Here is a 144179-nt window from a genome sequence, read left to right as displayed (position 1 = left end):
CAGTAGCTCTTACCTCTACCTCAGACTGAATTGAGTGATCCTGTCTCCACCAATGCTCAGATCAAACACTCTCTCCACAAAGCCTCAAGCTGCATCCTCAGACCGCTGCCTTAGACTGCGGCCTCAGACTGCCTTATATTCCGGACTTCCACCCAGCCATATGCCTTCCTGTCTCCACCTCCTTAGTGCTGGGATTAAAGGTGTGTGATCCCAAGTGCTGGGGTCACTTTTGTGTGAGCTACGTTTCTCTTTTAGACAGATTCAATCTCGTGTAGCCCAGGGTGCCTTGAATTTACAGAGATCCATCTGCCTCTGTCTCCCGAATACTGGGATTAAAGCTGTGTGCCACTGCCAGGCCTCTATGGCTAACTAGTGTGGCTAGCTTTGAACTCTGATCTTCAGACAAGCTTTTTTGTTAGATCATTGATGAAATACCACCATACCTTTTGATATTTTTTAACAGTCCCCTTTTAGGTACCCTGGCCCTTTAAAACAGCAGCAAGCTCCTTTTTAATATGTTCAGATCATAAGAGTGGTTTTTCTTCTTAAAGGATCTTGTCTGGTCAGAAGGCTTGGTTTTACTTAGGGTTTCTATTGCTGTGATAAAACACCATACCAAAAGCAACTTGAGGAAAGGGTTTATTTTAGTCTACAGTTTTATATCAGTCCATCACAGAGAAGAATCATAGTTGGAATTCAAATAGCATAGGAGCCTAGAGACGGATGTTGATGCAGAGGCCACGGAGGAGTGCTATTTACTGGCTTTCTCCTTCTGGCTTGCTCCAACTACTTTCTTGTATCATACAGGACCACCCACCTAAGCACTGCCCCTTCCCCATCAAGAACACACCCCACAGGGTGCCCACAGGCAATCTGGTGGGGACATTTTATCATTCTTCCCAAACCACTCTAGCCTATGTCAACTTGACATTAAAAACTAGCTAAAACAGATGCTAAAACTGAAAGCTTATTTTTTAAAAGGACTTGTCATGACTTTTTTTTTCTGGAAAGTCCTTGAGAGTTAGGTAGGAGTTGGTCATGAGTAGGAGTAGTCACCCAATTAGATTGACATCTTTCAACTTCTCTTCCCAGTCCCTCCTCTTCTTTGTGTGTGTGTGAGTGTGTGTGAGAGAGAGGGGGGGGTATCTGTGTGATGTGTGCATGTGTGTGTGATGTGTGCCTGTATTTCGTGTGTGTGTGTGTGTGTGTGTGTGTGTGTGTGTGTGTGTGTATGTAGTATGTGTGTATGTATGATATATGTATACCTGGGTGTATAAGTGCAGTTGCCCAGACAAGCATGTGTGGAGGCCAGAGGTTGATGTTGGGTGTCTACCTCGATCATTCTCCACTTTATTATCTTAAGTGTCTCTCAGTGAACCAGACCCTCTCTGTGTGTAGCCAGTGATTTCTCAGGATCTGCCTGTCTCCACCCTCCAATGCCCAAGAAGGGGAAGTTAGTAAAGTCACTGCTTTGGCTTTGATGAGTGATTTTGTGTAGATAAATTTTTTTTCTAGAAGCTCAGCTCTCCAGATAATGACATGGAGACTAATTATGAAAGCTCAGCTGACAGTTTAGGTTTGTTTGTAACTAGCTCTTTTTCAATTAACCCATTTTTTTTCTTTTAAAGATTTATTTTTTTAAAAATCTACATGCATATGTCTGTGTATGGAAGTGTTATTCACAGAAATCAATGTTTAGAAACAGCTAACCCCCATTGATAGGTGACAAAAATGTGATACATCATCTTATAAAAGAAAACTGCCACTTATGAAGCTATGCATAAGCCTAGAGGACATCGCACTAAGCAAAATAAGCTAGTTACAGGGAGACATGCAGAACATGATTCCAGTGATACGAGATTTCCAGAACGAATTCAACTTATAAAAGCAGAGAGTAGAATGGTGTATCTAGGCAGTGAAAGAAGAGGAAAACAAGGAATTTTGCAGTTGGTATAGTCTCCATTAGGCAAGATTAACAAATACTGGAATCTGCTAAAACAACTTAGCATTTGCATTAAAAACACAGTCTAGGATGAGGGGTCAGAGAGGATATGAAGGTGGAGATGGCTTTTGGAATTCAGAGGGCAGCAAATTTTAGCAGAGCTTCAATATAAAGTAAGTCAAAAAGAATGCAGCTCAAACTCACCCCAGTGTGAAGTAGCATGCAAAGGCACCTGGGCTCATTCCTGGAAACTGTTAATAATGCACTGGATGATTTAAAGAAGTATACTTTATTTATGTGGAAAGGAAACACATCCATTAATTGAAGTTTTCATAATTAATCACATGGAGGGAAGTTGCTGAATTTAATAAAGGTCATTTAATGTCAGGAAAAACTTCTATATTAGTGGGGAAGAGGGAACCATAGGCCACGTCTGATGACACAGGCCTGAAACTTAGCTAATCAGAAGCCTGAGAAAGGAAGATGACAATTGTAAGTGTATGGCCTACCTGGGTTACTGAATGAGTTCAAGCCTACTGTGTTAGACAGACCCCCACACCAAAATAAACAAGTTTAGGTGGTACAGGGTCAATCCCCAACTACCATGTCCCTCCACATCTTTTGAATTCTTACTTACTACTGCCTTTCTCAATCGATGGATCTTACTGAACTCACTCCTCAGAGGCCGTGGGACAGCAGTTCATGGAGATACCTCATCAGTGTAACATATGCCCCACCCTATTCAATCCAAATATAAACATATATTTTGAAATTAACCCATTTATATTCATTTACTTTCTGCCTCATGGCTTTATTACCTTTACTCTGTACTGCTCATGCTGTTTTCCTGCTTCCTCCATGCCCAGCTGCCAACTTTTCCTTCTTCTTCCCAGCATCCTCTCTGCCCTGAAAATCCTGCGTAGCTGTTGGCCACTGAGCATTTTTATCAAACCAATCACAGTGATGAATCCTCACACAGTATAAAAGACTATTCCACAACTGATGGGGGACGTCCTGTGTATATGTCAATAAAGCACTGTTGGCCAATAGGAAAGTAAGATAGGTGGGACTAGGAGTCCAGGAGGACGCTGGGAAGGAGAAACACAGAGAGTCAAGATGTAACGCCATGGAGTAGGAAGCCCGGAAACTTCTCCGGTAAGAGACATACTTAGATTAACAATTATGAGGTAATTACTTAAGTCAGAGCTAGCCAGTAAGAAACAAGCAAGGCCAACAGCTTCATAATTAATTTAGCCTCCTGTGTGTTTATTTGGGACTGATGCGGCTCTGGAACCAGGCTGGCGGGAAGGCTTCTCACAAGGAAAAGGCTTCCCTTTACACACAACATTTCCCCCTTTTCTTTAAATAAAAAGGAAAGGTTTTAACTCTAACATAATAATAATATAAACAATCAGAACAATTATCAGGAAAGAAATACATTTATGATGTCCAGTCCATTTGTATTTAGCAAATTTAGAGAAAATACTCCATAATTAAATCCTATCTTGGTGAGTCCAAAGCTCTGTACCTAATTTACCTTCTATCATAACTAAGAAAAACTATTACTATAACTACCTAGTCTTCAACTTCATCAAAGACCTCAGAAGGATACAGTATTACCTGAGTAATCAGGAAGTGAAGCACAAGCTACTTCCAAAAAATGACAGAGACATCTAGCTGCCTCGACAGCCTCCCTAAGGTTCTTTTGTAACACTGGGGCATCACCTTTGGCCTACAGGCCTAGAATACCTGGCAGACTTTTCTATGAAGCAGCAATGTTGAAGGACTGTGCCACCCTGTCTTGGTAAAGTTTGCCAATCTTTTTTCCTTGTGTCCTGCTTGTCCAGTTTGCACTGTCAGCAGTCAAAACAAGATCAGCTTCTTTGATCAGTGGCTGACCTTGCCACAATGAAAGCAAACTCCATATGGAGTTTCTTTGATGCCCATCATCTTTTCTGAAGTAAATTGGTGGTGTCAGGAGCAGATGTCTCATGGTCATGAAAAAGCCTCAGGTTATTATATTCTGTAGGTCTTTGAAGTGTTTGAAGACCATCTACCTAATTATATCTGTTTAACCCTGAAAACATACCTAACATAACCACAGGTTTGATTTTTATAGATGACTAACATTTCTTAATTACACACTACATTTTTAAGTGAGCTGTACAAGCAAAACACCCCAAACAAGAGTAGAAACATACATTCAGGATAACAAAATAATTTTACATTTGTATCAATATACCAAAATCCATACCAATGTAAATATTTGAGGTTCATAATTGTCTTTTATCTTATAATATTTCTATATCCTCCCCCCAAACAATGACAAATATCTGTAACCCACTAAGTAACCAAAAAACCATCCACCCTATCTCTTGGGAATATGGGCATTGTGTTTTCTAGATTGCTTCCTGTTGTCTGGGGCACTAGAATCTTTGGGGGACCCTGATAAAAGTAAGATAATGGTAAAGTTCTAGCTAGAATAGTCTGTGAGGTTGAACCATCTCTGCTAGTAGGTTTGAAGCTGCTCTGGATGCAGAACTCTGAGGAAACTGCATTAGAAGTACTCTGATAGGCTGGATTACCTGGGTTACCCATTTTCATTGGTGACTGGTCCCCTTGCTCTGAAAACACACCAACTTTCAAATGTATGTATGTATGCATGCATATATATATGTGTGTGTATGTTTTTATATATACATATATATGCATTCAATTAAGTATGGAATGTGAAGTATGTACAAATCAATTAAAGATTATTCTTTGTTTTATGTTTGAGCAGGTAAAATATGTCATCTGTATTGTAGTTTTTTTAGGTTTATTTCTTTATGTATATAGTCAGGATTTTTATGGGCCTTCCCTGATCAAATCTGATCTCTACCAATGTTGAATAATTCCATGGAAACAAAAGTATAATCTCTTCCCCAAAGAAATACATTTTTTTGAGTTCCATTTCAAAGTTAAGGCATTTTTAAAGTTTCTAGGCTGCTTTATTTCAGCAGTCCCTTTCACGATCCCGCATCTTCCAGCAGCTGTAGTTCACCTACCAGCAATTAAAAATGCAAAGACAATGTAATACTATACAGGATCCAGACTCTCTGTGTATTTTTCATCTTTACATGGCTTTTTCTTTTTTATTATTTATAAATGATTTACTTTTTTTCTATGACTGTCTATACCCATTTTCTTGCCTAAGTCTACACACATTTTAAACACACGGTATCCTGTTTAGAAGTTTTTTTCTCCATGTCATTATTTGGGGAGCCAAGAGTACCAAAGAAAACTCCATCTACAAATGGCACCCAATGTGAGGCACATATTTTCACATAAGACCAGAGAAAACTTGAAAAAATGTTTCAAACAACAACAACAACAAAAGGAGCCAAGCATGGCTTCCTAGTCCCACAGTCTCTCCTGATCAGGCCATGGTATGGAGACTTGACTCCCTGCCTCTGCCTGCAGGCTTGAACTGCTAGTGTGCCATGAGCCAAGCGTGACATTTCTCATAAGGGTGGCATTTATGTCCTAAAAGCATTGCTCAAGATTGAGGAGGACAGGGTCTGAGGTAAGTAAATTCTGGGAGATATGGAAAGCCTGTCTCATCATCAGACAGCGAAGAATCACCAGGTTGTAAAACTACATCATTCCTGGCTGCATACCTCATTCCATTGCTGAGGTGAGCTGTGTGCTTACCTTTCCTGGCTTCTCCAGTGCTTACCTGTGTGCACAGGCCTTTTTGTCTTCTGTACTACTGCAAGCACACATACATGAACACACACATGTGCCTGGCACTTTCAAGTTGTTTTGGGAATCTTGACTCAGGTGCCAACTGAATCCTCTCCTTGTTTCAACAGAGTACAAAGGTATCAGCAAAGGCTAGAGTCTCTATTAAAGGAGTTTCAAGTTCATTTGTTTGGTGTTACATTCTTTGGAGGTCTTTACATCAATCAACTCATATCCTAATTACCTGTTTGCCAGAGAAAGATGTCCTTTTTTTCCAAACATAAGAATTTGTTTCATCAAAGCAACAAGAGACACTGCTAGCAGGACGATAGCTGGAATCTTTATAATCCGATCACAGAAATGACATCTCTGAAACATTAAAGATATTCTGTTGGTTGCATAACTTAAGGCTGTGAGTACTAGAGGAAGAATTATATATGGTCATACTGGAATCATCATATGACATCTTCACTTCTTATAAACTGATAGCTTAGTTACAGTGAGATTTAACTATTGGCAATGTTTTGTGCATGTGTATCTGCTATTTTAACTTGATTCTATGATATCTGAGACATACTTTGGGAGTAAAATAGTCTTCAGAGTAAGTTAGTGCAAGCTTTAAAAGTCAGCATGAGAAACAGATAATTCATTATTTATTCTGTGACCTAAATGAGGTACTGAGGCTTTGTGTGTGTGTGTGTGTGTGTTTTGTTTTAAATATTTTACTTTCTTTGTTTTTAAAATTTTTATTTTATGAGCATTGGTATTTGCCTGTATCTAAATCCTTGTGAGGGTGTCAGGTCTTCTGAAATTGAGGTTATAGACAGCTTTGAGCTTCCATGTGGGTGCTGGGAATTGAACCCAAGGCCTCTGGAGGAATAGCCAGTGCATTTAACTGCTGAGCCATCTCTCCAAACCTGATGCTGAGGCTAATTTTAATTAATCTGTGAACTACAGCAATTACTTGTGATGCCACAGCACTTCAGTTCCTGACTGACTCTACCTGTTGTTGCAATTTAAGAAAAGCAGTACACGAGTGAGAGAGAAAGATGCCATGAGACAGGGTTCAAGCAGAGGGCTTTTTAAAAACAATTAGGGAAAGGGATCATAAAAAGGGGAAAGGGGAGCGGGGAGACCGGCTTCCAGAGACAGGAGCAAGGAATGAGGCAGGGAAAGAGAGAGGGGGAGAGGGAGAGAGCGGAACAGAGGGAGAGAAAAAAAGAAAGGGAAGGGGGGGAGGTGGGCAGGGCCCTCTTAAAAGGGAACACAGTGAATACGCACAGGTGGTGCTCTTAGTGGCTGCAGCAGAGGGCATATCCTGTCAGAACCCCAAGGACAGGCCAGTACAAATGCCTGAATACTAACACCTGTTCTATGGAAATTTAGTTTAGAAATAATGGCCAGGGGTGGAGAGACAGCACAGGGTTTAGGAGCACTGACTGCTTGCTCTTCCAGAGGATCTAGGTTCAATTTCCAGCACACATGACAGTTCAGTTGTCCTTAATTCCAGTTCCAAGGGATCTGACATACAAGGCAAAACACCAATCCACATAAAATAAAAAAAAATTAACAAAAGTAAGGCTAGTTTAGGAAGGAAGGAAGGAAGGAAGGAAGGAAGGAAGGAAGGAAGGAAGGGAGGCCTTCATAAAACTAAAATATTTAAGGACCTTGGCTAGGCTGGAAGTTACACAGATAGGCTGGTTACCTATTACCTTGAACATCACATTTACAAGGTAACTGGGGTCCTGAACATAAACACATATTTATCTCTGCCATTTTCCTTAGACTCTTTTTTTTTTTTTTTTTTTTTTTTTTTTGGTTTTTCGAGACAGGGTTTCTCTGTGGCTTTGGAGGCTGTCCTGGAACTCACTTTGTAGACCAGGCTGGCCTCGAACTCACAGAGATCCGCCTGCCTCTGCCTCCCGAGTGCTGGGATTAAAGGCGTGCGCCACCACCGCCCGGCTTTCCTTAGACTCTTAACTTGAGCATTGTTTCTAAGTCACTGTAGGCTTTTGACCAAGTTTACAATACCAAGAACGAATTCCTTCCTGTAGGATGGATCTCAAATCAAACAGAGTGGCCCATTACCTCCCTAATAGTCATACCACTATTGTACAGTGGGCACATTTTGTCTAGCAAGTCTATATTGTAGCACACACGGCACTACTGATAAGACAGTTGATAACTGCATTGTTTTAAAGCATTAAGTTGTGGGTTTTATTATTGTAATTTGTTAAATAATATATAATACGGAGAGCTATAGGAAATTCTTTCGAATGTGGAGTACTTCACATTCTATAGTAGCCTCTAAAGACAGCGTTTTAAAAAGATGAACGATTTTAGAGTAAGAAATCAGATTTCATACACACACAGTATCTTTTTTGTTTTGTTTTTCGAGACAGGGTTTCTCTGTATTGTTTTGGAGGCTGTCCTGGAACTCGCTTTGTAGACCAGGCTGGTATCGAACTCACAGAGATCCGCCTGCCTCTGCCTCCCGAGTGCTGGGATTAAAGGCATGCACCACCACCGTCCGGCCCACACACAAGTATCTTACAACTCATAAATTCTGATTAGATATGTTTAAAGTAAAAATTATATTATGTATTTATAGGGCAAATAAAGTCATTTTAAATACAGACTAGGTATCAAACATGAAGTTACTTACTAGTTTTGACATTAGTCATCTCAAATGTACACATATGCTTGTATTTAGAGAAGATATATACTGAAATGCTTAGCTGATGTATAATCTACAATTGGTTTTTATGCAGTCTCACAAGTACACAGAAAGTAAATATGGTGAAATTGTAGAATCGACTTTGACAGTAGTTTGACTTATGATGGCTTTATGAGAGCCATTCAATAGAAAACTATAGATTTTGAGCTTTTTTCACCTAGCGATCTATAGTAAGACACTCTCTTATACAAAGCAGAGGCAATACAAGACAGATAAGGTAACCTGACAGTAAACAAGCTATACTCCAGGGTCTCAAGTTGCTATGTTCAGTAGGTTCAGTTTATTAACATGTTTTCAAACTGCAGTAGTTTCTACTAGTGGTAGATTTTTTTGGGGGGAGACTTAGCTTCATCAAGGAGTACATATGTAGCTTGTAACTTCCTTGTAGGGTCACTGTACTCTTTTCAATTTTTATAAACATCAAAGGGTAACTCATGAGAAAAGTACATACGCATATATATATTAAATATTTATTTATTATGTATATAGTGTTTTAACTACAGGTATGCCTACAGACCAGAAAAGGGCACCAGATCTCATTACAGATGGTTGTGAGCCACTATTTGGTTGCTGGGAACCGAACTCAGGACCTTTGGAAGAGCAGTCAGCACTCTTAACCTCTGAGCCACCACTATAGCCCAGTTATATTTTATCTATAATCATGTTTATGCTGAATATAATTTGTTATAGAAGATGCATTACAAATTAAAATTCGATTTTTTATTACTTTTAATTGTGTATAGGTATGTAGGTTTGCATGTGGGTGTGCACCTGCGTGCTGAGCCTACAGAGGCCAGAAGTACCAATTTCTCTGGATCTGGAGTTAGCAGACAGTTGTGAATCACCTGTGTCCTATGATCTGTGACTTTAACTCATGTCCTCTAGAAAAGCAGAACCACACTTAACCATTAAGCCGTTTCTTCAGTTCCTAGGAGGTATTTTCTAATACAACTAAGTGACATTTTAAAATGTACTTCTTGGCCGGGCAGTGGTGGCACATGCCTTAAATCCCAGCACTCGGGAGGCAGAGGCAGGCGGATCTCTGTGAGTTCGAGGCCAGGCTGGACCGACAGCCTCCAAAACAGAGAAACCCTGTCTTGTAAAACCAAAAAAAAAAAAAGTACTTCTTTTATGTAGATTTTGCCTGCATGTATGTATGTGCACCATGCTTGCCTGGTGCAAACAGAGGTCAGACGAGATCAGATCCTCTGGAACTGGAGTTATGGATAGTTGTGAACCACCATGTGGTTGGAAGGACCTGAACAAGTGCCCCTGTTAATCCTTCTCTCCAACTCTTTGGATAACATTCTCTTCCTTAAAAAAATTAGTTTATTTAACTTTATTTTGTATGCATTGGTGTGAAGGTATCAGAATTCCTGGAACTAGAGTTACAGATAGTTGTGAGATGTCGTGTGGGTGCTGGGAAATGAACCTGGATCCTCTGAAAGAACAGTCAGTGCTCTCAACCACTGAGTCATTTCTACAGCTCCTTGAGTAACATTCTTATCGTGAGTGCTTAAGTTCCTTCTCAAGACATGTAGGAGGGGACCCTTCTTAAGAAGCCCTGTAGAAAAGAGGACACGTCACTAATGCTTCTTAACTCATTTTATCACTTCTTCATAAAATGCACTGTGGTAACCACTAAGGAACCTACTTCCCTCTTATACCCAGAATTATCTTCGAAAAGATTGTATCTTTAGCTGTGTCTCTCTTATAATTTGTGAAACTGAAGTGGATAAGAAAATTAATTGCTGCTTTTAATCCCAGCACTGGGGAGGCAGAGGCAGGCGGAGCTCTGTGAGTTTGAGGTCTGCCTGGTCTACAAAGTGAGTTCAAGGACAGCCAGGGCTGTTACACAGAGAAACCCTGTCTCAAAAAACCAAAACCAAAAAACAAATAAATAAAAATTAGTTGCATTATGAAATGGACATGTTTTTTATAGGCAATGGGCTTTAAAATGCAATATGAAATCCACTAATCTGGAGTTGTCCCCATGGAGTTGATTCAGACACAGGTTATCAGTCTAAAATTGCCTATTACTTTGATTCATCAATTTCTTGCATAAAATGTATTTCTAAGGAAACGGTAAGACTGTTGTGTGATCTTTAATAGCATTGCTTGATAATCAAAGACAGGAAAGTTTCAGATAATAAAAAATGTGTATAATTATATAATGGAATATTAAATAATTTCTGAACAATGCATATAATACATCCCTTTTTGAAAAAATAAAATAAAATGCATGTTTACATACATATCAATACAGTATAAGACGCTAAGAATGTTTCTCTAGTTGGATTACAGTCAATGAGATGTGTATATGTTTTACTAAATGAATGTTTATTTCTTTAATATTCAAGAAAACATTAAGAGATCTGTAAAAAAGTTTAAAGGAAAACAAAATTTTAAACCACTATTTTAACAGGCTCTTCAAGTGAGATTATCTTTTTTGATGAATTGTACAAATAATAAAAGCTGGTATAAAAAAAGACAGTGCTATGAAATAAAGTATTTACAATATGCCACCTCTTACATTCTGAAGAGTGAACTCATGTTCTAAAATAAGAATACATCAAACCCTTTTTCAAAGGTATTCACCCAGCTTTTCAAAATATAAGATAAACTGTAATCAAAATTGCATGCTAGATTGGATGTATTAACAAGCAATGTATTGTAATAGAACCAGGATGATTTGTTTCACCATTTAATTTTGATGTAACAATTTAAATTTCAATTCAACAAAAGTAAAGCACGAGTACATAAATGAACCGGCAACATCAACTTTAAAGTACACAGGAAGTCGCAGTTTAATACTTAGTAAGGTATACATCCCTATTTACATTTCCTCACTCCCTTGTGATATTTTACAAGTTCTTCCCTGGATTAATCCAAACATTCAGAACCTTCTTCCACTTCCTGGAAAAAAATTGTCCTTCTTAGACTGCAGTATGGCAGTAAGTCAGGAAACCTCATGGTTCTCCATACTGTCAGTGTTGAGAACATTGCTCAAAATTTTAAGCAAAGTCCTTGTAAAAACCATTTTTTTCCCATAATTAACATGGAAGTACTGTTGCTGGGAATGTAATCCAGTGGATAGAGCTTCCCCAGTATACGCCTGGGTTTGATAGCTAGCACCACAAAACAAAGAAAACCAAAAGGCACACACATACACCAACATAAATACACTTTTTAAGGAAAGGGATTGAGCTGGACGTGTGGCTTTAATCCTAGCACTCAGGAGGCAGAAGCAGGCAGTTTTCTGGTTCAAGACCAGCTTGGTCTACAGAACGTTCCAGGACAGCCAGGGCTACAGAGAAACTCTGTCTTAAGAAACCAAAAAGGTAAAGAAACAGCACTGTCATAGACATAATGAATCACGCAATTAATCGATATTTCCTCCTTTATTTTAGTTAAGATATTCAGAAACTAGTCTGTGACTTCCTGTCTAGGAAGCTGCACCAGGGCAAGCACTTTGTGTAGAGAGCGTGGAGTACTCTTGCCTTTACCTTCTTTTGTCCCTCCCATTATAATTTACTCTATTATCTTTCCCCTTGAAAACAGAAGCATAACAACCACCTTTTAAAGAAAGCTGTTCTGAGAGTTAAACGGCAATGTATACACTGTTTAGACCACTCTAGGGGCTAAAAACACTAATTTCACAGGACAGATTCTTGACTTTAAAGTATGATATATTTTGCTTGCAAAACTGCATAGTGAAAGTCAATAAATTCCAAATTCTCTTGAAGCAATGAAGATAATCAACAAGTATACAATCATATCAAAACCTAAATGAAAAATGACAAGGACATTTTGGTAAGGGGCAAAAATTATCTAAATTGTAAAGAAGAGTGATATCCAGATATCAACACTAGAATGAAAACTGAAATTACGTCATATAGTGAAACAAAATTCGTGATCCAAACTATAATCATTTAAGGCCTCAGTTGTCTGAATTGTTATGTAATAACAACTTACCAATTTGCTTTCTTCATTTAAAAATGAACCATGAAAGATATTTTCTATTTACAAATGGCTCAAGAAATTATTGTATCTTGTTTTCAATTTATAATTTATAACAAACTTAATTAAAATTATTTTTCAAGTAAATCCTAAAAGATCTTGAAATGTGCTATTGAAAGAATTTAACAGTGAAAATAAGTAGAGAAACTAATGTACAAAAGAGAATAGTCACTGAACAAGATGTCATATACAAATTAGCAGATTATATAAATAAAAGCTTCTGTGTTCTCCTGAGTAATTTAAGGTAAGGAAGGAAATGCTGCTGTAATTGTGCTGCTACTGATTATAGTTTTAATGTTTCTATACCCTTGAAAATCTACCCCATTACACAGGAAAACTTCACAACCATCAGTGCAAAAACTTTATTTATAATTTGTTTCTACTCAACACAACTTTACAAGATCTGAACTTAATCCACAGTTGTTTTCTTTTCTTTTTTTTTAAACATCTGCAATCAGTCATGTAAAATGTGAAAAAAAAAGATATCCCCATTAATCAATTTAAAATCTCAGCTTCACTTCCCCATTGTTAGAGCAAATTTAAGATAAGTCTACAGCATTCACTTACTTTAGCTGGCTCTGATACGGAGGCATACTTCTTTATTTGAGAGTCAACACCTAATGACTTGGCTAATTGTATAGCATTTGAATCATCACTGATAAGTGTCCCAAGAGCCACAAGCAGTCTAAAAGTGGCTTCTAGGTCTTGTACAACTTCCAAGATTGTGCTAATTACTGACAAGCATTGAGCTTTCCCTTCAATGTTATGGTCTTTATGGAAACAAACAGAATAGTTCAAGGTCAATGTAGCCAGAGCAATATGAATGTTCTTATTGCTCCCTGATTTCAGTTCTATTGCCTGTGACATGAGTGACTCCCTCTGGGACATCATGAGCTTTTGTCCTGCCTGACTAACAAAGCAATTGCAAAAAGTCCTAAGAGCAAGCAGCTGGTTTGCTGGCTTTCCTTTAGGGTTCAGAAGGTGGATAAGATGGCTGCTGAACTGATCTCCTTCTTTTTCATTGCAGAAATTCTCATTCACACTGGGATGTTTAATTGATAGCCGAAGAATGTCAAGTGCAGGAAAGACAATATCTATTAAAAAAGAAATACTCATTAATACATATGAAAAATCTAGAAAATTCCTTATGGTTATTATTCAAATTTACTTTATTTTCCCACTACAAAACAACCATTTTTAGGAAATGTGTGAAAAATGTTTTTGCATTTACATAGACTAGAATTATTGCTACATGCTTCAAAACTGAGGTAACTCTCAGACTGTCTAAAAAAAACTGACACAGCTAAATATTCAATAATGAAATGAATGAATGCAGTAGGGAACCTAGCATTAAATATTTGATAACTGGGCTAAACACCTAAATTATTTAGAGAAGAATTTCTGTAGAAGCTTTGTAACTGAGGGTTGTGTAGAAGCCTTGTGGACATGCACTGAACAATCTTACTGTGAATGTAAGGAAACCTGGCACTCTATGCTTCATAATATGAACACAGTCGTGTATAAAAGATCTTCATGGGGGCTGGAGAGAGAGCTCAGTGGTTAAGAGCACTGACTGCTCTTCCAGAGGTCCTGAGTTCAATTTCCAGCAACCATATGTTGGCTGACAACCATCTGTAATGAAATCTGATGCCCTCTTCTGGACTGCAGGCATATGTGCAGACAGAACACTGTACATAATAAATAAATAAATCTTTAAAAAAAATCTTCATACACACCAGAACAAAACAACCCTAATAAACTAAAGTCTAATTATGACACTCAAAGAAAATAGAGTGGCAGAACACAATAAGTAGTCACATCAGTCAGTTACATCTCTAACATGTTCTTTCCCCTGAATAAATTGTTGTCAGGAAAAATAAATCTTTGGCCTGAGAGATGACTCAGTGGTTTAGATTAGAGCACTTGTTGCTCATGCAGAGGACCCAGGTTCAACTTCCAAGACCCACAAGGTGACATATATCCATGTGTCTGGGGATCTGCTGCCCTCTTCTGACCTCCACAGTCACTGGGCATGCAGGAGCTGCACAACACCCAATACATCAAATTAAATAATTTGCAAAGTTTTTAAAAAAAATCACGAGAGGACCTTTTGGTTTACAAAAACTATGATGACATAAAAGGGAAAATAATAGTAGATACTTTTAACCTGGAGTTTAACAGGTTTACTGAACAGGATAACATACTATGACACAGCTTACAAACTGCTGTTTGTATAGGATCATTGTAGTATAAGCTAAGAATTCTAAATACTAAAATCTAAAATCTCAAACATCTTAGCACTAAGCACCTAAAAGAATTTCTGATTTTGGATTTTCAGATTATGAATGTTCAATTAGTAAAGTCAATGAAACTATTTCAAACTCTGGGAGACTTCAAATTCTAAAACATTCCTAGTTCCTAAGTTTCAGTTAAGAAATACCAAACATACACCATTAGATTCTCATAGGCTGTGAACAAAGCAAGATCAGTTAGAAACACTCAGGTTAAATTTTATTTAGTCTAAAAATATCAGTAAAACTGGCAGAAAGAAAAGCTTCTTAGCTAAAATTTGAAAGACTACGTATTTACCTTCAGGCCAGTTGATAGCTTTCCACAAAATCTGAAGTTGCTGGGCTGTTGGTTTTTCTGAAGAATTATTACAAATTAGAGACAGTATCTTTTCAAGAAGTACTAAGTCATCTTCAGTTAGCTTCTTGTCTTCAGGTGCAGTTCCATTAAGTTCCTTCAGTTTTCCTAGAACCCAAAACCAATCTTTCAAAATTTTCTACCCGAACTTAGCCAAATAATATATACAAGACATTTTCAGGAAGGCCTTCCTGTACAGCAAGACTCTTCTCAGCAATTATCAAAGTCCATAAGATGAGGATAGTGAGCATTTATGTGTAGGCAAAGGAAAAGCAATCACTAGTTTTGCTGTTTTCTGAGACTCTGAGATCCTGCTTTGGAGCCAACTTAGTGTTTTTCAAAGCAACAGTAAGTTACATATATTCAAGTATAAGTCATCTGCATTTTCCCTAAATTATTTTTGTGTGTTGCATGATATGTGTGTGAGTGCAGACATGCGTGCCATGATTTACATGAGGTGGTCAAAAGACAACCTAAGGCACTGATTCTCTCCTTCCACTATAGATTCCAGGGATCAAGCTCGCACATTTGCTTGCCTACCTGTTGAGCCATCTCAGCCATATCAAATTTACAAATCCTTTTTTTTAACTAAAAAAGTTTTTTTTTTTATTCTGTGTACATCAGTGTTTTGCCTGCATGTGTGCCTGTGAGGGTGTCAGATCCTCTGGAACTGGAGTTACAGACCACTGTGAGCTGCTATGTGGGTGCTGGGAACTGAACCTGGGTCCTCTAGAAGAACAGTCAGTGCTCTTAACTGCTAAACCATCTCTCCAGCCCCCAAATTTACAAATTTTTAACAATCACAAATGGACTTTGGACCTACCTCACTTGTATTTGGTACTACAGTTCTTAACGCTGGCAAATTATTAAAAAACAAAACTTAAGGAACATAGAAAAAGAAGAAATCTGTTTACATGAGTTTATACTTTTTGTTCAAAATATCACCTATCAATGTTATTCGTAACAATAATATAAAGAACAATAATGAAAACAAAATCTCTGCCTTATGTCTAGGTATAAGTACTACCTTAATTCTCACCATCAGCTTTATAGCAAAGGGATAAAGTAATTTAGAGTCCAAAATGTTTCCCTTTTACTTCCAGTTGAGAAAAACGAATAGAACAGCATTCAAAGTACAGAATATTTTTTTTCTCTCTTTCACTCTTTCTGCTCCCTTGCTGCCCCACCCCCTTTCCCAGGTAGTCTCAATATATAATTCAGGCTAGCCTTAAAATTGTACTCCTCCTCCTGCTTCATCCTCCTATGTTATAAATACCTGTAATATCTAAATAGATACATATTTATTCAACATTTTGAAAACTTTAGGATTTCCATATACAATAAACTCTTGACTTTGGAAAGGTATGGAGGGCAGAGAAAAAGCAGCCCAAGCTCTTTCCTCCATATGGGTCCAAAGAATTGACCTCTGGTTCTCAGAAGCGACAAAAAACGCCTTATACTAGCTCTGTCTACAGAATACTACTATTTTTAAATTGAAAAATAAGATTTTTTCAACATATTCTGATTACAGTTTCCCCACTCCCAACTCCTCCCAGATCCCCAGATCTTTCCTACTTCTTCATCCACCCAAATCCATACCCTTTCTCTCTCATTAGGATACAAACAGGTATCTAAAATAATAACAACAATAATAATAATACATAAAAAAAACACAACAGGACAAAACAAGTAAAAAGAGAAAGAGCCAAAGAAAAAGTTCAGGAAACATACAGGAACAGAAATACACACATACAAAAACACAAACACATAAAAACATAAATGTGGAAACCATAATGCATATATAAAAAAAACCTGAAAAAGCATTATGAAACAAAGAACCTCCAAACACACCACTGAGTTCATTTTGTGTAGGACACTTAACTCATTTTAAATCAGTGGGGTATGGTAGTACAATGCCTATAATTCTAAGACTCAGAAGACTGAGGCAAAACGACCAGGAGTTGGGGATGAGCTTGGGCTACATAGTAAAAAAAATATTATCTTTATTTTTAAAATGCTTTCCTCATTTATTTTCACACCCCCAAACTAAAAACCCAAGAGTTTGAGAGTAGCACTTACATTTTCTTCAAATAGGTGTTTTCTATTAAAGTCATGATAAATCATTATGCGATATTTGTACAAAACTTCTTACAACCCATTACAGGCTGAATTACCAGACTGTAGTCAACACAGATGGATAACAACTACCTCACTAGAAGTCTCTATTCATTTAGGTAAGCCAAATCCTGGCACACGTCAGGTGGAGGAAGATTAAGTCTTCAGAGCATTTCTAACGGTCACTGGGTATGCAAGAAAAGACATTAATATAGACTTACCTAATATTTGTATAGGGTTTGCTTGGTCAAAGGTAAGAGCTTCTTTTTTGGGGAAATAAATATTCACTGTTTTAGATGCAGCTGATCGGTAGGCACTACTTCCTATTTACAGAGGAGATCATGAAAATCATAAGACACATTCAAAAATGAGATTTTTTTTCTAATTGTATGACCATGTTCTCACAGTTACTGAGTTACACACCTACTCAAGGTATGCAATAAAAACAGCATGCCACCTCCAAACCATTCACAAACTTTTAGATACCACTTGTATTTATCAATGTAATAATTTCTGGTTCAAGAAATGGAACTAAAGATTTAGAAAAGGGTCTCCCTATCTCATATTTCCTAATTTTGTTCAACTTAAAATATTTTTAAAAGGTTAAAGAACAAAACAAATATGAAAACTTCATGCTCATCTTAATACTCTGCTAGCTTTTTTCCCTCATGTCCTTCACTGCTTACTTCAAATGATAAAGTAGTTAGTGTCATCATTTTATACAACATCTTTATATATTATACATGTTAACTAAAACTCAGTTATCTGATGGCTAATAAAAATGGTCCAACACAGCCAGATGTGGTGGTGTACATCTTTAATCCCAGCATTCAGGAGGCAGAGTCCGGCAGAATTTTTTTATTCTAGGATGGCTTTGTCTGCATAGCAAATTTCAGAACAGCCAGGGATACACAGAGATCCTGGAGCAAATAAACTAGCACAAATTCAAATTTCAGTAATATTCAGGGGAATAAAAAGATTTAATATTAAAATTTCTTCAATTAAAATTGTCTTTTGTTGTGACATATGCTTGTGAAAACCTTTACTCCCAGTGCTTGGGAGGCACAAGACTACAAAGCGAGACCATGTCTCATAGTAACAAAAACAAAACCAAAATTTTTGCAGCACTGGGGAAATCAAAGGCAAGACTATATGTATTCTAGGCAAGAACGGCAACTAGGCTAAGGCCTAAGAAGTTTCAATGAAAAATTTAAATCTAAAAGAAAAAGAGATTTAAAATATCTACCTGTAAATGGATCGACTCCAGCCACGGAGGTGCCCATACCTGCAGAACCCGGCATGTAACGACCAGCACCTACAACGCAGTAATACTCCTAGTGAGCAAAGTACAGATCATGAAGCCTAAGTCACTGTTTCCTTATAGTAATGATTCAGGTTGTACTTTTGACAGTGTTACTAAAGACAGAAAGATAAAAACATAAATGTAGAACGTCAAGAGGATTTTGAGATGTCCAGTGCACTCTATCAGCCTGCAGGAAGAAGGAAGATGAGTTCCCTTTTCTCCCAAGTTTACATATAATCCAGATGGCATGACAAAGGCAACACCGACAGCAAAGGTAAAGCAAAAACCAACATACCACAGCATACCAAATGGGCAATACCTACAGGGATTTCTTAATGTTCCCTATGTTCTTGTGACTGTCAAAAAAAGTAAACGGAACTCTAACAATTTTAAAGGTGCTGAGCTAGGTTAGAGTCAGGTTGGGATGAAATTAGCCAGCCCACTCCAGCAACTGTGTACATAAGGATAATGATAACAGACAAAGTGAATCTGTTGATTTTAACTGAATGCCAATCAGCATCCTAAGCACAGGAGCACAGACTCTGTAAGGTTTTAAATGTCATTATAGCATCCAATATTTTAAAAGAAGGGATGCTGACTAGTTTGTGTAGGGGAATCCACCCGAGTTCATAAAGGGGTAATTAGCTAGTCAGTAATATGCCTGAGCCACTGGCCAAACAATTTTAACTAATATTAAGCCTCCGAGTGTTATTCAGGAACTGATAGGTGGGACAAGAAACCTGCAACTATACAGGTCTGCCCAAGGCCTGTATTAGCTAAATGAGCTCTGTGCCCACCTATTTAATTAATATAACCCAGTCCTACTCTAAATTCACTCCATTTTACAAATAGGAAATCTTACCAACAACAATGAAAACCACCTCAGCACACACCATTCCCCAACACTAACAGGAAGCCTTTTGTGAGGAATCATGTCAGTACTGCTGGGGGTAGATGACGACTGAAGTAAGTAATTTAAACAAGCTCCCCAGATCATTTTTATATACATTAAAAGTTCAACTACTGCATAAATTAATAAGGAAAACAATTAAGAGGAACCTTAAGTTGTAAGACACATGGGGAACTCTTTTGGCCTCGGTGCCACTGGTAAGGTTGGAAGAGCAACAGAGAGCAACACTAGCTAATACTAATGGCCTAAAAGCACTCCTGATATTTTGCAAACCACTTTATATGCAATGTCACTTCATTTTCTTACATGGTAGATGTTAGCATTTTGTTTTTGTTGTTTTTTGAGACAGGGTTTCTCTGTATTGTTTTGGAGGCTGTTCTGGATGCTCTGCTGTAGGAGTGAACCCCACAAAGCTATCTTGCCCATGAGGGCGGGGACATGTAAACTGACACAGGTAGATATAAAAGGAAGTGAAAGGAAAAGGACCCTCCCCTTTTTCTCTTGGAAGCCAGCCACGCTTCTAACTCCTAGCTTGTGCGACTCTCTCTCTGGTAAATAAATATATTGTTTTCCTTATAGCATTGAATATCCTCTATACTCTGCAGACCAGGCTGGCCTCAAACTCACAGAGATCTGCCTGCCTCTGCCTTCCAAGTGCTGGGATTAAAGGTGTGTACCACCAATGCCCACCTGGTTTTGTTTCTTAATACAGGGTCTTCTTACTATGATGTTCAGGTTGTCCTCAACTATCAATGGCTACTTCAATGTCCTGTGTGCTGGGAAATGTATACCAGCATGCATAATTTTGCTATCTATTTCTTATATGTGTGGAGTTCATTGATCCTAATGATAGCCAAATTCTTTTGGTGGCTGCTTTGTATGTCTGCACGCTTGATGCACCTTTTCAGTCAGACACCACGCCCTAGTGAGACATCTCCTGGTTATGATGGCCCCAGAAATTCTCTTGGTTTTCTTAGTATTTGTTTAAGCTTGGTATATTTATCCCATTTCAGAAAAAAAGGCCATGAGAAGGATTATGGAGCTCTGGTAGGTAAGCTTCAGGGTATCACTTCTTGTAAAGAAAAGTCATCATTTATACATTCTTCAGGTCCTTATTATCTTTCAAAATCAAATCATGTACTCAAAGAATTCCTTAACAGACAACTTTACTGCCAAGAAATATAGCTTGGGAGTTGGCTGTCAATATACAAGGTGCAATCTCTCGCACCTGGGTGATCACTGTATTCATTAGAGAAAGGAATCTCATCGAGAGAAATTAAGTTTCATGATGCTGATCTACAGTTAATGAAAGAATCTATGGTTGAAAAGGGGTTGTAGGTTTACATTTCCACAGCTCAGTGTGCTGAATTTGGAAGGCCACTGGATTTCATTAAAGGGCATAAATCTCCAAATTGGGCATATTGTCCATGAACTCTACCTCAAGATTCAACAACAGTGTTTAAAAATATATTGATGCATTCTAAAACTAATATTTTCTTCAGCAACATTAATGCCCAACTCTGGCAATGTTTTTCCAGTACTGCTGACTCAACTGAAGCTTGCCTATCTCAGAAAGTAATTTTATCCTGAAAACCTCTACCGACACTTCAAGAAAACCACTAATAACTTAGATCAGGAACACTAACTGGATAGCTGCACAGAATGCCTCCTTCCACGCTTAGTCAAAACATGCACGAGGCATCTTGATAGCACTGCTCCATGCTGGAGGCCATTGGAATATACAGCACATGACAACTAGTATTTAACAGGCCAGCCTACCAGATGAGTGACTCTCTGACAGAGAGCTCAACTTGGCTAGGCTGTGGGGCCACTGGCTGTAGATAATTGTTTGTCTCTGTAATTTTTCTCATGTGCCACTGAAAAACAGCTATGGGTATTATTCCCATTGCTTGTGTGTATCTCGTGAAAATATTCCATCTACTGGAATACACAGATGCAAATGGTCAGGAAGTTGATTTATGCTTATTCTGTGTAATTCTGATGAGTGGAAATAATACTACGATATTTTTTCATTACTCAGACTGACATAAGAAATTAATAGTATTCTCAGTCACAAAGACAGTTAATTTTAGACTTCAGAACAAGTTCAAAGAAACTGGTTGCTTCTGGAGATGAATATCTGGTTGCTCCTAGAGACAAATGCAGTAGGTCAATTTCCAAGGCGCTTATTGCTGATTCAAGGTCAGAGCATAAAGCAACTTTAGTAGACATAACTTTCTCAGCAATGGACGCAGCTGTATAGAAGGGAGATGTGTATGTAGGAAGGATATATGTGAAGGAAGAAGCATATGGCTGTGTAAAGAAGAGGTGTGGAAGTATGCAGATGTGTGGAGAATATAACTATGTGAAAACAGATTTAACTATGTTTAGAGCTGTGTGGCTATGTAGACGGTAGATGTAGCTGAGGAGAGAGATGTAACTGTGTGTTGAGATATATGGTTATGCAGGAGAAAGATGTATGCATGTAAAGAGATATGTAACTGTGTGTAAAGAAATGTAATTGTGTAGAGAGACTGTCAAGAAAGACATTATTCAAGATGGATTAAAAGAAGAGGTTACCACTAGGAAAGCCTGTGCTTCCTTCTGCCCTCCCTCCCTTCCTCCCTTCCTCCCTTCCTCCCTTCCTCCCTTCCTCCCTCCCTCCCTCCCTCCCTCCCTCCCTCCCTCCCTCCCTCCCTCCCTCCCTCCCTCCCTCCCTTCCTTCCTTCCTTCCTTCCATCCTTCTTCCCTTCTTTTTCTTTGCCCTGGAACTTGCTCTGTAGACCAGGCTGGTCTTGAATTTACAGAGTTCCAGGAGGCTAGCCTTTGTCTCCCTGAGTGCTGGGATTAAAGGTATGAACCACCAAATCCAAGCTATTGCTCCTTTTTTCTTATGTTACCATCAGAAAGCATGTGTTTCCTTATTTACCCCTCAGATAGAAAAGTCTGGCCCTTGCCACATTCGTGGATTTGTTTTGCATACCCTGGAGGCAGCATTGGAGCAGGCTCTCCAAAGGCCACGGTATAGAGAAGAAATATTTTCTAAGTTCCTTGCTGCTCTGAGAAAGCATTCTTTTTGCTACCCTGGTGCAGTTCTGGGAGCTGGCCATAAGGGCTGCAACAGCTTCATCCAATACCAAGGACTCACGTGGCTCCTTTTTTGACCAAGACTTATGAAAGCGTCTTGCCAACGATAACACTGGTGCTGTACCTTGACTAGGGTATTCCACTAATATCTAACTTCACAGATTAAAAAAAAGCCCAGGAGTAAAGTAACTGGGCAATTTCTCACAGCAAGTATATGACAGAGCTAAGGTTGTACTATAGTCATCTTACATTAAACCATCTACCTCTAACTACTCTGCTCTCTTGTTGGGAAGAACCACTGGGAAAAACAATGTTCTGGTAACATGTTCTTTAAAATCATGAGAATATCTACACACTGTAGGAAAAAGCAAAAGTGAGAAGTCAAAGGTCTATTAAAACTGAAGATACAGGTAAGGGAGCTATCTCTAGAACATAAAGCCATATATACTACAAAGTGCTATATATTGAACCAAGATTATGTTAATGAAAAGTGTATCCCACCTGTGAAAGGATCTGCTGTCTGCACTGCGTTGGAAGGTCCTGAAGTACCTGGAACATAGCGACCACCACCTATTCATGCAGAACAATGGAAAAGTTCAATTACATGGAAACTGTGATTCATAAATAGCATGGCATTTTTGTTAAAAGAACCCAAGCTTGGGGGAAAAACAAATCAGGAGCAAAGCTGTCACATGACAGAATGATAGAAATTAATCAAATATCTTACTGTTGCAGAGAAACTAAAATTTCAGTGGTTCTCCAAGTATAGTTTCTTTCCTTTTTAAAATTTTATGTATATGCCACTTTCAAAGGAAAATTAATTTTTTCTAATGTAGTCTCACTGGGGATCAGGGCAGGTGCCTTGCCCAATAGTAATTGGTCAACACAAAACAAACTCAATCGTATATTCTTGTAAACTTTTATATTGCTTTGTTTATACTTTTTTTTTTGGCTTACTGGTCTTTGATTTGTATATTATGGTTTCTAATTTTGTGTTACGGGCTTTGGGGTGTGTGTGTGTGTGTGTGTGTGTGTGTGTGTGTGTGTGTGTGTGTGTGTGAATGAATTCTTATGGGTTTTGTTTGCCTATTTGTATTCTAAAGACAGAAAGAAAGGGCAAGGAGTTGTGTTGAGTGAGGAGGCAGGGAGGATCTGGGTAGAGCTGAGGGAAGGGAAAACTCTGAGAAGACTATATTTCATGAAAAAGAAATTGTGTATGAGTGTTTTTTGTCTGCATGTATGCCTGTAAACCATGTGTTTGTCTAAGGTTCTCTGATGCAACAGACTCCCTGGGACTGGAGTTACAAACAGTTGTGAGCTGTCATGTGAGTGCTGGTATTAGAGAAGCACTCACATGCGTGTCTTCTACAAGAGCAGGAAGTGCTCGTAACCACTGAGCTGTGTCTCTAGTTACTAAGTATAGTTTCTTAAATTATGCTGCTTTGGATACCATCAAAGTTGATTGAGATCTGATAGGAAGGGCAGAGAAACGCTCCCGCGGTTCTTTGTATTTTCTGTGTAAGTGTTCCCCAATAAACACCCATTTACCATTTATCTTGGGTCTAGTGATGTCATTACATCTTTACCTTCATAATGCCTTTTTAAAATTTTAGCCCCAGCACATTAATGTGGAACTAACTGAAATCAACATAATAGAATTATAAGTGGCATTTTGAAAGTGAGTCGTTTTATAATTGTTTCTATAAGATATAAACCTGATGCATAGTTTGAGGTTTATTAATTAGAATATGAAGTAAAAACCTATCATAGTTTATTTATAAACAATCACTACAAGGTAAGAAAAATTAACAAAGATTGGGTTATATCTTGGTGGTCAGAGTATGTACTTGCACATGCATGAGACATTGTTTAATAGCTCCACTAAAATCAAATACCACCCCCAACACACACACACACACAAAACTTAATACAAGTCCAAACTCACCTGTAAATGGGTCTGAAAAACTGGTATTCCCAAGTCCCAATGTTTGACCTTTTGTGTTATCAATAATAAATTTAGCCACCTGATCCAAAAACATTGGATTCAAATCATTCTTCTGCAAGAAGTTGTATGCAGCTAGCCAGGGATCCTCACTGACATTATATGGTAATTTATATGATGGTCCACCTTCATTGACATCAATTGAAAAAACATAATCAAATTCCTATAATGAAAACAGAAAACAAGATAGATAATTTAACCGTTCAAATACAATAAAACATAAAATAATCCAGATGTCATATGTTTTTTATTCTAACCATTTATACTTTAAAACTTTCTCCAAAATGTAATGGTAAAGGCTTTCTATGTGGCAGATAAGGCGTCGAAGTGTGCATGTGTTACAAAATTAGTTTCATTAGGAGTGGGGCAGGTGATGGCTGAGACAGGGAATTGATTATAACTGCTTATTAATTCTAGGTCAAAAAGAAGGTTCCCAAATAGTTGATCTCAAGGTCAAAATTCTTAGCTTTTAGGGTATCCTACTCACCAAGACATATTGGCACATAAGCACAGCCCTATGTCTTGCCAAGTTTAACAGAGACAGGCATTAAGCATGAGAGGAAAGAAACTCCTAATCCAAACTAACTGGAAACATTTTTGTATGGGAAATTCTAAAAGATAAAAAATAGCTAATTTTTCATATGCAGTTTTCTCTACACATAAAGATTATATATATTTAAAATAGTCTTAGTTTTATATATGTATATATTATATCTTAATGTACATATTAAATCTGCTTTAAGACAGAAGATAATTTTCTGACAATAATGTACTTTTACCAGAGAAAATTTTATTAGCAGAGAAAACTTGTAAGTTTCTGTGCAGTTTAAAATAATAATTAGAAAGCAGAAGTAGACATACTTTCCCTTCATATAAAACTTTTCCAGATGTTTGCTGATTAGCACCAGATGAGCCAACAACATCTCCAATTTTTATCCACCTCCCATCACTAACACTCCACTGATAGGCTTCAACTCTCTCTCCATCTCGGATTAGACGAGTCTGTCCTTCTCTGGTACCTTAAAACAAATATTTTAAGAATCCAAGGTTGAGTAAAATCCAAAAACACAAATTTTAACATATTTTTTATAGTTGCTTCCAAGTTCAAATAGTAAGACAAGCAAAAGGAACATGGCTTCTCTTATCAGTTATGTGTGATAGTAACAATCCTCAAGTCTCAGTATCTGGCATTGAGAACAAACAAAACATTAGCAAAACATTTTCCCTTATTACTCTTGGTATTCCAAAAGGCAAGTGTGGTTGCCCTGAGACAGAGTTTATCTGTGTCACCTTGGTTGTCCTGGAACTCACTCCATAGGCCAGGCTAGCCTTAAACCCAGGGATCTGCCTGCCTCTGCTTCCCAAGTGCTGGGATTAAAGGCATGCACCACCACTGCCTGAACTACAATTACTCTATAATAATTACCTGGTTCGTTCAGATGTTCCCTCCCAGGAAGCTGCTCAGCATTAATGTCCCCTAAGTCACCAGTTTTGGAATCAATAGTTGCCTGAGAGAGCTCTCTCTCAAAAGCCTTGATTTCCTCAGCACTTGCTGTCCGATCTTGAGACTCTGTAAACACTCTAATAATACCATCACTACAAGAAAAGCAAACTAGTTTAAGTCACTGACACATTTATTAACATTTCCTCATGTGACTAAAGCAAACATTGTCTGTATGCATGAATATGAAAAATATCACTGTGTATTGTGAATAAGTATGCTGATTATAACATACATTATTATTTCAGTTATTTAAAGAAATTGCTGGCAAAGGAGACATTTAAATATAATTCTCAGTTTTTTAAAAAAATGGTAGTGACTGAACCCACCAGAACCTTGTATCTATTAAGCTGGTGCTCTACCATTGAGTTATATCCCAGCATTTTTTTTCTTTTTGAGACAGGTATTTGTACACAGCCAAGGCCAACCTTGAATGTGTGATTTTCCACCTCAGCCTCCAAAGTGCTGGGATTATAGGTAACTATCATGACAGTCAGTACAATATTCAATTCTATGCTAAATATTTACTATAATAATTTAGAAGTACAGTGTTTACTTTTTTAAATGATTATTACATAGGCAACATACTATCAAAAAGGATTGGCTGGGCATTGTAGCATATACTTATAATCACAGACTAGGTTTCACAGCAAGATCCTGTCTGTGAACAAAACAAAATAAAAAAACAAAAATAAGCAATCAAACAAAAACAAAACAACATACACACCAAAACAAAATGCAAAACACCAAAAACAAACACCCCCCATAAAAAAAAAAAACAAAAAACAAAAAAGGATTACTGGGCCAGTTAACTTTAAAAAAATGCCCAAAGACCCAACCTAGGTTTATCATACAGTAGGTGCTCAATATGCTCAAATAACCTCAAAGAAAAATTCAGCTCCATGATTGGCTAAACAGTAGTACTCAATCTATATATTCTCAAGAACATACTGTAGCCTTAGGACTGCATTTTCTCAATTTTAATAAAGTGGGAGAGTCACGATGTCTAGTTTAAACTGTATTCACTCGATTGAATTCTGTATTTCTTAATTTTCTACTAATGCCAGTTTCACTTTCTTGGTTGGCATATTTTTCTTTGACCGTTATCAAGCTTCATGAAGTACTAATATATACATCAATAAACGAATCTCTGCCCCAACTCAAAGTAAGAGGTCTACTAAATCCTCTGCACTTAGAGCTATCACCTTTTTCTTGCTCTCAATGTCTAGTTACAGTCTTTTCCTGTATCAAGTACCCCTTCATTTCCTTTACTTCTTGCCTCATAATTTTCTGCTAAAATGTAACAGCAACAACAGGTAGTACCATCTTTCAAAATGAATCTAAATGCTTTTCTACCCTCTGTTCTTCAACCTTTTACGCACTTAGGACACTGACACTAAGCTCCCTCCAAAACCTCTTCCTTCTCCCTGGATTCTGACATCTGGACTCCTATGTGCTTTTTAACCTACTGACCTTCCTATATCCAGAGTATTTCACAGGATTCACTGCTAGTCTTCTGCTATTTCCTCACTCAGGGACAGTTTTGTGTATATCTTTTAGGCTCAGTACTTAAAACAGAATTCAATCTGGCTACTTAGGACCTACTAGCTGTGTGGCAAGGCACTATTCAGATTCCACAAGCCTTAAGCCAAAGTATTTCCTTCTTTATGAACCAAATTAATTCTCTCACCTTTTTATTTTTATTAATGGGGATTATCACACTATAGTTTGAAGCTTTATCCTTTTCCTCTGAATTTTCTCATTCATGTATTCATTAGTACTGTCAGGCCAGTGTTTTATAAGCACATACTCCTAGTACAATTTATTTCTTGTTTGCTTTCCTTTCTGTTATTATCTGTAGTTGAACCCAATCTGTGTAATTCATAAATTTCACTTAAATCTGATCATGTCTTGCTCAAGAGCTATAATCTTTTAACCCTAAGCACTTAAAGGATCAAGTTTGAATCTTAGCCACAGGTTAGCCCCATACCTTCCATTCGCTATGCCCCCAACCTCAATCCTCCAGTACTCCTGAACACAGAACATTCACTCCATAAATGAACTTATGTTACTTCTTTCATCAGAAATTCTAATTTCTTTTCTTATTCCACTTACAAAATCCAATTTAACTTCCCACACAGATCTCTAGTTTGTCTAACTTCTTTGGCATTTTTGTTTTCACTATACAAAATTTATAACACCATACCACAAAGTAAGTACCAGTTGTTGAAAAGTCTTATTACTGCTCTTAGTAACAAAAATGTGCAAAGTCCTCACAGTTCACCTAAAATTTCTATGGTTTACCTCTGCACACTTAAGCACCTACCAACCACCTAGACACAAAGAATGTATTGACTGACTAGAATATAAATACCTCGCACCAACCACAATGTCACCATTATCCAGCACACAGCAGCACCATATAGACTGAGCTGGAAGTCGAATTGTTTGGGCACATTCACCATGTTTCCATATTCTCAGAGATCTGTCTTCTGCTGTTGTCACAAAATCTAAAAACAAAAAATGTGTTTGAATAGAACTCAGTATTTTTATAGACAATAGTTTTTCTATGTATGTGTAATGACTAATTTAAAATTAATTTTAGGTTTTATAACTTGTTACAACTTCAAAGTCATATCTTTATGTTTCACATTTTACACTCTATTCTTTGGACCAATTAATTATACAAAGTCTCTCCTCAGACACTCAAAGGCCTTTTTATAATATAGTCATTTACTCTGAATTAACATGAAGGTAATCACAGAAATTTCTCAAAAATGCGCCATAATAGCAAAAATTTAAATATATAGCATAAGGTAATCTTACCTCTACAATTTGGAAAGACAGATATGCTATAAATATAATTTGTATGTCCATAGTATACTTCAAGACACTCGCCAGTAATCTGCCACCTTCTAATACTAGCGTCATTTGCACAGGAAAGAAATTCTGTTTCACTCAAAATTGCCAAACCTCTTACACAGTCTTCATGCCCTGGATTTAAAAAAGAATACAAATCAATAAAATCACCATTTGGTTGATAGCACTGTGCAGTTTATAAACACCATAAAACTTATAAGTGAGTAGTAAAATCTAATTTTTCAAGTTACAGAATTTTATTTTCTCCTGTAGAAAGAGGTCTGGTAATCAGGTCACTAAGCAGTATTGCTTATGTCCAGTCTTAGGAAGCTATTTATTTTTTCTATCTTTTCCAGGTGATTTCTGAAACCTCAAGACAATGTACATCAGGCTAGACCTCCAAATCAGAGAGCTATACCTGCCTCTGCCTCCTGAGTGCTGTGATTAAAGGTGTGCATCACCACAACTTTATTAACCTTTAAGGAAATAAAAAGCAGAACCAATAAAAATTTACACCCAAATATTTAATGGTCCACAGTAATAAACTGTGTGACATCCTATTAGACAGCAAGAGGCTGCTGAAGTAGTTCAGTGAAAGCATGTGGTTAAAAGTACAAGGGGTTGGGTTAAAGTCCGCAAAGTTAGGAGTCAATAATAAGCAAATAATTAGACAATGGATGCCTCACTCTATGAAAGAGCCAGAGTTCAACTCCACAGCAAAGCTATATATGCATTACAACATACACAAAATCACACTCACCAAAATGGCCTCAATTATACTGAGTTTTTTTAAATTGTCATTTTTCAGTTTCTAAACTTTTGAGGAAAAACTGTAAACAATTAAGCAGGTAAGAAGCATATTCGGTACTATGAAAGTTGCTAACACTGATATTACCTGAAAAAGTCCTCTCACACCTTCCAGCCTTCCACAGTTTAATAGTCTTGTCTGCTGATGCAGTTAACATCAAGCCCTGTTCAGGCAGAATCTTTACTGCCCATACTGCAGCTGTATGGCCCTGTGAATAACATAGGTATCAACTTAAGACGCCACAAATCTTCAATATTCACACATTATCTAAAATATTCACACAGAAACGATACCTGTAATGTCATCATGCATTTGTCATTCAGCCAGACTTTAGCAGTGGTGTCCCATGAGCCACTAAGTAATGTCCCAAATTTTCCAGACGAAAGACTACAAACTAAGGGGGGAAAGTGATTAGTTAGTATATTTTCAATGAACAAATGTTCAACCTGGCAAGCTTCTAAAATATTATAAATCTTAGTAAATTTGAGAAGTGACAGCATCTTTTAGATAATAAAACTCTAATCAGTGGAGCTGTGAGGGAGCACAATGATCAAGATTAAAACTCCGGTGCCAGAATGTCTGGGGACAAGGCCTCACTGAGCCACTTATAAGCTCTGTGGCCATAAGGGCAATACTTAAAAGAGTCTTAGGGTTTTGTTTGTTTTAATTCTTATTCCCATTAATGTGTATATGCCTATGAGTATATGTCATGTGTGTGCAGGTGCCTGTAGAGACCAGAAGAGGGTACTAAATACCCTGGGAACTGGAATTATAAGCAGCTGTGAGCTACCCAACCTTCATAGGTGTTAGGTAGGAACTGGCAAATGGATCTTTCAGGAGTCACAGCATGAAAAAGATGTTGAATCAACTGGGAAATTGTAAATATTCGTTAGAATTTTTGTTTAAGTATGATAAGGATAATACAGTTCTTTCTTCCTTTTAGGGGAAAAAAGTTGAGGCTGGGGAGAAGGTTTAGTTGGTAAAAGCCTTGCCTTACAAAGACAAGGATCTAAATTCAAGATGGCAAACGAGAACTGATTGACTCCCAAGTGCTCTCCTCTGATCTCCTTACAAGTGTTATGGCATGCATCTGCCAATTTTCTGTAGCCCTGGCTAGCCTCAAACTTGGAGATCCACCAGCCTCTACCTCCCAAGTGCTAGGATTAAAAGATGTACAACACCACATCTTGTCCAAAGTAAATTGGAAAATAAAAAAAAAAATTAGACAATACTTGAGAACAATATTCAAGGCTGTTCCCTGTCATCGACCCCACCCCTACCCCCAGACACTCACACAGAGAATCACAGTAGTGTGTGTCTCTGTGTGTGTGTGTGTGCAAATCAGCAAATAAACAAATAAATGCACATTAACCACTTGTTTTTTACAACCCACAAAAGTCAAGCAATTTTACCTTTTCAAGTGACAGGAGAATTAAAACTACACTTGGTGAAATATAAAAACTACATGAAATACACATTTCAAGTGTCCATAAATAAAGTTTTTTTTATTAGAACAGGTGGCATAAACCTATAACTCTAGCTACCCAGGAGGCTAATGCAGGAAGATGACAAGTTGAAGGTCTATGCTACATGTACAATGACATCAAGAGTACCCTGTGCAATTTATAAGATAGAACAGGACTAAACACTTATCATCTGAGAAAGCCTAAAGACTTATTGAAAAACAGATATTTTGATTCTTGCTTTTGTGTGAATTGAGGAGTTATAACAGTCATATAGTCTAAAACGTCTCAAACATTTACTAACCCTTCACAGAAAAAAAAATCAATACTTTCAATTTAAAATAATATCATAGTAGAAGAAGAAACTTAAATAATATAAGCCATTGATAATCCTTAATGCTATGGAAACTCATGGTGAGGATTTTTTATACTATTTACTCCTGTGTATATATATTTGTCTAATAACTCACTATAAAATGCCAAGTCTATAACTTGTATATATTTAAAACTTCCCATAACAAAAACTTTAAAATCTGTATCATTCTAAATTTAAAATATTACATACATACAAACATCTTCCCATCCTTTACAGGAATTAAGTTTACAGATTGTGTCCCAAACTTCTGCACACACTATGTAAAATAAGTTCAGGGGCTGGAGAGATGGCTCAGTTATTTGTGTATAGGCTCTTGCATGGATCCTGAGTTCAACTCCCAGTATCTGTATTTAGTGGCTCACAATCACCTATAGCCCCAGCTCCAGGACAGTTCTTGTCTCTAGCCTACAGGAGCACTGCACCCAGGTGTCTGTGTACAGACACACATACATAATTACAAATAATAAAAATAAACCTTTTTTTTTCAAGGCAAGGTTTCTCTATGTAGTCTTGACTGTTCTGGGACTGTAGACCAGGCTGGCCTCAAACTCAGAAGAGACCCACCTGCCTCTGCCTTCTGAGTGCTGGAATTAAAGGTGTATACCACCATGCCTGGCTATAGAAATAAATCTTAAAAAGTGAAATAAGTAGATATAACCACACTGACACTGCACGTCATTTTATAATAAAGAACTGTGATATTTCTAAGTATTTTCCCTTGTCATACATAGCCTCTTCCCTTTTGTAACTCAGCACTTTACTTATCATATTTATATAGGTTTGAGGTTTAGTTCAGTAAGAAAGCCTTCCTAGCAAGCATCAAATCTGTCTGATTCCTAGTATCAAAAGGAAAGACTATTTGAATATACCAGTCTTTAAATCTGAAAGTAAATTTATAACAGAAAACTTACATAATTAAGATGGCTCAAAAAAGTTTCCACTAGCCGGGCAGTGGTGGTGCACGCCTTTAATCCCAGCACTTGGGAGGCAGAGGCAAAAATACCATCACGCTATACTTACCAGTATCTTTGTGACCCTTTAAAATATAAAGTGGCATCGGACTGTCCAGCGAGAAAATGCAGATATTGTGGTCATTTCCTCCAGTGGCAATTAGTCCATGAGGATATATCTCACTTGAGGGTATGATGCACACACAAGACACAAAATTAGAGTGGCCGCTCATACAATGCATTTCTGTGAAGCCCCTGTTAGGACTGGAAAGACAGGATCATTAATAGATATACATTTGCCTCCTCCTGGCTTACCCTAAGACATAAACATAAAAATATTCATTACTACTCAGTGTGCAGGCTGAACTTTAAGAGTGTATACCAAGCCGGGCAGTGGTGGCGCACACCTTAAATCCCAGCACTCGGGAGGCAGAGGCAGGCGGATCTCTGTGAGTTCGAGACCAGCCTGGTCTACAAGAGCTAGTTCCAGGACAGCTTCTAAAGCCACAGAGAAACCCTGCCTCGAAAAACCAAAAAAAAAAAAAAAAACAAAAACAAAAAAAGTGTATACCATTCAAAGAACCTATTGTTTTTAATTAATCAAACATTAAATGGTTTCATAGTACAAGTAGAGGATTATATCGGATTGATAATAATTATGTGCTTTTTCAGTTAGAGTATATTAATTAAGAGCAAAATCAAGAAAAGAAAGGTTAGGAGATGAATATTCCAAGTGGTTTTTTTCTCATTCTCCAACACCATTCTACTCTTCAGTTATTGCTACTCTAAGGAATCTCTAGGGAACTGAAACACTTGAAATTAAGATAATGAAACCCACTGTCAGTAAACTAAATTTGCTCAGCAAAGTAGAAGCACACTACCCACTAGTACAATATATCATGTAGTTAACAGAGTGTCAATCATTTTCAGTGTGCAGTTAAAAAAAAAAAGGGGGGGGATGGACGGGGCTGGAGAGATGGCTCAGTGGCTAAGAGCACTGACTGCTCTTCCAGAGGATCCAGGTTCAATTTCCAGCACTCACATGGCAGCTCACAACTGTCTGTAATTCCAGTTCCAGAGGAATTACACCACTAATAGTCAAATCGCCAATGCACATAAAGATCAAAAAAAAAAAAAAAAAAGAAAGAAAGAAAATTTAAAAAGGGACACACTAATGTACTGTTTAGGAGTCCAGTACATTAGTAAGTGCCATGGGTTATAAATGATTGCCCATTTGTCACACACATCAATGATTTAGCATCGCTACCTTAAGTAAGTGAAACATTGGTATGATAGACTGTATAGAAAATAATAAGCTAGTAACTAAGAGCAGTTATAGCTCTAGCAATCAAGGAGTTCACAATCCAGTTGAAGTAGCCAAGGCAAGTACACATAATGAGATCAAACTCCTGAAGAAAACTAAACATACTCCAAAAAAAAAAAAAAAAACGAACACTCTAACATACTAGTCTACTTTTATTTCTTTCCCAAAGCCTACTAACTAGTCATGTAACTACAAGAAGTAGTTCATAGTCTATAAAGGCATTACAGGGAGGATGAAGGGGAAAAAAAACAAACAAGAACACAATTTTCAGGCAGAGGCAGGCAGATCTCTGTGAGTTCGAGGCTGGGCTGGACCGACAGCCTCCAAAACCATACAGAGAAACCCTGTCTCGTAAAAACAAAAACAAAAACAAACAAACAAACAAAAAAGAACACAATTTTCAATAGTGTAAAACTGGCTATAGAAAGGGTAGTAAAGCTTAGAAGATCCATGGAAAATGATTTCCACACTGGTAGCAGGTTAAGAAGAGAATCAATCAGTCTCCTTCCCAACAGGTAAGAACTGCAGAGTCCTCTGTGAAGACGTGATCTGAGGTGGGGAGAAGCAGGAGCCTTTCTCCACACTTCGACAGTAAATGCACTGGCAGAATTTGTCTCACAGTACTACTTGAGAACTGTGGTATTAACTGAAGGTTTGCGACTTCCAGGGTGAGGCATAGATTGGAAACTGAATTTTGATTTTGTTGGGATCAAACCCAGAGACCACACACACCATACATTCAGACTGAAGTTAATTTTAATCAATTTCAGCAACTGGAACAGCAGCAGCTACCAACCTGCCACCCTCTAATTCCATGGAGGGTTATCCTCCACAGGTTCCTGTAGCAGAAAGTACACAAAAGCAGAAGCCAACGGGTACATCCTGACTCCAGGATCATAGCACAGATCAGCTCTCTGATCCTGGTTTGCTATGCAAAATGAGGTAGCCATTGTTGGAACTTCCTGTCTTCCCTGCTGATGTAAACAATGGCCTCTCCAACTGAAGTGATTTAGGAAGAATTTAAAGGACCAGCACCCATCCTGCCCCTTCAGCATTCTCTTTCTCTCCTTTTGAGAGCCAGAAAATAAAATCCAGGATATTAGTGGTCAGGTGTGATGGTACACGTCTGCAATCCCAGCACTCAGGAAGCTGAAGCCAGAGGATCTAGTTCAAAGCCAGCCTTGGCTACACAGGTAGATCCTGTCTCAAAACACAAACAAACAACAAGGGTATTCAAAAGCAGCTGCATATACAGGGCACTTAGAAGTGAATGCACATGCTCAGAGAAACAGGTGAGAAAAGATCTAAGGCCTCAAGGATACACCTTGGCCGGGATTCGCAGCAGTCAGGGAACAACAAAGCGTCAGCAAACTCTGGCCACTCAAAGGAGCAAATTATCCCTACAAGTGGTTCCTGAAAAAGACCAGACGATCTACTGGTCAAGGGATCTAAAACTACCATCTTAAGAGAAAGATAACAAACAAAAGACAGGCCCCAGTGGACCTGGAACTTGCAATCCTCCTGCTCCAGCACATCAAGCGCTAGAACTGCAAGGGTGTTACACCTGACTTAAAACAATTGTCTTACACACGCTGGAAGACCTAAAGGAAGATGCGGAGGTAAATCCAAAAATATTCTGAAGCTGTAGATTACAGGAACAAACGAAAAGAACTAGCTGAAAGGTTCAGGCATTACGCTGGCCTGTCCTATTACCAGGCACTGTGCTGGCCTGTCCTAGAGCTCATTGGCCAGCGAAGCTAAATAGATAAACTCCAGCTTCAGTGGGAGACGCTGTCTCAAAAATGTAGATAGTGACTGAAGAAGTCACCAATATCAACATCAACCTCTTGCCTACACACACACACACACACACACACACACACACACACACACACACACACACACACACACACAGAGCACGTACACACCTTACTTACAAATGATACTAGGTAAATCCCCATTTAAAACAAACAAAACCTTTGGAAGGAGAGAATCAACTCCTATAAGCTGTACACACGCACAATTTTAGAGGTTTCAGTAACTTCCAAATCAACCAAACAGAGAAGACAGTGCTGTAGGATTGGGGGGGGGGGACTCTAAGGAATATAGAACACAGTAGTAAGATGTATTCACTTTAAATATCAATTAACTAATAAATGCTCAAAAGACAGACTGGCAGAATGCCTAAAAACACCATCTAAGTATGTGCTATCTACACACGAGTCTCTCCCCAAACACAAAATGGGAAAGGTACTCCATGTACACAGTAAGAAATAAAAGGGGAGGGGAAGCTATAAACATTAAACCGATTGTCTTTAGTTAAAAACAGGTGCCAAGTCAAATATATTACATAGCAATAAAACTGCATGCCAGGTAAGATGTCACATGCCTGTGATTCCAGCACATTGGAGGCTAGACCACCCTAGGTTACATGGCAAAATCTTATCCAAGAAATTAAAACCAAAGAGGAATACAGCAATAATATTTAATAATTATAAAATCATGTGCCTAATAAGATCATCAAAATGTAGAAAATGAAAACTGGCAGAATTGAAAGCACAGTTCTACTACCACAGTTACAACTTCAATATCACCCAGTGGTCAGCACTCGGGAGGCAAAGGCAGGCAGAGCTCTGAGTTTGAGGCCAGCCTGGTCTACAGAGCTAGTTCCAGGACAGCCAAGGTTACACAGAAAAATCCTGTCTCAAAAAAACAAAATGACTTAAATATCCCACTCTATAATGGGAAATGATAACCCTGAAAATAAGCCAGGGGTCTGGGACACAGGTCAGCAGGAGAGCCTTTATCTACCAGGGTAAGCCCCATCCAATCTCCAGGAAGGCCAAATTAAAAACAGAAAGAAACCAGAGAGCTTGAACAACACAGTAAGCCAACTATAAGTGTGACTATATTCTACCCAAGAAAAAGACATTATGAAAAACAGGATAATTCTTCTATTTAGAAAATTAAAAACAGATTACCATATGATCCAACAGAATAAATACAGTCTCAAAGAATTCCTTAAGAAATCACATTCATATAGCACTTTATGATAGCTAAACATGGGAGTAACCCAATGCCCACCATGGATGAATTGATAAGGAAAATGCTATGCAAAAACAGAATTTTATTTAGCCTTAAAAGAGAATTTTATGTCACTTTAAATGTTAATAGTCTAAATGCTCCAATCAAAAGACAGATTGGCAGAATGCCTAAAAACATGATCTAAGTATGTACTATCTACATCACTTGTATGTAGAAATTCTGACACATGCCACAACTTGGACAAACTTTGAAGACATTATGCTAAAGGAAATTGGCCAGTTATAAAATGATGAATACTGTAGAGTACATTTATATGAAGTACAAGCTACCTAAAAGTCAAGATCTTGAAGATATAAAGTCGAATGCTGGTTGTCAGGAGCTAAGAGGAGGAAAGCGAACTACTACTTTAGTGGGTACATAGTTTCAGCTTTACAAGACAAAGTTATGAAGAGGGATAGTGCTGCAGGTGACACAACACTGTGAGTGTAGGAGATACTTCCAAACTATCACCTGAAAATAGTTAAGAGGGTCAATTTTGTTGTATTTTAGTGTATTAAGAACTGGGCTGGGAGACTGATGGCTTGGTTTGTAAGAGCACATGCCACACAAGCACAAAGGCTTGAGTTTGGATCCTCTGTACTCACATAAACAGCCAGGTATATCTGTGAGCACCTGTAACGCCAGTGCTACCCCGAGGAAACCGGGCATGGAAAAGAGAATTCCTGGAGCTTGACTGCCAGACAGCCTAGTTGATTTTTAAAAAAGCATGCTTACAGTTCAGATAGATAACGTATCTGAAGAAATAAGGGTAGAGAGATAGAACAGGACATCCAATGTCCTCCTTCAGTTTCGGCAAAAGCACACAGAGAAAAATATTGTGATGTTTTAAATAAGAATGGTTTCCTTAGGCTCGTTTAGTTTAACATTTGGTTCCCAGTTAATAAAACTACTTGGGAAGGATTAAGAGATGTGGCCTTATTGGAGTAGGTGTGGTCTTATTGGAGGAGTTATGTCATCGAGGGTGGGCTTGGAGGTTTCAAAAACCCAAGCCCGGCCCAGTCTTACTCTCTCTGCTTACAACTGGCAGATCAGATGTGAGCTCTTAGGTACTGCTTCAGAACCTACCTGCCTGCAGCTAGGCTCCCCACAATACATTCATGGACTAACCCTCTGAAACTGTAAGTAAGATTCCTAACTAAATGCTTTATTTTATAAGTTGCTTTGGTTACAGCAATAAACAGTAACTAACACACACACACGCACACACACACACCCCTTTTTAAAAATTAGAGCAGGAAATCAAAACAACTCTGAGATACCATCTTACTCCTGTCAGAATGGCTAAAATCAAAAACACCAACAACAATTTATACTGGAGAGGTTGTGGTGAAAGGGGAACACTCCTCCACTGCTGGTGGGAGTGCCAACTTGTACAGCCACTTTGGAAATCAGTATGGACATTCCTCAGAAAAATGGGAATAAACCTACCACAAGACCCAGCAACTCCACTCTTAGGCATATATCCAAAAGATGCCCATTCATACAAGGATGTCTGTTCCACTATGTTCATAGCAGCATTATTTGTAATAGCCAGAACTTGGAAGCAACCTAGATGCCCCTCAACCAAAGAGTGAATAGAGAAAATGTGGTACATTTACACAATGGAGTACTATTCAGCAGAAAGAAAAATGGAATCCTGAAATTTGCAGACAAATGGATGACACTAGAAGAAACCATCCTGAGTGAGGTAACCCAGTCACAAAAAGACAAACATGGTATGTACTCTCTCATATATGGATTTTAGACATAGATCTGGGGAGTGCCAGCCTACAATCCCATGGCCAGAGAGTCTGGGAAACAGAACCTTCATTCAGTGGTTGATGGAAGCAGAGGCAGACTCCCACGGCTAAGCACTGAGCTGAACTCAAGAAATCCAGTGACAGAGAGGGAGGACTGATGAGCAAAGGGGTTAAGACTGGGCTGGTTTAACCCCCAGAAACAGCTGGCCTGACAAGGGTTAGCTCTTGAATCCCAGAGTGATGCCTGGGAATCCAGCATAGGACTGATCAAGATCCCCTGAATGTGAGTGTCAGTGAGGAGGCCTAGATAATCTATTGAGCCTTGGGCAGTAGATCAGTATTGATCCCTGGCATACAAATGGACTTTGGGTGCCCATCCAACAATGAGAGATGCACTCTCACCCTGGACTCTTGGGGGAGGGTCTAGGCCCTGCCCTGGATGAAATGACATATGGACACCCCCATGGAGGACCTCACCCTCCCTGGGGAAATGAGGGGATATTGGGGGGGGTTGGTGGGAGGGCGTGGGAGGAGGGGAGGGAAAGGGAGAGGGACCTGGAATTGACATGTGAAGCAACCTTGTTTCTAATTTAAATTTAAAAATAAAATATATTGCCGGGCGGTGGTGGCGCACGCCTTTAATCCCAGCACTCGGGAGGCAGAGGCAGGCGGATCTCTGTGAGTTCGAGGCTGGGCTGGACCGATAGCCTCCAAAACAATACAGAGAAACCCTGTCTCGAAAAACCAAAAAAAAAAAAATATATATATATATATATATTTAAAAAACTAGAGCAGGGTGTATAGGATGTGTGGAGGCTAAGGCAGTAAAATCAAGCGTTCAAGGACAGTCTGGGCTACAGAGTGAGAAAAAGAAAGAGCCAAGGGAATTATCTGTTCAACGCATCTCTCAAAACAGCAACAAAGAAGCCAGACCCTTGTAAGAAACTGAGTATTAAGTATTTAGAATCAGTTGGAAACTGTGCCATAGGGGGAAAAAATCTTGAAAGGCTATTTGGTAGTAGCTAATTTATCTACTTTTATGGGTTTTTGAAAATGTGATTTAAAATAATTTTATTAATAAGCATAGAGAGGCCATTCAATGGTGGTGCATGCCTTTATTCCTAGCACTTAGGGAGGCAGGCAAGAGATCTATGTGAGTTCAACGTCAGCCTGGTCTACAGAGCAAATAAGTTCCAGAACAGGTTCCAAAGCTACACAGAGAAACCCTGTCTCCAAAACCAAACCAAACCAAAAAGCTCACAGAAAATTAAAGATAAAACATGTTTTTAAATGTCTCTGGGGTGGGAGAGATAGCTCAAAAACAACTAAGAATCTATTTATGTTTTTTTGAAACAGTCTTGTAACACAGTTTCCAACATAGATGTTTGTTTGGATCATTTACAGTCATCCATTAGGATCTTAGTTCCAGAATTTGGTCTCATTTTCTTCTTTGTATCTCTCTGAAATCCTATCACAATATTTTACATGGTTAAAGATCATCAAGTCAGTGGTTCTCAACCTGTGTGTCATAACCCCCACAGAGACCTGTATTGTATTGTATATTTACATTGATTCATAATAATAGCAAAATTAAAGTTATGATGAAGCAATGAAATAATTTTATGGTTGTGGGTCACCACAACATGAGGAACTGTACTAAAGGGTCGCAGCATTAGGAAGGTTGAAAACCACTGCATTAAATACTTCTTAAATCGACGAGAAAAAAATACTTAAAGCATTGGTGCAGGAGACAGGCAGAGCAGGGACACAGTTGCCCTCTTGTATCCCTAGAAAATTTGAAACTTTTGCTTTTGCAAAAAGTCTTGGGGTGAGGGAAGGACAGAGCAGCACAGACACACAATAGTCATTGACTCTTGGGAGTGTAAGGAACACGTACATTCATATCACTGCCCAAGATCACAAGAAAACAAAACAGCAGAGGCCAGGCCGGTATCCTGTTGGCAGATGTGCAAAATAAAAGAGCTCCCCAGATAGTGCTACAGCCCCACCCAGGAGCACAGCTTCCCAGAAGTTTTTCAGATCGGAGCCCATAAGGAATAACAGATATCCAGGGAAAGCCTCCAGCAGAGAACATAATGACCAAATCAAGCGGTGAGGCAGGAAAACAAAACAATCTGGAGGAAGAAGACCACCAAGGAGAACTTAAGTAAAAACCAATCATCATCCCATCCACAGAGGATGGAAGTTCCTCAGGCCAATCCACTGGAAGGCAGCAAGAGAGAGAAGAGAAAACAAGCTCTACATCTGAATGAGACGTTCCTAAGAAGGAAGACAGAAAAGAAATGGGGAAAGAAACCAACAGACTAATTTGAGAGGTTTTCATAGTTAAAGAGCCAACTAACTAATGGTCCAGAGAAAAGGATGAAAACAGGGTTTCTTTTAGGGGAGCGGGGATAACAGGTAAATTAGGATGGCTTCAGACTTCTCAACAGCCTAACACCATCAATAAAAACACAAGGGATCAATGCTGTAAGATCTGGAAGGAAAATTACTTCAAGATTAGAATCATACAACCACTCTAGGTGTCACTGCAGTAACAAAAAAAATTGTTTTCAAATTTGCAAGTTTGAAACACCTTTGTTATCAACAAACTACATTCAGGAAGCGCCTGGTCTATGTGCCCCAGTAAGGCAAGATGAAGAAAACTAAGAAAGCGAAAGCTAACTCTAAATAGAAATTCAACACTAGCAGTCTAAAACAAGGTGACAGTAAAGTTACCCAGGACTACCTGTGCACCAGTGACAGCTGAGAAAGCTTTCACTGTTAGAAGAGGTCAATGTTTTCAAAAATATCAATTTAAAGAACTTAAAGTGGAATTATAGGATAAATACATAGAAAACTCAGCAAACGAAAACCCAAACCAGGAAAAAAATAACAAAGATCATAAATTTATACTGTCACAAACACTGATTTTAGTCAAACTAAGCAAAGGCCAGCACAGAAGTCAGATGAAATGGAAGTGGGCAGAAAACAGGGGGCACTAAACCCAAATGTTCCCAGCAGAAACTAATAGATAATACCTTAAAAAAAATCAATACATAAGATATTGCAACACACTGCTTTTTTTTTTTTACATTGACATAGAAATAAAACACAAAATGAGCAGTTAGATAAAAATGTTGCTTCTGAGGAAAGAAAATCTGGAGTGGGATAGAAAGTGAACTGGCTTTTCTACCTAACCCCACAGAATTGTTCAGTGTTAACCAACAGAAGTCACTTTTGTCCTAGCATGGCCAAGAAAAATAAAATACAAGGTCTTAAATTTTAAATTGAATCTTTAAATATAAGTAGTCTTTAAAAGCCAGTCAATAAGAAGACAAAAGATGCTGAAGTGTACCTCATCTCCCACCCCAGAAGTTTATGATAGACTTGTGGAATTTGACTCGACATGATGCTTAAAGAGGTCTGAAGCAGGTTGGATAGTGGTGGGGCTCGCCTTTAGTCCCAGCATTTGGGAGGCAGAGGCAAGTGGATCTCTGAGTTCGAAGCCAGACTGATCTAAAGAGTGGGTTCCAGGACAGCCAAGACTGTCCAGAAAAGCAGTGTGAGACCATGGCATGTTGGTTGGCCCAGTTCAGTACACAAATCTGGAGCTAGACCTTCTGGATTTTTGATGGAATTTGGCTAAAAACTAGGTTTAGTCCACCCTAAAATCAGCTATTTCTACCTCTTAAATTCTCTCATCATGCTTAGTTCATCTCTTCACTTACTACTATGGTTCAGGATCTTATTGACAATGGACATAGAAAAACAAATTTCATTTACTACTTGACTCTCAATATGGTATAGTCCTTCATTAACTCAACTGCTACACCATAAAGTAAAAACTTTAAGTATGCCAGCTACAGACTCCTTTTATATCATGAAAACTATTGCTGAGATGCAGAGATCAGTCACCAAGTGACTGAGACACTAACTGGAACATCGAGGAATGAAAATAGTCCTAGCTGCAAAATATAAGTTTTTGATTACTGTCAGCTGAATAATGTACAAACAAGATTTGAAGAACAAAAATGAATGAGAACCAGTTTTCAAACAGAAGATCCTAGGTAAAAAACAATCACTCCAGTTACTCCACTTCTGTCAACTTACAACAGTCCTACAGAAGTACAGCTTAAGGACAGGGTTCAACTACTAAAACAGGTATCCTTTAGAATAGATACTCCTTATTGCAATCTTTCTCCTTCTAGATATATGCTTCTACTGGATTTAATTTACTAATTTGTTGGGTATTGAATTCAGGGTCTCATATGGTTTAAGTAGGAAGCTACACCATACCCCAATATTTTTTAAGTTTATTTAATGAGCTTGCTTGAGAACTCTATTTTAAAGGTACATATTTCATCGATAATTATACTCAAATACACAAAAAGTTGCCTATTACTTTCACCGAGTGGTTTGGGATGCCACTGACTCCTAACAGTTGGAAGAGACTGTCAGAGGTCATCTTGCCGAATTCAGCACAGCAGTCTGCCCTACAATATTCTTACGCTATTCTACCATCACGAATTGGGTGCATTGCAAAAGCCACCAAACAGCTTCACCTCCACACTTTGCCTTCACACTATTTTCTACCTGTGGCAAGCAGAACCTTAACAATCGCATTCTACCAAATCGCCCCTTGATTGATAACTGAGTGATTTTACATATAAACCCCACAGCAAGGTTCCTGCCAGCCTTTAAGACCTGCCCTCATAGCTCAGTTTAATCTCCTGCCACCCTAGAACCTTCCTGTCTCAATCCAGGACCTCAGTTTTTTGTTATGCTAGCTGCCTTGCCTATGGTCGGCCCATTCCACCTTCCAAGAATTAGCTCAATGGATCTCATAGGTATGTAAATACACAAACACACACACACACACACACACCATCTCAAAAAAAAAAAAACAAAAACCAAAAGCTTCCCGCCTAACTCTGAATATGTACATTTGCTTGCGTCTTGATCCCTATTTTCCCAAGAGATTATAAGACAGTTCTGTAAACGTAGAGACCCTGTCAGCCTGTCAGTGATATCACTTCTTCCCAAGATGTAAAATATACGGTACTCATCACCTAAGCTCCATTTTTCTTTCTGAAAACTGAAATCCGTTTACTGAACCTTAAGTTTCTTGACTCATCAGTGCTTAAACGTAACCTCTGATGTTGATTTGGCCTGGATTTCAACTTTTGGTTAACTTTGGGAGAGAGGGGCTTGCAGGCCGAGTTTCTTAAAGCAATAGTAATTTTTTTCATCCTCGAGAAATAGCATAGTCCTACACAACAATTAACATTCAAGGGGGGTTCATCCTCGTCTCCCCTACAACCTAGGCAACCAGGAGGGGAATCCACGCCTAAGTCTCTGCAAGGCAATTACTGAGAACAACAGTCTGCAAAAATTAAAACACTACAGAGCAACTCCGGGGCAAGCCAGATGTTTTCAATGTTACCGAAACTGGGAGAGTGCACAGGAGCAATAAACACTGAAGTCCAGGAGAAACCTGAGAGATTATCTGCCAAAGCTGAAGCCCCTAAAGGTGTTTTAAGACGCTCGTCCAAGGTCAAGCTCCTCCCCGTTAGTGGTTAAGTGAGGACAGGCAGCCAGGTCCTCCCCTCGCACATCCATTCCCCGAAATGTGGTCGGTTTCGCAGAGTGCACGAGCCGGGAGTGAGAAAGCTCGGGAATCCGCAGGGAGGCGGGAGCAGTGCAGACACCAGGAAGAGGGAGAGAGGTACACGGCCGGGAAGGGGGGGTCATCCCTGCACGTGTCTGGAAGCCTGAGATTCACCGCGCGCGGCGGGACCTGCAAGCGCTCACCTGTCCGGGGCCCAGAGGCGGGTGGTGCGATCCCGGGACACGGACACAAAGGCCCCCGGCGGGTAGAGGCAGCACACCAGGCCCCTCACGTCCAGCTCGTGGCCCGGGAGCGAGCAGCTCAGCCGGTATCTAGCTGCGCCGCTCGCCATGGCCAGCGTGGGTCCGGAGCCCGGCTCCCCGGCACAGCGCGAGACTAGTCCGCAGGCCCGAGCCGGCGTGCGCCAGGCTGCGGCCCGAGACCCGCCTGCAGGTGAGGGGCGCGGGAGACCGGAAGAGCCCGTCAGCCGGTGCGGAAGGACTGCGGGGGAAGGGGCGCGCCGGCCGGACTGAGTGACACAGCAACCCTAACATGCACGCCGGAATTCATCATCCGCCGCAGCCCGCGGTGACGCAGAGTGTGTGCGTCGGGATGCTGGGGCGGCTTACGCGGAGGCTCTCTCTCCCCTTCTGTGCCCTGGATGGCGCGCGGGCCGAGGAAGGAACAGCGACACTCGGACATTCTGCCCAAGTGCCCGAGGTCCAGGTCCTGTCAGAACCCGGTCCATTTCAGAGAACAACCGAGGATTTGTAGTAGGATCAGGGGGCAAGCCGGAACTACAAATCCCACAATGCCGCGCGTCCCGGGCGACTCGCCCGCTCGCTGGTTTGGGATGTTTTAAATCTAGCTGCTCGGCTCCACTGCTCTGAAATGGTAGAATGAAATTGCTTCTTTAACTTACCTCGCGATTTGATTACCCAGTTTCTGCGTGCCTCTGGAGACTCTTTCTGGATTTTCATAAATTAATTGGTTTTCATTTAAAATGACAGAATCTGGAGCCAAGTGGGAACTTTAATCACTTTTCTTGAGTTCAAGCTATTCCTATGTTCTTACCTGTAGTATCAGATTTTGCAAATAAATACGATGGTTCAAATCCAGTCTTTCCAGCGTGACCACTGTTGCTTGACCGATTTGGCTCAATAGGTCTAAGATAGGGCAGAGAATATTTTTAATTAATTTATAACCTGGACTGGCCACAAACTCTTGGTTCTTCCTGTTCTAATCTCTGAGTGCTGAAATTACAGGTAAAAAAAAAGTACATATTTTTATCCAGACCTCCATGGTGCAGTGTGGTGTCTCTACATTGCATTGAGAGTGTCAGTCTACATCGTGGTAAAGTTTGACTTCTGTATTATTGCCTGGCATCCACCACAACTTCTGTTAAGTTTCTCAGATTTGAGCCCTGAAATGTTGACATTTTAAAACTTCTTGTGCTACTGTACTCACTGGGTAAACTTTGCTCAAATTATACTTTCAATCTTTGAATATTTCCAGCTGTCTATTAGAAATGTCTGCCTAGCAACTTAAATTTGCTTTAACATTCTCTAGTTTTCTACCTCTGCTCTCCAGCCTGTAATACACATTAAAGATTCTTTTTTCTAAACTCTGGATCTAAGTATTATTCCCTTTCTCCAGTAACCCCAATAGCATTCTGTTCTTAAGAGTACAATGTTATACAAGACCTTTTGTATTTCCCTAACTTATTTTACTAAAGTCATTTCCATTAGGTATGTGTCTGACTATGCCATGTTGAATTTCTCCTTTCCCTGAACAAAACTCAATATGGAAGGTGATAGTTCTGTGTTTCTAAAACAAACAAGCAATCCCTAATCCCAGGGCAGGATCACAACATTGGAATGTGGGCCATACAGTGAGTTCTAGGCCATTCTGACTACATGAGAAGTTCTTACGTTAAGAAAACACACAAACAGGGGTGATGGTGGCACACACCTTCCATTCAGGAGGCAGAGGCAGGCAGATCTCTGTGGTTCAAGGCCAGCCTGTCTACAAAGCAAGTTCCAAGACAACCAGAGTTGTAACATAGAAATCCTGTCTTGAAAACACGCACAGAGAGAGAGGGAGAGAGAGAGGCAGGGAGGGAGGGAGGGAGGGAGAGAGAGAGGGAGGGAGGGAGGGAAAGAGAGAGAGAGATGCACACATCACACAACACAACTGTAATCTTTTCTTTGTCACAGTTCAACACCAGTTTATCTTCTGGACCTTCCTAATTCATTTTTGGGCCAATGTAATTTTATTTATTGTCAATTTAGTGTTCATGGTGTAACATTTGTATGGCCATCATTTCTACATGACTGAATTTTCTTCAGGAAATTCATTTTCAGTCGTTTTTGTAGTTGCTGTGTATTTGTGTATGTGCAGGCACCAGAACACACATGGGGTCAAAGAACAACTTGCAAGAAGTAGTTCTCTTTTCCCACCACATGGGGCCTGAGAATCTAACTCAGGTCCTCAGGCTTGGTGGGGTGGCAAACACCTTTACCCACTGAGACATCTCAGTAACTTGGTTTGTTTTATTGAACAGTCTCCCGCTAGCCTTGGCTGCCCCCAAATTCACAGCAAGCTTCCTGTATCAGCCTCCTCAGTGTTGTCACTGTAGCTGTGTGCCGCCAGCCAATGAGACCCGAGGTGGATGAGACTCTTGAGTTTGATCCTCAGTCTTAACCATCAGATTTACTGCTTTCGATATAATAAATGATTTTCTGTCGACTTAGTGACCGTCCTGAAGCTCTCAGATATAGGCGGCTCAGATGGCAACCTGTAGGGATTTCTGGTCCTTCTGGCTCAGCCGCGGTCACCAAATATAGGTTTTAACTAAGTCTCTATCATTCTATATACCAGCAAAGACTCAAGAGTATGATGTTGGTGTGAAAACCCGATAGATCAGAGAAACTGAAAAGCAGCCAGCCAATCTTCCTTTTTGGCTGGAGACCCAGCAAGTCTCTCTCTACTCATCTCAAACCTAACAGACTGCAAATTTCTAAGTCCCTCCCTGCTCTTTCCTGTGTATCTCTTCTTCTGCATTCCTGAGTTTTCAGTACTCTCTATGGCTAATTCTTGTCAACTAGCAGGCTCTATCCTCTGATCCAAGGTTAATTTTATTAGCACAGTCCTGGAGTTTCATAATGTGATCAAATATCCCACAAAAAATAGGTTCTCAATGGAAATTTCCCCACTATAGTATATCACCTAAAAAACAAATTTCATGTAGTTTCTCATTTAGTCCTCGAAGCAATCCTACAAAGTAGGTAATATAATCTCCACCTCACAGTTAAAGAATCTGCATTGGGGGCTGGAGAGATGGCTCAGAGGTTAAGAGCACTGACTGCTCTTCCAGGAGTCCTGAGTTCAATTCCCATCAACCACATGGTGGTTCACAACCATCTATAATTCAATAATTCAATTTGGTGCCCTCTTCTGGCCTGCAGGCTGAACACTGCATGTGATAAATAAAGAAATCTTTAAAAAAAAAAAAAGAATCTGCATTGGTTCAGAACAAAGCAAAAAAAGAAAACCAAAGAAGAAAACCCCAAAGTGGCTATTAGGCTAAGATGGTCCCAGCTCTGAAGCCCAACTCAACAGAACCCAGAAATTTAAACTTAACTAATCAAAATCAGAAATCGGGGTCTGGAAAGACAGCTCAGTGGTTAAAAGCACTGGCTTCCTGAGGACCTGGATTCAGGCCTCAGCACCCACACCATGGCTCACAACCATCTGTAACTCTGGGTCTAGAGATCCAATACCCTCTTGTGCCCTCTCCAGGTACTACATGTACTTAATACATATAAATATGTGTAGGCATCATACACATAAAAATAAGTGACTTTTATGTTTTAGATTATTTTTATGTTTTTAATTGAATGTTTTGCATGCATGTATGTGTACCACTTGCATGACTGGTACCTGTGGAGGTCAGGGGAGGATGTCAGGTATCCTGGAACTGGAGTTATAGGTAGTTGTGAGCCACCATGTGGGTTCTTGGGACCAAATGTGAGTTGTCTGGGAAAGCAACCTGTGCAAGAGCTGAGCCATCCATCTTTCCAGCCCCAATAAATAGAACTTTAAAGACAATACAGAGTGGCCAAACCATCCTCTGGGACTTTACACTTTAAAAAATCAGGTACCTGTTCTTAGTCTTGCTCCTAGAGCATGTGATGCAAGTTTTCTCCTCATGGTTCCTAGATGGAGCCCAAACTTTTGGAACTCTTGGGCTCAAAATAGATCTACTAATGTTTCAATAGCATGGGGGTGTGCAGTAGTTTTCATTGGTTTAAGTGTTTAGTTAAGGACAACAATTTTAAAGTCATGTATCAAGAACGTAACAGTTGACTGAACTTAAATCCCATGAACAATAAGAATGAATTCTTGGGGCTTTTTTTCTAATTATAACATTTTATGTTAAGGACTCAAAGGTTTAAAAACTAGGGATTTCTTTAAATGTCCATTTTCATAAACTTTCTCTCATGCCCGAGGGCATGTAGGAGAAATTTCCACAATATCAATAGTTTGTTTTAAAGACAATAGATGGCATAGTTAGAGATCCATTATGGCCATTTAGGTTTGTATAAACTTGGCTAGTGATATAGCTCAGTAGTAGTGTTTATTTTAATTTATGATACCCTGAGTTTGATCTTCCCATGTGGCAATAAAGGAAGATAGGGAATGAGCAGGACAAGGCAGGGCAGGGTGTAATGTCACCACCTTTATCCCAGCACTCAGGAGGCAGAAGCAGGTGAATCTCTGAGTTTGAGACCACTCTAGTCTACATAGTGAGTCCCTGTCTCAAAAAATAGTAATAGAGATCCAGGCTTGATGACATACACTTTTTTCTTCTTCCTGAACTCACTTTGTAGACCAGGCTGGCCTCAAACCCACAGAGATCCAACGGCCTCTGTCTCCTGAGTGCTGGGATTAAAGATGGGCGCCAACACATCTGGCTTGGTGGAATACATTTTTGTCCCAGTACTTGAGAGGCAGAGACAGGTGGATCTCTGAGTTTGAGGCCAGCCTGGTCTACACAGAAAATTTCAGGACGGCCAGGACCATACAGAGAAATCTTGTTTCAAAACAAAACAAAAGCCCTAAATAACTAAAAATAGAAAGATATAAGATTACATATTATAGTTTTTGTTTTAAGTATGATACTTTCAGTATGACTTGTTGGTTTTTTGTTGTTGTTTGTTTTAAAAGCCTAATTTCAAGCCGGTTGTTGGTGGTGCACATATTTAATCCCAGCACTCGAGAGACAGAGGCAGGTGGATCTCTGTGAGTTCGAAGCCAGTCTGGTCTACAGAGCGAGTCCCAGGACAGCCTTCAAAACAATACAGAGAAACCCTGTCTCTGAAAAACCAAAAAGAAAAAAAGCCTAATTTCAGTTGGGCTTGATGGTATACACTTTTAATCTTTGGACTCAGGAGGCAGAGGTGAATTTCTAGTTTTTTAAGGCCAGATTGCCCTACATAGGGAGTTCCAGGACAGCAAGAACTGCATAGAGAGACCTAGTCTTAAAACTAACAAAAGCCTAAATTCATTATAGAAAAACTGATATAAAAGATAAGGAAACAAAGTTGAGGTCAGTATGGCTCAAGGTGGTAACTTGGGACAAATTTTACCAAGCCAAAAACAAGGAATCTTAACAATTACTAATGACACTAGGTGTGTTTGCATATGTGTATAAAATTGTGGTAATAGAATGTAAGGAACTATGGCTCTACTCTTTTTGCTGCCATAAACTGACAAAAACATTAAATAGGAGAAAAAGTGTATGTGTTGCATACATAGAAGCAGCCATATAGTGTAAATGCTTGTGACCCCTAAATGATTCGGGAGAGTCTGATGCTTTGACATTTCTGTATGACACTGTTATCTTCAAATGTATTGGGAAACATTCGTGGTTATTCCGTGGTTTATGGGCACATGATAGATGGTGATATACTTCATGTCTGTAGGTATGTTGAGTTTTTTGTTTATCATTCTAGGAATCGAACCCAGGATTCGTGTGAGCACATTAAGTACATACTAAACTGTATTCCCAACCCCTTTCATGTCTACAGGGAAAGGAAATTAGGAGTTATGGAAAATATTAAGTGGTTATAAGCAGTTTTTGTAAAAAGTAAGTTTGGACTGGGCGTTGGTGGCGCACACCTTTAATCCCAGCACTTGGGAGGCAGAGGCAGGCGAATCTCTGTGAGTTCGGGACCAACCTGGTCTACCCAGTGAGTTCCAGGACAGACTCCAAAACAATACAGAGAAACCCTGTCTCGAAAAATAAAAAAATAAAATAAAAAATAAAGTAAGTTTGGAAAACATATAATGTCTGGGACAAAGTATGTCTGACTCCAAGAACAAACTTTAGTTTGTGAATGATTCTCTAAGGGACAGGGGTATGTGACACCAGTCTATCCAGCTGAGCTGGCAGACTTCAGGCTTTTTTCTGCAATGTCAGTTTAGTCTTCTCTGGGTAGTGATATTTTCAGTACAAAGACTCCGGCTTTGTGTTCCTCTTGATGGCTCTGGTGACGTGGGAGCGAGGAAAAGCCAAGATCAGAAGGACAGCAAGTTGTCCTTAGTGCAGGACCTAGCCTGAAAACTGCTGTTAGTATGATGTGGAGTAACTTTAGAAGGGTACATGGTGAACTCTACAGCTTATAAATTGTGTTGTACTTACCAGCGATTCAGAATATTAAAGAGCTTTCATAGCAAATACAACTCAGTACATTCTTTTATGTGGTGTTACATCAGATAATAGCTGTTTTCAAGCTTGTGGTGCTCAGAAAGAACAAAGACACCTTCCTCCAGCTAACAGTTCTTTTTCCCTTGCTCAACATTGAGGAACTCATATCTTTCTTTATGTTTTGGAAACATTGTCCAGATAAGTGCTGATTTCATTTTATGATTGTGAAAATTAATCACGGTATTTATTTATTTTCTTTGATACTAAAATATAGTAATAATGCATTGTTTGAACTAAAATTCAAAAGCTTCAAAAAGATAGTGAGCACATTTTCAAATCTTAGCCACCCAGTGTTCTTCTTTGGAAGCAACAATTATCATTGCTTTCTGGTATGCTTCCCAAAGATTGTTTATATAGATGTAAGAACAGGTTAGCTGTAGTTTGGAGGTCTGGTGAATCTATGGTAGTGGATCAGTATTTATCCCTAGTTCACAAATGGACTTTGGGAGCCTATTCCACACAGAGGGATACTCTCTCAGCCTGGACACATGGGGGAGGGCCTAGACCCTGCTCCAAATGATATGACAGACTCTGAAGATCCCCCATGGAAGGCCTCACCCTCCCTGGGGAGCAGAAAGGGTTAGAGATAGGGAGTCGGTGGGGAGCAGGGGAGGAGGGGAGGGAGAGGGAAGTGGGATTGACATGAAAAACAAGCTTGTTTCTAATTTAAATTAAAAAAATAAAAAAGATGACAATCCCCCCAAAAGAAGATCATGTTAGCTGTAAGTAAATACTTCCTCACCTTGCTTTAACGATGTATCCTGAATAACTTTCCATATTGTCGAGGAAGAACTTTTCCATCTCCCCTATCATGTTCAGTATCTTGGGATCTTACTAATTAAGGTGACAAAAACAAAATTGGACATAGTAATAATACAGGTTTGTAATCCCAGCACTTGCGAGTTGAAGGTAGGAAGCTATATAGCAGGTTCAAGGCCAGCCTGGGCTACAAGAGGCTCTATTACAAAAATGAATTAACTAACAAAATACAGATTAAAAAAGAGGAGAAAAAGAAGTCAGTTTTTACACAAATTGAGAAAATGAAAGAAACAGCTGATTCATCAAATGGTTAGAAGCTTGCAGGCCCCACTTAGTAAAGAAAAGTGGGTGTGTATGTGAAAAGGTGTCATGAGTAACACACAAGGATTCTTTAGAGAACACAAGTGGGTATCCAGAGAATGGAATAGGAAGTGTGCTACTGTTCCGCTATGGAGGGATGCCTTTGTAGTTTCTGCAAGGTAACAGTTCAAGGCCCTACGATGGTCTCATTCCCTCTCTATTTCCACTGTAACGTTTTCAGATAGGAAAGCTCTAAGAAGTCCCTTCCTCTTCCATCTGGCGAATCTCACATGTCTTCAGCCTAATTTCATCTGTGCTAACTCCAGGCTTCTAAGGTTATCCCCACAGCATCAATACTCAAGGGTATAGTCATAGCTCAGGGACAATTCTTTTAATGGTCAAATTGTGTATACTTTATGATGACCTGGTGACCTGTCTATCTATAGAGTCAGCCCTTACAGAAAGCCCCCGGAATGTTTATCCCAGACTCTGCCTCCCAAGAGCTCATCCTTAGGGGAGATGACACATGTACTTCATGACCTGCTGACCTCTATACTATCACAGTCGGAGACCACACCAGGCCCTACATCTTTAAGCTGCAGAACCTACCTTCATGGTAACATGTACTATATAAAGGAATTTCTGTGCAGTCACACAGTAAGTTTATTGTGCATCTGGGATTCGGAATGATTATTTCCTGGAAACTTTTTTTCCCCAAATTGTACTGTGCTTAAATATGCATTACATTAAACAAATATTACATTATGATGATCTGCCTGGCATCACTTGTGGGAACACCAGACCTTGAGCAGAGACCCACTTCCCCTTCTGCCTGGGAGTAGGCAGCTGTAAGACAATGTTTAGTAAAAACATGTTTACTAAAAACGATACAATAAGTTCCTGGGAAAGGCCTTCCCACGGAAACCGCCCTGACCTCGACCTTGTCTAAAGACTAACCGCACCTTCAAAAACCCACACACATCCACCTCTGGTGTCAGAGCAGAACCAGCCAGGGGAGAGGAGAGAGCAGAAGTTCCTCTGGTGGGAGCCTTTCTTAGGAAGTTTTTCTTGAACCTTTTTGGAGCCTGTTTAAAGTTTTCTTTATATCATTGAACGAGTCTCTGTGTTGTCGATACCCGACACCCTCCGCACGTTCTCGGACACAGGCCGCGCAGCAGACGTGACAATTATTACATTATGATGATCTGCCTGGCATCACTCACTAGAAGTTTGATCCAGCTTGACTAAATCAAGCTGAACCGAGTCTTCCTCCTTTCATCATGCAGATCATTTTCCTGCAAGCAGGAGAACTTTGCAGGGACCCCAGCATTACCTTAATTATTTTTCCTGTAACAGATACTGCTCAAACGAATAGCTGTAAGATTGGCTTTCCTTTAAATTAAGCATGTCTGTGTGTGCCTCTATGTGGTCATGTGCACATGAGTGCAGTGCCAGTGGAATTCAGAAGAGGGAGTTGGATCCCCTGGAGTAGAGTTCCGAGTGGTTGTGAGCCACTGGATAAGGGTGCTGGGAACCCAACTCAGGATTTGTAGTCTTCAATTTAATGTTTTTCAGAGTGGGTCAGTAATTTGATTTTATAATCATCAATGCTGAGAAAAACAATTATACAAAATGGTAGAAATATGTTCAGGGCTCTCCTAGAAATCCTGTCCTAATTCAAGCCAAAATTTATTTGATATTTTTTTAAGCTCAAGTCTTCAACTTAAAATAATTTTAAAAGCAATTATTCTAGTGCAATAAAATTCAATGATATACCAACTTGATACTTACATATTAAGGAATAAAGATACAAAAATACTGACCTTTTATTTTCTATAATTAAGACATTGTTTTTTCTCTGACTTAATTTTTTAAAAACAGTCATACCATATATATGATAATCCAGTTTACATATTAAATAACATTATATTGGAATGGTCTGATATAGTTTTAAATACAAGGCAATGGAAATAATTTCAGGTTCCAAAATCCCCTCTCCCAAACAATGAAATAAAAACTTTTTTATAGTCAATGTGCTAATGTATTCAGTGTTTAGTCATTCCTATTACACTAGTGGTGAATGGAATTAAATGAAAGACCAACTTTCAAAATCACTGCTCAAGGAAATTATATATGTTGGATTCTCTTGTATTCCTTGCTACTTCAATACCCCAAAAGTTTAATTATGTCTTAGTAAGAGTAGTAAACTATATAGTGAAAACACTGCAGTTCATAGCATACAATAGTGTTGATTCTGAGCCAAGGTGTTTCAGGTACCATTAGCGGTATGCCTTGCTGGTGCTGGAAGTGCAGAGTGCGCATGTGTGCTTTAGTGAAGTCATGAGATGCAACATGGGTGAGTGTTGTCACAAACACCTCCTGTTTATTATCATTTGTTCTTTAATTTTTGTTCACTGCGTGTTCAGAAATTGTTTACTACTGTAAATTTGGGGGGAGCCCCCATATTCAATTAAACCCCATGAGGGTTTAAGAAGCTGAGGTCCTCAGGCAGAAAACTTGATACACACGCACACTTAAAAGTACTCAGTCACTTGACGTAGCCTACGTAAGTTCCTATAAAGAAACGGCAAAATCTTGGACTGTGGATGTACCCCAGTGGTACAGAGCTTGCCTAGCATCTAGGAGGTCCATATTCGATCCCCAGTACCACACTAAAGCAATCAAAGACAAGATGAAAATGTCAAATAAAGTAGATTCCCTTCTCTAGGAAAGCTGAGAGGCCACTCAGTGAGACGCACTCCTGAATTGTTTTCATCCCGTAAACGACATGCGGACAGGGAACACTGCTGATTACCCAAACGTTTTAAAGCAAATTACTTAATCTCTTTAAAACTAGGTCAGGGACACCGGTCCTGCTAATATCAACTGTTAACATATGTCAGAGTTGTTAACTGGAAGTTAACAGTACAGCAACTGTGTTTAAACGAAAAACAGAAAATGAACTTATGAAAGTTTAGTAAGAAGCTGATGGTGCAAGTCTTTAACACCAGAACTTGGAAGAGGCAGGAAGATTTATATACATCCAGCTTGATCTACATAATGAGTTCCTAAGACAGGCAGGTTTACATAGAGAGGCCCTATCTAAAGTTCAAAACAAACAAACATCAATCTTAAAACCTGGATATAGTTGCTGGGGCTGGCATCCTTGCTTACATAGACCCCTGAAGTATTCCTAACGATTTACATCCATATTTCGGGTGTGTGCATCGGGTTAGATTGTCTCTAGCAAGAAAGAAACTCAGACCCCGCTATTAAGGAAGACGGGCACAGCCAATGCAGTCACTATCATATCCCATAGGGGAGCAGGCCTGGGTAAGGGAAGATAGCTGACAAACGTTTAGTTACGCAAACAAACAAACAACAAATCCCCACTACAAACAGTTCTGTTCTAAAGAAAAGTCTTTGTCACCCTGGGCTCCGTCGTGATTTAGAGGCCAGCGGCCCTAAAACAAGACCTTGCAAAGCAAATCTTTTAAGGACACTCTCAATTATGCAGCCTTCCTCACAAACTTAGGTTTAAAAAAAAAAAGAGCTCTGGTAAAGGAAAGATTAAGGAATACCACTTTTTTCAGGGCAATGGAGTGAAAGGAAGAAAGGGTGAGAAAGACAGGCAGGAAAGGCTGGCCTCAAATCTCGCGAGACCCCCACCCCAGTCCCGGGTCCAGTTTTAGGTACCGGGATCGGGAGGCGCAGCGCCGTCCAATCACGAGGGGAGTTTTCCGCGCGGTGGCCGTTGCTGGGATACGCGGCCTGGCGCCCAGGCTGTGCTTAGGGGAGCGGTGCTGCTCGCCCGACCGTCTCTTCAGAGGTTCGTGTTGCGGGGGTTCCCCACACCCCACGCATTCGCCCCTGCAAGGTGAGAAATCTCAGCTCCCGCGCCTTCTCCCTGCGCGGGTTATCGTTCCGTGGCGACGGACCCGCTCCGAACAAATTCGAATTCGTGGGCTCTTGGCTGTTCTGTAATCTGGGGACTGAGGCTTGGCCTGGGAGATTCCGCTCAACACCTGGACGACGAGTGAAAAGTCACTGCCCTGAAGGAGGAGGCTGTCAGCCGGTTACAGGGGGGAAGGGGCTCAGCGACTTCTCCCTGAACCCAAGTCGGAAGGGTTGGCCCTACGGAGGATAATGGCAGACATAGGAAGGAAAAACTTGATGCTTTTAACTTCACAGCTCTGCAAAACAAAGGCAGGCCGCCACACTTATGTTTTAGAGAAGACATATCCCACCCAAGGGGATTGTGTGTGTGCCAAAGTGCTTACCGTCCTTGTGGAATCTGAGATTGTGTGACTACTGCCCTCCCCCATGATGGCGCGAATGGGGGTAAAAGAGCTCCAGGGATAGGGGTGTGTTTGTGCCCTCCTCCCCTTTCTCTTAACACAAGTGGGACTAACATAAGTTTCCACTACAGCTAAAGCAGTATTGAAAGGAAATGCAGTAGATTCTTTATAGTGTTAACATTTTATTAACAGGAAAGCTAGAGTAACAGTGACTGGTTGTGCTGGAATTACTTGGTGTTTTTCCTTCTTTTGAGAAAGCGTTTTTGACTACAGGCGCTTCACTTAACTTTGATTTCATTTGAATTAATGCTGTTAGTGTCTCTGGTTAGTTAAAAACCATAGTCAAGTAGAGGCAGGGTGCTGCTTGGAATGGAAGAGTTGGTGTGCATGTATTTATTTATTTATTTATTTATTTATTTATTTATTTATTTTGACACGAGGTAATTGCTTAGATGCCCAAATGGAAATTTTCAGTAAACAAGTGAACATTTTCAGTAAACAAGTGGCGCCTGGTTTGAATGATAGACTTGCAGACAATTGATTTATGAATTCTTATTACAGTTGGAGCTGAAAAGTGTGTGCGATTGTAAGATAATTGTAGAAGTTAGCAGTATAACGATGGATCATGGGGTGGTGCAAAGAAAAATGAGAAATGCTGAGCATTCTCCTACGTGGGGTGTGGGAATAAAGCCTTGAGTTCAACCATGTATTGTTTGCCGTCGTGGTGAGTCCTTGCCTCCCTCTCTTCCTTCCTCCCTTCCGTCACAGGCATGCACCACCATACCTGGTTTATTTTTTAAAATTTGAGTCAAGGTAGACATATCTTCTCAAACACTATTTTTTGAAGACAATTTATTTATTTTTCCTTTGTGGTGATGGAGGTTGGTTAATCTGACAGTATTTTTATTTTCTCTGCTACTGAATTACTTTCTGAGCCCAAATTTAATAAATTTGTAATTGGGATGCCTTTGCATAGGAGGAGATACAAAAACATAGTTTCTGCCTGCCGCTGCGACAGATGCTCGGGTTTAAAGATATGAGTCAGCTCTACCTGAGCAGATTCTTTGTTACTGGGGTGGGTACTGGGCAGAGTTATGCAGGATATATGGTGCTGTATGCAACAGCCCAGTAATGCCTAAGAAGGTGGAGGTGGTCTAGAGTAGTCATGGAAGAATTCTTGAAAAGCCAGCATGCAAGATATGTTAGACAAGGACAGTTGTTAGGAGGCTGATATGATAACCTACTTGAATTAGTGAGGCCCTAAACTGTCTGCCAGGACTGTGAAAATAGCATTTGAAGGAATTGAACCAATAGGCTATCGGAAATGAGAGAAAGAGGAGAAATCAAGAACCAAGTTTCTGACTTGTATGAGTAGGAGGAAATACCAAGAGGGAGGAGGGATTTGGGGAAAATGATAGGTTTTCATTAACTGTGTCTAAGTGGAGAAATTAAGTTTTGTATGTAAAAACCTGATGTTAATTGTATCAGGGAGATAAGGAGTTGTGCATCCTTAGCTCACTGTTTGCTAAAACTCTCAGTGTGGGTATAAGAAAACAAGACTGGATGGCCTTGTGTGCAATGCTGCCATAGACAGTCGAGTAGAGGATGAAGGAGCCTGGAAAGAGAACTGGAGTAGGCTAGTGTCACGCTGATGGTTTCACATAGAATACATACCAGTCAAAGATGACACTTTTATCCCTGGAATATTGACAGAGGGCGTCTAAATGGAGTAGTAGAAACCTAGGAGGTAGTGGAAATCAGCTGCTCTACAAAGCCTGATTCCATAAGGAAGACTTTGTGTATAGGTTAGAGGAGTTTACAGGACAAATAAATTAGTTTCTGTGGTTAGAAAAGAATTGAACTTGCCAGTAGAGTGAAAGAAGTAAATTGTAAAGATTGCTGCTGCAGTGGAGATAATATCTCGAGGGAGATGTGACTCTAACACATGGTGGCTTGAAGAGGACATATCAGAATATAGTTTAATTTTCAATGAGAAAGGGATGGCTATTGATACTGGAGAGCAGGATGGGCTAGCTTGGTTTGTATGCTCTAAAGGTGATAGAATTATGTCCTAATTTTATCAGATTACTAGGAAATCAGGTTATTTCCTGAGAGTGACAGGAACAGATAGAAACATGATTAAGGATTCTATACACCAACAAGAAAGAATTAGAGTGCCTTGCCTTTGCTGAAATGGGAAATGGAGGAAGGAATGTTGTAGTAAATGATCTCATTTATTCTTTGTGTACTTACACATTTTCATTGTTTGCTATTATGTGTAAGTGCATGATGCATGTGTGGTGGTGGATGCTCATACTACAGTGTACATGGGGGAGTTTGTAGAGTCAATCTCTTCCAGCTTTCCGAGGATTCCAGGGATGGAACTCATGTCTCTAGGCTTACATGACAAGGCTCTTACCCAATGAGCCATTTCACTAGCCCCAATCCCACAGTTCTAAGTAGAATATTAAAGTAAAATGTGAATAAAATTAAAGCCAATTTAGCCTTGTGGTATCTGAGAATGGTACTTGCAAGAAAAAAAAACCACTGTGAATTAAGCATTTGAAGGAAGGGTGTAGTGAGTTACTAGTACTTTGGTGTATGAGACCGCAAAGAAAAACATGAATTATATTTTTGTTTCCAAACAGTGGTTAAAGCGAACAATGGCCAGTAACCACAAATCTCCAGTCCCTCGCCCTGTTTCTCGGGGTGGACTAGGGTTGACAGGAAGGCCTCCTTCTGGAATAAGACCCCCATCTGGAAACGTTCGGGGCGCAACTGCAGTAAGTTGGGAATCTGTGCAATGCAGATTTTACTTTGTTGTTCTTTTATTCTATAAACAATGTTAATTGTATGAAAAATTGTCTAAGATGTGTAAAAATACAACGTGGAAGAATCAGACCATAATGTTTAGTGATACCCATAAATGTATTTTAAAGTTATAATAATTTACTTTTTGTGTTACTGGGATCAAACACAGAACCTTGTATGTATTAGACAAGGGTAAAGCTATTATTATAGTTAAAATTGTATACTGTTTTAGAGTAAGAAACAAATGAGATAAAGTAGATTTAAAACAGAACCAATAATTTGTAAGAATTTGTTTAGTAATGAGGCTTTTCAGATTAGTTGAAAAATACAGGGGCTGAAGAGATGGCTCAGTGGCTAAGAGCACTGTCTGCTCTTCCAGAGGACCTGGGTTCAATTCCCAGTACCCACATGGCAGCTCACAGCTGTCTGTACCTCCAGTTCCAGGGGACCTGACACCCTCACACAGAAATACATGCCCGCAAAACACCAATGCACATGAAGTAACATAAATAAATAATTAAAAAAAGAAAAAAGAATATTCTTGAGACCTTCTCCAAACCTAATAAATTATTTCTTAAGGCAATTTTTTGTCCCTCCTTGTCATTTATGAGACTTGTAAAGAGTGTAGAGACTTGGTGTTTTAGAGTATTTATAACTGGTAGAGGAAAAAATATATATAATTACTTAGTATAAACGTGATAAAGTCTGAGGACTTTCTAATAATGGTAGAAAAACAATTACTTGAAAATATTTTTAATTTTTATATTTGAACTTATGAAATTGAAAATACCATAAAAATAAAACGACAAGAAGGAAAGTATTTTTGTATATGTCATTCATAACTTGTAAAAAATTGAGACAAAGTCTTCCTACTATAGCTTGGGCTAGCCTTGAACTCAGAACCTTCTTGCCTCAGTCATCTAAGGGATAGCAATGATTACAGATTGTGCCACCACACACATCAGTATTCAGAATCCTTTCTTGTTATTGTTTTTTTGAGTCAGGATTTCTTTGTGTAGCTTTGGCTATCCTGGAAGTCACTCTGTAGACCAGACCCACCTGCCTCTGCCTCCTGAAAGTGTTGGGATTAAAGATGTGAGCCACCACTGCCCAGTTTAGTATTCAGAATTTTAAAATGAAAAAGCAAACTTTACTAATTTGTATGAATTTCTTCTAGATTAAAGCTATAAACTCATGGTCAAGTAAATTCCATGGGTTAGTTTTTTTTTGCAGGGGGGACACTGGGGAGTAATAGCATTAAAAAATAGGGCTCAAAATATTTCTGAATGGTAAAAACAAAAAGGAGAAAAGGCATAATAATATCCAAAAATATGTGAATGGTATGAATAAAAATATTTTTATTGTCACAGGAAATGAGAAAAAAATATTTAGTAACTATTGAGATAGTGGCATGTCAGCATAGTCAGTAAGAGAAACAACATATTTGAAAAAGTACAAAGTTTATAAAGTGACTATTCTAAGAAAAAATTATAACTACAGAGGTTATTATATTTTCATTATAATAACAAAAATTTGGAACAGATTGAGTGACATTTTAAATTAATTAATTAATTTTTTTGGGGGGTGGTTTCAAGACAGGGTTTCTCTGTGTAGCTTTGTAAACCAGTCTGGCCTCCATTTCACAGAGATCCGACTGGGTCTGCCTCCCAAATGCTGGGATTAAAGGCATGTGCCATTACTGGTCTCGTTTTAAACATTTTTAAAAGTTTGTTTTTAATTATGTGTGTATGTGCATTTGTGTCTGTGGGCCCGTGCATGTACGTGTAGTACCAATGGAGGCCAGAAGAAGGCGTCTGATTTCTTCCAGCTATGGTTACAGGTAGGTGTGAGCTCTGGACATAGTGCTGGGGAATGAAATGGTAGTCTTCTGGAAGAGCAACAATTAAGTGAGCCATCTTTCCAGCCCCATAAACAAATCTTAAATAAATTATCTCTGCTACTAAAAATGTGTCTGGCTATTATTAAAATTATTTTTAATATATTTGAGAAAACTTTTTGTAGTATATTATTTTAAAAAGCAATATAATATCAATTTAACAGTAATACACATTTACATGTTGATAGAAATGAAATTGTAGGCGGCATGCCTGTAATCCCAGCCCTCTGGAGGCTGAAGCAGGAGAACCATGAATTCAAAGCCAGACTACATATTTCCAAGTCAGCCTGAGATAATAGCAAGATCCTATCCAGGCCAGGCTGGGGCAGTAGCAATAGGTGTCTCAAAAAACAAGTAACAACAAAACCCTTTTCTCTGGTATAGTATTTTCTGTTATTCAGACGTATGGTTTTGAGTAACTGAAAAAGTACGTAGTGCTGGTACTCGAGTTCCAACAATAGGCTAATTGTAGAAGTATACTACTGAGTCCTATGTTTAAAGGACAGCACTTTTTTTTTTAAAAAAAAGGAAATAAATGATAGTCAGATTTTCTTAAACTTGTATGATTTTCCTAGAATTTCAGATAATTGTATTATATCACTATAACCTAAGATGGAAATGATTTTTCTCTTGTTCTATTAATAATTGATTCTTTTGATGCTTGTTAATTAAATACTTACAAAAGTAATCTGACATTCTTGGCCAACTTCTATTTGCCTTGCACTTTACCTATGATATCTATGGTTCTAAAGTGAGTGATGTTCAATGTAATACAAACAGTGGCTGATTTTGAGAGCTTCTGCCTATTCTGTGCATTGTTAGCTGTGTGGTATGTATCTTATTAGACCTTTCTGTGCATTTACAGACTCAAAAACACATACGCGTATGAAGGTTGTGGTCATACTCTTTTAGTTTTTTTTGTCTCTTTCTGTAATACATTTTTGAATATTCTTCCAAATTAATATATGTACTCACACTTTATTACATTTTATTATCCTCTATACTTCATCTGGTAAATGATAAATACAGGTGATTTAAGTAGTTCTTCTAAGTCTGCCTGCCTAAAGCAGAAGAAAGAATTGTTTAGAAAGTTACCAAAGACTTCTCAGTCTCTCCAAGAAACCACTATGGGTAACCCTCAACTTTTATTTGAATTGTAATTGTTTTTGTATTCAGCATAGTCTCTGGAATGTGTACTGGTGTTGGTAATGTAGCTAAATAGTTTGCAACTAATTCTCTGAGGCACTTAAGAACTGGGTTGTTTGATAGTGTTAAAGGCTACCAGCTAACAGAAATAAGAACAACAAAGTAAATGGCAAGAAATTCAAAAGTCTAATATTTCTACCCATATTTAATCTTCTACTGTACATTAGTTTTTGGCAGAGAAAGAAATAAAAGAAAAAGGATAAAAAAGATACAAGATACAAAGGGATTTTTGGAATGGTTTTACATTGCCTTTTATAATTTCCCAAGACTTATGTGCTATATAGTTGACAAGAAGAGAGTTGTCACTTTCCTCAGGATATGTAATAGTGCTTTCTTTTTCAAAATGAAAAATTTTTCCTAATTTTAAAGAAAATATATACTCACTATAGTAATACTTAAAACACCAGATTCTGTAAAGGAGAATGTCAACTATCACATCATTATGGAGAAATAATGATACTTTAAGATTTTTTCTTACATTTATTTATCTGGGTGGGAAAGTGGGGATCACATGCTGTGGTGCCCATGAGAAAGTCAGAAGAACAGTGGGAGGCAGTTCTCTTCTATAGTGTGGGCCCAGGAATCTAACTTAGATAATAAGGTTTGTCAATAAGCTCCCTCATCTAACTGGCCCTACTTTCTTATTTTTAGTTTTTTTTTCCTTTTGGTTTGTAGTTCAAGCTGTCCTTGAACTTATAAATTGTGTAGAGTTTTACTTTTTAGAAAAATTCTCTTTATAATCTTATGCTAGTAGATATATATGTACTGTTTTATTTTCCTGGTTTAAAAAAGGTAAAATTTTGTTTGTCATTTAGATGCTACCAGCAACAGCAAGACCAGGTTCTCGTGGCGGTCCCTTAGGGACTGGTGGAGTTTTGTCATCTCAAATCAAAGTTGCTGATCGTCCTGTAACCCAACAAGGTCTGAGTGGAATGAAAACTGGGATGAAAGGTATTTATTTTGTAAAGAAGAATATATTTTGTTCTCAAACTATTACAGCACATCTTAATAAATGAAGAATGTAGCATGTAGTTGTCATTCTTTTATTTATAAAATGGTTGTGAAATAATAGAATACATGTTAACACGAAAGCCATATGCACATATATACATAAACACACATGTATGTATGTATGTATGTATGTATGCATGTATGTATGTACTTTGAGCTTCGTTTTTCTGACCATGGAGTTTTGCTACAACTGGAAGAAATGTGAAGAAAAGAAAAGTCTTTTGCAAGTCTTTTTGATGGCTCTCACCTTAGAATGGCACTTAGTGGGCCGTGAGATGGCTCCTCAGGAGATGGCTGCTGAGGCCAGGCTTGATTGAGTTTCACCTCCAGGACTGACACGATGGAAGGAGAGAACCAACTCTCACACTGTGCTCTCACCTCCACATGTGTGCATGCACATGCAATTTAAAAATGTCAATGTGATAAAAATTTAAAAACACTATTGAAAACCTTCATTAGGAGTTAAAAATTCCCTTTTTTCTCCATTATAATGATTAAGACAAAAATGAGACTGACATGCTCCTCTCTAAGGCATAATGTATTTTATTTTTTAAATTTTTTTAGAGACAGTCTCAAAAAAAATAGTTAGTGGTCTTACATTCACTATGCAACTGAGGATAATCTTGAACTCCTATCATTCTATCTCATCTCTCTCAAGTGTTGATATTACCACACTTGACTTAGTTTTGCAATTTCTTTTTGGTATGATACCAAAGATTGAACCTAGGACCTTGTGTGGGCTCGGCAAATGTCCTACCACTAAGTCATATTGCTAGCACCTATTACACTGTACTCGGTTCAGAAACTTGATCAGTGTTGTCTATAGACCAAACCATGATTCAAACTTTTAGGGGTTTTTTTGTGACTAGTGATTTCTGACAGCTAAAGATACTTCTGAGGTGCAAAGTTAATTTTAAGATAAATTACAGTATAAATAACAGCAATAATGATATAGCTATATAATGTTAAGACATTATAAGTTGTAGAGTTTTTCATTGGACCACGGGTTAGCTTTGTCCCGCCAGCCTGCTCCTAAATAACCACACAGAGACTTAATTATTTATTATAAATGCTCAGCTGATAGCTTAGGCTTGTTACTAACTAGCTCTTTTTTTTGTTTTGTTTTGTTTTGTTTTACGAGACAGGGTTTCTCTGTATTGTTTTGGAGGCTGTCGGTCCAGCCTGGCCTCGAACTCACAGAGATCCGCCTGCCTCTGCCTCCCGAGTGCTGGGATTAAAGGTGTGCGCCACCACCGCCTGGCCTAACTAGCTCTTACAACTTAAATTAACCCATATTTCTTATCTAAGTAGTACCACGTAGCTCATGGCTTGTTACCTCATTTTGTAATCGGGGGTTTCTATGTCCCACCCAGGCCCAAAGCTGCTTCTAAATAATTACTCAGAGGTTTATATTAATTGTTAACGCTCAATCAATAGCTCAGACTTACTACTAGCTAACTCTTACATTTAAAATAACCCATATTTCTGTCTATGTTTGGTCACATGGCTCAAGGCTTGTTACCTCAATTTCTTTTTTTTTTTTTTGGTTTTTCGAGACAGGGTTTCTCTGTATTGTTTTGAGGGCTGTCCTGGAACTCGCTCTGTAGACCAGGCTGGCCTCGAACTCACAGAGATCTGCCTGCCTCTGCCTCCCGAGTGCTGGGATTAAAGGCATGCGCCACCAACGCCTGGCTTGTTACCTCAATTTCTATGTCACCTGCTTGGTCAGCGGCTGGCTGGCATCTCCTTTGACTTCACCCCTCGTCATCTGAGTTCTCAGTTTGATTGCTCCACCTAACCTTATCCTGCCTGGCTATTGGTCAAATAGCTTCTCTTATTAACCAATGAAAGGAATACATATTCACAGAATACAGAAAGATCACCCCACGGCATCAATTTCTATACGTCCTGCTTCCTCTGCATCTGGCTTGTGATTTCTCAGACTCCTCCCTTCTTTTTCCCAGTGTCATCCTGCTCTGGCTCTCCCACCCAATCTCTTCCTATCCAGCTATAGGCCAGTCAGCTCCCTATTGACCAGTGACAGCAATGACATCCATAGTGTACAAAGATTGTTCCACAGCAATAAGTCATCTGCATGACTTATTGTAGTGTGAGATAATGAACATATATTATATGAAAGTACTGCAGAGCTTTGTGGGAGACTTGAGCATCCCTGAATTTCAGTGTCTATTGCAGTCCTGAAATCAATTCCCTTTAGATACCGAAGGAGAACTGTGCTTTTATTATTTAATTTTATTATTAATATTTGTGTGTGTGCGTGTGCATGTGTGTGTGGGGGGGGGGGGTTGAAGAGACACATGTGTGCTCCAGTGCATGTTTGAAAGTCAGATGATAACTTTCTGGAGTTGGTTCTTTCTTACTGTGGCTTACCAGGATCAAACTTGGGTTGTCAGGCTTGTGTGGCAAGCACATTTACCCACTGAGCCATCTTGCCAATCCTAACCACTGTACTTTAATAGTATGTTATTTCTTTCAGGATACTTAATTTTTTATATCATATTACTTACTAAGTAGAAAAGCTATCGATTATTTAGAAATTTTTGCTTAATTATTATTAATAATACAAAAATAAGTAAAAATTATTATGTCCCTGACCTTCACATGTGTGCTATGGTACATGTGCCCCCCTCCACACACATATCATACAATCTAATGATAATGAAATAGCATTTTTTAAAAAGTCCTTTCATACTGTTCTGTCCTAGGCTTCCATAGGTCTAGTTTCTACCTAGTTAGTCTGGCCTGTAGTGCCTAGTTTCTCTTAAAAAATACTGTATTACTATTTTTCAAATTATGTGTGTGTGTGTGTGTACCTGTATGTGGGTCTGTGCATAGTGCAGTGTTCAAGCCTGCAGAGGCTCTCAGATTCCCTGGAGTTGGAGTTACTGGCAGTTTTCAGCTGCCCAGTGTGGCTGCTGGTAATTGAACATGAGTCCTCTGGAAACACAGTATGTGCTGTTAACCAATGACCAGAGTCCTGTTTCTTAACAGCCTCACTTCTAGTCCGATCCCTATGGCCTAAACTTAGCCTCCTTTATGTCATGATTTTAGGGCACTCATTTTCAGTGTTTCTTCATGATGTATTGAGGCATTCGTGAGGAATGTCTAAGAACCGTGGCTTGTAATGGTGGCTGTGCTTTGGATTTGTTATTTTGGTTATTTTATAACAGAGCATTAATATTCACATTAAAAACTTTTTTAGGTCCCCAGAGGCAAATTTTAGACAAATCTTACTATCTTGGACTTCTTAGGTATGTAAAACAAATGTTTTTTATGCATGACCTTGAAGTTTTAGTTGTATTTCAATAATTAGTTACCATTTCAGTTCTAAGAATAATTTTATATTCAAACTTAATTTCTGGCTAGTAGGCTATACTGTATAATAATGCAATTAGACTGAAGTTTGGTACAAGGAGGTGCATGTACGTGTGTATTCCTGTGTCCCCATGTGGGTAAATATTCATATAGTTGTGTGGGAGCATATGGATGCTGGAGGACTACCTTGGGTGTCACTTTTCAGACACTGTCCACCTGTTTTTGAGACAGGATCTCTTTGCTGCCCTGGAGTTTGTTAAGTAGGCTGGGCTGCTGACTCTTGAACCTCAGTGAGCCTCCTGTTCATGCCTCCCCAGGACTAGGATTACAAGAATGGACCACCAAACCGAGCTGTTTTACATGGGTTCTGGGTATTGGACTCAGGCCCTTGTGCTTGCAAGGCAAATATTTTATCAACTAAACTGTTTTCTTAGCCCTAGGCTGAGAGTTTATGGTTTTATGTAGTTTTGTATATGTAAGCTGTGTATTTTGTCTCAGCCAGTTTGTACTGCTATAATAAAATACCTGAAACTGGTTAAGTTATAAATTATGAGACTTTATGTCTTATAATTACAGAAGTTGTGAAGAATTGTGATCAAGGCACTAGGAGCTCTGGTGTCTGATTAGGGCCTGTTCTTTACAGTTGTCACCTTCTTATCTTTATATCATGGAAGAGGAAAGCAGGATCCTCATAGGTCTTCCTAGCCCTGTTGTAAGGCACCAGCATCCATGAAATAGATTCAACAGCTAATGTCTCTGCCCAATAAACAAAAACAAATGCATTCTCTCTGCATAGCCCTGCTGACATGGAACTCGCTATGTAGACCAGGCTGACTTCTAACTCACAGAGATCCATCCATCTGCCTCTGTCCCCTGAGTGCTGGGATTAAAGGCATGCACCGCTACTACCTGGCAAGTTTCGATGTGAACTTTAGGGGGAACAGAGACATTTTAGTCATGTCATGAAGTTTGCTTTTCTCATGAAGTGATAATAATCTTTTATGCTTTTATATTATTCTAAATATATTATTCATATAATTAAAGTATCACTGAGTATACTAATAAGAAGGAAAGAAGTGCTTATTTATTTATAGTTTAATCATCACAGAGTTTTATGTAAGTTTATATTTGGTCATTTGATATAAGCTTGCCCTAATTTTAACTAATTTATAAGCTTCTCCTTTTTTTGTAATTATTTAGAGTTGGGGCATCACTGTATAGTCATGGCTGTCCTGGAACTCATTATGTAGACCAGGCTAGACTCAACTCACAGAGATCAATCTGCCTCTGCCTTTTGAGTGCTGGAATTAAAGGTGTGTACCACCATGTCTGACTTCAGGCCTTTTAATAAAGTCTGTTGCATGAAGAATTTTAAAAGAAATGTGTTATTTTAATTTGATGTTTATGAATGTTATGCATGTATGTATGTATGGCAGCACATGTGTGCCCTTTGCCTATGGAAGTCAGAAAAGGGCCTTGGATCCACTGGAGTTCTGATAGTTATGAGTTACCATGTGGATGCTAAAACTGAACCCTGGTTTTACCTACTAAGCTGTATTAATTATTCCCTACCTAATAACTTTCTCTCCTCAGATGTCCTAGTGATGTATCTCCATTTTCCTTTGTTTGGTTTTGGTTTTGGTTCTGCTTTTTTGAGACAGTGCCCTACTCTGTAACACTAGTTGATTTGGAACTCACTGTATAAACCAGGCTGTCCTCAAACTTTTATTGATCTTTCTGCCTCTGCCTCCCCCATCATTTGGGATCAAAAGCGTGTACTACAGCGTCTGGCCTGTTTCATCTCTCTTGATGATTACAGACTCTATGTCAGTCAGTTTTTCTCATTTGTTCAGTGGGATAAGATGAGATAGTCACCATTTGTGGATGGAGGGTTCTTTTCCACCAGGTCCCACAGCCCTTTAGTCCAAAATAAATACACAGAGGCTTGTATTTATCATAAACTGTTTCGTCTATGGCTCAGGCTTCTTATTGGCTAGCTCTCTCTTAATTATTAACCCATTTCTGTTAGTCTGTGTCTTTCCATGTGGTCTTGACTTACTGGAGAATGCCCAGGTGTCCTACTTTCCTGGTAGCTACATGGTGTCACTCTTACAACTTGTTCTCTGCATTCCTCTTCCCAGAATTCTCCTAGTCTGGTAGCCCTGCCTATACTTCCTGCCTGGCTACATCCTACCTGTCCATTGACCAAAACAGCTTTATTTATCATCGAATAAGAGAAACATATTTGCAGCATACAGAAGGACATTCCCCCATCAACCATTGTTAGTCACACAAACCCCTGGAACTATTATTTTTAAATGAATTTGATAAAACTATACTTATTGTTACACATTTATGAAAAATTTATTTTAACTAGTAGTCTTCTCTGGGTTAGAAGCATTCTTAAATTTCTTCTTTTCACTTAGGAGCAAAATAAGTGAACTTACAACTGAAATTAATAAACTTCAGAAAGAAATAGAAATGTACAACCAAGAAAATTCAGTGTATTTGTCATATGAAAAGAGGTGAGTGATTTTGCAGTGAAAACATGCAAGATCTTTATTAGGAATCCATACCACAGAGTATCAATTCAATAGTCATTCAGTCTTGTGAACATAATTTATTAAATATGACACCATCCATAAAGTTCTTAATTTCGATCTGCTTATGTATTTATGAATGAATTTGTTTTTGTTTATAGGGCAGAGACATTAGCTGTTGAAATTAAAGACTTTCAAGGACAACTAGCAGACTACAACATGGTATTGCCTCTTTTTTTAAAGAGAATTTCTTTTGATGTTTTGTTTTTATGCTCTTGCCACTTAAAATATATTTTAAATACCAAATAATATACAGCTATATTTATGTTTCTTGTGAAGAAGTTGGAAGTATAAAAATACAGAAATTATATTGTCTTTTTTATTTCCCCTTCATCACTTCTCACTTTTCCACACTAAAAATTTAGTTTACTTTATTGGCCGAATGAAGAGTATGGTTAGTTTTTCAATGTTGTTTTTCACTGTCGCTCACTATTTTTTCTTGAAGTAAGACACTTGGTAGTATTAATGCTGAGATCACTAGCTGTTTATGAAAATAAATATGTATATTAAGACTTACCTAGAACATTAAAGCTAACAAAATGGTGATTTTTGTTACATTTTTGCTTTTAGTTGGTAGATAAACTCAATACCAATACTGAAATGGAAGAAGTGATGAATGATTACAACATGGTAAGAAAATATATAAATATAAGTAATAATTGTATGTAAATCATATCCTTTAAAATAAAAGCATTTATCTAGAAATGGTTTGATAAAACCTAATGGATATAAATATCATAATTATCACAATTATAGTTCAGCATCTTTATTGCTCTTTTATTTCCCTGTTACTGTTGGAGTAAATGTTTTAATATCTGTCAATAAAGCTCTGTTTCCACTGATCTTACACTAGGAAAGAACCGCCTATATTGCTAGGATATATATTAGTTAACAATATTTTTGTTTATAACTTCTTTTTTTAAAAATTGATTCTTTAGGTTTTAATTTTTTTACAAATGGAATTAAAATTCAATGGAAGTAATATGTTTAAAAATCTTTGTATAGTCTTTTTAGTTAATTATTTAAAGTGTATGGGTGCTTTGTCTGCATAAATGTCTATGCCTTGTGCCCTCAGAGGCCAGAAGAAGGCATCAAATTGCCTAGGACTAGAGTAAGAGACAGTTGTGAGCCTCCAGAGAGGTGCTGGAAGGTGAACACAAGTCTTCTAGAAGAGCAGCAAGTGATCTTAACTGCTGAGCCATCTCTCCAGCACCTCCTCATAGTTTTTATAACAACGAGAAAAGGGAATGGATATGATATCAGGTATAGCTAATACTAACTTTGGTAAATGAGAATTTGTGTTCAGTATTCATGTTAATATCTAACTTATTTTAATTTTAAACATTCGGATAAAATATAACAAAATTTTATAGCTTATAATTTATTACATCATCAAAGAATTTTGTGAAAATAGCATTTTTTTTTTCTGAGACAGGGTTTTCCTGTGTAGCTCTGGCTGTCTTAGAACTCCTCCTTAGTCGACCAGACTGGCCTCAGACTCAGAGATCTGCCTGCCTCTGCCTCTTAAATGCTGGGATTAAAGGTGTGCCCCACATCAACCTGGCAGGATTTTAAAAAATGAATTCTAAACTTGGGATTCTAAAACAATTTACTAAATTATTTTTAGTTTCACAAACCTAGAAACGAATTTTATTGCTAGAAATAAATACCAAAAACTTTGAGAAGTATTTGGTCATTTATTTGGGGGAAGGTCTAGATTCAGGTCTGTGCCCATAAAGTCAGCAAGGAATATTTAGGAAATCATGAAAGATTTAAGAACACAATTTTGTTGATTCTAAATTCAGCATATGGCTAATTAAATATTTATTGAACATATAGAATGTTTTTGAAATGGTTTTTACATAAATTAAATTTAAATTTAATTATTGGACAAATCACTAGAGAAAAATGAGTTATTTTGGTGTGTGATATAATGTCAATATAAAGGACTAATCTATCTGATAATATTCTTTGTTAGGTGAAAGTTGTATTTTTTTCTAATTTTTACTTTTTTGCATTATTACAATAATCTCATTTAGCTCATAACCAGAGTAACCTTTGGTTTGATAACTACTTTTTTTTAATGACTAACTTCTTTGTTAACTGTTTGCACAGCTTAAAGCTCAAAATGATCGAGAAACACAAAGTATGGATGTCATATTTACTGAAAGACAAGCGTAAGTTCAAATTTTTAAATGAGTTTTGGTAGGTTGTTTAACTTGTGAGTCATTTATTTCTTTATAAAATTTTAACTTTTTGTCTTAATTTGTTTCTTTAAATTAATTAGCTAAGTGTTGGATTCTTATGAGGCACTGTCTTACTTTGTAGTGTAGACTACCTCAGACTCACAAGGATCTTCCTGCCTCAGCCTCTTGAGTGCTGACTACAGACAGGAGCCACACCTGGGCTGGGTGTGTTAGTGCACACACATCTTTAACTGCAGCACTTGGGAGGCAGAAGCAAGCAGATCTCTGTGAGTTTGAGGCCAGCCTGACCTACAAAGTCAGTTCCAGGACAGCCAGAGCTGTAACACAGAGAAACTCTGTCTGTCTCAATGAAACAAAAACAAACCAAACCAAAAAGAACCATAACTGGCATCTTACTGACCTCTTACATTTAAAGTATATATTTGTAGTAGAACATGTATCAGTTTTTTCTTAAATTAACCATAACATCTCAATACAAAGTTTATCTTAATGTCAAATCATGCTATGTTAATTTACTTCCAAGGAGCTAAATTTTATAGAAAAGAAAGGACTACCCAATTATATAAATGTGATTTCTGCTTCTAAGAACTTAAACTCTAAGATGAATTTTGTCTTTATATCTACTCATAGAATTTATCCTAGGCTTTTAATTAGTTTGAATTATGACATTTTAGTTTTACTTTAATGAAAGAGTTATTGGTCAGTAGGTTTTGTACTTTTACTGACATTGATGATAATTATATTAATATTCTCTATGCTGTATATAGACTTATGTGTATTTATATATAACTTATTTATAAAGACTAAATACGAACTAGCTTTGACTTTAATAATAAAAGTAGCAGTGATCCCTACAAAGATAACAATGTGAATTAAGATAATTTTAAAAATAAGTTGTGACCCATATTAAATACAGCAGCATATGGTAAGGTAAGTGTAAAAGTTGAACTATGGTGTGCAAACATGCGTGTACCATTCTATTCCAGAGGCTTACTACTGTTAATCTGTTTGAGAGCAAGGATAATTTTTAACCAAAATTACTGAAATTTGTTAACAACAAATGCACTCCCATGTATGAAGAATAGGTTATTACATATAATGATGAACTATTTGGTAGAGATACGTAATTCCTCTGTTGATTAGAAACAAAGGAGTGTCATTCCCCCACTGATCATTAATACTGCTGTACATAGATTTCTTAAATATAGGGAAACTGGCAGCCTCTTCCTTATACAAAGAATACCAAAATCTTTCTTGAAAAGTTTTCTTGCTTCCATTCCCTCTTGCTTTGAAACCATTGAGCAAACATATACCATTTACTTACTGTATACAAGATACTCTTCTAAATATTAGAAAATCATATATGCAAACATATAAGCTGTAACTCTGAATACTTTGAAGAATTGAAAACATTTGTCCCCATTCCATTATGTCAGAATTTATGCTAATACCCAAATTTTATATATCAATTTTACAGTTACATGTTTTAAAAGTATTTATGCTAGAAATAAAAAGTAAAAGCTTTGAAAAGTATTTGGTTACTATGCTTAATCTTGACTCTATGTATTTTGAAGAAGAACGACCATACATAATGACAACATAAAGACAGCATATGGAAAAAGCTTCCATTTTTACCATCATTTCATATGGTTTGATTCTCTGTTTATTTTGGAAAACCTGTTTAGCACAAGCTGGTTGTAGATATAACCTCAGCATGTGATTGTAACAATATTTACATATTAAATATATGATTTTAACTGAGTTATCCTGCTAGTTTGGTATTGGTCAAGATCAGTTTCCTTTAAAAACATATTAGTCATAATTTTACATTCATTTATTTCTCCTCAGTCAGATATTTACTAAATACTCAGTAATAAACTGTTGAATATAAGAGGTCAGGTGTAATCTAATGTTTGTTTATTTATGATTTTATTTTACAGTATTTCTCAAAGATTAATTTTGAAATCTTCTACGTAGAAAATGATATTTTAGCAGAATGATAGGTTATTTAGAGAAAGATATCGTAATTATGTTTTAAAATTGATACTTAAACCAATTTGTAATTCATAAGATTAGATATATTTATACTCTTTAAGTTACTGTAAACATGAGAAAATATGTATTAACACAAATTGGTCTTTTGGTTCAAAGGATATATTTTATTTTCCATCTGTGGACATTCCAACTGAATGTAGTTTTTACATAAGCTTTAAAAATTTTAAACTCTATTTATTGTGTGTGTATGCATGTATGGATGTGTTTTGGCATACACGTACCATAGTGTACATATGGAGGTCAGAGGACAACCTGATTCCCTCCTTACACCATGTGGTTCTGGAGATTTAACTCAGGTTGTCAGGCTTTGGTGTGTGAGTTTTTAACTGCTGAGCTATTTTGTCAGCACTATTTATATAACTTTCCAAAGGGATTATTTTGGGGAATTATGACAAGTTCTACATTATTAGTCTTTTTGTAAGATGTTATCACGTACATTCCTTTAAAAAAAAAAAGATTTATTTATTATGTATTCTGCCTGCATGCATACCTGCACACCAGAAGAGGGCACCAGATATCTTTATAGGTGGTTGTAAGCCACCGTGTGGTTGCTGGGAATTGAAGTCAGGACCACTGCTCTTAACCTCTGAGCCATCTCTCCAGCCCTGTCTTGTATATTCTTTTGAATCTCTTTGTTTATTAGAAATTGGAACGTTGGAATTGGAGCATTGTATACCCATGTCTCCATTTCCAAGTAAGTCCTGTCAGCACATTTTCAGCTGTGCTCCGTCTTCCGTTCTAGTCACTGTCCCTTTCCACGTATGTGGTTGAAGAAAATCATAGGAAATATGTTACATATTTCATCCATAAGTGAAGTTCCATGTTTTACAGATAGTCTTATTTCTAAAATGTTCAGGTAAATACACTTAGTTTTCCCCACATATAGAATGGTAAAATACAGATTTTGCTAATTTTTAATTCTACTATTTAAAGTGGTAAGTGGTTCACATTATATTTGCAGCCAAGCCATTATAAGAGAATTGGTAAATATTTTGCTTTAGATAGACCCTTCCTATGTAAAGCTAGTGTTTCCAGGGCATGTTCTTTGGTTTGAAATGTGCTGTGACCTATTAGCTATATTTCCAAGAAAGAGTTTGGTTATCAAGGAAATTTTAAAGTTTCTGTGCGTGGGTGGGGGGGAATGAAAATGCAGGTTATTGCACATGCTATATAAATGCTCATCAGAACTCAATATTTTACTCTGAATTGTCAGAGAACACATCAGCTTAGTAAAATCTATATAAGCAGTAAAGGAAAGAATCTTAGTTCACCTTGTTTAAATTCAGATTCTTTTGGTAATTTGACCAGGTACGTTTTTCTCTTTATGTAAATGACACCTTCAGCAATAGTATAATATACAAAACCAGTACATTACCTGAGTTCTGTGTTAAGTTGTTTAAGGAGCTATTAGAAGTTGAATTCCTAATAGACTGAAAATCAACATAAAGATCTTCACTTATAGTGGTAATAAATTTAGAGTGGCATTCAGTTGAAAAAGGTGCTGACTTGATGCTGTAGTGCTTTAGGTCTAGAAAACAATTTGAGAAACATTGTAATATTCAACATGGCAATTGTGTGTGTAACCCTTCCTAATAACCGCTCTCAATATCAGTAGTGATTATTAGGGATTATTGTACCTATGCTTTAAATTGCTACCAATTTTTAAGGAAATTTTGTTTTTTAGGCTCAGGCAGCATTAAAAACTATTTTCCAATTCTGTGAATTCATTTGTGAGCATAAAAACAATTTATGCAGTCAGAGCTCACTGTTCCTCACTTTGATGATATAATTCTAAATGTCTTTATTGATTAAAATTTTAGTATAATTTCAGATCCTGCAGCACATGTATTTGCTAACACCAGAATTGTTTCATTTTAGTTAGTAAATATTCATCCATGTACTTTCCTGAATATTCCTGATACTAGTAAATGCTGGTGGTATAAATAAATTATTCAACTTTTAGCTAACCAGAATATGGATTACTGCATTTGGATTTGGACTTGATTGTGCCGTACAGTAAAAAATAATTGTATGATATTTATATAAGGTACTGGTTAATATGAAGATCTGCTGGTTATAGTTTTGTTTGTAAATAAAAATCTTTTTGTCTAAGCTATAAGTAGACTGATAATATTTTTCAAAAATTTCAACATGATAAAATTATTTATCTTCATGTACCTCATTTATATCTATATATCTGTCTTCAATAAACCCATCATCATCTACCACAAATGAATGAAACTGTTCAAATATTACTGTGGTGTCTTCAGAGTTTGTATCCGTGATTTGTGAAAGAGAACTTGGGTTTCTCGTAAGATCATTTTCATAGATTTCTGCTTCATGCTCTTCCAGGCGATGATGATTGTAACTAAGCAGAATATTATACCATACTGGACACTTGACAGCAATAAAGATGAGCAGTGAAGTTAGCAGTACAGTGATGACAACACCAACAAGGAGAGCCCAGCTTTTTCCAAGAGCTTCATGTTCTTAGAAGAGAGAGAGAGACTTTGTTAAGTTGACAAAAGTCAAGCAATGTTGGAAAGGAACATACTTTAAGTTTTCTTTGAATTAGAGTTACTAATACACTAAAGAAAAATTTGGTCAAAGAACATTGTTTTCCAAAATGACTAACGTTGAGCAATTCTAGTTAAAAATCCAAGATGCTCCAAAATCTGTAACTAACTCTGAGCACTAACATGATTTCACAAGTAGAAATTCCATAGCAGTCCTCAAGGGTCAGACCACAGTAAAAACACAGGTGCCCAAAAAGTATTGTGTAAAATTATCTTTAACCTACATGCATGTGGTATTTTTGACACATAAATGAATTTTGTGTGTAGACTTGTATCTCCTCTCATGTATATGCAATAGTCCATATTAAAACACAACCAGGTATTATTATCAGCTCACATAAAACCATTAACTTATACTTGTAAATTGTAGTGTCTTGACTAGTAAAATAGTTAGCTAACTAATACACAATTTCATGTGCATGCTGTCTAATAAAGCCTCAGTTGGAATCACAATATTTTATAAATCTTCATTGAGATGAATTGTTCTTTTACATTGTTCATAGAAACTCAAATTAGTGAAATACAAAGAGAACTTGTGGTTAGTCAAATGCCTTCAGCAATAGTATAATATACAAAACCAGTACATTACCTGAGTTCTGTGTTAAGTTGTTTAAGGAGCTATTAGAAGTTGAATTCCTAATAGACTGAAAATCAACATAAAGATCTTCACTTATAGTGGTAATAAATTTAGAGTGGCATTCAGTTGAAAAAGGTGCTGACTTGATGCTGTAGTGCTTTAGGTCATCTGGGTAGCTACACATGGTGATGTTCTCATTTTCTGGTAAAGAAATAAATGGAGATGTATTATAAACAATGGAAGTGTTTCAAACACAATGTTGATTTAGAATTTTTGATAAGTTGGTTTTATTAGAGAGACAATAAGAAGGACTGAAAATATATCTCAGTGGTTAAAGCACTTGATACTCTTGCAGAGAATCTATATTTAATTTCCAGCTTCCACATGGTGGCTCACGACTATCCTTAACTAGTTCTAGGGGATCCAGTGCCCTCTTCTGACCTTTGCAGGTACCTGGTACACACATGGTGCCATACATACATGCAGGCAAAACATTTAAACATGTAATATAAATGAAACAAAAATGTTTGTTGTAAGGAAAGAACTTTTGATGAATTTGCATGTCAACATGAGTGTTGTTGTATATAAAGTCCTGTTATAAAGGTTAATTGCAGTATGTGTTGTTTAGTTTGTATGTTAGAAAGTCTTATGATTAAGAGTATTGTTATAATCTGGATCCTAAGCAGAGCATGATGATGTGTAGTTAACAAAGTAAGACAACACCCTGAGTTCAAGCCCCAGTGCTGGGAAACAAGTAACCAGCCAAATGAAACCAAGACTTCTTTTTCGGTATTTTGTGACACAATCTCCAGAGAATATATAGGAAGTATGAAGGAAAATTACTCGTTTTTTAAAGCTAGGATCTCACTGTATAATCTCACTGTGGCTGATCTGGGACTTACAGAACTAACTCTGCCTCTGCCTCCCAAGTTCTGGAATTAAACGTATGCATTACCACACCTGACATGTAAAATTAATAGTACTTAATGACTCTGCATGTTTAATAATAACTTTTTGCAGATACCAATGTTTAAATTACCACCTCTTACCAGGTGAGGTGAAAGCGTGTCTATTCTGCAGTTTCTTCCGGGTGTTCTGTTGTTTTTTTTTGTTGTTTGTTTAGTTTGGCTTGGCTTGGTTTGGTTTTGGTTTTTTTAAAAATCTATTTATCTATCTGTTTATTTATTTATTTATTTTGATTTTGGTTTATTTTTAACTATGCTGGAAATTAAAGTTCAAGACCTGAGTCTATCAGTGAGCAATACTTCCAGCCAAGCTGTTTTTTAATCTATTTTAATTCTGCATAAGCCATCAAAGCTCAGTTACATTGTCTTCTTGCTTACCTAATGTCACATGAGATTTGTTCAGCCAGTTCTGCAACTCGAGTAGACTGCAGTTGCAGTTCCATGGATTGCCATCCAAAGTTAGTAACTCCAGATGAAATAGTTGTGGTGCAGCGAAGTGGCTTATCAGGTTACCTTGCAGATTCAGCACTTTCAGGTTATTTAGAGGCACAAATACATTGGGATTCAGGTGTAATATTTTGTTTTGGCAAAGATATAACTCTTTTACTTCATTTAAGCCAACAAATGAGTCCTGTTCAATTATACTGATGGCATTTCCACAGATATTTAAAATTTGTAGGTTGGAGAGATTACTGAAGCTATTATTATATATGACAGTAATGTTATTCTCCATCAAGTAGAGCTCAGTGAGTAAAGAATACATCTGTAGCACCATGATGTCTGAAGCTTTGAGAGTGATCTGGTTATAACTAAGATCAAGGATGGTAACATTGTTACTGATACTATCTGGAATCAAGGAATAATTCCTTCTCGTCAGATTACGTTTGACTTCCTAGAAAAGAAAAAATAGAAATGTTGTAATCAGGAAAATTTCTAACAGGAGTGTTTAAAATTACATATCCAAGATGAGATAATGGATAAAAATCTGGAAAAAATTATACTTTAATGTGAAAAAGAGCCAACGTTTCTTTGTAGAGGTGATATGCTAAAGATTAAGGAAATTCTGATATAACCACTCAGGGAGAGTACTTTGTTCCACAAGTGTCTTTCACCTGTTACTATATAAGCATCACAGAAGGAATATTGCTATATTTCTCCTAGAGAAATACAAGGTAAATAACAGTTTGTTGACTTACTTAGTCAAGAATGTTAGCACATGCCTGTGATCTCTGTGCTTGGGGAGACTGAGGCAGGATACTAACAAGTTCAAGTCCAACTTTGGCTACACAGTGAGATGGTTTTTCAGAAAACAAAACAAAAAACTAAACAAAGCAGACTAAAACTTTATTTGATGGTAACATGCATGATTAGATATGGGAAAGTTGTTGAAAGTATTTTAAAGTTTGTGGAGATACTATCATATACCTAGGCATATTAAATAATTCAAGTCAATGCCCAACAGTCTGTTGCTTTAACATCCCAAATATCTGGTATTTTAAGAAATTGCTTTCTATCAAATACAGAACCATGCTGACTGTAGTGATACACACTTTTGAAGAGGCAAATGGATCTCTGTAAGTTCAAGGACAGTCATATTTACACAGTTGTCTCAAAACAATATCAAATTAAATCATGATTGTTAATGAGCTATAATACAAGAAATGATTCCCATATGTAGCTATACATTGAAATAAGTAGTTCTTGACGGGCTCTGCAGTTGATATAGTCATGCAGTCACATGATGGTAAGTTGTGTTAGTGAGTTTTTCTTACATGTTAGGATTTTTATTGATTGACATGGTAAGTTTCTGTTTGTGTAGGTGTTGGTTTTATTTGCAATAGGATTCCAGTGTATTGCATGAGCTGGCCAACTCCTGATTGCCCTGCCTCATGCTAATACATTCTGGTTACAGGTATATGTCAACACAAGTAGCTTAGTTACTTAAAATTTTTATTTTGGCAGAACTGGGACTTGAACCCAGATCATTAGACAAAAGCATGTCTACTGAGCTCTATCCCTGTGATATGTACTATTTATTTACGTAATCATTATTTTGTATATATGTAGTATGTGCTAACCTGTGCATGTGGAGGAGGAAAGGTCAACGCTGGATGTAATTCAGATCCTCTTGCTTGCACTAAACCATTTCCTCAGCTCTCTTTCCCCATCCTGTGTTTTGAACGGATATTTTTTGTCTTGAAACTAATCTCTGATTTTATAGTGAAAAATTTCAGAATTCTACTTTATTCAGCTTTTAAATTTTTTTATTTTTATGCTATGTGTGAGTTCCTACATGTAAGTATGTACATCATGCATCTGTTTGGTGTCTGTGGAGGCCATAAAAGTGCTTCAGAACTCCTGGATCTGAAGTTGCAGATGCCTATGAGCCAGCAAGTGGGTTCTGGGAACTGAACCTGAGTCCTCTGTAGGAGCAGAGAGTGCTCTTAACTACTGAACCATCTTTTTCTTCCTATTTGGCCAACTTTTAAAAACAATTCATTTTACAAAACAAATATATATATACATATATAAAAATAAGCAAATGTCTAATTTAAATTTTGTTTATATTTGTACATGTGTATGCTGTGTATATGGGTGTCCATGCACATGCATGTCATGGCACATGTGGAGGCAGAGGACAGTTTTCAGGAGTTAGTTCTCACTTTTCATAGTGAGTTTTGAAGATGGAACTCTGGTTGCTACGCTTGGTGGCAAGCACCTTTAGCTGTGAAGATATATGAGTTAATTTTTAATAGTTCATCAATTGACTTTATTTTTCTTTTGTTGGTCTTTTGTTTTTATATATTTTACTACCTTTTTTACTATTGGTTGTAAAAAAAACTTACTGTCTCAGAGGTCTGGCTTTTGTCAAAGAATAGCAGCATAGAGAATGGCCAAAACAAGGTCATGAAGCATGTGACTTTCATATCGAAGACCTAAGAGAAAAGAGAATAATTTCATTTCAAGAGGTGAACTTCAGAGGTTGAAGACACACTGATTTCCTTTTTCCCTTTTATTTTTTCCCTTTTCTTTTAAGATACATAAACTGTAAAGCAATCCCATTGCTTTTCATTATCCTGCATATTAGCCATCACAGCCCCTGAGGACACTGAACTCAGTATTTTTCTAGAGTGTCTTATTAGCTTCAGATTTAATGAAAAAAAAAACTTATAAACAATTTAAATACTTGTGTTAAAATTTTCAGCATACATATAGATAAAAAGCCCAGAGGGATGTATATTTACAATTATGTGCATAATTAAGTATCTTCTTAAATTGATGCTTCATGATATTTCAATTTTGGGTGTTATATTGATATTATAAATTGATTTGTAAGCGGTGTAAGATAAAAATTACTACTTTTCTTTCAAGTATCCTCTACTATATCTCCAGTATATTGGCTGTTCACTTTCTAACAGATACTTAATGAATTTTGCCAGAAGAATATTCAGGGTTTATAATATCATAATCACATAAATTATTGGTTACTGAACCATGTAGCTTGATTATTTTTTCCATTTTAGACTTTTTTCTGCTAAACTGAGCTTTTTAAAAAAGTGTTTAGTTTTCCATGCATTGTTTTTTTGTCATTAATTTATTCCTGTGCTCTCCCATAGCAAATTTCTCTGTAGGTAGTGCATAGTAAGTACTTCCTCATTGTCACCTACATGAAAAGCCTCTCCTGTTGCTGTGCTTAGTCTAGACATGCTGACCAGTGGATGACACTTCCACAGCTTTTCATGTACAGATTCTCTACAGTCTTTGTTACAGAATTCTTTGTCTTGTTTATTGCTTTGGGTTTTTGTGGGGCATCATAACTTCCAAGAAAGACCATGGAAGGACATTTTTGTTGTTTTTAACCTTTACAGATTTTGGCTAGAAATTGAATTCTAGGTAGGAAATAATTTTCCCTCAAAATACTGATGGTCATTGTTCTGCTGTCTTTAAGTTTCAGTACTTATATTTTTCTCACTCTTTGTCATCTTATCTAACTTGCATTTCCCTAACTCTCAAAGCATCTAAAGTAACTTTTTTCAATTTCACAATTCTGTGCCTTTTTAAGTTTGCTTAAAATTGAGTACCTGGTTGTCCCTTCTCAGTTCTGAAAAAATTAATTTTTGAATTATTGCACTAATTGATAATACTATTTGTAGAACTGTCTAAATTGTTTATTGTACAATCTGGAATAACCTTTTTCCAAATCCTTATTTTCTTATTAGAGAATTGATAAACCCTTATTAGAGATTGGCCAGAACAAGGTCCTGAAGCTTATGACTTTCATATCAAAGGCCTAGAGAAAGAGAATAATTTCATTTCAAGAGATAAACTTCAGAGGTTGAGGACACACTGATTTGCTTTTCCCCTTTTACATATATTTTTCTTTTAAGATACATAAAATATATATCTTATGTATCTTGTAGTTTTGCTCTACGTTTTGGAGACAATCTCAACTTTATTCCTAAGGTTTTGTTTTCTTCTCTGCATCCTTTAGATTCTAGACTTTTCTTTATTTTCTTAGTAGTTTTTCCCTGTAGACTTTGCTGCATGGATATATTTTCTTCCTCCTCCTGCTCGTCCTCCCTCCCTTCCTTTTCCCCCACCCTTTGTGCTTTTTTGTTTTTTAGAATAGCTTTTGTGTCCCCAGGTTTTATTTTTCCATCTATGGTAGCTTTCTTCATGAATGTTAATATTTTGCTTTCAGGTAAAGTGGGAAACTAAGTAACTGATCGGAAACTGTGTGCTTATGTATGCATTACTGACTTTAGATGTTTTAGATGAATGTGCTGGACTTTGGAGGGAGTTCTCAAATGTTATTACCTTTCTTTCAGGCTAGTTGTATTCCATAAAAATAACCTTTCTAAATTACTTCCTCTACATACAAGACTTTGTAGCCATCATTCCAAGAACAGAATGGTAAAAAGGTGATTTAATACTTGTATTTGGTGTATCAGCTCTAAGTTCATCTCAACAGTGTTCCACTATTCACTTGGGCCTAGCACCCAGATTCCTCCAAGGAAAAGAAAGCTCGTATCTTCCATAAAGGAGGAACATCACTTGTCAGGGCAGAGGTACGGAGGACTTCTTGCCTCCTCCTCTACTTCCAAAATACCCGATAATGGTAATTTGTGAACATTTTAAGTTCCTGTAATAGAAATCAAGTGACTCTCTGTTTTTTTTCTCATTGTTAACATGGGAAAAATTTGCTTTTGCAGTTACCATTTAACTACTAACTTTCAGACTTCTAAATTTTACTGTTCTTACTACCTAGTCCATTCTCTCTATTCTCTTGAGTTTATACTTCCCTTTACCTTTCACTTTTATTGTAGTCAAGTTTTGAATAGAGGCCAAAGTAAATAGGCATATTAAACCTGCTGCTCAAAGTAGACATTGCTCCTTGAAAAGTAATATTCTTAGTATTTATTTTCAACTCATTATTTTATTTATGATGGTGTTTCATATTCCTCAGTCTACCTGTTTTCTCAAAGTCATCACATATTTAAAAGGATATAATTATTTCCTGTAATCTTTAGGGGATCTTTTAAAATTTAATCACTTTTACCTTTTTAAACCATTTGTTATACTTATTTAAGTTTTTTAAAAAGATATTATTGCAGCCAGGCGATGGTGAACACGCTGTTAATCCCAGCACTCGGGAGGCAGAGGCAGGAAGACAGGAGGATCTCTGTGAGCTCGAGGCCAGCCTGGTCTACAGAGCGAGTTCCAGGACAGCCTCCAAAACAATACAGACAATCCCTGTCTCAAACAAAACAAAACAAAACAAAAGATATTATTGAATAAAACCAAGTAGATTAGGAAGATTCTTTTCAAGTTACTGAAGCCTGTTTGCTCATAGGTGATAAGAATTTATTGTTTTCCAATGCTGGTCTATTCTTGTCCACTCGTTCATTGCTTTCAATTTGTTGATCTGTACAACTCTATTTCCTGTCTTATTTTGCCTCCTAGATTTTATACAATATAAGTTTCATATGATAAGCATTTTATTACTCTTTTAGAACCAGAAATAGGACCAAGCTACAACTTACTCTACACCATTGGCCTTATAAAGGAGATGCCTATGTCGTTTATGAAAGCTAGCTTACTTATACTTAATGATCTAGAAATAGTTATACAGCCTCTTTGATGGCTTGCACAGTGATATGGTCAACTAGTACTGTTGTCACAGTGGTATGCAGACATGAGTGAGGGAGGGGAAGTAATGGTTTTTCAGGCATGTGGGATAAGGTTGGCTAAAGAAAGCAGATAGGCTATAAAAAAACTAATTGACTTAAATGAAGAGTTGGTGTGGAAGAGAAGCAAGTGAGGGCCACGCGTGGTGGTGCATGCTTTCAATCCAGCTCTAGGGAGGCAGAGGCAGAGGCAGAGAGGCAGAAGAGAGGCAGAGGCAGAGGCAGAGGCAGAGGCAGAGGCAGAGAGGCAGAAGCAGAGGCAGAGAGGCAGAGGCAGAGGCAGAGGCAGAGGCAGAGGGAGGTTCTCTATGAGATTGAGGCCACCCTCATCCTCCTGTGTTCCAGAACACGAAAGACCTGTCTCAATAAACAAACAGACAAGGAATAAAGTGGAGTTAAGGTAGGCTGTGAGCCAGTGGAGAGAAGGGGCTAGAGGATCATGTTATATTTGTCATCTAGTAATTTTTTCTATAATTTAGTACTTTTTCTATAAGTACTAAAAGAAAAGTATGAAGATAGACACATTTTTCTTAATGAATTTTAGAATTGAAAGCAACATATAGGCAAGGTTCTACTTTGAATGTATCTGCAGCACTACTGTGTTTGAAGTTGTAACCTACACTGTCTATAGGCTTTTTCATGCAAGTTCGTATTTTTTGCTAGGGGAAGAGACCAACAGAGAGTGGGTATTGTGATTCTATATAAATTCCCAGACAAAACCATTTCTTCAAAAATTTATTTTTTAAAAAAGGCAGTTAAAAAAAAGGCCATTTCTTTTGAGGTTTTTCTCCAGTTGGAAGTTATTTTTAAATAATTTTTGTGTTTTAAAAAGAATTAATAATCAGGAAGAAATAGAGCGTCAGTTTCCATTAGCTGGTTCATGGATTTAAGAGACTACACAGGAAAACCAAATCTTAAACACAAAGGAATGATGCTGATACAGAAATCATATTCTTGTTATATGAAGCTTCCAGTACAAGTTTAGGAATTTTGGCTTATTTTTATATGACATACTATAAGCAGGAGATAAAAAGATGCTCTATTTATCTTGATTTTATTAAATAAAATCTGGAAGTAATTTTGTTCTTCAATATTTTATACCATAATACAGTACATTTGGAGTGAGATGTTAATGATTAAGTTGTCTTTATTCCTTTCCTTAACTACTGTGTGATTTTTGAATTTTAAAACTTAAATAATAAATAACTGATATTGGAAATTATCTTTGAAAACACTTTGATAATAGTAGTTATCACCCAACTTCAATAGTTTCAACTAGTGATTCTTTTAAACTTGTAAATTTGTTTTAAGGTGAAAGTTACTTCAGACTTCTATGATTAACATTTGAATACTTAAAAATGTTCTTAAAAATTTGATTAGCTAGATGAGATGAAAACTTTATTTGTAAAGAGCCATTGACTATTTTGTGAAAATATGATCATGTTTTCTGCTCATTGTCACTAAAGGCAAGGGTTGTTCTACAGATGTAACAAACTTAATTTTTTTTTTAACTCAGTAACAACAACCAGACCTTAAGTATGTAAGATCTTACCTTTGCTTTGTCCTTTTTGTATCTGAGACCGGTGTGCTCAAGACATGTATTCTGATTCTTCTACACCACCAGGAAAGCCTGTGTCAGATGATTGCATTTCACTGTTTTAACCTTTGGACCCAGTGAACAAGCGATTAAGAAGAAGCTGGGCTTCCTTAGCAAAAGATTGACTAGAAGCCTAGTTTCTTAAAGACATCCTTGACTTTTATAGTGAAACAAGTAACAGTTTGCTTGGTTTTTGTGTTTTGTTTAAAAAATTTATCAAAATATTAACAATTTAATTTTGTGTGTTAAAATGTACAATATTTAGAGTATTTTTGAAAGATGTTTCTAAAGCAATATGGGTTAATTACAAAGCTATGTTGTCGTTTGTTAGATTCAAATTAAAAGTATACCACCAAGTTGTATATTCTGCTGCCTTTCACATTGCTTACTCATTTTATGGTACCTTGCTTTTATTAGTCACTTTACTGCCAGGTTATAACCAGGGCAAAGTGCTCAAGCCATCTAAAGACCTGACAGCCATTAAATGCCTTCAGAAAATAAGATACCTTCCTTGTGATGTAATCTTAACCCTTTGCAAATGGAATACATATTAGCTCCCATTTAACTGCAATAGGCATAGGAAGAAACAGTGATAGTTGAATAATGGAATGTAGAATTTTTTTTCCCCAAAAGATAGCTCCTTGGGTTGGAGAGATGGCTCAGAGGTTAAGAACACTGACTGGTCTTCCAGAGGTCCTGAGTTCAATTCCCAGCAACCATATGGTGGCTCACAACCATCTACAATTCAATCTGGTGCCCTCTTCTGGCATGTAGGCAGAACACTATATAATAAATAAATCAATCTTTAAAAAAAAAAAAAACCAAGATAACTCCTTAATGTCTTAGTAAACTTGATAAAACAAAGAGTGAAATAAATAGCACTTTCCGCTTCAGCTTTCTGTGAGATCATGCACCTACCTATATTTTGGCAGTAGAAAGCACATTGTTACATTATAATTATTGATGATCAGAGGGAAGATATCACTGCCTGTTCAAGAGTGAGGCAAAAGTGAATGGAAATTCCCAATTGTTTGGCACATTACCTTGATTTGGTTATTCTGAGATGTTTGTAGGAAATGTTCTAGGTTTCGGTTCCTTTTGATGGTTGTAGGATATGAGTGTATAGAAGGTATGTGGATCTACTGGACTTAGCTGCTAATTGATTAAAGACAGTAGAAATTGTTATCTATGAGCCAAGGCCATAAATAATGATAGGTTAATCAGATTTTTGAAAACCAGTGAGAAATTCATGATCTGGGTACTAAAACTTTATGTTAATCAAACTTACTCTTTCCATTTTTCTTTCTTCTTTTTGTGACAGGCTCTCACCATGCAGTTCTGGCTGGTCCAGAACTCCCTATGTAGATCAGGCTGGTCCTGAACTCAAAGATATCTGCCTGCCTCTGCTGCTCAAGTACTGAGATTAAAAGTATGAGCTGTAATATCTAGCAAATAAATTCTCTCAGTTTTCTTTAATGAAATAACCCCAGTAGGTCAACCATACTCTAGGACAGGCTCCACTCCCGTGAGAATTGCTTAATATAAACTACAGTGTACTGAGGGCACAAGAGATAATCCAAAAGTTGGGGAGAGAGAGGGAGCTATGTGAGGGTAGAGAGGATAGATATGAGAGGAATAGGGGATCAGATACATTATATGCTTCTCAAAGAATTAATAAAAATACTATTATTGTATAATAGTTATATTTTCAGGAAATGAGTGTATTATGGTGCTAAAACATGCCTGTTAAATACCCATTTGTCTTAGGATTTTTGTTGCTGTGAAGAGACACCATGACCTTGGCAACTTTTTAAAAAAGATTTATTTATTTATTATATATACAGTGTTTTCCATGCATGTATGCCTGAGCACCAGAAGAGGGCACCAGATCTCATTACAGATGGTTGTCAGCCACCATGTGGTTGCTAGGAATTGAACTCAGGACCTCTGGAAGAGCAGCCAGTACTCTAACAACTGAGCCATCTCTCCAGCCCAACCTTGGAAACTCTTACAACGAAAACATTTAATTGGGGATGGCTCACTTAAAATTCCAGAAGTTTAATCCATTATCATCATGAAGGGGATCATGGTGGTGTGCAGGCAGACATGGTGCTGAAGCTGAGAGTGCTACATCTTGCAGGCAGCAGGAAGTCACACTGAGGGAAGCTTGAGCAAAAGAAAACTCAAAGGACACCCCACAGTGACGCACTTCCTCTAACAGGACCACACCTCCTTTAGGGGCCATTTTCTTTCAAACCACTACAGCATTGAATTTAAAGCCATAGGTGAAAGCACATTTAAGCAAAGTGTATTTTTGATCTTAAGGTATAATTTCTTTTTAAGTTTTTATTAGAGCTTTATCGTTGTTGTGTACACATATGCACCTTGAGTGCTCAGCATGGCGAATGTATAAATTTGGTCTGTCCTGCTGCCTGCTTTGGGTTCCATAGATTTAAAGATTATCAGGCATGTGCAGCAAGCACTTTGACTCAGTGAACCATCTTGCCCAATCTGTGATTTTCTTTATAAAAAAAAGTCAAATTGTGGGGCGGGCACAATGGCTCAGTGGTTAGGAGCACTTGTTTTTGCAGAGGACTGGGGTTTGATTCCCAGCACCCACATGGTGGCTCACAAATCTCTGTAGATTTAGTTGCAGGGATATGACGACCTGTTCTGACTTATGTGGGCACCAGGCACACACACACAGCACATACATACATGTATCAAAACACTCAATCACATAAGATAAATAATTCTGAAAAAAGTATTTATATTGCAGTGTAGCTTTCCATATTGGCCAGTTCAGTCAGAATTACCATGATTTATGTAGTAACTTTCTATCAAGAGTTTAACTTGATCAAAGAATGCTGTAACTGATGTTTGAAAGTCACTATTTTAAAACTAAAACTTACTTTGGAAGTGTCATCTCTGTAACAAAAGTTCTAATAGGCCTTAATAATAAAAGCCTGGAGTCAAATATTAGGGGGTGAAAGCTGAAAGATCAGAGCAGCCAGCACTAGAGCTCTTACCTCTATAAGATCCTCAGACTGAAGAGACCAAGTTCCAGTTTCCTCCCACCTACATTCCTCTCTCTCACTTCCTGTCTGTACACACCTCCAGATGTCTGTGGTCAGCTAGTGGCTAGCTCTGCCCTCTGATTTTAAGGCATATCACTAAAGATCTCCAAAAGGTTAAATGAACCCTCGTTTGTACACAAGGCCTGAGAGATTGTATGTGATAATCTTTCTCTTTTATTCATACATTTACATGGAGAATAAAGAAACTGAATTTGGGAATGCAGAAGAGAAAAGTGTGTGCTAAGGGGATCAAGTTTTATATACTTTTAAAATAGAAATATAAGGACTTTCTTTTATATACTATGGTTGATTTTGTTTTTAAGTACCCCTAAATAAAATTATTTGATATTTTTTCCTCAATAAACTAACAGGAACACTCCATGCTTTTGATTTCAGGAAGGAAAAACAAATCAGAAGTGTAGAAGAAGAAGTTGAACAAGAAAAGCAAGCAGCAGACAGCATTATCAAAAATATGTCTCCTGAAAAACAAGTCAAGTACATAGAAATGAAAACTACAAACGAGAAACTGTTGCAGGTAATATCCTGGAGTGTGTGCTAGGCATGTAGGCATGTAGCACCATGCTCCATGTGGTCAAGGGACTATTTGAAAAAGAACATCAGTGTCTCTCTAAGCACTGAACTGTAACAAAATCCTCAGCTAATTTCTGCGATCTTTGAAGTGTGAGAAGCACTGATACAGGATTCATTTTTGTATGTTGCATGGTGTTGTAGCTTTAAAAAATACGTAATCATCTAGTTCTCTGCACCTTTCAGTCTTATATGTCATAAAGGTATATGAATACACTTGCATGAACTTATTTATTTGAGAAAGGTCTCACTATGTAGCTATGGCTGCCTTGAAACCTGTTCTTTAGACCAGGCTGGTATTGAACTCACAGGGATCCTTCTGCTTCTGCCTCCTGCCGCTGCCTCCTAAGTGCTGGGATTAAAGGCATGCACCACCACACATGGTCTGAAAATATTAATGGGGTTCATAAGCCAGAGGCCCATGGATATTAGTTTTCTTTCATTTTCCTCCGTGTTTGATAAGCAGAAAACCTTTTTACCTGTTATGTCCCTGATTTTTTAAAAGAACAGTTTAGTGTGCCTGCTGATAATCCTCTCAGAGGTAACCATCGCCATACTTATTCAAACCCAGATAACACTCTTCCTGAAGGATTACCAAAAAATTGGGCCAATAATCACCAGTAATGAATATTGTTTATTTCCCAGATATTCCTTCATTTAACATTAGTAGAATTTTTTTTATCTTAGACAAAATTTATTGGATAAAATGAGTCATTGAAGAAAGAATATTGTAGAAATGCCAAGCTATTACCAAAGTGTATTAAATTTTTTTTTTTTTGGTTTTTCGAGACAGGGTTTCTCTGTATTGTTTTGGAGGCTATCGGTCCAGCCCAGCCTCGAACTCACAGAGATCCGCCTGCCTCTGCCTCCCGAGTGCTGGGATTAAAGGTGTGCGCCACCACCGCCCGGCTCAGTGTATTAAATTTTATACAGGGTTATGAATGACTAATCACTGGTTCTTTCTTCTCTCCTCCTTCTCTCTCCTCTTTCCTTTTCCCTCTGTGGCCAGCTGTCTTTCCCTCCATCTTTCTCCCTTTGTCCTCTTCCTATGTATATGTAAGTCTTGGCCCCAAAACAGTCAAAAGACGTGAGAATGTGGCTAAAGATTAGAATTTTAAATCTTGATTTTGAACAATGACATCACTAATTTGAAGGTTTCTGATAATTACTATGATCAGAACACTGGTAGGATAATTGTGGTTTTGAAGTTATGTGGGAACACTTTTTTTTTTTTTTGAGACAGGGTTTCTTTGTATTGTTTCGGAGGCTGTCCTGGAACTCACTAGTATCAAACTCACAGAGATCCACCTGCCTCTGCCTCTCTAGTGCTGGGATTAAAGGCTTGTGCCACCAACGCCCGGTGTGGGAAGGCTTTTAGAACTAATGAAAGGAACTATCCCAAATAGAATGAAATCTTGGTAAGTTGTAGTCACTATGAAAAGATAGAAATTGAATATATTTACAAAATCTACTTTATCACATTTATAGGTGATATATTAAAAAATGAAAAATTATTATTTGCCTTTTTTCCCTTTAGGAATTAGACACACTTCAGCAACAACTAGATTCACTGAACATAAAAAAGGAGAGCCTAGAAACCGTGAGTATAAGTCATGGGAGTGCTTTCCTGTCACTAAGCTCTGAGATGATTCAGGGGAACATTAACTGAACGCATGCACTCAGCAGTTTACTAACAGGAGTTCAATATATCTTCTTCCCATTCTGGACCACAAAAGTCTCAGATAGGCAAGAAATACATTGGTTGTTGTTGTTGTTGTTTCTTTAGTAACTACTGGGTACAAAGCAAATCATTGCCCTACAGTGCTGTGCAAAAATGTAACTGCAGTTTATAGTATAGGAGATTAAAAACAGGAAAAGGGAGGGGAGATAAATCATTTGAGACTGTAACCCTTGCATTTTCTTTATTCCTTCTTTTTTTTTTATATTTTATTTTCCAGTTTAAATTTAGATAAGAAACGAGGTTGCTTCACAAGTCAGTTCCAGGTCCCTCTCCCATTCCCTCCCCTCCTCCCGTGCCCTCCCCCCAAGCCCCCCCCCCCCGTTATCCCCTCATTCCCCCAGGGAGGGTGAGGCCCTCCATGGGGGTGTCCATAGTCTGTCATTTCATATAGGGCAGGGCCTAGACCCTTCCCCAAGAGTTCAGGGTGAGAGTGCACCTCACATTGTTCTATGGGAGTCCAAAGTCCGTGTGTATACTTGGGATGGGTACTGATCTGCTGCCCAAGGCTCAATAGATTACCTAGGCCTCCTCACTGACACCCAGATTCAGGGGGTCTTGATCAGTCTCATGCTGGATTCCCAGGCTGATGCCTGGGATTCAAGAGTTAACCTTTGTCTGGTCAGCTGTTTCTGGGGGTTAAACCAGCCCAGTCTTAATCCCTTTGATCATCAGTCCTCCCTCTCTGTTACTGGCTTTCTTGAGTTCAGCTCAGTACTTAACCAAGGGAGTCTGCCTCTTCTTCGATCAGCCAATGAATGAAGTTTCTGTTTCCCAGACTCTCTGGCCATAGGATTGTAGGCTGGCACTCCCCAGATCTATGTCTAAAATCCATATATGAGAGAGTACATGCCATGTTTCTCTTTTTGTGACTGGGTTACCTCACTCAGGATGGTTTCTTCTAGTGTCATCCATTTGCCTGCGAATCTCATGATTCCATTATTTTTTCCTGCTGAATAGTACTCCATTGTGTAGATGTACCACATTTTCTCTATCCACTCTTCGGGTGAGGGACATCTAGGTTGCTTCCAAGTTCTGGCTATTACAAACAAAGCTGCTATGAACATAGTGGAACAGACATCTTTGTTGTATGAATGGGCATCTTTTGGATATATGCCTAAGAGTGCAGTTGCTGGGTCTTGTGGTAGGTTTATTCCCATTTTTCTGAGGAATCTCCATACTGATTTCCAAAGTGGCTGAACCAGTTGGCACTCCCACCAGCAATGGAGGAGTGTCCCCCTTTCACCACATCCTCTCCAGCATAAATTGTCATTGGTGTTTTTGATTTTAGCCATTCTGACAGGAGTGAGATGGTATCTCAGAGTTGTTTTGATTTGCATTTCCCGGATGGCTAAGGATGTTGAGCACTTTCTCAAGTGCCTCTCAGCCATTTTAGACTCCTCTATTGAAAACTCTCTATTTAGTTCTGCAGCCCACTTTTTAATAGGGTCCTTTGGTGTTTTGGAGACTTGCTTCTTGAGTTCTTTGTAAATTTTGGAGATCAACCCTCTGTCAGATGTGGGATTAGTGAATATTTTTTCCCATTCTGTGGGCTGCCTTTTTGCCTTGCTGACTGTGTCCTTTGCCTTACAGAAGCTTCTCAGTTTCAGTAGGTCCCATTTATTAATTGTTGATCTCACTGTCTGTGCTACTGGTGTTATGTTCAGGAAGCTGTCTCCTGTACCAATTTGTTCAAGGGTACCACCCACTTTCTAAGAGGTTCAGTGTGGCTGGATTTATGTTGAGGTCTTTGATCCATTTGGACTTAAGTTTTGTGCATGGCGATAGATATGGATCGATCCGCATTCTTCTACATGCCAGTCTCCAATTATGCCAGCACCATTTGTTGAAGATGCTTTCTTTATTCCATTGTATATTTTTAGCTTCTTTGTCAAAGATCAGATGTTCGTACGTGTGTGGGTTAATACTCGGGTTTTCAATTAGATTCCATTGGTCTACCTGTCTATTTTTGTGCCAATACCAAGCTGTTTTCAGGACTATAGCTCTGTAATAGAGCTTGAGGTCAGGGATGGTGATGCCTCCGGACGTTGCCTTGTTGAACAGGGTTGTTTTGGCTATCCTGGGTCTTTTGTTTTTCCATACAAAATTGATTATTGTTCTTTCAAGGTCTGTGAAGAATTGTGCTGGGATTTTAATGGGGATTGCATTGAATCTGTAGATTGCTTTTGGCAGGATTGCCATTTTTACTACATTGATCCTACCTATCCAAGAGCATGGGAGATCTTTCCATTTTCTGAGGGCTTCTTTAATTTCTTTCTTTAAAGATTCAAAGTTCTTACGATACAGGTCTTTCACTTGTTTGGTTAGCGTTACCGCAAGGTATTTTATGTTGTTTGTGGCAATTGTAAAGGGTGATGTTTCTCTGATTCCTCTTTCAGCCCTTTTATCATCTGTATATAGTAGGGCTACCGATTTTCTTGAGTTGATCTTGTAGCCTGCCACTTTGCTGAAGGTGTTAATCAGCTGTAAGAGTTCCCTGGTAGAGTTCTTTGGGTCATTGATGTAAACTATCATATCGTCTGCAAACAGTGAAAGTTTGACCTCTTCCTTCCCAATTTGTATCCCCTTGATCCCCCTTTGTTGTCGTATGGCAATAGCTAGAACTTCAAGTACCATATTGAAAAAGTATGGAGAGAGTGGACAGCCTTGTTTTGTTCCTGATTTTAGAGGAATTGCGTTGAGTTTCTGTCCATTTAGTTTGATGTTGGCTGTTGGTTTACTGTATATAGCTTTTATTATGTTTAAGTATGTCCCTGTTATCCCAGATCTCTCCAAGACCTTTATCATGAAGGGGTGTTGGATTTTGTCAAAGGCTTTTTCAGCATCTAGTGAGATGATCATGTGATTTTTGTTTTTCAGCTTGTTTATATGGTGGATTACGTTGATGGATTTTCGTATGTTGAACCATCCCTGCATCCCTGGGATGAAACCTACTTGATCGTGGTGAATGATTGTTTTGATGTGTTCTTGGATCCGATTTGCCAGTATTTTATTGAGTATTTTTGCATCAATGTTCATGAGGGATATTGGTCTGAAGTTCTCTTTCTTAGTTGTATCTTTGTGTGGCTTGGGGATCAAGGTTATTGAAGCCTCATAGAAAGAGTTTGGCAAAGACCCTTCTGCTTCTATTGTGTGGAACACTTTGAGAAGAATTGGTATAAGCTGTTCTTTGAATTTCTGGTAGAATTCTGCACTGAGGCCATCTGGACCTGGACTTTTTTTGGTTGGGAGACTTTTGATGACAGCTTCTATTTCCATAGGGGTTATAGGTCTATTAAATTGCTTATCTGTTCTTGATTTAGTTTTGGCAAATGATAGCTGTCCAGGAAGTCATCCATTTCCTTTAAATTTTCGAATTTTGTGGAGTACAGGTTTTCAAAGTATGACCTTCTTTAAAACCTTTTATTGACTCTTCATGGATTTCATGCTTTCTGATATCACTTATCTCCCTGTTTCTGTATTTTTCTTCTTTAAAGAGTTTTAGTTTACAAGATAAAGTGAATGTATATGGTTTTAAAACTGAAAAAAGATAGCATAAAATGTTTGTTTCTTACCCCTCTCAGACAGAACTACTTTGACGTTCATTTCTTCGTTATTCAATTTTATGAGTTCTTTATACATATCACCAGTATGTTCATTTAACCTTCACAGCAATGCTGTAATTCTGTCTTGCTTTTAAAATATCGGAAAACTTCAAATAGAATTCATGTTTGAAATTGGATATGACACTTGTAGTGCATCCCCTCCACACACACATTAATATCACTTTTTTGACTGTCTTTGCATAATCTTAGAGCTATCTTTCATTATTTTAAATTAGTGTATTATGTAGTGTTTATGAGTAAAACAGCTTTGCAAATTTATGTTAGTTGTTTTTTGTGGTTATTATTAATCTCCATTGAAATGGTACATTTTTTTTACAATTTTTATTTTTAAATTTAAATTAGAAACAAGGTTCCTTCACATATCAATTCCAGATCCCTCTCCCTTTCCCTCCCCTCCTCCCATGTCCTCCCACCAACCCCTCCAATATCCCCTCATTTCCCCAGAGAGGGTGAGGCCCTCCATGGGGGTGTCCATAGTCTGTCATTTCATCCAGGGCAGGGCCTAGACCCTTCCCTGGGAGTCCAGGGTGAGAATGCATCTCTCATTGTTGGATGGGCACCCAAAGTCCATTTGTATACCCGGGATCAATACTGATCTACTACCCAAGGCTCAATAGATTACCTAGGTCTCCTCACTGAACCCATATTCAGGGGGTCTTGATCAGTTCCATGCTGGATTCACATCAGTCTGGGAGTCAAGAGTTAACCCTTGTCAGGTCAGCTGTTTCTGGGGGTTAAACCAGCCCAGTCTTAATCCCTTTGCTCATCATTCAATGGCTGATGGAAGCAGAGGCAGACTCCCACAGCTAAACACTCGGCTGAACTCAAGGAATCCAGTGACAGAGAAGGAGGACTGATGAGAAAATGTACATTTTAAAAAAAGGTTTATTTTTATTTTATGTGTAGGAGTATTTTGTCTGCATGCATGTATGTGCACCATGTGCATACCTGGTGCATACAGAGACCAGAAGAGGAATATATAGTTCCACAGACCAATAAATCATAGGTTCAAAATCAATTTATTCATTTTTATCACTGCAGTCACTTCTAGCTCTTTTTATCTAAAAGAATTTGATCACATCTGTTTCATTTTAGACATTATCTCTGTGAAAGTGGAACTGTGGTAAATACACCACAACTGCTGTACCTGCATGAGCGTCCCAGTGTTCCTGGGACAAACGGTCACGACCTGGCTTAGCAAAGCAGTCAACTTTTATTTTCCTGTGTTTGCGGAGGTTAAAAGTCACGTGTGTCAGCAGAGTTTGCTCCCTCTGAGATTCTGCGGTGTGCTGGTTTCTTCCTCCTCACCAGTCACTGACAGCACTCCTTAAGGCAGCTTCTTCCCTGCAGCTACTACCTGTGCTATCTATGTATCAGTTTGCATTCTGTGTGAGCTCTGGTGTCTGTCTGAGGACACCAGTCATGTTGGAATGAACAGCCTCGTTACTTTATCTCAACTTCCTGTCTCTACAAAGACCAACTCAAGTCTCTCCTTTTGGTTCCTAGGAAATAGCACACTCCCAGATAAAACAAGAAGCTGTATTGCTACATGAAAAGCTTTATGAGTTAGAGGCCCATCGAGATCAAATGATTGCAGAAGACAAAAGCATGGGATCGCCAATGGAGGAGAGGGAGAGACTGCTTAAGCAGGTAGGGGAAGAAAGTTATTTGTTTATTTTGGGGTTTTGCTGTTTGTTTGTTTTGAGACAGGGTTTCTTTGTATAACAGCCCTGGCTGTCCTGGAACTCACTCTGTAGACCAGGCGGGCGGCAAACCAAGAGATACACCTGCCTCTGCCTCCTGAGTGCTGGGATTAAAGGCGTGCACACCAACTTCCAGCCATTTATTTGTTTTAAGAGCTTTGAATTAAGCAGAAAACCAATGTGATTATTATTCAAAAACAATAGTTAGCTTCACTTCAATATAAAATACTGAGCCAAGAAAATATAGAAAAATCTTACTTTCTTGAATAATTTGGTTTTAGAGTAAGTACTTATTTTTAATTTTTTTCATGCATATTTTAGCCATTATTTTATGGATACTTCTTTATTGGTGATTTAAGTGGTTAGATAATCTCACTGAAAATAAGTTTTATTAATTAATTAATTAATTATTAATTTATTAATTAATCTCTACAAGAAGAAGTATCCCAAATCTGATGACTTTGGTGTGGTTAGAATCAATGCCTTCATGAAGACAATGGAATTTAACTGTTATATGAAATTATAAATTATAAATGACATAATCACATAGCATGTATCCCATAGCTTTTCCACTACTTCTTGGTTGTTTTAACTTAGCTGTAAGTTACAGTGAACATGTTTATGCTGAAATGAGTCAAGGATCCTTCAGAGAACTTTTTCTTCATATGGGACAGAGGTCTCTCCAGGAACTCCTCTGAGGCTCTTTTTTTTTTTTTTTTTTTTTTCTTGTGCGTTGTGGGCTTTTGGAACCTTATGGATCAATTCACTGACTGTTAGAATCAATCTTTCTAGAATGATCTTAGGGGCTGGAGAGATGGCTCAGAGGTTAACAGCACTGCTTACTCTTCAAGAGGTCTTGAGTTCACTTCCCAGCAACCACAAGGTTGTTCACAACTATCTATAATGAGATCTGATGCTCTTTTCTGGGCAGAACACTGCACACGTAATAAATAAATCTTTTAAAAAAAGTTGTGCATAGAAATATGTACAAGCAAAAACCACCCATATAAATACACACACACACACACACACACACACAATCTAGGATGATCTTAAAGTCTAAATCTTGGTTTGTCAGATGTCTCAGCAGGTAAAGGCTGCCTGAGATTAATCCCAAGAGCCCATGAGGTAGAAGGAGAGCTAGTTTCTTCAAGTTGTCCTTGTGCTATAGTGACCCCCCCACATACAGTAAATAAATTAAAATGTAATAAAATTTTATTTTTGGTTGTGGGCCTTTATGGAAGCAGAAGCAGACACCCACAGCTAAGCACTGAGCCATACTCCTGGAATCCAGTTGTAGAGAGGGGAGGAGGGAAGAGCAAAGAAGTCAAGACTGTGCTGGAGAAATCCACAGAAACAGCTGACCTGACCTAATGAGAGCACATAGACCCCAGTCGTAAAGCGGGGGGGAACCAGCATTGGACTGAACCAAGACCTCTGAATGTGGGTGCCAGTTAGGAGGCCTGGGAAGTCTATGGGACCTCTAACAGTGGAATGAGTATTTATCCCTAGTGCACAAATGGACTTTGGGAGCCCATTCCCTATGGAGGGATACTCTCTCAGCCCAGATACACTTGAGGAGGGCCTACGCCCTTCCCCCAAATGATGCGACAGACTTTGATGATCCCCCATGAAAAACCTAACTATCCTTGGGGAGTGGGGAGTGGGTGGGTTGGGGGGACTGGTAGGGGGCATTGGAGAATGGGAGGGAGAGGGAACAGGATGGGGGAATTGATATGTAAAATAAGATTGTTTCTAAATAAAAAATTTATTAAAATGTAATAAAATATAAAATATTTTTAATCTAAAACTTCAGAAATTCCTTACAAAGAAAAGATTACGGGCAGGAAAGGAGAGAGTGCTCTTTAGTTGGATTGCTAGTTAAACCTGAGCTTAAGTGGGCTTGGTGGCACACTAGTTTAATCCAAGACTTGGGAGGCAAAAGCATGTAGATCTCTGTGAGTTTGAGGCAAGCCTGGTTTACATAGTGAGTTCCAGGACAGCCAGGCTACATAGAGAAATCTTGTCTCAAACAAACAAACAAACAAAAAACCCCATGAGTTTAAGATAATCTAGGATATATATATATATATATATCTTCTATAGAATAAGGAATTATGTGTATTCAAAATACTACATGGCATGGTATAAATGTCCCCTAAAAGTTACTGATTGTTTTTCTGAAATTTTATTTTACTGGGGCTTCCCAAATCTGGTAGCTGTACCCTAGGGTGTGGGAGACTCTGAGGAATTCAAGATATTTATTGTTAACTGACCCATGTTGGAAGATAAGTTAACCTGATGGTACATGGTAGATAAGTGTCCTAGTTATAGTTTATATCACTATGAAGAAACATTATTACTAAAAGCAACTTGGGGAGGAAAGGGCTTTACCTGGACTTCATATCATAGTTTATCATCAGAAGCAGCCAGGGCAAGAACTGAAAACAGGGCAGGAGCTGATGCAGGGACCATGAACAATTGCTGCTTACCGACTTGTTCCCCATGGCTTGTTCAGTCTGCATTCTTAAAGAACTCAGAACCACCAGCCCATGGATATTCCTATCCAAAATGGGCTGAACCGTTTTATATTAATCACTAATTAAGAAAATGCCATATAGGCTTGCCTTCGACCTTTTTTTTAAAGCAACTTGATTTTTAAAAATTATGTATGTATTTATTTAGAGACAGCTCTGACTGTCCTGGAACTCACTATGTGAATCAGGTTGGTTTTGAACTCACAGAGATCCACCTCTCTCTGCCTCCTAATAGCTGGCATTAGTGGTGTGTACAGTAACGCCTGGCTTTACAGCCTGATCTTGTGGAGGTATTTTCCAAATTTAGGTTCTCTCCTCTCAGATGACTCTAGCTTGTATCAAGCAGTCATAAAACTGGCCAGGACAATAGGCAAGAGTGTATTTGAGGAAGAAGGAGCAATCCGTGATGCTTTCTTAGTGATGTTCTCTTTCAGATAGTGTAATAATAAGTTATTCTTTAAATACTGTTCCTTTTTATGCCTATATAGGTTAAAGAAGATAATCAGGAAATAGCCAGCATGGAGAGACAGTAAGTACCTTTGAACCAGGACATTTTATATTCATTCATCTTTCAGATTACATCCTAAAGTTATAATAGTACATGCTTTATAGACATTTTTTCTGTAGCTCACATTCATGATTTAGTATTTACTGAACTTTCAATATCCCGCTTTTAATTCTGAGTCATTGCCTAATGTAATTGCTTTGAAAAATAACTTTAATAAGAGAAGGCTTATGTGCATTATATATTTAAAGCATGACATTCAGAGCTTTTGTTATATTTACAGTTGGACAACCATCACCCCCATTGAGTCTTCTCAACAAAATGCCATAGCCTTTAGCCATTGCTTTCCTTGCCCTTCCTACTCTGTGTTACTGTATATTTGCCTATTCTGGATGTTTCATGTGTGTAATCATACAGCTTTTGGTCCTCTGTGGCTACATGCTTTCATTTAGCCTGACAGCTTCAAGGCTCATCTGTAGTTTAATTCCAATTAATATTCTGTTGTATGCGTCTGATATGTTTTGTTTATTTATCAGTTGATAGGCTTTGGCTTGTTTCTATTTTGCTGCTATTAGGAATCATTGACATGAACATATAGAAGCTGGTTCTGTGTGGGAATTTATTTTTATTTCTTTTGTACAAATGTTCAGGAATTGTAGGCATTTCGGACGAATTGGGTGGGACAGGTATTGTGGCACTCAGGAGCCACAGAATACTGAGTGTTACACAGCTCAGATGGAAAGGTATCCTGGAGCTCGGGAGCCAAGGACTACTACCGGCCACAGTAAGCGCAGCTGCTTACAGCCCTGCTTCAGGGAAAGGCTTCCCTAGTGTATCCGCTCTGCTCCAGCAGGACAGGGTCTTCCAGCTGGGGATGTTTGTCTAGTGTAGCAGTTTTGCTCAGGCAGGAGGTTTTCCGGGGAAAGTTGCTACAGTTCAGCTCTGCTCCTGGGAGTGGAGAGCCGAGTGTAACAACTTAGCTCTGCCAGGGAAGGTTTCCTTGGCAAAAGTGTTAACAGCCCTGTTCTCTGCTCTGCCGCAAAAGGTCTTCACCCAAAGCTCATCGAAGGGGTTTATTGGGAGGGAAGAATCCAGGAGAGTGGCTGTCCACGGGGTTTATATAGGGCTTCCAGGGTGGGGATTGGTCAGATTTCAATGATGAGTTCAGATTGGCTAGAGCTACTGCTCAAGGATTGGCTAGTTTTCTGCACAGGGTTAGGGTCAGTTTGGTTCTGGTTTCAGGACAAAAGTGTGTTTCTTTCTCTGGTCCTTTTTAGCCTTTTGGCTCTAGTTTTAGGGCCAGGGTGTATTTTTTTCACTGACTTTGATTCCAGGGACAAAGTGTGTTTCTTTGGCACTGGTTTCAGGGTCAGGGTACATTTCTTTGGTTCTGGTTGCAGGGCCAAAGTGTGTTTCTTTGGCTCTGCTCAGGCTGTGTTTCTTTGGCTGGCCCCTTTTCCCTACAGGGATTGCTGGCTTATGTGGTTACTTTGTGTTTTACTTTATAAATTTGGAGTCCAGTCTAGATCAAATGACTACATAAAAAGCATTGTATATCCTATACAAATAGGCATTTTACATTTTTGCCTGTAATGTGTGTGAGTCCAGGTTTCTGTACATCTTTATCACTTAGTATTATTTCTTTTTTTACTATTTGTCATTTCATAACAGCCATGCCAATGGATGTGAATTAATACCTTTCTATGGTTTTCACTTGTAGTTCCTTGATGGTTTATGGTGTTGAGTTTCTTTTCATGCACTGTTGACCATGTGTATGTCATCTTTGAAGAAGGGTTTACTAATGTCCTTTGTACAGTCTCATGTGAACTTATTATTGGTGGTATTAAGTAAAATGAGATCTTCATATATTCAAAATACAGTTCACTCGCCAGATACATGACTAACAAAACTCTCACATTCTCTCAGATGTATTTCATCTTTGATGATGTTTTGGTAGTAGAGAAGATTTCAATTTGATGATGCTCATTTATGTTTTTCTTTTGTTGCTTCTAAAGTTCATTAATATTTTTTAACAGGTTAACAGATATAAAGGAAAAAATAAATCAGTTTATTGAAGAAATTAGACAACTTGACATGGATTTAGAGGAACACCAAGGTAATGTTTGTGGTGCATTTTGAGTTTTTAAAAATGTAATTAATATATATCTATACAGATACATATTGTGATCTCAGTGACTTACTGAGATTTATTTCTTTGGCGATTACTTCTATACTGAAATATATCTACTGAGTTTTATAAGAAGTATTAAAACAACTACTTGAATTAACTAAAATTATAAATAACCTCAGTATTGCGTAAGATAAGTATTTAGTTTTTCCAAAGGTTTCTTTTTTCTTTTTTCTAATGGAGGAGGTGACAGTCAGGTGACAAATCCCAAAGGCAGCCTGAGATACTTGGTTTTCTGGTTAGACTCAGTAACAAGGGAGCAAGCACTGATTTTCAGATTTTCCCCAGCTAACGCCTTAATAGTAGAAATCTTTGGTGGGGTATGTGTGTGTGGGAGAAGAGGTGTGTGTGCTTTACTCTTGCTTTAAACAGTTCCCTTAACTGCAAACTAGTAAATTTGCTCTTAGATTAGCAAGGATTAATTATATATTCTTACCAGTTAGTGAGGGAAAGTCAGGATAATTAGTTTATCACTTAATGATATCGATATTCATATTAGGGAAAAGAGTAGCCTTTTCTTAAACATTGTTTTCACTTTGATTTTAAAGATAGTATTTAGCCGTTTGTTATCATATAAATGATACCTGTGTCTGATGATTCATTTCTTATACAGATAGAACATCTACAAGAAACCTTTGAATCTTAGCTTTGAAAGCTCTGAGAAATTAGTCATTTTCTAAAATCTCCAAGTTAGTAAGTAGTAGACTAGATTTAAATCAGAGTTTTACTGACTCTAAAGTCTTAGTTCCATTGCCTAAGCCTAAGTTTGATTTTCTAATTCAAAGTACTTTGTGAAATTAAAATGTTCTTAGAAACGCATAGTTCCATCTACATATGGTTACTAATGGTCTTAATAAGACTTCTAAAGGCAGGAAAACATTAATTTAGGAAAGTAAACTTGCTTATGCTTTAGTTTTCTGATCTGGGAAATGAGTATAATGGGAATGTCTCACTAAGGTTTATGTATTAAATGGGCTTATAATAAATTAATACTAAGGTCATGTTAATTTAAAACATATTTACTCATTTTCATTAACAAGATTATATACATTTATTGTTTATATCGTGTTCTGAAGTATGCATATATTTGAATGGCTCAGTTGAGCTAGCATATGCATTATTTCACACATTATTTATATAATGAGAGCAACTCAAAATCCATTCTTCATGATCCTTAAGAATATAGTACATTGTTGTCTGTCATGGAAGCACACACCTTAAATCCTGACACTTGGGAGGCAGAGATAGGTGTGTCTCTATGAGTTTGAGGCCAGCCTGGTCCATATAGTAAGTTCTAGGACAGCCAAGGCTACATAACAAAGAAACACCTCAAAAGAGCCGAGGGGTTGGGGAGAATATATTTATACTAATGTTGCACATCGGATCTCTTCAACTGATTCTTATCTTACAAAATTTTGTATCTTTTATATGTGTTATTTCCTTACTGTTGTTTTTCATATATGTAGATTTATTCTGAGAAATCTGATGTTTTTAATTTTAGAAACTTTACAGATTACACCTAACTGATTTTCTTCCTAAACTATAATTTGTAGTTTTATTTCTACTAAAATGATGCATTTGGGAGGTAAATTTTATTATTAATTGAACTTGTAAGATAAATAGAATACAGAGTGCTTTGCTTTTTGCTTGTTTTCCTTTTTGGTTTAAACACGTTTTTATTAATGTAGAATAAAACAACCCATAATTGTGTAATAGTGATAAAAACCCACAAAAGTATACGTAAATGTATAATATGTAAACATAGATGCGTGTGCGCACCCACTTGCGTGCGTGCATGTGTGTGTGTGTGTGTGTGTGTGTGTGTATGTGTGTGTGTTCACAGGTAAGTATTGATGCATCAAGGATTTTTGTTGCCACTGCTCTGCTGTGATCCTCCTTGGTAATTGTGTCAACTTGGGTGTTTGTAGAAGGTGACTTGTTAGAAGGTTACTTGTTAGTTCAGGACCTCATTACTTTCTGCCTGAACTATTGCAGTAGCCTCCTAACTGGTTACCCCACCTCCATTCTTGCCCCAATATAACTCTGCTAAAATGATTTATGTAGAATGTGGCTCAGTGTCCTTGTCCTGCTTAATGTGGTTCACCTTGATGCACAGGATAACAGAATTGTATGTCATACTAGTTCTTCTGTAGTCTGATTCTGTCAGCCTCCTGTTCATCCCAGTGGACATCTTTGTTCTGCTCCCCCCTTTTAAACCAGGTCTAATATTGTAGTTGAGGCTTGCCTAGAACTCACTGTATAGTTCAGGCAGGCAGGCCTCAGCCTCCCAAAGCAGAGATTACAGATATGAACCATCATGCCCAGCTCTGTAGCAACCTATTAATAACACTCTACATCTGCTACTGTATATTTCTCCTTATTACCATTCATTCAACTATGTTGTGCTCTAACCTTTCGTTTTCATTGTAATAGTTTGTTCTTCTGTTCACCTGACTAAATTCTTATCCTTTAAGATTTAACTCAGGTATCCTCTTACTGAACATATAACTCCGAACTTCCTTCCCTAGCTAGTTTCTAGGCTTAACTGAGTAACTTTCCTCCATGGTATTAGACCACTGTGTATTACAGCTTCCTACTTATGTACTTGCTTTCCTTCTTAGACTGTAAGCCCTCAATGGCAGGGGACTACTTCTTAATTCACTTCAGTAATGTAGTTCATTAGTATTATATCTGGGAAGTAAATGCTTGTGGGATAACCTAAGCAATCCCAAATCAAGAGAGAAGGAACTGTACAATGAGCTAAAGGTGAAAATTGAGCTCTAATCTGTTCTTTGGGTCCTCTCATTTTAGGATATAGGTTTGCACTCTCCAGAGAAAGCTTGACTACAAGGATTTTATTACTTTTCCAGAGGATCCCTATTTTGAATTCATGTTTTCCAGTAAAGTGGTAGATTTTTGTCTATCTCTGCATTTTCACCTGGAACGGTTAATTTTGATTGTCAACCTGATTTAATTACAAAACACTTAAATTAGCAGTGCATATATGAGGGCATTTTCTGTGATGATTACCTTAGGGGGTAAGATTAACTGAAATGTGGACAGTATCATTCCATAGGATGGGCCCCAAATAACATAGGCATTTTCTCTCTCTGCTTCCTGGCTTACATGATGTATGCTGTTCTTCTCCACCGTACACTCCTGGCCATGATGGATGGAAACCTCTGAAAATGAGCCAAAACAAAGCTTTCTTTTCTTAAATTGATGCTAAAAGTGAAAAAAATCATAGAAAATTGGTACCAAGCCGGGTATGTTGGTACAAGTTGATAATCCCATGAGGCCAAGGAAGAAGGATTGCTGTAAATTCAAGGATAGCTTGGACTACATACTAAGTTCAAGGACAGTCTGGGCTACAGTATCTCAAGTTCCTTTTGAGCATCTCCCTCCCCACCACCAAAAGAAAATTTCTAAAATAGGAGTGTATTGTGGCTGTGAGTAAATCTGGTATGTTAAGCCTTTGGAGCTGATTTCTAGGAGGGATTTAGAAAAGTTAGAAGAAATGATCTAAAGAATGCCAGGAATACTACAATTCTGGTAGGAATTAAGAAGAGCAGGATGCCCATAGAAATGCAAATAGTAAAGAGTATGCTCACGATGTTTTAAATGGGAGAAAGAATTAGATCATACATACATTATTCTGACAATGAACTTGTCCATTCTTTGTCTGTGTCCTGAGATTATGAGTGATGCTGAATTTTAAAGGACTGACTAGTTAATTGGGGAGAGGAAATTTCAGGGGAGCCCAGCATTCAGGCAGTTGTGTAACTTATGCTAACTGCTTTTTGCCAAATTGATAGTGAGAATTGTGAGCAAAAAGCAGAGCAGAAAGATTTGAAAACTTGCCCTGACTCCAGAATAGCATGTAAAATTAGGGCCAAGGAAAGTGTGGTCCTTGAAGAGATTACAGCAGCATGAACCACCAAGTAAATATATTTTTAATTGCTACTTTGTAAAGTTTTAATTAAGTGCTTGATGCAAAATCTTGGTGATCTTGCACACTCAGCCTTTCAGGTGTGAACCAAATTACTTTTTAAAGTGTTACTTTTGTCTGAGCACAGGAAAGTATGGAAAAAGCATTGTTGCCTCGAGTAAGACAATCAGTAAGGCTATAATAAAATAGGCACCACAGAGTATCAGTAGAGCCTTTTCTCTCCTATATCTCAAAGTCTTTCTCACTTCCCCCGCTCCTGGGACTAAGGAGGAAACCAGGACCTCATTTATAATAGCCACATGCTTTTGGGAAAACAGTTGCTAGGAAATACTTTATTTTCATTATAAATTAATACTTGAAAATTTACATATCATGCTTTAGTCCCTCACAGTAACATTACTTGGTCCATTTAACCTCATACCAGACCTTTATTTTTCTCGATGCTCTTATACAGTAAATAAATTCTGATTATGACAGTGTTGCCATTATAATGCATGTTCAAACCTTTTGTGGACTAGGTACTGCAGACAAGTAATTACCCTTCTGTGCAGAATTACTGAGTCTTTTGAAATCATGTGGTTTTCAGCTTTACCCATTGCTAGCTTAGGCTTAAGCTTTTTCAGGTCTGTTATATTAGTTGTCAATTGTCCATCTGTTTCTATTTTCCAAATTTTTATTTCTGTCTTCTTTCCTATTCCCCATTTTTGGGAGTTTTACTTTGAAAGGCAAACAAAAAAAAGCAGCTTTTTATTGTAGCTTTAAGAGGGCTTGGAGAAGAGTAATTATTAGAAGTGGTTATTCAGCTGACCATAGTGGTGCACGCCTTTAGTCCCAGCACTCGGGAAGCAGGCAGATTTCTGTGAGTTGGAGGCCAGCCTGGTTTACATAGTGAGTCTGGACAACAAGTGCTATATAGTCAGACCCTAGCTCAAAACAAAACAAATAGTGATGCCATAGATATTCTTGTATATTCATGTTTATATAACATGCATATTCTATAGAATAAATTTCTACAAGTGAAATTTTAATCAGAATAAATCAGTTATTTTTAATTTTGGTTATTTCTCAAAAGATTGAGTCATTTACTATGGCTAAAAATAGTATGTGGACATTGTTCCTCACCAGCGCAAGCTATATAAATGTACTAATTTTTGTTAATTAAAGTAATATACCTACTCCACGACAATTTTAAGCTCTGTTGACTATTGCCAAGGACCCGAATGTGCAGTTTTACCAAGATCCATAAGGTGGGGCTAATTTTCTGAGAATCTGTTTATGTAGATTAGGGTTAACATCTACAGTTAACAAAGTGACATTCACACACTTTTGTAAGAAGAATATGTGAGCATAGTTCCTAAAATTTATGCCTTCATTTGTAGAATATAGTATTACCCCAAATTTGGATTAGATAACATGATAAATATCATGTGATTATTAATCTATCACAGACATAAATATCTGGTATGGCAGTGTGGTAGGCATAATAGACATGCACATGAAGTATGTAGGTTCTTCAAATCACTGTCCTAACATGAGGTAATTACTTATAAGCTATTCCATAATTCATATGTAGCTTTGAATAATCAAAATATACTTACTTTGCCTGTAGGATACTACATTTTTTTTTGAATACAAGGTATCTTTGTGTAGCCCCGTCTATCCTGTAACTTATGTGAGATACTTCTTGTACAGGTAGTTCATAAGGCTTGTTTTAGGAGTCTTTTGTTAGTAGTGGTATACAGGTAAAATAAAAAGTAAGGCAGAATATTTGTATCCTGCAACTAAACATGGCCTGACTTGAGTCCACACAATGCTGTTTTAACTGTTTGATCTTGGCCATGCTCTTTAGGTGCACCAATCCAATCACAGTTTCTTTTTAAAACATTTTAAAAAATGTATTGGTGTTGGTGGGGGGGAGAGAAAGAGAAGTGTTTGTGAGTGATGACGTTTGTATGCCACGAAGTGTATGTAGAGATCAGAAGAAACTCACAGGAGTTGGTTTTCTCCCTCAGTCAGGAGTTCTAGGGATTTAACTCAGACTATCCAGCTTGCAAGACAAATGCATTTATAAAGCCTCAGTGCCCTCTCACTAGCCCACTTTCCTCACCCTTAAAAGGGAAATAGGGGATATTCGTGGGGGTGATGCCTACGATCTCAGCACTTAGAAGGCTGAGGCAGGAGGATTGTGAGTTACGGCCAACCATGGAACTGCCAAGTGATGGGTATATCACTTAAACTAAAAAAACGTAAGAAACATATATAGCTTACATCAATGAGGTACAATTTCTACATAGTGCTTGAAGTCAGTTCCAAGTCAGCCTGAGTCACAAAAGCAAAACCTTATTTAAAAGGAGGGGTGGAGGGGTGGGGGGATTGGGGGTTGGGGAGGGTGGGGAGGCATAGCATGAGTGCTTACCACTTCAGATTTTTGTGTTAAAAATGAAGTGAATGTATGTGTGAGACTAAGAGCAGCAATAAAAAAGTTCTCACATGTTAGTTGCTAGCATTGTTATCATGAATGCTATTTAACCTTGTAAGCTGGGACTTGAGTGGTTATTTTCACAAAAATATCTTAGAAAGTATTTGTTCAGATGGCACCTACCATTACTAGCCCATGAGTTCTCAGTATGCATTCAAGGAAGAGAAACTCATTATTGAATATTAGCAGCATTATCTAGTTTTCATCAGAGTTATGTTATCTTGATGCCATCTGAAACTGATTAGGAATGCAGACTCTAAGGCCCTGTGAGGGTAGAGCTCAATATTTTGTGCATCAGCCACCTTCCTAATAATTTGAATCCACACTAAAGCTTGATAACTACCACTTTGGAAAATAATTGAGGGCCTTATGTTGTATTTGGTACATGCCACTACTAAGATAGAATCTAAAATAAATACTTGGTTGAAAAGAACTTCTACACAGTTGTTTTGCTTTCCTTAGAGATAGTGAGGCTTTTAGTACTAATTTAATACTTTCCTATTAGAAAATTTGGTTGTTTTTCTTTTGTTTGTTTGTTTTGTTTGCATTTGAAGCAGCCTCACTAAGTCCACGCTGGCCTGGCACTCATTGTGATGGTTAATATTGACTGTTGACTATATCTAGAACTACCTGACAAGCTTTCTGGGCATGCCTGTGAGGGATTAGGTTGAGGTGGGAAGACCCACATTAACTAAGGGTGAGACCATTACATGGGGGTGGGGCCCTATACTGAATAAAAAGGAGACATCAAGGCACACACTAGCATTCACCTGTATTTGCTTATAAACTGCAAACCTGATGAGACAGTTGCCATGACTTCCTTGCCTTATGGACTGTACCTTTCCTGCATACCCTCAAGCAGTATGTAGACATTGTCCCTCACCTCTGTGGCAGCACTGAGATAAGTAATTAGTATATTCAAATTCCTCCCGCCTTCACCTCTCAGAAGCTGCCAGTTCGTATTGTATATTTTAAAGTGTACCGTGTAGCTTAGGAGTATTGTTGTTTCCCTAGCAGAAAAGAAACATCTCTGCTAAAATTTAAACTATTTTTCAAGTTGGATGATGCCTAAAGTGAAAAGTTAGTTTAAATCAATCATTTTTATGTGCTCATTTTAACATAGCAATTTACAAGTATTTGAAGTAGGAATTTATTGCTTACTGTTACATTGACAGGAAAGAAGTAGGTGGAGGGGAGATTAAATATAAAAGTATGGACTTTCGTAAGATATCCAAGTTAACTGAAGTTGAAATAGGATAAATTGTCATGGTTCACTAAATATATGAAAATGTTAGAGGGTCCGATATAATATCTCAGTATAAATTAGTGTGGTGTCACCCCATAAGAAGCTAAAACAATAGTTTACATTAACAAAAATTGGTTATATAGACTGTAGGAAGTAGTAGTCTTCTTGAAAGATAATGAGCAAGAACTCATTCTTTTATTTATTTATTTATTTATTTATTTAAGTTACAAACAAGCTTGTTTGTAAAGGGAGGCTTTTCCTTGCTAGCCGCTTTGGTTTATCACCCGCCAGTAGCATGGACTCTGCTGCGTTGTAGTCCCCAAATAACACACAAGACACTGTATTAATTATGAAGCTGTTGGCCTTGCTTTTTCTTACTGGCTGCCCCATAATTGTTAATCTAAGTATTTCTCTTACCGTAGCAAAGTTTCCGGGCTTCTTATCCCTATGGCGGCTACATCATGACTCCCTGTGTTTCTCCTTCCCAGAGTCCTCCTGGACTCCTAGTCCCACCTGTCTTGCTTCCCTATTGGCCAACAGTGCTTTATTGACATATACACAGAACTTCCCCATCGTTTGTTTCACATGTAAATCCCAGCTCCCTCTCCATCCCCTCCTCCCCCACCCTGCCCACCAGGGCCCCCAGTCCCCCACCCAATCTCTGCTCTGATCCCCAGGGAGGGTGAGGCCCTCCATAGTGAATCTTCAGAGTCTTGTCATTTCATCCAGGGCATGGCCTAGGCCCTCCCCCCAAGAGTCCAGGCTGAGAGAGCATCCCTCATTGTGGGATGGGCACTCAAAGTCTATTTGTATACCAGGGATAAATACCCATAGATTTCCTAGGTCTCCTAACTGACACCCACATTCAGGGGGTCTGGGTCAGTCCTGTGCTTTCCATACAGCCATCAATCTGGGGTCCAAGAGCTCCCCCTTGTTCAGGTCAGCTGTTTCTGTGCATTAAACCAGCCCACTCTTAACTCCTTTGCCCATCAGTTCTGCCTTTCTGTGACTGGATTCTAGAAGTTCAGTTCAGTGTTTAGCTGTGGGTATCTGCCTCTGCTTCCGCCAGTCTCTGGATTAAGGTTCTGTTTTCCAGACTCTCTGGCAGTGGGATTGTATGCTGGCACTCCCCGGATTCATGTCTAAAATCCATATATGGGTGAGTACATACCATGTTTGTCTTTTTGTGACTGGGTTACCTCACTCAGGATGGTTTCTTCTAGTGCCATCCATTTACCTGTGAATTTCAAGATTCCATTGTTTTTTTCTGCTGAGTAGTACTCCATTGTGTAAATGTACCACATTTTCTCTACCCACTCTTCAGTTGACTGACATCTAGGTTGCTTCCAGGTTCTGGCTATTACAAATAATGCTGCTATGAGCATAGTGGAGCAGATGCCCTTGTTGTATGAATGTGCATCTTTTGGGTATATGCCTAAGAGTGGAATTGCTGGGTCTGGTGGTAGACTGATTCCCATTTTCCTGAGGAATCTCCATACTGATTTCCAAAGTGACTGTATGAGTTGGCACTCCCACCAGCAGTGAAGGGGTGTTCCCCTCTCTCCACATCCTCTCCAGCATAAACTGTCATTCGAGTTTTTGATTGTAGCCATTCTGACAGGAGTAAGATGGTATCTCAGAGTTGTTTTGCTTTGCATTTCCTGGATGGCTAGGGATGTTGAGCACTTTCTCAAGTGCCTCTCAGCCTCTTAGACTCCTCTATTGAAAATTCTCTATTTAGTTCTGTACCCCACTTTTTGATTGGATCCTTTGGTGTTTTGGAGACTTGCTTCTTGAGTTCTTTGTAAATTTTGGAGATCAGTCCTCTGTCAGATGTGGGGTTAGTAAATATCTGTTCCCAATCTGTGGGTTGCCTTTTTGTCTTGCTGACTGTGTCCTTTGCCTTACAGAAGCTTCTCAGTTTCAGGAGGTCCCATTTATTAATTGTTGATTTTAGTGTCTGTGCTACTGGAGTTATGTTCAGGAAGTGGTTTCCTGTACCAATTCGTTCAAGGTACCTCCCACTTTCTCTTCTAACAGGTTCAGTGTGGCTGGATTTATGTTGAGGTCTTTGATCCATTTGGACTCAAGTTTTGTGCATGGCGATAGACATGGATCGATCTGCATTCTTCTACATGCCAGCATCCAGTTATGCCAGCACCATTTGTTGAAGATGCTTTTTTTTTCCATTGTATAATTTTTAGTTTCTTTGTCAAAGATCAGGTGTTCATATGTGTATGGGTTAATGTCGGGGTGTTCAATTCGATTCCATTGGTCTATCTGTCTATTTTTGTGCCAATACCAAGCTGTTTTCGGAATGTAGCTCTGTAATAGAGCTTGAAATCAGGGATGGTGATGCCTCCGGATGTTGCCTTGTTTTACAGGGTTGTTTTGGTTATCCTGGGTCTCTTGTTTTTCCATAAAAAGTTGAGAATTGTTCTTTCAAGGTCCTTGAAGAATTGTGTTGGGATTTTGATGGGAATTGCATTTAGTCTCTGGATTACTTTTGGCAGGATTGCCATTTTTACGACATTGATCCTACCTATCCAAGAGCATGGGAAATCTTTCCGTTTTCCGGTGGGTGTCTTCTTTAGTTTGTTTCTTTAAAGACTCAAAGTTCTTGCAATACAGGTCTTTCACTTATTTGGTTAGCATTACCCCAAGGCATTTTATGTTGTTTGTGGCTATTGTAAAGGGTGATGTTTCTTTGAATTCTTTCTCAGCCCCTGTATAGTCAGTATACAATAGGGCTAATGATGTTCTTTTGTTGATCTTGTATCCTGCCACATTGCTGAAGGTATTTGTCAGCTATAAGAGTTCCCTGGTAGAGTTTTTTTTTGGATCACTTAAACTGTCATATCATCTGCAAATAGTGAAAGTTTGACCTCTTCCTTTCTAATTTGTGTCCCCTTCATCTCCTTTTGTTGTCTTATTGCTCTAGCTAGAACTTAAAGAACAATATTGAAGAGGTATGGAGAGAGTGGACATCTTTGTCTTGTTCCTGATTTTAGAGGAATCATGTTGAGTTTCTGTCCATTTAGTTTGATGTTGGCTGTTAGTTTGCTGTATATAGCTTTTATTATGTTAAGGTAAGTTCCTATTATCCCTGATCTCCCCAAGACCTTTATCATGAAGGGGTGTTGGATTTTGTCAAAGGCTTTTTCAGCATCTAGTGAGATGATCATGTGATTTTTGTTTCTCAGCTTGTTTATATGGTGGATTACATTGATGGATTTTCGTATGTTGAACCATCCCTGCATTCCTGGAATGAAGCCTACTTGATCATGGTGGATGAGTTTTCTGATGTGTTCTTGGATATGATTTGCCAGTATTTTATTGAGTATTTTTGCATCATGAGGATATTGGTCTGAATTTCTGTTTCTTAGTTGTGTCTTTGTGTGGCTTGGGTATCAAGGTTCTCAAAACCTCTTAGAAAGAGTTTGGCAAAGACCCTTCTGCTTCTATTTCATGGAATACTTTGAGAAGAATTGCTTTAAGCTGTTCTCTGAATTTCTGATATAATTTTGCACTGAGACCATCTGGCCTCGGGCTTTTTTTGGTTGGAGACTTTTGATGGCTGCTTTTATTTCCTTAGGGATTATAGGTCTATTTAAATTGCTTATCTGTTTTGATTCAATTTTGTCAAGTGATATCTATCCAGAAAAATTTCCATTCCCTTTAGGTTTTCAAATTTTGTGGAGTACAGGTTTTCAAAGTATGACCTGATGATTCTCTGGTTTTCCTCAGTGTCCATTGTTATGTCCCCCTTTTCATTTCTGAGTTATGTCCCCCTATTCATTTCAGATTTTATTAATTTGCATGTTCACACTCTGCTGTTTGGTAAGTTTGGGTATAGGTTTGTCTATCTTGTTGATTTTCTCAAAGTACCAACTCTTCATTACATTGATTCTTTGTATTGTTTTCCTAGTTTCTGCTTTATTGATTTCAGCCCTCAATTTGATTATTTCCTGGCATCTTCTCCTCCTGGGTGAGTTTGCTTCTTCGTGTTCTAGAGATTTCAGTTGTGCTGTTAATTCTCTATTGTAACTATTCTCCAGTTTCTTCATGTGGGCACTTAGTGTTATCAACTTCCCTCATAGCACTGCTTTCAAAATGTCCCATAAGTTTGGGTATGTTGTGTCTTCATTCTCATTGAATTCTAGGAAGTCTTTAATTTCTTTTTTTATTTCTTCTTTGACCCAGGAATGGTGTAATTGTGCATTATTCAATTTCCATGAGTTTGTAGGGTGTCTGCAATTTATGTTGTTGAATTCTAATTTTAATGCATGGTGGTCTGATAAGGTGCATGGAGTTCTTCCAATTTTTTTGTACCTGTTGAGGTTTGCTGTGTTGCCAAGTATGTGGTCGATTTTTGAGAAGGTTCCATGTGGCACTAATCAGAAGGTATATTCTTTTTTATTTGGATGGAATGTTCTGTAGATGTCTGTTAATCCCAATTGGGTCATAACTTCTATTAGTTCCTTTGCTTCTTTGTTAAGTGTCTGTTTGGTATTCCTATCTAGTGGTGAGAGTTGGTTGTTGAAGTCTCCCACTATAAGTGTGTGGGGCTTTATATGTGATTTGAATTCTAGTAATGTTTCTTTTATGAACGTGGATGCCTTTGTATTTGAGGCATAGATGTTCAGAACTGAAACTTCATCTTGGTGGATTTCTCCCTTGATGAGTATGAAATGCCCTCCTTCATGTCTTTTGATTGATTTTATTTTAAAGTCTAATTTGTTAGATATTAGGATTACTACCCCTGCTTGTTTCATGGGTGCATTTGATTGGAAAATCTTTTCCCAATCCTTAACTCTGAGGTAATGTCTGTCTTTGAGCCTGAGGTATGTTTCTTTGAATCCATGCTGTTAGCCTGTGTCTGTCTTTTTACGGGCGAGTTAAGACCATTAATATTGAGGGATATTAATGACCATTGATTGCTCATTCTTGTTTTGGAATGGTTGATGGTGGTGGAATTATATGTTGATTTCCACCTCTCTTTTCTTTTTGCTGTTGGTAAGGTGGGGTTATCTATTGCCTATGTTTTTCTGGTTGTAGTTACACCCTTGGGTTTGGGTGGATACGTATTATTATGGTTTTGTCATAGAATGTCTTGTTATCTCCATCTATAGTAATTGAAAGCTTTGTTGGCCAGATATGTCTTCCCATTGAATATATTTGCAACAAGAAGGGTGGGTTTGTGTGGAGTGGGAGAGAAGACTCCTAGGTTCCTGACCTATTCACCAGAGGTAAGGGGAAATGAGGGAAATGATTCTTCCTGGCATACAGAGACACAGGTTCCTGGGCAGTGTCCAGTCTTAGCTAAGTTCATACTGTGTTAGGTCCCAACTGCCAAACTCCCACCTAATGGTAGTGCTACTAAATGATAGCCTGGGCTGTGTTCTGCCTGCATGTATATCTGTATACCATGCAGATTCAGTGCCTGTGGATGCCAGAAGAGGGCATTAGATCCTCTGGAACTGGAGTCACAAGCCAGTTGTGAACTGCCATGTGGGTGCTGGTAATGAAACAGATCTGAAAAAGCAGCCAGGGCTCTTTAATCACTGAACCATCTGTCCAGCCCATTAATTTGATTTTTAAAAGTGTGTGTGTGTGTGTACACATTTGTGCAAGTGCCTATGGAGTTCAGAAGAGATTGTTGAAACTTGTGGCACTGGAGTGAGAGGTAGTTGTGCGCCGCCTGATAATGATTGCTAGGAACTGGAATCTGTTCTTCCTGAAGAGCAGCATCTTAACCACTAGGTCATTAACCCAGCTCCAGATACTAATTTTCTATATTAGAACACAGACCAGTTCACTAATATTATGACTTGTCTCCATCTCAAGAGTGATCAGGGATTTTTGTTTTGAAGCTTGGGAATCTCCTGAGACATAACAGGAGCTCTGTTTTATCTAATCCCACTGGCCAGGTGTACAACTCAAGTTGATGGCCAGATATGTCTTCCCATTGAATATATTTGCAACAAGAAGGGTGGGTTTGTGTGGAGTGGGAGAGAGGACTCCTAGGCTGACCTAAATGATGGTAGATGGTGAAGGCAATCAAAATAATAGAAAATAAAGAGGTACTGATTTTGAGGGAGATTGCTGATAAGTTTAATGTATATACTGTGTTTTAGGTTCCCAGAAGAATATGTAAATGCTAACATAGTAAGGAATTAGCTGAAAGAATGTGAAAATTGGGAAACAGTTAAATGTTCTTAAAATCACAGGACTAAATGAAATTGCCATTGATATAGTACAGTTTTAGAAGTCGGTTAAAGGTTAGAGAGTTGGCTCAGAGGTTAAAGGCACTTGCCCCCACACATGGCACCCAAGATTGATCCCCAGGTCCCGCAGCAGAGAGCCAGTTCTCACACGTCATTTTCTGACCTTCACATGTGTATTGTGGCACATATGAGTGCACATACACAAAATATATATGTAAAAATCAATTGAGAAGACTCAGGTTTAAATAAAGGAAGGAGGAGAAGCTCATGAAAAGACAAAGACTCTTTTAAATAAAAAAATGCTTTAATCAGATTTGTGAGATTTTCTGTACCATATAGGAAGATATAGAACATAGATTATTGGAGGTTTAGTGTCTGTACTGGCATCCTCCTTTGCTCTTGTTCCTGAAAGTCCTTTTTAATGACAGTTTTTAACTAGGAATCCTCTTAGGAATAGCTTGCTATTCTTTCCATCCTTTTTTTTCCCCAGGAAGTTAGGGACTGACTGACTGGCATGAGGAAACTGGTTTGAAGCAAGCTCAAATTTATACTTTTTCTATTTGATGCCCAAAGTATATGGCGTGGCAAAGTTCTCACTCTGAGAATAGATCTGTACTTCCTTAGTTCAGTGTTTGTTACAGTGAAACCAGATTATCAATTAGTAGGAAGTATCCATACCTACTAATGATTCCTCTGTCTATGTCAGAGAGGTTCTTTTTATTTTTGTCATTTTTCATATCCACTAAACTCAGTATGTTCAACACTCTTCTATGCAACTTCTTCATCAACCTGTTCCCCTTTGCAGTCAATGCTGCTCTTTTCAAGTTGCCTAAGTAGAATCTTGAGAATCTTCCTTGGTTCCAGTTTCTTTCTTATCATAAGCCATTTACTCTGGCTCCTGATACCCGAGATAAAAATCCACTAACTTCTCTCCTAACTACTTCCATACTTCAAGCAGCTTTGATCTTCTACCCAGATTTCCAAGATGTAACTGGTCTTATAACACCCAGTCTTTTGTTCTAGGAGTTTTCATTTCTCTCTCCTGTTTAAAATTCTTTAGCAAGTGGCAAGAGAGATGACTCAGTGGTTAAGAGTGTATACTGCTTTGCGGAAGGCCTAAGCTCTAGTACAGTGTCCAGGTTGGCTGGCTGACAGTCATCTGTAAATTCAGCTCCAGGCCTTTTGCTTAAGTGGGCATCTATACTCATCCACGCATTGACACACACACATATGCACGCATGTGCGCGCGCACACGCATGCATACACACACACACACACACACATTAAAATTGGTTTTTCAACAGTTGTTCTTGTTAAGCTCAGATTCTGAGACATACATGTTTTAGAGGTATTCACAGTCTACCTCTCATCTTTATTTCATAGTCTCTGCTTTAGCTATGCCACTCTTTTAATTCCTTGTGCTTTTATTACCAAACTTGAGGTCACACTCTGTATCCCAAGAAGCCAAGTTTGGCCACTGATTCTCTGATTATACTACTATAGTCATCATCACTTTCAAATTTATGTATGGGTCAGATTTTTTGACATTGACTTTTTCATGTCTGACCAGTAACTTCTGTTCATTCTTTATAATGTAGCATGAATGTTCTTAGGGAATTTCCCACAGTGCATTAATTAACTTAGTTGTTGTACATTTCTCTAGTATCTTTTTTTCATATGACAGCATTTAACATGTTAAAATTCTAGATGCTAAGCTCTGTGAGGTAAGAAATGTTGTTCCCATGCTTGATGCAAACTATTAAAAAACAGCACCGACTTGCCTGGGATCTTCTGTTTCCTGTCACACCAGTAATGTTCATGTATAGGCTGAACAGCTTCAGAATTGGAGTGGAGAGCCTGTAAGTCCATTTCAGTCAGGAGACTGCTTTTCCTAATTGTAAAGGTACAACTAGCTGCTTTAAAAGGTTTTGTAGTTAAATATAATAAGCAAGTAAACCCTAACTTTCAAACTATTATTCAGTGACTAATGGCATAAAGAGAAGCCAAGAAATATTTCACATATAATGATTGGAATTTTCAACACTAATGTTTTACATTTTTATAGGTGAAATGAATCAAAAATACAAGGAACTTAAAAAACGGGAGGAAAATATGGATGGTAAGTGATGAACTTATATAATTCTTAGGTGTTATTCATTTATATTAGGCACTGAAGACATTTGTCACATTATCCCACTTAGAAAAAGTGAAATTTTAAAAAAATTTGGTTCTCAGTGGATGGGTTCTATAACCTGGAATTTTTCTCTTTTTTCTTCCATTTCAAACTTTGTCAAATTATTATCTGTTATAGTGTGATTTAATATGCAGATTGGATTGCTATACATAAAATATGGTTCTTAAAAATTAAAAACATACACTATGCCATTGAGCTACCAAAAAAATTAGTAGAAAAATTATAATGGAACTACATTAGAGAATGCATGCAATGCTTATGTAATTGTCTTACTAATAGTAAAATTTTAGCTACTTATTTTTTTCTCCAAACCCTTTAATACAGCTGAGGCACAAGAAATAAACACTTCATTTTTTTTTGGTCAGATTTGTTGTTAGCATCATACACCAAATTCCCCCCACCACGTTTTCAGCATTAGTAGTTTAGTTTGATACTCTGGTCCACAGGTTGGTTCAAGGACATGAAAGCAAGTGGCCAATGGTTGGTATAAATACAAAACTTGTTGGAGATAAAGGAACACAATACCTGGACTTTGCCTAAGTATGCTCATTACGCTATTAAGGGCATTTACACAACCTTTCCAGGCAGCTCTACTTAAAATGTTTTCACTTAGGAAAAACAGTGACATCCAACAGTACACCTTTGCCCAAGGCAGCATGCCAACATGCCGACTGTTGCTGGCAACACTTAAGCTTTTTTTATACTACTTGAGTGTTAGTCTTGCCTTCTGACATCAACTGACCAACAAAGGCTTCCTGGTTCCATCTGTTTAACTTGAGGTGAGAAGAAACAGTGTTCAGCATTTGTTTTTGTGGAGGAAAGTAGACTTCCACAAACATAGTGTTCAAAAGTGACAATGCCAAAGCCCCACATTTGTCACTTGTCACTTAAGTCTCGGCTTAATCGGCCTCGAAGTAAAGACAGTATCTCCCTCTCCACTGCCAGGAGCCAGGCCACCCAGTGCACACAGCAGAACACTTCTCCAAGTAGTGCCCCACCACTCACTTTGCTGTCTCCACTCTCTCTCTGGTCCTTAGCCATATCCGGGCTGATGCAGGACTCTTGGCAGTGCAGTCAGTCAGTCTGATTAATCACCATTATGATGCTTGGGACTGGAGGGCCTGCCGGCAAAACTCAGCCAGCCTTTTAACTTTATTTGTAGCATCACACCCCAAACACGCATACCTAACAAGAAAGCACTGTTTAAGGGTTCAGGATCAAAGGCCTATAGAAGGTCTCAAAGTGTGCCAGAGCAAGCTTCCTATGTGAGGAAGCTGTTCAAAGCTGCTATCCACACACCAGCCAGAGGCAGGTAAAGCCTGATTCTTCCTACTATATTATCAGGAAAAGACAAGCAAAGCCAAAACAAGTCTAGGGCATGGAGGCAAATGAGCTGCCCTATGAAAATGCTGCTCGGTGAATAGATGCCAGCGCAGACCACAAGGTCTTCACAGTTTAGAAACAGTCCATGTCACCAGGTGATTTGTCGTTATCTGAGAGTCCCACCTGCTTCAGCCAGTCTCCAGTCAAGATGACACTCCACTGTCATTGTACAAGATAAATTAATCAAACCACAGGAGGACTGAAGAGATACACTGTTAAAAGCAAAAAGGAATCAATACTTTCACAAGTAGACTATCACAACTGTCTTAATGACAAGTTTCTGGTTAATTTACACAACAGTAACAGAATCACTCCACACTGTAACAACTGACAAAGAAGTTATTCCGCTTTGAGGTTTAACTGAGAAATAGCAAGTCAGGCAAACATGCAAACTCAGAATATAAACAGGTGGAAGGCCTGGTTGTTCTAAAGTGATCACTGGTCATCAGCTGGATATAGACCTGAAGACACTCAACAGAACAGACTGAATTCCACACCAGAGATGAGCAGACTGGTCCTCTCAGTCTTTAAAGAGCAGAGTGAGCAGGCAAACCTAGGTAACATTCCTGATGCTGTCTGCAGCCAGGAGCTTGAAATACTGGGAGTTAGTTAGTGCCCAGGACATTAAGTCACTGATGTAGACTGAAGCTTTTAAGGAAAAACAGGAGAGAATGGGATTTTTAAGAGTACAGTGGCCGGCACACTTCACATGTTCAAGAGTAAAGAGAAAGAAACCGTCTCTGCAAGATTTGAATGCTCAGTTTTCACAAACAAGTTTCTATCCAGTTTTATGATTTACAGTGAAATGTGTTAGTGTTGAAAATGGGCATTATTCAACTATCTTCATACTCTCTTCCAATATTTTAAATTTATCACTGAGAGTTTTTACCTAAGTAATAACTTCTGTATTTACATCTGAATTGCATGTCTGGTGGTGGCGCATGCCTTTAATCCCAGCACTCGGGAGGCAGAGGCAGGCGGATCGCTGTGAGTTCGAGGCCGGGCTGAACCAACAGCTTCCAAAACAGTACAGAGAAAGCCTGTCTCGTAAAAACCAAAAAATAAAATAAAATATAAATAAATAAATGAAATAACATGATATTTTGGTTAACTCCGTGTATTTATAAAATGAAAAGTTCTATCAAAATACTTTTCACTGGAAAAAATAAATAGAACAGACAATGGATCTACTCAAAGTACACATTCACTTTGGTAGACTTCAGTGTAGGACAGTTCATGACAAGCATATTTGCCCTTATTCCCCCAGAGACGATCAGCTTCCAAGCTAGTGGTTAAATCATTTTTAACTGAGATTTTATTGTGTTGATATCTGGTTCATTCCACATCATCTTCAGCCAAGCTTTGAGCACTTGAAATTCTCTGACTAATGGTTGGAATCTTGGTCAGAAGCATCTGGAACACTGGCGGTAGAAGAGTCTGCTGCAACACTTGCAACAGCTGCTGAGGCTATCCACACACAGCAATTGCATTTGTCAGGTGGTCTATACCCTTCTCATATTCACCTTGTGCTAATAACTCTTCACCAAGCTGTATCTCTTCAAAGAAGAATTTTTGAACAACTTCAGCATCTTTTAAGTCAGGCAACTTGGAAAGCCTAGCTCTTTCCTTAGCAAGTTTCTGTTTCTTTCTTTGTTCTCGAAGCCTGTTCTTGAAATTGGGGTCACTCCGCCTTTTGTGGTCAAAATAGATGCAGTACCCGATGAAGAGGGCACCGCACATGCCCGCGGCGATGGCACTGTTCTGGCCCACCATGTTCGCTCGGCTGGGGCATGTGCCGGGCCTCGAAGGCTGGCCAAGCAGTGGTTCGCTCTGACAGATCGGAGCACGCTGGCCGTTCGCAGGCCCAGTCCAGAAGCTAACTACTTATTTTTAATTTTGGAAGTTTCATAGGAATAAGCGAAGAAACACAAATTAGAGCAAAAATATGTATGAGTTATAGATTTGATAAATGGGCAATTTCTTAGAATACTTAATAATCTGGATAAATGATAAAATTTGTTTTGTGATAAGCCAGTATTTGATTAATTTAATGAAAAATTATTTCAGATGAAATAGATATTTAGTAATATTAATTTGAGAAATAAAGTCAGTGGCCAACTGTAAATGTTAATTATTATAGCTGTATCAAGGAAATCATGTATAAAGATGAAGGTTTTCTGAGTTTTGAAGTATCAGCTATTTCTTTTGAGACTGTATAACTTTCTGGCTTACTTATATCAAAGTCATAACAGGCTTTAAATATTTGAAAGTGTATAGAGAAGGTTAATAATTTAAAATTTCAACTTACTTGGAATTTCTGGAAAATAGTCTGAAGTTCTGAAACTGTGAGTTTATTTAGTGCTATCTCTGTCAGCAGTAGTCTGTATTACCATGTTTCCAATTGGCAGCTTTCATAGAGACTTTTGAGGAAACAAAGAATCAGGAACTGGAACGGAAGGCACAGATAGAAGCCAGCATTGTCTCCCTGTTAGAGCATTGCAGTCGGGTAAGTGCTGCGTGCCTGTCTCAGGCTCCTAACTTCTCAAATAACAACACAGAGAGTGGAAGAGTCACTGTTGTTACCCACTTAAACTGTTTATCTCTGTAGTAAAATCTTAGCTAATTAGGGTAATGTGGGAAGGGATGGCATGTACATGAAGCTGTGATTAGAATAAATTTTAAGATTTCTTTCCATTGCTAATTTATCTGAATTTACTGAGAAAATTCCAAAACCTAGACATTATTTTAGAAAATGTTGATATGTTTTACACTATAGTTTGTGTTGTAAATATTTTCTTATACCCAATGAATACCAGAGTTCAGAAAGTGTTTATTGAGGATCTACTATGTGTCTTGCTAGAGAAAAATGTATGGCCCACCTTCACTATCCTTAGTGTATTAAATCTGCATTTAGTTCTTCAAACTCGGTAGCTCATTTTTCATTCAGTTTAATAAAGCAAGTGAAAAATTATAAACTTATGTGAAAACATGACTGAATCCCATGCATTCTATAAAACATCAAAATTGAATGTATGTTTAAAAATAATAGACAAAGCATCTCATCCTTTGTGGTTTTGGCAGTTTTATAGGAAAGCTAAATCTTCTGTGTATTTCTCTGCATATACAGAATATAAATCGTATGAAACAGATATCCTCCATCACCAACCAAGAGCTAAAGATGATGCAGGATGACCTCGGCTTTAAATCAACTGAAATGCAGAAGTCACAGACAACAGTCAGGAATTTGACCTCAGGTAAGAACAGTAGCTAAGAGTTAATAGTCTATTTTTTCTATAGCAAATTGGAACTTCAAAACTCATTTTCATTCTTTTTGAGTTCTTTTGAAAGTCCCATAAAGAGGGATCGAATTGCAATCTGAGAATTCTATGTGATATTACCCAGGAACTTACTAGTTGGACTTTGAGATGTTCTCGTTCATTTAACAGTGTTTACTGAGTTGCAAGCTCATGAAGGTTTTGATGTACCATTTTGTGTGGCTGGTGCTAGAGATCTGCTCTACTGCTGACCTACAGTCCCAGGCCTGGTCTGTAGGTCTCGTGACTTCACAGTGGTGCATAGGAATATCAGAACAGAACTCTGTTTCACGTTTTGACGTTGATCTTCCTGCAGGATAAGACGTGTAGTATATAGAGTGCAGTGCTCGGTACTAGCCGCAGCCACAGCTTCCGGTATTCAATGTGAGCAGGGGGTTAAGCAGTCAGTTCCTACAGTGCCGCTTAGATGAAAAGAGTTCTGAGGTCTTGACTAGAGTCTGGCCAGGGAGAGACTCTCTCATGATTCAAAGGGGTAAAAACTAAGTCAGATCTGTTTCCTCAAGGAACTCCCATCATGGTAGAAGGACAGTTGGAAGGAATGAAATAAGATTCTATAGAAATGGGTATAGAAATGTATCATGGTCACATATAAGGCCACTCTTTGATAATTAGAGGAGGGTCTGAGAGCCAGTAATGTTGAAATAATTCTAGCAGTGTTCATTAGCACAGCACTGACCAAGGAAAATGTCATGCAAACCACATGTTTAATTATAATTGTCATATTTTAAAAACTGAAATGACAGATGAATTTTAATTTTATTAATCAGTATACCCTAGAAATTGTTATTTAGCCTGTATTCTATAACATGGTGGACATTTTGGCTGTTAAACCTATTTCAAGTGACCAGAAAGCTTTATGTGTCAAGTGACATAGGTTGTGATCAGATATTAAGAGTAAAGTTATAAAAAGCTCATATGGAATCTTGGGTTCTGTACTGGCAGATTCTGAATGTTTATTATGGTGTGTGGTGACTGAATTAGCTGTTTTGGTCTTCTTAGGTTTATGCTGGCAGCTAATGAGTTTAGAGAAAATGAAGACTCAATGTTTGCTTATTTGTGTATTTAAGGGTCTAAGCTAGAGACATGGCTAAGTCAGTAAAGTACTTACAAGCAAGGGGGATCTGAGTTTGGATCCCTACTCCCCACCCTGACGCTGGACATGGAATTCATGTAATTCCAGTGCTAAGGTGGTGGAGACAAGTTATTCTCTGGTATCACTGACAAAGCAGCCAGTTGAGCTTCAAGTTCAGTGAGAAACCCTGTCTCAAAAATAAGGTGGAGAGTGATTGAGGAGGATAACTGTGGTCAACATCTGACCTCCACATTTATGTGCATATACATGCTTACTCAGTGCATGCCATGTGTGGGCTGCACACACACACACACACACACACACACACACACACACACACACACACACTCTAAGTATACTAGAATGGAAACGGAATAACTATACTTTGTGGGGATTCCCAAAACCTAAAGTGTTGTTGGCAATAAAACTTACTCTGATCTAAACTGACTATTCATGCTTTTTTTAAATTTATTTTTGTGCACTGGTGCTTTGTCTGTGTGAGGGTGTCAGATTTTGGAGTTACAGACAGTTGGGAGCTGCCATGTGGGTGCTGGGAATTGAACCCGGGTCCTCTGGAAGAGCAGTCAGAGCTCTTCACCACTGAGCCATCTCTCCAGCCCCCTATTCATGCTTTTTATTGTAGAAATAGTCATGTACTTAATATCTCAGTACTGTCTCAAATCTTGCTGTTGGAGTTACACAGTTAGTATATGTGTTATGTTATGGTTCTAACATCAAAGAAATCTATGTTTGAAAACATGGCTGATTGGGAGTTAGATAGGGAATTCTGTACCTACAGTGCATACTGAATGATGATAAGGTGCTAGTTAATTAAAAGTTATATTAAAAATAGGCAGTTTCTATTACTCTTTGTTTAAAGAATATTTTGTACCTAGATTTGTTTAGTTTGTTTACCACAGAATTACTAATTCTTGTGAATTATATGCCAAGCAACTAGAAGAGGTACATTCCAATGCTGGCTAACATCTACAATTACTTGCATTTTTTATCATGCTAAAAATACACAAAATTTAGTGTCTTAGCTGTTCACTGTATTTTTTTATTTATTTGAAAAATTTTAATTTATTTTTTACATTCCAATCCCAGTCCCCCCCCCCACCTTTCCTCTCGATCCCCCCACTCTCTCCCACCTCCCATGTGTTCCTTGGAGAGGGTAAGGCCTCCCTTAGGAAGTCTACTAAGTCTGTCTCACTTCATTTTTAGTTTGTAAACAAAGTAAATAGGTGTCACAAGGTGTGTTCATCCATGCATGTCACTGTACTTTGTTTTATGAGTCTCTAATGCCCTCTGTCTCACTGTTGTTGGTACCCTTCCTCCCCACAAATACCACTTCTGCTCTCATGACACGCATATTCCATTTTATCCATCTCCCTCGCCTACTCCTCCCTTCTCATGGTTCCCTTTATACTTTCCCCAGCCCCCAGACAAGGTTTCTCTGTGGCTTTGGAGGCTGTCCTGGAACTCACTCTGTAGACCAGGCTGGCCTCAAACTCACAGAGATCCGCCTGCCTCTGCCTCCCGAGTGCTGGGATTAAAGGTGAGCGCCACCAATGCCCGGCCCATCCCTTTATACTTTTAAGATCTATATATATACACAGATTTAAGTTTAGCATACCTGAAAGCAAACATGATATTTGTCTCTCTTTTTTTTTTTTTTTTTTTTGGTTTTTACGAGACAAGGTTTCTCTGTATTGTTTTGGAGGCTGTCGGTCCAGCCTGGCCTCGAACTCACAGAGATCTGCCTGCCTCTGCCTCCCGAGTGCTGGGATTAAAGGTGAGCACCACCACCGCCCGGCGATATTTGTCTCTTTTAATCTGCCTTGTTTTGTGTCACATAATTTCTAGTAGCACCAACTTCCCTGCAAATGTATGCTCTTATTCTTGATAGCTAATTAAAATTCCATTGTGTAGAAGATGCACCACATTTTCTTTATTTCTTCATCTGTTGATGGCACCAGGCCGGTCTTCTTCTTAGTTGTTATAGATGGCACAGCAGTAGTCATGGATGCGCAAGTACTTCTGTGACTGCTGACTCAGTCTTTCAGTATTATTTTAAAGTTTTTGAGGAACCTGCTCACTTATTTCTGTCAGTTTACATTACCTCCAGCAGAGTTTGTTGTTAGTTTCCTTGATGACCCTTCTTAACCAGTTTTACATATATAGTCTGGTAGTGTTTACTGTATGCACATGATTATACAGCAGAGCTCCAGAACTTTCATCTGTAAGACTGAAATTTTATCATCGAATGATTCCCTCTTCCCTCTGTGCTGACTCATGGCAATCACAGTACTTCTGTTTTTTTGAATTTGCCTCTTAAGAATGCCTCATATGAGTGCACTCCTAATGTGTGTTGTTGTGACTGGCTTGTTTTACTTCGCATAGTAGACTCAAGGTTCCTCCATGTTGTAGCATAGGACAGAATTTCCTTTTTAATGGCTGTTGAGTAATATTTCATTGCACACATATTCTGTGCTTTATCCACTCACCAGTATTTGGGTTGCTTCTCTCTTATTTTTAGCTTCTTGGGCTAATTTGAGTATTTTAAAATCTTTATTCTTTTTTCTAAACTAAGAAATTATGTTAACTCATCTATATAGTCAGTTATCTAAGGTTGATGTTAATTCAACAAGCTTTTTCCTCCTTTAAGTTATCTCGGAGCAACAGCCATTGAAACACATTTCTTAAGGGCAAATATAAATAAATACCAGGAAACAAAGCCAGTGATTTTAGGACTGTGTTTTTTTTACATAGCTTTATGCTTTGTGTTTACATTTCCTTTTAAAAACTAGTCACTGTGCTTTCTTCAGTGGTGCAGTTGAAGAAGAATGAGCACTGACTTTAATAGAGATGAAAAATACCGTCTGTCACTGCGGTAAAGCTTTTCTGTTTCTGGAAATTTTCTTTAGTGAAATTTGAATTCTGACTTTGTAATTTATTTCATCTACTATTTCTTCCTTCTTTTATCCCTTCTTTTCTTTATATTACTGCCCACACTTAAGAAATTTCCTTTATCTGAAAATCTCCGGAAGTTTATGATAATCTTAGCTGTTCTGAGATAATGTTAATAGTGCCCTTCTGTGAACTGCATCCCTTTCTATCATTGGGATTATTGCTAGAACCCATGTGACTTTTTTCCACTTTGTGTTTCTTAATGGAGTATTCTGACTTTCAAGGGCAACATTACTCCTTAGAGAAAGGGTGAAAGAAACTGTATCAGGCCAGTGAGATGATTGTGACTGATTAAAAGTAAAAACAAGCCCACAAAAGTTTCCTATGGGGATTAATAATACAAACAAGTTGAGAAACATACTCAAGGAATCATGCTTGCAGTAGTTTTTGTTTATATTTTTATAAAGGAAACTCTGGGGAGTAAACAAATGTGCTGATGGCAGAATATTTCAGAAACATTTCCTTAGGTCAAAGTGGCCCCTCCTGAGATTCTGCTACTCTGTACACACTGGTTGGTAAACTCTGCAACTTCATAGCATATCAGAAGGAACTAGACTGCTTCCTCTTCCTGTCTCTTCCCTTGGAGAAGCTTTCAGCTTTTCATAGGGACCTGATGCAAAAGGGAGATAAACTTTACTCTCTACCAACCAAATGTTTGCTCCTTTTCTCAGTTTGTATAGTTCTTAAATGTATTTCCTGAGTGTATATCCAAGTCACATTTGCACTTAAATTTATGCAACTGCTTGCTTCAGTTATCTAGCTCGCTTCCCATCTATATTATTGAGGTCCTGTAATAAGCCTGGGATACTTGCTCAGCACTTTCTTCTCATTATTACTGTTTGTACCTTAGTGAGGATATGAATCTAAGTTCAAACTTTTATGGCTTTGGATTTCTGAGATAGTCTTATGTTGCCTGGGCAAGCCTCCTGCCTCAGCCTCCGGATACCAGGATAACAAGCATGTGCCTAACTTGAAATTGAAACTATGATAACATTTAGATCTTGTTGTACATATATGTATTTCAATATGGCTAAGTAAAAACTCTGAAAAAGATAATTAAATATTCAAGGAATTGTAGCTTAATCATACCAATTTAAAAATATTTGGTTGTGTAACAACCCTTTTTAAAAGTTACTTTTGTGTGTGTGTTTGTATGTGTTTTTGCATGTGTTGTGGGCGCGCATGTGTGCATGTAGAGGCCCAAAGCTGATGGTAGATATCTTCCTCAATCACTTTCCACTTCATTGAGACAAGGTCTCTCAGTGAATCCCAAACGTGCCAATTGTAGCTGTAAGCGTTTTGTCGGGATGGGTCAGGACAGGAACAGGAACAGGAGTGGGTCAGGTATTCTGGCACTCGGGAGTCACAGAATACCCAGTGTTACACAGCTCAGGTAGAAAGGTATCCTGGAGCTCGGGAGCCAAGGACCACCACAGGTTGCAGTAAGCTTGGCAGCTTACAGCCTTGCCTCAGAGAAAGGCTTCTCCGGTGTATCAGCTCCGCTCAGGCAGGACAGGGTCTTCCAGCTGGGGATGTTCGCCTAGTGTAGCAGTTTTGCTCCGCAGGAGGTTTCTCGGGCGAAGTTGCTACAGTTCAGCTTTGCTCCTGGAGAGCCGAGAGCGGAGAGCAGGGAGCCGGGCGGGAGCAGAGTGTAACAACTCCTCTCTGCCAAGGAAGGTTTCCCGGGCAAGTGTTACAGCGCTGCTCGCTCTGCTCTGCTCTGCCCAGGGTCGCCTCTGCTTGCTCTGCTCTGCTCTGCCCAGGGTCGCCTCTGCTCTGTCGCCGCCGCAAAAGAAGATCTTCACCCGAAGCTCATCCAAAGGTGTTTATTGGAAGACAGCTGGACCAGCCAAGCTGAACATACACAGGGTTTATATAGGGGTTCCTGGGGTTGGGGAAGTTTTTCCAGGGTAGGGATTGGTCCGATTTCAGTGCTGAGCTCAGATTGGCTAGAGCTCTGCTCTGGGATTGGTTACTTTTTTACACAGGATTAGGGTCAGATTTGGCTCTGGTTTCAGGGCCAAAGTGTGTTTCTTTCTCTGGTCCTTTTTAGCCTTTTGTCTCCAATTTTAGGGCCAGGGCCAGGGTACATTTCTTTCACTGACTCTGATTCCAGGGACAAAGTGTGTTCCTTTGGCACTGGTTTTAGGGTCAGGGTACATTTCTTTGGTTGTGGTTGCAGGGCCAAAGTGTGTTTCTTTGGCTCTGCTCAGGGTGTGTTTCTTTGACTGGTCCCTTTTCCCTACAGTAGCTCATCTAGGTAGCCAATTTATTCTGGATTCTCTGTCTCTGCCTTCTGAGTGCTGGGATTAGAGGCAGCTGCCACCCCTGCCCACCATTTTTGTGGGTCTGGGGGATCTAAACTCTGGTCCTCCTTCTTATACTATAAGCACTTTATTCACTGAGCCATACCCATAATCCACAAATCCCTTTTAAAATCAGAGACTTTTTAAAAGCACTGTTTTTCTTACTCATTTTAAATGAATGCTAAGTGGAATTTCATATCCATTATACCGAATTTCTGTACTCATTCTGGGTTCCCGTGTGTTCTTGACTCTAAGTTATACATTATTTTCTCTGGAGTACTGACCCTCCCATTTGTTAAATTGTATGGTAAAATGTAACTTTTTCTGAGTATTTAATACCATACCCTCTCCCTATCCTTCTCCTTCCCTCCGACTCCCATTTCCCTAATCACGCTTTTTAAAATGTTCTGCATTCAAAGTGCTAATGTACTGTCTAGTGTGTTCCTAAGACAAGAAGTTATTACATACCTTCAGAAGAAAATGTACATTAAATGTGCTCCACTCACAAATAAGGTGTAGTGTTGTTTGCTTCAAGTTAATTATTAACATGCATGAATATATATTAAATAAAATGCCCTTAAAAAGAAACATATGTAGTAAAATTGTATATTGGTCAGGTGACTAAAATGTTGTGAGAAGAGTCTCTAAAAACTTAAGGGTAGTCATGTAAAAGTAGTAGAATTTACTAATTATTACCTTAAATTCTTATGCCTCAGACAGTCAGCGACTACAGCTGGATCTACAGAAAATGGAACTTCTGGAAAGTAAGATGACAGAGGAACAGCAGTCTCTGAAAAACAAAATTAAGCAAATGACTGCTGACCTGGAGACATACAATGACCTGGCAACTTTAAAATCGTCTGCTGAAGAAAAGAAGAAGGTGAATGCCCAACACAATCTTTGAAAATCATCACCTAGTTTTCCCTCCCTCCCTCCCTCCCTCCCTCCCTCCCTCCCTCCCTCCCTCCCTCCCTCCCTTTCTCCCTTCCTCCCTCTTTCTTCTTCCTTTCTCTCTTTCTCTTTCTTCCTTTGTCTCTCTTTCTGTCTTTCTTTATCTCCCCTCATTTCTCTCATATCTCAGATTGGCTTCAAACTTGCTCTGTAGCAAGGGTGGCCTTGAACTTCTGTTCCTTCCACCCCATCTCGGATCCCCCAATTATAAGATTTTGCTGCTATGCACATTTTACTTGGTGTAAAAACCAGGGCCTCACATGCTAGGCAAGCACTCCACCAAGTGGCCTTCATTCCCAGCCCCCAGTTGTTTTTCCTTGATTGACTTTATTTCATATGTACTTTATAGACTTACTACTTTTAGTATATTATTTAAAGTACAGCCTAAGGAGAAGTAATAAAATTTGTTACGTGTGTATTTGTTATCTAAATAGACTTAGGGATTTTAAAAGAAGGTAAAAATTTAAAAACAAAGTATAAGCTTGTTTTTAAGTGCAGATTTGGATTATAGGTCTTCATTTCAGTGTCTCTCCATTGCTGTTTGCTTTATTTTAAAGTTAAACTTTTGGGGCCAGGATATATATGGAAGCATTTGTTGAGTTATTAATGCTGTTATTATTCACATAGCTTATTATTCAAAAGCTATTTTTGTAAATAAGTCTTAAAGTAATTTTAACTTTGGTAGAATTTTAGAGAATAAAACTATTAAAATTTCTAAGGCAAATGCGATTTCTATATTGGCTTTCTAGACATTTGCTATTAACTTCTATGTATTACTATTTGAATCTATCTAGAAACTGCATCAAGAAAGAACAGTGTTATCAACCTACAGAAATGCCTTTAAGAAGACAATGGAGAAGCTGACAGCAGATTATGAGACACTGAAAACACAGCTGCAAGAGAATGAGACACATGCTCAGGTAAGAGCGCGCCCAGCTCACTCTGAAACCCGCTCCCTTTCATGGAGTCTAGCTTGTGCTTCGTCTGGGCTTTTTACTCCAAACTGTTTTGCGCCTGCTCTTGTTTCATTTTGGCTTTAGACCTGCCTTATAAGCCTTCCAGTTTTTGTTTTTGTTTTGGATTTGAAACAGTGAGATTCTGTACTGTTCTCTCTTTAGTACATTTAGAATTAGTTTTTGCCTTATTCCTTCACTAAGCCCTTATGAAAGGCCAGTTTTACAAAATGTCTCTCCTGGGCATGGCCACTATGATACTTTAGGGGATTGCTTTAAAATTTATCAAAAGTAAACAGAAAATTCTAACTTTTGTTGAAACTTCACAAATACTACAAATAACATAAATTCCAATGACAGATTTTCTTGTCATTTTGAAATGAGTAAAACATACGCACTTTTATGTGTACACACATATGTGTATATATACAAATTTCCTGTGTGTTTAGCTTGGGACTTTTTGTTATTGTTTCTCATTTAGCTTTGTTCTTTGGTACTTCCATGCATGTCTATCTGGGACTTTCACAAACCCACTCTTCTTCCTCTTTCCCCACTGAAACTCCTCTCCCTAAGAATCCCTGTCCTACTTTGGTATATTTTTATACACACTGACATGAAGATTGCTTGTGTAACGGTGTTGGGGATGTTATTTACTACAGCATGGGCAACTTTTATTGAAAATAAATTTTTTCATACAATAAATTCTGATTATGACTCCCCCCATCTCTTCCCAGATCCTTCCTATTTCCCTATCCACCCAACTTTATTTCTTTCTCTCTTCCTCTTTAGGAAACAAACTGGCAAGTAAAACAAACAAACAGGAAAAAACAAAGAAAAAGCATGCAAAACACATACTTATGCACATATACACACACAAAACCCATAAAATTACAAAAATTGGAAACCATTATATATAAGCAAAAGATCAATAAGACAAAAATATCCAAACAAAGCATTATGAGATTAAAAACTGTCCGAAAATAATTGCATTTGTTTGGTTTGGTCACCTACTTCAGGCCTGCCATTAAGTGTGGTTTGTATACCAAGCAAGACTTCATTGGAAAAAACCTAATTTTCCCTTGGCAAGTGGCTGACACTTGGAAATAAATAGCTTCTAGGTCAGGAGTGGGGGCTCATGTCTACTTTCCCTCTCAGTTTGAGGCTCTATCTGTGTTGGACCTGTAGGGGCCTTGTACGTGCTGTCACAGTGTCAGTGAGTTCATGTTAAACATCAGTCCTGCTGCATCTGGACTGTATTGTTGCCTTGGTGTCTTTCATCCCACTGCCTCTTAAAATCTTTGCACCTCTTCTTTCTCATAACTCCCTGAGGGATGGGCATCTTATTAGTGGCCCCACCACTGGAAAATGACAGTCCTTCCTGCAGCATCCACTAACTGTGCCCTTGTTTCCTCAGTTGAGGTAGGGCCTGGTGAAGTTGTTGTTGGGACCAGTCTTGTGCACACAGCTGTAGTGAGTCCATGAACTGATTTCTGTGTCATTTCCAGAAAACATTGGTTTTCAGTACTCATCCACAACCTCTGCATTTACATTCTTTTCACTCTTTCCACAATATTCCCTGAGCCTTGAGGAGATGGATTGAGGCTTGTGATATAGATGTCCTGTTAGGGCTGAGCATGCTCCAGTCACTTACTTTTTTCACTCTGTCCATTTGTAAGTCCTTGCTTTCATTAACTGCAGCCCCACTGCAAAAAGAGGCCTGATGAAGGCTGAAAAGAGCACTAAACTCAGTGTGCAACTGGCATCTGTCTGTCTGCCTGTCTGTCTGCTCTGCTTTGTGTATGCATGTGTGTGTGCATGGCACTGTGTGTGTGTTTGGAGATTCCATGTAATATACTACTACATTATGTAATTTATAGAACCAAACTATTATTGGATATTTGGGTAATTTCTAGTCTTACACTGTTCTAAAAATACTATCAAGAGCAGTCCTATTCTTGAAGCTCTGGATTCATATCCCTATAGACACATAGCTACACTTTTCATATCACTTATTCTCATGGTACATATCTGAACAGGGTTTGATAGCTTATGGACTCACTGAGGGTACATTATCCATCCAGTTTACTTTGTCTCTAGTACCATGTTACTAGTTTGCCTGTGGTCAGCATCTAGTAAGTATTTTCTACTTACCAAATGAAACATGTAATGTATTCAAATTGCGTAGTTACAGTCAGGAAAGGATTGGTATGGTTATGTGTTGCATAATATTTGTTTAACTATGCAAAGTTGTGTTGTGGAATATTTCTTTAGCTGTGTAAAGATGTGTTGCATTTGTTTATGTTGCAGAATAATTGTTCACCTATGTAAAAATGTGTTGCATTTGTTTAGTTGTGTAAAGATGCATTGCTGTTTTACCTTGCCTGCCTAAGTCACCTGATTGGTCTAATAGAAAAACTGAATGACTCATAGCAAGGGAGGACATATAGGTGGGACTTTGGGGTAGGGAGGACGGAGGAGGAGGAATTTAGGTTGGGGCAGGAGAGAAGGAGAAGAAACGCCAAGGGCCAGCCAGACAGACACAGAGGATGCAGGAAAGCAGGACATACAGAATGGAAGAAAGGTAAAATGCCCTGAGGCAAAATGTAGATGAATAGAAACAGGTTAAGCTAAGAGAGCTAGTGGGAGATGCCTAAGCTAAGGTCTAGCATTCATAATTAATTATAAGGCTCCATGTTTTGTGTTTTTTTTTGGGAGAGGAGAAGCTGGTTGTCAGCCCAAAGAAAATTTCAACAACAGTCGTGTCTAATCAGGCTGTGACTTAAAATTCTAAATGCTTGAAATTTTCTGATTTATTCAGTAGTATGATCAAGGTACAAAAAACAAAGCCAGGTCATCTTATTCCCTCTTACCAGAAATGGGCATTTGTACTACATTGGTATTTGTAGGTGGAGACATCTTCCCTTTGCATCCATCCATCACATCATAGTCTTACAAAAACAGTCTGCAAACATGTTCTAAAATGTTTTTCTCAGATACTGGAGTATATGGACGTGCTATTTAAAATGACATTTTACATTTCTACTGGAAGAAATAGAATCTTATAAGAGTTTGCAGTAGCTATTAAAGTTTGGAAAGCACTAATATATGTATCTGGTTTCCCTGTCAGTCTGTCTCTACTTCACAATATAAAAGCCTAAATATGGTTTTGTAATTGACAATGTAAAACTTTGCTGAGTGGGGGGATGAGTCCTGGAGGAAAACATAAGAAAAGTTTTATGAGCACATTATGTTGTCTGAAACGGTTTGTAGGGAAAAAGACTGCTTTTTTTTTAAAAAACTGTTCCTCTACATAGATGATGTAAGGCACTGGGCAGATATCATTGGTTAGTTGCTTTTTTCCCAAATCATAATGTCAGCCACAATTTTAAATATATCTCTGTATTTTTGTATTTTGTTAATCTTGACTAATCAAATCAAATCCTTGTCTCTAAATATAAATAATTTCATATATATTATTTGAATAAGCTATAGAGAGAAAACAAGATTTTCAAAATTGGCATTTACCTTAATGGTATCAAGGCAAGTCAGTAATGTGGATGTAAAAGGAATTTGATATGGTGTGGTTCTTATTTGTATAGCACTTAAAAGGCTTGTTGCCATATGAGAACAAAAAAGAACATGTCTGGTACTTGACTTTGCAAAAGGTTATTAAAGATTTATTGCCAAAAATGTGCTGACTGCTTCCCCAAGGGCCATCCTAACTTCCAGGTCTCATTTATGGCAGATATATCTGATTTAACAAGTCCTAGTTCAAGGACCATGTATTTTATTCAGTTAACCATGATTTCATCCTGATATCCAAATTTATCTCTCTGGAGGAAACAATAGGATAGATATGTGCACCCTGAAAATAATTCTTACATGTATTCTTTTAAATGTCCATTTCTTCTCTGCAATGCCCAGGGAGGATGCTATTTTAATGTTTCATTTTTCAGACAGTCCTATGCTCAAGGAAAACTATGTGTATCCTAAAAAAGAAAAACCATAACCCAGAGTTACAAGGTTAATTAAATCAGAAAAACAATTTAATTCTATAACAGTGAAATTGTCTTCTGAGGAAGCAACCATCAATATAATATCCACATTCGTTTCCTGTTGATGCTGAAATTATTGTAGCAGTGCCAGCTTTTCACAGACTCTCTTACAATCTTCACGCTGCAGCTCTGCTCTTATCATAGCCTGTGAAACGAGACAGGAAACTTAACTCTGGAAATAAGGAAGTTTTTCCTATAAGGCTGAACCTTTGACAGGATTAGAATATATATTACCTTTGTGGCATTAGCCTTCTGTAATTCAAGAAGAGATTCCCATCATGTCACATTTTTCTTTTTTAAGTTATTTTACAAAAAGTAATAAATTGACTTGCAGTGTTTATTGGCATAATAAACATTTTTACTATTTTTAATTAAATGAAGTAAAACTTTTTATATAATTTAGCATTGTCCTAAATATAGGTATTGTATGATCTAATCTAACCTAAGTTTCTTCTCTGGCAACTCACACTTTATTTACTAAAATTCAAAGAATTGGTATGATTTAAAATTGTGTATTATTTTTCATAACCTCTAAAAGGGATGTGTAATGGTTTTGAATATGAGAATCAGCTAACATTCACCTTTTGTGTTTTAGCTTACAAATTTGGAGAGGAAGTGGCAGCACCTTGAGCAAAATAATTTTGTGATGAAAGAGTGTATCCTTTAAACTGGCTTAATATGTCTTGCAAATACTTGGTATGTATAAAACTCTGAACTAATTATCTTGGGGTCATGAAGACTAGCATCACTTTCTGCTCTACAGTAGTAGGAGAGTGTTTACTCAGATTATCTATGAAAAAACTGATTTTGGGAGTTAACCCAAAGAGGAGTATGGCATCATCACACAGGATAGTGGTTAAGGGCAAACATTATAGTCAGATGATTAAATTTTGAATGTTGATTCTGTCATTGGTAAGCTACAGTCTTTAGACAGGTCCCTTGATCTGTTTAAGCCTCAATTTTAGCATCTCTAAAACAGTTTGTACTCATAGAGTATAGATGTAGTTATAGGTGTTAGTTGTTATTATTGCTAAAACTTGGCTGTCCGGACAGCAAAGGGTGGTGACCAGTCAGGATCATAAGAAATCTGACGTCTGAGTTTATTTGTGTTATTCTCAATTCAACTACATCTTATTTCTTCCAGATGATACTTACATCTTATCTTTCATGTTGTTCCGTCTAAGAGGCAGCATTTTCTGAGGGCATGCATTGTGAAGTCACAACAAATGTCTCTCCAGAATTTGTTTCCTATTCCCTTTGACTTATTCCAGGATATCTGTTCTTAATGATACCATAGGTACTCTTTTAGGGTGTTACCAAACTTTACCTCAGGGGCAGCAAGCACCTTAGCTTACTTCTAATTACAATGCTATAGAAACTCTATTCATACTATTTCAAGAAATTCAGCTTAAAAGGCAGACTTTGGTCTTCTTGGGATTTTTAAAAGTCCAGTATTCCAGCTTTATGCAACATAAATCCACATGACTCTGAAACAGTAGACTTGGTTGAAACTCTCTGTGACATTACAGAGTATAGAGTTTTCCCAAATGCTCAATTGTTCTGAAAGTAGAACTAGATTGGGCAACCTGACATTAAAAAAATCAAAAGTGTTTATACTGTGAATTTTTTGAAATAAATTTTATTTGGCCTTCCGGTTTCAACTTCTGCTTTGTTAAAATAAGATTCTATCTTAAATTATTGTAGCTGTACTTTTTCTGTACTGTCTACATTCTCTGTGACAAATACGCGTCTGCTTCGGTTCCTTTCTGAGTCAGAGACTACTGTTTTTACTGACAATTGTTCCTCCTTAACTATGTAATTAGTCATAGCAACCAAGAGTCAAGAGAGTGATTACCAGCCGGTTATTAAAAATGTGATGAAGCAGATTGCAGAATACAATAAAACCATCATGGATGCTCTACACAATGCCAACAGAAGCTGAGACTGATTGCCTGCATCTAGAAGCATCCCCAAGTGTGCTAAAAGTAAAATGGCTTCCCCTTGAAGAGTTATATCTCAGGTTTTTGAATGTCATGGTTTGATTTTCTTGAAGGAGAGACATCTTGCATAGTAAATAGTTCAATAAAAGGTTTGCTGTTCCAAGTCTTCCTCTGTCCAGCTAGCCAGCTCCCAGATCATGACACAGAGACTTACTAATTGTGAAAGCCTGACGATAGCTTAGGCTTGTTTCTGGCTAGCTCTTATGACTTAAGTTAACCCTTTTCTTCTAATCTGCATTCTATGTGCTCGGCTACCTTTACTTTGTAATGCTGGTGCTGCTTGCTATGTGTCCTGTGTCTGCTCCCTTCTTTTTCCCAGTGTCCTCTGTGCCTGGAAATCCTGCCTAGCTATTGACTGTTCAGCTTTTTTTGTTGTTCAGTTTGTTATTTTTTTCTATATGAAATGCCTTTATATTTGCATGGAACCTATGTACATCATTCTATACACATTTAATAATTTCTACATTGCCTGTAATACCTAATACAATGACAGCAGTGTTCATACTGTATTGACTAGGCAATGACAAGAAGACTATCTGTACATTTTTCAGCAAAGAAACAGTTTTCCCCCAAATATTTTTAACTTCTTTAGTGAATCTTTGGGGTCTCACATCATGTACCCCATTTCTTTTTATATCCTGGTCACCCCGTATTTCTCTTCACCCCTGTTGAGACCTTCCCAACAAAAGAAAAAAAACAAAACAAAATAAGCAAGCAAGCGAGCAAGCAAGCAAACAAAAGCAAGAACAGCAACAACAAACAGACCAAAATCCACACCGGGAAAAGAGAAATCTCTGCTTTTCCCTCTCTCCTGCATCTCTATCACCTCTTCATCTCTCCTGATAGCATTGGAGGCTTCATTGATTCAGTTAGTATACCTTTGTCCCATCAGCTTGACTGGCAAATGTTCACTGCAATGAGTCTCGGGTCTGGTTTAAAGCCTCTGGTTTTTGGTACACCATCCTCACTGGATCCTCATCACCTCTTCTGGGGTGTCCTGTGGCTGTCCTGAGCCTTGAGAACTTGAGGGTTATCATTCCACAGGACCAATTCCTTCACCAACTGTAGGAGGACCTAGATGCTAGTTATGGGTCTGGGTGTTAGCCAGGCAGGTCAGATCAAGCCACTGGGGCCACCTGCCCTGGTTGGAGGGGCAGAGTCAGTTCCCCTACATGCATGCCCTTAGGGTAGGTTCATCCTCTCCTGTGGTGAGCGGTGGGGGCCCTCTCTCCCCAGTGCAGAGGCCAGCTATAGGGACCAGTAAGAGGCAAGGCCAGCTTTTCCAAGGCAGTGAAGGGTAGGACTGCCTCAGTATAACCCTCCGATTTCATCTCACATGATTCCTAAGACCTCCTGAGGTGACACTAGCCACAGACATCAACACAGACCTCAGCAGTAGCTAGATCATGGACCCAGACATGGCCCTTGGTAGCAGCTTAGGCCTGGACAACATCCTGTGTCTGGGTGAAAGGAATGGCCACTCAGGTGGGATGGTTCTGGCATCGGTGTGACCACCAAACACCACCAAGACCTCAGATTGTGGCCCCAAGCCTGGGCCTCTATGTGAATACTGATGGCAGAGCAGAACCCAGACTTCAGCTCATGGTAGGACCATGGTAGGATCATGGACCCCAACATAGTCCTTGGCAGCAGCTGGGCCTGGATGTCACCACAGCCCCCAGCAACAGTATGTCTCTGAGTCACTAACTTGGCCCCTGATCTTGAGTGTCCACATGGCCTTCGATGGTAACAGGAGCATCAGACATCAGCATGGACCCTGGCTGCAGTGGGACCACAGACCCTGATATGATCCTCAGCTGCAGCTCAGATGCTGCCATGTCATTGAGTAGCAGCACAGGCCACTTGGATATGGATGCATCCTGGTCCTTAGACAGTAACTTGGACTCAGGTGACTGGTTTGACCCTGGGCTTCTTGATAGCACTCAGTGGCAGCTTGAGCCATGTATGTCAATCAGGACCCTGGCTGTTACAGGGCCGCAGACCCAGACATGACCCTCGGTGGCAGCCTAGGCCCAGATGAATATTGAACACATGAATATTGGTGGCTCCTCCTCTGCTTCCTCCTTCTTCCATATCCTTTTTAATGTATGTTTTGGGGCTAGAAGATGGCTCAGGGGTTAAGAGCACTTGCTACTCCTGCAGAGGACCTAGGTTTAGTTTACTAGTGCCCTTATGGTGGCTTACAACCATCTGTAACCCGAGTTCCATGGGATCTGACACCCTCTTCTGATGTCTATGGACACCAGTCATGTGTGCAGTACTCATGCACACATGCAAAAAAAACAGTCATATGCATAAGAATAATACTTAATTAATTAAAAATAGCTTATGTGCACTGCTCAGCAAAAAGAAAAATTTTGCTAACACTCTTGAGACCAGAAGCTGACTTTCTTCTGCTAATTGTCCTTTGAAAATCTTTTTGTTTTTACCTTTGCCTAAAATTCTAATTATAATGAAAAATGCAAATAAATGATTAAGATATTAACTGGTCATCTGGTTAAAAGAGTGCTCAGTAGCAATGGGAACAGTTACAGGACTTTGCCCAGTTCTGGGAAGTGGTACACTGACACCCATGTTTCTTTGACTGTCTTCATGTGCACGAAGAGTTGTGATTGTGTGGTCTGTACCCTAGTAGAGCCCATTTGGAATAATAGTATATGATATTGTTTGGGTTTAGGGAAGGAATGTCTTTAAAATGGGTCCTGGAGACAGTATTTGGTGGAATTTAATTCACACTGTACAAGGTGGGCTGCATCCAGAATTCCTAGGAATAGGTTGGTGGGGAGTGCAGGAGAGGGGACATTCTGTAGAGATACTTAACGCTTCCCTTTGACAGTCATTGAAACAACAACTCCAGAGGATTAAAAACTTCCCAGAAATCTCATGCAGGGGGAGGAAAAAGGCTGCAACCTGGTATTTGCCAGAGAAAGATTTTAAACTGTTTAACAAACTGTTTAATGGACCACCTGGGAGAACAGCGCAGAACCCAGCTCAGTGATGGGTCAATGATGGGTAAGACCACCTTTTAATCAGACCAATTAATTATACACACCTCATTCCCTCTATTCAAACTTAAATGTCATGTTACTATCCAAAAACGGCTTTGCGAGTTTCTGGGACTCATTTTCTTGATTTTTCCAATGTGGCCACATCGAATAGACCTTCTTTTTCTACCTCTCACTATTAGTTCGCTCATATTTTTATTATGATATATTAATTATACATAAAAGGTTTCATTTTGGCATTTTTGTTCATGTACATAATGTATTTGAATCATATTCACCCCATCCAAGTTACCCTCTCTCATCCTACCACCAAAGGATTCGTGGTCAGAGAAGGTTGGGAACACTGAGTCAGAGGTAAATCGTTTTCTTCTTGACTACTAAGAGCCATAAATCTGATACAATAAAGATGTATACAAAAAGCATTTCTCAAGGCTGTTTGTCTCCAGAATTCTTGCTTTCACAGAGCCTCAGTTACATGGGATTTGTTGTTCAAGAAATACACCTCAGATTTTGTATACCAGTTTCTTCTCAAGTCCTTTGGGATGGGTTTTTGCTCTCTACTGCTGGCTTCCTAAGTGTCTGTTTCTTACCACTACAATATAGTGACTACACATTCCTTTTACCATGGTAGGGTGGAGTTTTCCACTGGAAATTGGTAGCAGATTTAATTCCACAAGAAAACACTTCTTGCAGAGTTAAAGAAATGAACTGTGAAATTGAGAAGTATCAAGTGGTGGGCTTTCATGGCATGTTGCCAGGCTACCTGCTCATTGGTAAGTGTTGGTTTACTTTGGCAATTAGAAGCTTTTCTGTGCATGGTGAGTGATGTGCAATGTTTCTTTCCTTTTTTCCACATTTTTAAATTTAAATTAGAAACAAGCTTGTTTTACATGTCAGTCCCAGTTCCCTCTCCCTCCTCTCCTCCCCTGCCCCCCACCAGCCCCCTATCTCTTCCCCTTTATGCTCCCAGGGAGGGTGAGACCTTCCATGGGGGATCTGTAAAGTCTGTCACATCATTTGGAGCAGGGTCTGGCCCTCCCCCATGTGTCTAGGCTGAGAAAGTATTCCTCTATGTGGAATGGGCTCCCAAAGTCCATTTGTACACTAGGGATAAATACTCATCCACTACTAGAGGCTCCATAGACTGCCCAGTCCTCCTAACTGAAACCCACATTCTCTGTGTTGGTCTTATGCTGGTTTCCCAGATGTCAGTCTGGGGTCCATGAGCTCTCCCTTGTTCAGGTCAGCTGTTTCTGTGGGTTTCTCCAGCCTGGCCTTGACCCCTTTGCTCATCACTCCTCCCTCACTGTAACTGGATTCCAGAGTTCAGCTCAGTTTAGCTGTGGGTGTCTGCTTCTACTTCCATCAGCTACTGGATGAAGGCTCTAGGATGGCATATAAGGAAGTCATCAATCTCATTATAGGGGAAGGGCATTTAAGGTAGCCTCCCCACTATTGCTTAGATTCTTATTTGGGGTCATCATTGTAGATCTCTGGACATTTCCCTAGTGCCAGGTTTCTCTTTAGACCTATAATGTTTGTTTCTATTGTGGCACCTCTTTTCTTGCTCTCCTGTATTTTCCCCCCGACTCAATCTTCCTGCTCCCTTGTGTCCTCTTCTCCCCTTCTCTTTCTCTTAATTCCCTTTCCCCTTCCCCTATGCTTCCAATATACTCAGAAGATCTTGTCCCTTTCCCCTTCTCCGGGGGACCATTTATATCTCTCTTAGTGTCTCCCTTGTTTTCTAGCTTCTCTGGTGGTGTGGATTGTGGCTGGTAATCCTTTGCTCTATGTCTAATATTCATATATGAGTGAGCACATACCATGTTTGTTCTTTTGTGACTGGGTTACGTCACTCAGGATGGTTTCTTCTAGTTCCATCCATTTGCCTCTTACTTTCAAGATTCCATTTTTCCACTGCGTAGTACTCCATCGTGTAAATGTACCATATTTTCTTTATCCATTCTTCAGTTGAGAAACATCTAGGTTGCTTTCAGGTTTTGGCTATTACAAATAATGCTGTTATGAACATAGTTGAACAGATGTCCTTGTAGTAAGAGTGTGCATCCTTTGGGTATATGCCTAAGAGTGGAATTGCTGAATCTTGAGGTAGACTGGTTCCCATTTTCCAGAGGAACCTGCTGTACTGATTTCCACAGTGGCTGTACCAGTTTGCACTCCTATCAACAGTGGAAGAGTGTTCACCTTTCTCCACATCCTCTCCAGCATAAACTGTCTTTGGTGTTTTTTATTTTAGCCATTCTGACAGGAGCAAGATGGTATCTCAGAGTTGTTTTTATTTGCATTTCCCTGATGGCTAAGCATGTTGAACACTTTCTTAAGTGTGTTTCAACCATTTTAGATTCTTCTATTGAGAATTCTCTATTTAGTTCTGTGACCCATTTTTTAATTGGATTATATAGTGTTTTGGTGACAATCTTCTTGAGTTCTTTATATATTTTGGAGATCAACCCTCTGTTAGATGTGGGATTGGTGAATATCTTTTCCCATTTTGTGGGATGTCATTTTGTCTTGCTGAGAGTGTCCTTTACCTTACAGAAGCTTCTCAGTTTCGGAAGGTCCCATTTATTAATTGTCAATCTCAGTGTCTGTGCTACTGGTGTTAAGTTCAGGAAGCAGTGTCCTGTACCAATTCATTCAAGGGTACCTCCCACTTTCTCTTCTAACAGGTTATGTTAAGGTCTTTGATTCATTTGGACTTAAGTTTTATGCATGCAGATAGACATGGATCTATCTGTAGTCTTCTACATGCCAGCATCCAGTTATGCCAGCACCATTTACTGAAGATGCTTTCTTTTTTCCATTGTATAATTTTAGCTTCTTTGTCAAAAATCAGATGTTCATAGGTGTGTGGGGTTAATATCTGGATCTTCAATTCGATTCCATTGGTCTACCTGTCTATTTTTGTGCCAATACCAAGCTGTTTTCAGAACTATAGCTCTATAATGGAACTTGAAGTCAAGGATGATGATGCCTCCTGAAGTTCCTTTATTGTACAGGGTTGTTTTGGCTATCTTGGGTCTTTTGTTTTTTCCATATAAAGTTGATTATTGTTCTTTAAAGGTCTGTGAAGAATTGTGCCAGTATTTTGATGGGGATTGCATTGAATCTGTAGATTGCTTTTGTCAAGATTGCCATTTTTACTATATTGATCCTACCTATCCAAGAGCATGGGAGATCTTTCCATTTTCTGCTATCTTCTTTAATTTCTTTCTTTAAAGACTCAAAGTTCTTGCTATACAGGTCTTTCACTTGTTTGGTTAGTGTTACCCTAAGATATTTTATGTTGTTTGTAGTTATTTTAAAGGGCGATGCTTCACAGATTTCTTTCTCAGCCCATTTATCGTCTGCATATAGTAGGGCTACTGATTTTCTTGAGTTAATCTTGTATCCTGCCACTTTGCTGAAGGTGCTTATCAGCTGTAGGAGTCCCTGGTAGAGTTTTTTCGAGTCACTTATGTAAACAATCACATCATCTGCAAATAGTGAAAGTTTGACCCCTTTCTTTCCAATTTGTATCCCCTTGATCTCCTTTTGTTGTCTTATTGCTCTAGCTAGAACTTCAAGCACAATATTGAAGAGATATGGAGAGAGTGAACATCCTTGTCTTGTTCCTAATTTTAGAGGAATTGTGTTGAGTTTCTGTCCATTTAGTTTGATGTTGGCTGTTGGTTTGCTGTATATTGCCTTTATTATGTTTAGGTAAGTTCCTGTTATCCCTGATCTCCCCAAGACCTTTATCATGAAGGGGTGTTGGATTTTGTCAAAGGCTTTTTCAGTGAGATTATCATGTGGATTTTCCTTTTCATTTTGTTTATATGGTGAATTACATTGATGGACTTTTGTATGTTGAACCATCCCTGCATCCCTGGGATGAAGCCTACTTGATTATGGTGGATGGCTTTTCTGATGTCTTCTTGGATTTGAAGTATTTGCCAGTATTTTATTGAGTATTTTTGCATCAATGTTCATGAGGGATATTGGTCTCTAGTTCTCTTTGTTAGTTGTGTCTTTGTGTGGCTTGGGTAACAAGGTAATTGTAGCCTTGTAAGAAGACTTTAGCAATGAACCTTCTGTTTATATTGTGTGGAACACTTTGAGGAGTATTGGTATTAGCTCTTCTTTGAATTTCTGGTAGAATTCTGCACTGAAACCATCTGGCCCTGAGCTTTTTTTGGTTGGGAGACTTTTGATGACTGCTCCTATTTCATTAGGGGTTATAGGACTGTTTAAATTGCTTGTCTGTTCTTAATTTAATTTTGGTTGGTGATATCTATCCAGAAAATTGTACATTTCTTTTAAATTTTCAAATTTTGTGGAGTACAGGTTTTCAAAGTATGACCTGACGATTCTCTGTATTTCCTCACTGTCTGTTGTTATGTCCGCCTTTTCATTTTTGATTTTGTTAATGTGAATGTTTTCTCTCTGCCTTTTGGCTAGTTTCGAACAAGGTTTTTCTATCTTGTTGATTTTCTGGAAGAACCACCTCTTTATTACATTGATTCTTTCTATTGTTTTCTTTGTTCTACTTTATTGATTTCAGCCCTCAATTTGATTATTTCCTACTACTCCCGGTGAGTTTGCTCCTTTTTGCTCTAGAGCTTTCAGTTGTGCTGTTAATTCTCTAGTGTGACTATTCTCCAGTTTCTTTATGTGTGCACTTAGTGCTATGAA

At 38.3% G+C, this 144179-nt stretch overlaps 3 protein-coding genes and 1 pseudogene across 5 annotated transcripts; 1 reads left to right on the top strand and 3 right to left on the bottom strand.

The window, feature by feature from the left end:
- Window positions 1–12770: 12770 nt before the first annotated feature.
- Plaa (phospholipase A2 activating protein) lies at window positions 12771–44780 on the bottom strand. The gene is made up of 14 exons (XM_005074303.4): window positions 44425–44780; window positions 32513–32706; window positions 29947–30047; window positions 29741–29861; window positions 28813–28980; window positions 28361–28496; window positions 25912–26081; window positions 25347–25504; window positions 24429–24648; window positions 22985–23053; window positions 18430–18498; window positions 17405–17506; window positions 15012–15176; window positions 12771–13516 (listed from the first exon to the last, which is right to left on the bottom strand). Exons 1-14 carry the CDS (start codon window positions 44571–44573, stop codon window positions 12951–12953), a joined length of 2388 nt encoding a protein of 795 aa, XP_005074360.1. The 5' UTR covers window positions 44574–44780; the 3' UTR covers window positions 12771–12950.
- A 10993-nt stretch (window positions 44781–55773) lies between these two features.
- On the top strand, window positions 55774–139906 carry Ift74 (intraflagellar transport 74). 3 transcript variants are annotated; one of them, XM_040757157.1, is made up of 20 exons: window positions 55774–55929; window positions 58999–59133; window positions 63080–63215; window positions 66499–66547; window positions 69038–69136; window positions 69313–69373; window positions 69782–69841; window positions 71327–71388; window positions 88850–88988; window positions 90579–90641; window positions 95912–96055; window positions 99134–99174; window positions 101187–101266; window positions 117305–117358; window positions 121225–121322; window positions 121944–122070; window positions 129216–129379; window positions 130245–130370; window positions 135054–135114; window positions 136282–139906. In XM_040757157.1, exons 2-20 carry the CDS (start codon window positions 59014–59016, stop codon window positions 136398–136400), a joined length of 1803 nt encoding a protein of 600 aa, XP_040613091.1. In that variant the 5' UTR covers window positions 55774–55929; window positions 58999–59013; the 3' UTR covers window positions 136401–139906. The 3 variants fall into 3 exon arrangements, with proteins under 3 accessions (XP_040613091.1, XP_040613092.1, XP_040613093.1); XM_040757158.1 differs by lacking the exon at window positions 69038–69136; XM_040757159.1 differs by lacking the exons at window positions 55774–55929; window positions 58999–59133; window positions 63080–63215 and adding an exon at window positions 67812–67924 and having other exon boundaries at window positions 66524–66547.
- Window positions 69145–85428, bottom strand: Lrrc19 (leucine rich repeat containing 19). The gene is made up of 5 exons (XM_040757160.1): window positions 85332–85428; window positions 80438–80527; window positions 77970–78483; window positions 76639–76827; window positions 69145–75962 (listed from the first exon to the last, which is right to left on the bottom strand). The coding sequence occupies exons 2-5, from the start codon at window positions 80516–80518 to the stop codon at window positions 75634–75636; spliced, it is 1113 nt and encodes a 370-aa protein (XP_040613094.1). The 5' UTR covers window positions 80519–80527; window positions 85332–85428; the 3' UTR covers window positions 69145–75633.
- Window positions 119918–120589, bottom strand: LOC101828721 (annotated as a pseudogene).
- Window positions 139907–144179: the final 4273 nt, after the last annotated feature.

This window comes from Mesocricetus auratus, unplaced genomic scaffold (assembly GCF_017639785.1).
Source record: "Mesocricetus auratus isolate SY011 unplaced genomic scaffold, BCM_Maur_2.0 Super-Scaffold_100014, whole genome shotgun sequence".
Classification (NCBI taxonomy): Eukaryota; Metazoa; Chordata; class Mammalia; order Rodentia; family Cricetidae; genus Mesocricetus; species Mesocricetus auratus.
The sequence above is the reverse complement of the archived record's forward strand: the minus strand, read 5'-3'. Positions and strand labels throughout refer to the sequence as shown.

Coding starts and splice junctions, on each gene's coding strand:
- Plaa (XM_005074303.4), bottom strand. CDS start 44,573: ATGGCGAGCGGCGCAGCTAGATACCGGCTGAGCTGCTCGCTCCCGGGC. Junction 29,862..29,946: donor AATGCATGATGACATTACAG/GTATCGTTTCTG, acceptor TGTTATTCACAG/GGCCATACAGCTGCAGTATG. Junction 28,981..29,740: donor GTGTGAGAGGACTTTTTCAG/GTAATATCAGTG, acceptor TTTTAAATCCAG/GGCATGAAGACTGTGTAAGA.
- Ift74 (XM_040757157.1), top strand. CDS start 59,014: ATGGCCAGTAACCACAAATCTCCAGTCCCTCGCCCTGTTTCTCGGGGT. Junction 121,323..121,943: donor TGTTAGAGCATTGCAGTCGG/GTAAGTGCTGCG, acceptor CTGCATATACAG/AATATAAATCGTATGAAACA. Junction 130,371..135,053: donor AGAATGAGACACATGCTCAG/GTAAGAGCGCGC, acceptor TTTGTGTTTTAG/CTTACAAATTTGGAGAGGAA.
- Lrrc19 (XM_040757160.1), bottom strand. CDS start 80,518: ATGAAAGTCACATGCTTCATGACCTTGTTTTGGCCATTCTCTATGCTG. Junction 78,484..80,437: donor AAAGCCAGACCTCTGAGACA/GTAAGTTTTTTT, acceptor TTTCTTTTCTAG/GAAGTCAAACGTAATCTGAC. Junction 76,828..77,969: donor CAAATCTCATGTGACATTAG/GTAAGCAAGAAG, acceptor TTTCTTTACCAG/AAAATGAGAACATCACCATG.